The following is a 119415-nucleotide window of genomic DNA, read 5'->3' on the forward strand; positions in this document are numbered from 1 at the left end:
CATGCATTCTCCTTGCGAGTTATTTAGTCTATTTGATTCCACCTAAATTCAAAATGAAGTCACAGAAATAAAACGTGAAAGCATTTGCTGAGCTACTCAAAAACCTAGTCTAGATATCCTAGACATGTCACACTGACCCATGCATGTCCAAAGCAATCCAGTAATGCATCTCCCTTGCCCCAAGAGCAAAATGCCAGCGTCTGCCCCATATCAGCCCTGGCACTGGTAGGCTAATTTCAGAGGCCCTCGATCGTAGGCCCAGTTCTGCCACTTAGTAGTGAATGACCTTGGACAAATTACCTCTCTGAGTCCCAGTTCCCTTATCTGTAAAATGGTGATAATAATAATAAAAGCTGTGTCACAGAAAGAAAAGGAAAGTAACATTTGCATTTGGCGTGTTAGCCACTCTGCCGACAGAACCATAATGTACGTGAAAGTGCTTTGAAAAGGGAAAACTCTATGCAAACATTAGCTGATAATATTTTTAACCAATACATGACCAAAGAAGAAACACATCCCAAAGCAAATAAACTTCCTTTAATCTTCAAAACCAAGCCCAGGCGTGGATGGACGTGGCTGTGTATTTACAGTTCTGCAAAAGGTTCCGCAGTACGAAGCTGCTTCTTCAAGTAGGGCAAATTGCTTATTAGCTAAAGAGAAGGAGCAGGATCAAACATCTCAGAGGAGGTTAGTCACATGCGATCATTTACGGGTTCGGCAAACGACCAACAAGCAGCGTTGATTCCACCAAGTGACTTCCAGAAGAACTACGCGGGCACTTCCAACTCAACTTCCTGTGCTCGTTGCCCGCCCGCTCGTGCTGAATCGACCGCAGTTCCTCAGTGGAGCTGGAAGTCCTTATTTCCCAGCCCCACCTCCATCCCCAAAGGGAAACGCCCCCTGCCAACCTCGCCGTGCTGGCCGTCCACTGGGCTTGTTTCCTTCGCGACGGGATTTCCCTTTCTAACCCTTGGGGCAGCTGCAGCAGCCAGGTCCTGACCTCACCGGAGCAGTGGCCTAAAAAGGCTCAGTCTTCGGTCGCTGCGGGTGGGGCCCGCCACGCTGCTTAATAAAAAGAAGCCTCTCTCGCTCTACCTCCTCTAAGCGCCTCGGGCCTGATCCTGGCCGCCGCCTGGGCGCTGAACTTGCTTCTCAACCGCTTCTACTAGTCCAGTGCTTCCCAAACTTGAGCGTGCATCACCCCAAGGGCTTGTTACAACAGAGCGCCGGCCCCACCTCCAGAGTTTCTGCTAGAGTAGGTTTGGGGTGGGGCCCCAGAGCTTGCATTTCTAACAAGTTCCCAGGTGTTGGTGATACTGCATCTGGGGACCACAGTTAGCCAACCACTGCCTCTAGCTCAATGCTTCTGCCAGAGAGAGAGGCGCCCGCTGGGCACCTCCGCCACCGTCCCAGCTGCTCTCCCGCCCTGCGTGCTGTGTGAGGAAGGAACAACCCCGGCAGCACAGGGGGCTGCAGACCCGACACGGCAGGCTGGAAAAAACCAAACCAAACAAAAACCCTGGAAGCCTGTGGGTCTTCGGTGTCACCGGGATGTCATTGATCAGGTTCTACTGACCTCATTTCTTCATTCAGCACATATTGATTGAATGCTAAGTCTAGGGTTACGAAGGTGAAAAGACAAGGTCCCAGCCCTCCAGGAGCTCATAGTAACAGGGAGGGAAATGTGCAAACAATTACAATGCTGATAAGATAACTGTTGTAAGGGGGGGGGGGGGCATCAAACTTCTGTGGGGAGTAGGTGGAGCTCTGGAATCTGAGGAGCTGGGAAAAGTTTCATGGAAGAAATGGCATTTATGCCCAGACCTGCAGGATGGGTGGGAATTTGGCAGGTAGAAGGAGTAGCTGGAACCCTGGGGGTGGGGGTGGGGGTGGGGGGAGTGGGAAGGGGTTTCCCCAGGCACAGGGAATGAGCAAACAGAGACTGTCCAAGTGCAGGGTTCCAGAGGGAGAAGCAGTCTGGAAAATGACTGGCAGGTGTTGGGCTGGGCCTGGTTTCCCTCCCACCTCTCTGGCTGCTCCTTCTCAGTCTCTTTTGCTGATCCCCTGTCAACTGCTCTTCCTCATGAGCTGGTGTTCCCTGGGGCTCTGTCCTGGCTGCCTTTTCCTCCCACTTTCCCTGTCCACTACCGATGAGCTCCTCCACACCTGAGGCCTCACTTACACTCTACTCAGCAATGGGGTTCACGTGTGTGTGTGTGTTTCCAGCCCAGGCCTCACCCCCTCAGCTCCAAGTGGATGGCTCCAGGTATCTTTCCTTCCATACTCTGTATTGGTGAATGGCGCCAGCATTCATCCAGTTAACTAAGCCAGAGGACTTTGTGAAACAACCCTCTCAGGTAGCTGGTGAAGAGTTATTTGGCACAGTAAATTGCTCAGAATACAGAAAGATGCCAGGCTCAAATTCTGAGTCTGCCATTTTTTTAAGTTTATTTATTTTAAGAGAAAGAGAGAGAGGGAGAGAGGGAGGGGCAGAGAGAGAGGGGAGAGAGAATCCCAAGCAGGCTCCGTGCTGTCAGTGCAGGTCCCAACTCGGGGCTCGATCTGGGGAGCCGTGAGACAAAATCAAGAGTCGGATGCCCAACCAACTGAGCCACCCAGACACCCCGGAATCTACCATTTACTAGCTGAGTGACCTTGGGCAAGTTACTTAATCTCTGTTTCTTTATCTGTAAAATGAGTTTAATGATAATACCTAGTTCACAAGGTTGTTCTATGGATGAAACAATAACAGTTGTCATTTATTATTCCCTATGAAGAAACAAAAAAACTAACTGATCACAAGTAGTGCTGTCCAGAAAGCCCTAGGCCAAGTACTTTACTTGGATTGTCTCAGAAATGGTGAGTACCTTGTCCAAGGTCACTCTGCTAGCAAATGGCACAGCCAGGTCTGGAACCCAGAATTCTCTGTCCCTAAGCCACCTTCTTCAACCCAATTGTCACACGGTCTGTCTGGAGATTGTATAACAAATGGGGAAATGCTCATGTTATAACGTTAGTGAAAAGAGGGCAGAAAATTGTGTAATCAGTGTGCATACAACTGTTATAAAATTTAAAAAAGGAAACCGATCTACAAATAGAAAAGGCTAGAAAGAATTATAGAGAATGGTTAAACGTGGTTGTATTTTGGTGATGTCTGTCTTCTAATTCTCTGTATTTTCTACATTTTCTTTAATATATATAGTTTTATTAAAACAAAATTACTTAAAACATTAAACATTCATTACAGTGACAATTGCAAGTCCACAACCTGTTCTCATGTTTGATTGAAAATTACACTAAGTATCTCTTCTCAGTTCTAGACTTACTTCCCTGAACAGAAACTCTTTAGTCCTCTGTAACACGGGAGTAGGAAGTAGGTATTGCAGCCATATTCCCCACCCACCCACAACTGACAACCTGGCCACTGGAGCAGACTGTCAAAATAGGGCCTGGGAGGAGGAGGGAAGTTCCAGGCAGAACCCCGGCTTCTCCTACCGCCTAGGGCTTTCTGGACAGCGCTACTTGAGATCAGTTACTTTTTTTGTTTCTTCTAAATAGCCGGCCGAATGCTCTTTTTCCAGTTCTGGCTGAGTTGTTAGCTTCAGCCGGGCAGGGATGCCTGCCAGGTACCTGGCTCTGTGAGCACCGCCCAAACTGGTCAGGCCAGTCCGCCCCATGGCTGTTTCTGCCAGAACTTGCCCGCGCGCGCGAGTGTGTGTGTGTGTGTATGTGTGTGTGTGTGTATGTTAGAGACCCACCCTTCTCTCCAGCAACCCAGGTAGGTGGAAGGCAGCTGCGGGCACCAGCCTGGCAGTCAGGCCAGATGGGTGGAGCTGAATTAATCTAACCTGGAATTTCAACTTGGCCTGCACAACAGGTGAGGGGAAAAAAAAAAAAAAGCAGCAGAGTGAACGGGCAGTTTGGCAACTTGGAAATATTCTTGTGCCTTGTCCCTTGTCCCCTGCCTGGAAAATAGCCCGGGGTGACTTCTCAAAGTGTCTGCACCGGGTAATGGGGCTTGGTTGCACCACGGCCCCCTTCATAGGCTCTCCGAGCCCCTCCTGAACGCTGTCCTCCTCCGTTACCCTCCGCGACGCGCCCGTTCCCCCTCCTCTGGGAGGCAGGGCGGGGGTATCGGATTAGTCTTTGTTTTCGACGCGAAAGAGCCGAGCGCGGCGCGGGGGAGGCTTGCGATGGCAGGGCCCTGGGGTCCGCCTGAGTACGGCGCTCGGCCGTGACCCCTGCGAGGGTGTCCCGTAGCCGGCCCGCAGCCTCTGCCCCCGGGTACCCTTTCCTTGCCGGCCAGGCTGACTCGGTACGCAAACGCGCGACGTCCCCCATTGTCCTGCCTCGGAATGAGCGAGCGGCAGCAGGGAGAGGGGGGTCAGTCAGGCCCGGAGCTCAGGGCCCCCGGGGGCTCCGGGGCCGTCCCAGACCTCTCGGGCCCGCAGGGAGCGGCAGGAAGTGGGGACACCGGGGCCGGCTCGGCCGAGGGCCTAGGCTAGGAGGTCCGCGTGCCCCACCCCGTGCGGCCCGCCTGGGCTGCAGAAGCGCGGGAGGGCGGGGGCCACTAGCCTGAAGGGGGCGGCAGGGTCCTGGGAGGGCCGACGCGGGGGTGGGGAGGTACTGCAGGTGCAAAGGCGCGGCGGCCGAGCCGGGCCCGGCCGCCACCCGCTCGCAGGCTGCTCGCTCCGTCCCCTCCCCCTCCGCGGGAACTCCCCCCTCGCGCAGCCCCCGGCCCGGTGGAGGGGGCGGCGGGGCCGGCGGGGCTCGGCGGGGCCGCACGTGCGCGCCCTCCCGGGCGGGGGAGTCCCCGGGCGAGCACGTGCCGCGGCGCGCGGGGGGCGGGGAGTCCCGCGGACGCCTTCATTGCTGCTGCTGCCGCCGCGGCCGCCGCTGCCTCTTCCTTCCTCCTGCGCCGTCCCCTCCTCGGCCCGGGCGGGGGGCTCCGCGCGCCCAGCTCGGCCCGGCCAGGCGCTCCGTGAGGCGGGCGCCCCAGGCGGCGGCGGCGGCCGCGACGGTGGTGGCGGCGGCAGCGCGGGCCGGGAAACTTTGCCCCTTTGTGCGCTCCGCCCCGGAGGCGGCGGGCAGGTCGGTGCAGTCGGTGCCTTTCCGGCTCCGGGGTGGGGGAGGGGAGGCGTGGGGGGCCCGGCCCGGGGGGGGGGGGTGTGGGGGAATGGGGGAGGGGACGGCCCGGGGGCCGGCCGGGGGGGCCGCTACTTTGTTGCGGGGGACGGGGCGGGGGTGCTACGGGTCACAGTGTAGCGGAGCCGGGCGGGGGCGGCGGGGCGGGGCGGGGGCTGCGGAGCCGCCAGAGCCGAGCGGCCGAGGCCCCAGAACAAAGGAGCCCGAGCGGCGGCGCGCGCGCGGCCCGGCCCGAGCTGGAGCGCGCCCCCCTCCCCGCGCCCCCTCGTCGGAGCGGGCCGCACTCCCCAGTCTGGCCGGCGGGCGGGGGGCGCGGCGGGGCGGCCGGCGCGGGCTACCCCGGGCGCGCCCCTGTCCAGGCCGCTTCCGTGCCGGGGGCGCTCGGGCAGCCCCGCCGAGTGAAGCTCTCAGCAAACTTTATTTTGAAAGCTCTGCTCCCTTGGGGAGGCCCTAGCGACCTCCAGTGAGGGGTGTGTGTGGGAATTTTGGTGAAACTCTCCCAAGCCCGTGGGGGTGGGGCAGAGGACAACTTTATTAGACATCTCACCTTGACCACCCCTTTAAATTCGTTGAGCAGGTTCCCTCAGCACCCCATCAGGCGCTAGGCCTCCTCCCCCAGGCAGGGAGCGGGTGCTGGTGCGCCCTGCCAGAGGTTCTGGCAGGACTTCATTTGAGCAAGCCCTTTCTCTTCCCCCATTTTCTCTCCTTCCAGAAGCAGGAAGAGGTAACATGTGAAAGTTGTCCCTGAGCCTCAAGTGATGCGCTTCCTCTTTCTGTCTCTCTTTTAGGCAGCGCTGCCTTCTCCATCATCCTGACCCCAGAGGACAATTACCGGGAGGAGAAACTCCTCACCCTGCCCAGCCCCCACCACACACTCACCTGCTCACCTCATGCCTGGGTCCAGGGTGGGTGAGGGTGAAGAACCCACCCAGTCAAGATGATCCCTTCTCTGGGGACCGCTGCTGGTGTCCTGCCCCAGATCCTGGGCCCCAGCAGTTGGGAGAGTGGCCCCCAGCTGAGCCCTATCAGACTGCTGCAGAGGAGGTGAAGAGGGGTTGAGAAGAGGCGCCCATCCTGGAGTCTGGAGCTACTTGCCTTCACCCGCGTACACTCTTGACTGTTTTAGGAAAGAAGGACCTGGTGGTGGCCTTTGCAGGCAGGCAGGAAGCTGGACCGTGGCTTTACTCTGGCACCTATGCCCCTACCTCTGGCAGCGTCATGAGCCAGTTTCAGGTGCCCCTGGCAGTCCAACCGGACCTGCCAGGTCTTTATGACTTCCCTCAGGGCCAGGTGATGGTAGGGGGTTTCCAGGGACCTGGGCTCCCCATGGCCGGGAGTGAACCCCAACTCCGAGGGGGTGGAGATGGGCGAAAGAAACGAAAACGGTGTGGTACTTGTGAGCCGTGCCGGCGGCTGGAAAACTGCGGGGCTTGCACCAGCTGCACCAACCGCCGCACGCACCAGATCTGCAAACTGCGCAAGTGTGAGGTGCTGAAGAAAAAAGTGGGGCTTCTCAAGGAGGTAAGCTGGCCCTTGTTTGGCTACCCTGCCCTTGCCGTGAGGGTGCTGTCCTCACAGGGTCTTGCTGAAGACGGTTAAGCCCAGTCTACCATTCTGATCCTTTTGGCCTAACTTTCACTGGGGCCGTGTGTGGGAGCTGTCTTGCTGACAGTTTGTAAGAGAGTAACCACGGAGCAGGGGTCTCCAGCTAGCACGCTCCTCTCTGATGTTTGCATTTGATGGAGGACATACCCAGCCTTATTTCTAGAAGTTGTTTTGTGTGTGTGTGTGTGTGTGTGTGTGTGTGTGTCCTACTTGAAGCCTCAGATGTATTTCAAGGTCACACCAATGCTTGGGTGGCATGGGAGTGATGGTGTCAGGTAAGGGGTGGATTTGGAAAGAAAGATTTGGAGTGACAGGGTGCTTTTGTGCTGCCCTGATGAATGGGATGTTTTGTTTTTCCTAAACCTTTTCTCGAGTACCACCGTTTTTTTCAGAAAGCAGGAGAGCCTATTAGAACTTGAAATTTAATGACAACCCATGATTTGGGTTTCCCTACTGGACTGAGGACTTCTTGGGGTCTAAGACTTTTCTTTATCTCTGTGTTCTCAGGACCTGGCTCAGTTCCTTGATGTGTAGTCGGCACTCAGATACTAATTGAATGAATGAATGATGTGCTTTTGAGACACTGTCCAGCCCGGGGAAGAGTACTGCCTTCATTTGGAATAGGGGGATGGAGGGAGGAAAGGAGGAGTGGGGACGAAATGAAAGGGGGAAGCAGAGAGGTAGTGACCCTGCACTGGCCATCGTTCCCTTCTATTCTGGTGGCTGGCTGCCAGCACGAGGTTGGTGGCAGCCTCCATAGCGCAGAGTTGGCAGAAGTAGGGCCGAGCGAAGTTGAGCAGCTCGGGAGAGCGGTGTAGCGGCTTGAGGTCGCTCCAGGCAGCGGAACTGGCGCTGGACAGAGCCGGAGGCCTGCGCTGTCTGTAGGGCTCCTGTGCTCCGCCACTGATTTGTCCAAGGGCTCAGACAACTCAGGCCCCCTCTCCGGGGTTGTCTTCTCCCCGGGGAAATGGAGGGGTTGTGCTTGATGGCCTTTGAAGCCCTTTCCAGCTGGGCTGGGAGCCGCCGCGCTTCTGAGGGCTAGGGCACCTGTGGCTTCGATGGGCTGGCGGCTGGCGCTCGGGATTTCCCTGTCCGCTGAGCGCCCAGCTGTGCCGTGAGCTTGGTGGGGCTGTGGTCCTGTGGCTGGGAAGAGAGCTCCAAGTGTTGGGGGCAGGGAAGTGGGTGTTGCTGGGATGTCTTCTGCCCCTTTTCACTTTCTCTTGTCCACTCCCTGTGGAAGCTGCATATAGCGGCCCAGGACCACAGACTCTGTGCTCTGTTTCCCTGGTCTCTGATGAAAGCAGACATCTGGATCACATGTGCAGCTCCCCCTCACCCACCCCCCCCAGCTGGGAAACAGTGTCTGGTCCCTGTATGTTGCTGGTGTTGTGGGGAGTTGGCATCCTGCTGGCCCAGGGCCCTGTGGGTCACTTCTGAAAGGGAGCAGGGGAAGAGCAGGGGTAGACTTCACTCCTGGGCATGAGATCTGGTGTTTTGGAGTAAGGAAGAGTTGTTCGGTCTACTTTTAAAGCTTGGTTCCTCTGCTTGCTTCCTTGAGGCGTCCATCCCATCTTGCCACCCTCTTTGTTTCACTCCACTCTTCCCGTGATCAAACCCGAGGAGTAGGGGGGCTGAGCTTTCTGAACTGGGTGTTCCTGGAACTAGAGGACATGGTGAACTGTGTTTAAGATTTTCTTATGGCACTGATGTGCACATCTGAGTGAAAGGGGCAGGGAGAGAGGCCAGTGTCCTGTCATCCTCCTGCATAAGCTGCTGACCTGGGCTGCTTGGTGATCATGGTTAAGATACAGGGATCTGGGTTGGCTGAGGCTTAGACACAGCCCTGCTGAGAGATCCATATCCATGTAGAGCTCGTCGGTGATGGCTGCCCATCTCAGCCACCAGGGTCTGTGGCTGGTGGCCCGTGGTGTCCCAAGACAGAAGGACTACACACTGGTGTATAGACCAGCGCTGGCCCGCAACAAAGTTCTTTGGTTTCTAGAGAAACCGTGGAAAGGGGACAATGAAGTGAACTTTTTTCTTAAAACTATTTTTGACTTGTTTTAAGGATAGGGCCTTTCTAACTGATGCTCAAAATGCAGTATCTTTTACAATTCGAAGGTGTTGGTAGAAAGTAAATCTATTTTTTTTTTAAATCTTTACTTGGTAAAATATAAAATGGTAACTAGTGTCTACATCCACAACTTTTTTTATTGGTCCGTGAAAGCCGAAAGCAGGGGAACCACTGTCCAGGCTACACTGCATTTAATGAATGTATCTCTGGCGTAGTCGCGGAGCCAAGAAACGCCCCGAGAGGCTCTGCCTGAGTGAGTCCAAGAGAACCAGCCCCAGGGGGACTGCTGGGACCTTAACCAGTAGATCAGAGCAGCCATGTCACCATGTCACAGGAGAGTCCCAGGACTGGGGAGGTTGGGAAAAGGGGAGACATGTTACTGGCATCAGAGTGGGTTTTTTTTTTTTCCCCGGCTCAGGTATAGGACTTTAGAATTTGGCCCCGATTCTTCAGGTGGGACAAGACACAGCATCCAGGAGTCTCCTCAGAACCAGTCCATCTCCTTGCATCCCTGCTCCCTGGCATTTCCTCTTCTAGGCACCTTTTCCCTCCAGCCTGTCTCCACCTCCCCCTGCTTTTTTGAGCTGACAACTGCTTTGTGTCATTCTGTAAGGGGGAACGTTATCTTGGATTTCTCTGCTCCTCACTCTTTTTTGCAGCGTGTGTGTGAAGGGGGAGGTGCTGTGGAGCCCCTTCACTCAGAAAAGAAGTTCAGCATTTTAAGACTAGAAACAGTTCCCAGGGAAGGGCCCTCCCACCAGAACCAGGTGACTGCTTCTCTGGGACCAAAAGTGAGGTAAACACCTTCAAGTGGTTTATTCCTGTACCGTGGTCTTCCTTTCTAGTGGCAGGAAGAATTTAGATCCTAGGCTGATGTCTGAGACTGTTAGACTTCACATTCTTTTCACCTGAGTGGTGGCTTGTAGCACAAAGAAGATGTCTAATTAGAAGATAGGACGTGGTGGGGATGGAGACAAAGTAGGCCTCAGACCCCAAAGTAAGCCTTGTGCTGCTTACTGTCTTGAGCGTTGGTTTCTCATTTGTCAGATGGGGCAACTTTTCTCTGCAGGGTTGTTGTGAGGATTAATGGAGATTAAAATATGCATAGTGTCTGGCACATAGTAGGTAATCAAAAGGCAGTGACAACACATTCCTAGAACATCTAGGGAAGATGGCTGGGAATTAGCCTCAACTCTGCGGGGGTGGAGACGGGTGAAGAAACAGAAACAGTGTGGTACCTTCACACATAAATGATTGTGCATTCATCTCTAAGTCGTAATTGTAAAGATATAATACAAATTAGGTGTTTATCTCAAGACATCTACTAGCTTGCTTATAAAAGAACCATGGAGCCAGGCAGAAGGAGGGAAGAATTTGCCAGCCTCTCTGCTGAGGAAGGAGGTTAGACACCCAGGAGCAAGGAGCTGCTGTGGTCTTGGGCCTTCTTGGGCCTTCTTGGGCCTGACTGAGAAATTGCTCATGGGTGAGCACCTGATAGGATGGGTAGGAGAATAACTATGGAAAAAGCAAACAAACCCTGTTTGGAAAAACGTGTGTGGAAGGTTGGAAGCATGACTGAGAACATTGTGGGTGAAAAATGAAGAGAAATGGGAATATATATAGTGTGAAAACACCATCTAGCTCTCAGCCAAGTGGATTTAGTGGCTGAAACAGCTCTCTATTGCCGTTTTGAGACAAGATACCTCAAAATTGGGGATCTCTCAACAATACCAGAGTATCTACCGATTCTTGCCTTTCCTGTCGGTAGTCCAGTGTTCCTGAAGACAGAGGCTGTGGGGAGGGATGCTTTCAGGCTGGCACCAGTTCCCACCAGCAAAAGGGAGAAGTAATTGGTAAGATAGAAGTGATGAAATTCTTTAGAGAAAGGAACCCCATCTTCCCCCTTTGTGAAGCCAGAGTGAAGACTGGGCAAGGAGCGGCATTTACCACAGACTTCAGAAATCATCTTTCAAATGCAAAGAGTTTTTAACCCCAGGCCCATAGACTAAAAGGGAAGTTAGCTGGAAGGATGGGATTGCTCTTTGAAAAGGAAATGCTGACAGAACAGTCCTGAATGGTGCCCCAAGGAGGAAGGTGATGGGACTCTGGGAGAACTGAGCCATCTGTGTGGCTACATGGGCTGCTGTTGTGTGAGCGCAGATGGTGGAAGACCATGCTCCTTATGTGGAAAGGGGGTGTGTGTCACGGAAGGCAGATTGAGGAGTGGCCTGACCCTTAAGAGGAGTGTCAGGAAGTACAGTGGCCAGAATGTGCTGAGGCTGGTGGAAAATACTCAAGACAATAAACGTCTTTTATATATTCCCGGCGAGCATGAGAAGGAAGTGTAGGCTTACAACTTCGGGTACATAGCTGGTGACAGAGAGCAGCCACTGGGCCCCTGTCGTGTTGGGAGGAGTGAGCTGGGGAAAGACCGCAGCGTGTGTGGTTAGGAAAGGAGGGCCAGCCAGCTGCCTTAACCTGAGTCTGAGCCATTCACTCCCTGCCGAACACCTTCACATATGCTCACAGAATGCCAATTTTTATGCAGTTATGATGGTTGAAAGAGGACTAAAAGATCAGAGACAGGCAAAAAGTCCAATTTTTCAAAGAGATTTTGGAAACGATAAACACATAAGCTTGACGTTAATTTTGGACAGCTCTAGAGCAGATTATTAGAAAGATGGTTTGGGAGACTAGAAAGGCAAGTGATGAGCCTTGGGAGGTGGGGGTGTCCCTTTGGCTTTCTATAAAGCAGTTCAGCCAAATTAATAAATCTGGATTTCTGCAAATAAATGATGGTATCTCCTGCAGCTTCTTGGACAGATCAGAGGGTCGGTTTTTGATTTAAAGTCATCCTGAAGAGAGGGCACTGGGGTAACTGCGCGTTCAATCTTTTTATCAACCACGTGGATCAGGGATTCCACGTTGTGATCCCCTGGGTCCCACTCCCAGGGATTGATTTAACTGGTCTGTGGTGAACCCAGTTGGGCTGGGGCACCCCAGGTGTATCTGGTGTTTAGTTAGAGTAGAAATTCTCTGATGCAGTTGAGAGACTGAGGTTATGGGCACCGACCTGGGCTCTTCTGCAGAGTGCTTGCCTGAGTCTTAGAGTATGTGAACGACCATACATCCTCCTTTGCTGATCAGTGGACCAGCAGCATGGACATTGCCTGGGAGCTTGTTAGAAATGCAGAGTCTTGGGCCCTATCTAGGACCTCCTGAATCAGAATCTGTACTTTTACCAGATTCCCAGGTGATTTGTATGTCCATGAGAGTTTGAGGAGCTGATCTGCAGCGCCTCTGTGACTGGGAGAAGGGGATGGAGTTGGAGAAGGGGCAGAAGTCAGTCTTGATGAACAGGTAGAGAACTCCAGTTGCCAACAAGAATAAGGAAGATGACTAATCCATTTCTTTACCTGCAGGCCAGGGAGACAAGATCCTCTTGAGATTTACTTCAGGTTTATTCTTGTTCTTCTGGTGCCCATTATTTTGTAGTCTAGTGAGTTATCAATAAAACCCTTTAAGTTTGTGTGTGTGTGTGTGTGTGTGTGTGTGTGTGTGTGTGTGTGTGTGTTAGAATAGTCAGGAAAGGGCTCTCAGAAGATGTCTGCTGCTAAGCAGCCTGACTCAGAATCTTGGAGCCCATGAGAGAGTAGTAGTTGGTGGTGGTTGTGAAGAGGAGACGTGTGTTTATAGAACCTTGGGTCTTATGGGAGGGTCTGGAGACTTATGGAGGAGAAGGCATGTGTACCGTCTTCAGAAGATGTAGGTAGGGAGTAGTAGGTGTGTCAGATAGATAGGTGGGTGGGGTGGCGTGCTTATGGTGGCAGTGCAGGTATTAAGTTGAATGGTAGAACAAGGGGTTAAGGAGATTGGGGCAGTTTAGAGCAATGGGCTCCAACCAAACTTGATGGAATGTAATCAGGGTACATCTAGGGTATTGTGCTTGTTTAAAAAGAGAAAGTGCACAAGCAAGGAACCCTGGTTTCCTAGCAAGTAAGAAGAGCTGAAACTCTAAAAGAGATGTTGACAGCCTATCTCGATCTGTCAGAGTGGCCACATGCAGGATGACTGAAGGAAATGGCTCTGCTGCTTGGAAATGAGGAATGCTAAGGTAAGTCTTATGTGAAAGAGGGAGTGAATTTCTATGTGTAGAGGGGTGTGCAGAACTTTTGGAAGTGCGTGGAAGTTATAAGCAGGGATATTGAACCTATGTTAGAAAAAAAAGAATCGTCTAGGGGCGCCTTGCTGGCTCAGTCGTTGGAACATATGACTCTTGATCACGGGGTCATGAGTTCAAGCCCTACTTTGGGCATAGAACTTAACTGGAAAAAAAAAAGAGATAAAAGACAAAAGAATCATGTAACATTTACAGCTATTCCAGAAGTGGAGAGCCAGGCCTGAGAGAGGAGTGCATTTCCTGTACCTGTACCTGTACACGTCTGGGTAGAGGCTGGGTATTGACTGGCAGGGGTTTTATGAGGACTTTCTGTATCAGGTGGGACTTCTATGTTTGGTGTCTCTTGCTAAGACCGTAGAGTATAACATCAGGTCTGTTTTTGTATTCCTTAGACAACTACATTGCAGAAGAAACACCTCTCTTAGGCCGTAAAAGTTTTTGGTCAAGATCTAGACAATCGCAGACCTAATCGCAGACCTAGGTTGGAATAGAGTGTGAACTTTCTGAAACTTTCTGCCAATTGGTATGTGACTGTAGAGGGGTGTGTTTCTTCAGGGGAGAGGGTCAGTGATTTTGTGCAGATTCTCAGTAGTATTCATGGCCTCCCCAAATTTAAGAAATATGCCCTACCTGAGCTGTCCAGTATAGTATTCATTAGCCATGTGTGGCTGTTTAAATTTTAATTAAAATGAAATAACATTAAATTCAGTAACTCAGTTGCACTAGCTACTTTTCAGTGGCTAGTGTCTTGGGTATGGGACAGCACAAGATATATTTCCATTACTATGAGAAGTTCTATTGAACATGGAGTTTCCCTGTGATCTCTGAGCCCTCACTGAAATCTGTATCTGGGTTGAGGAAAGCGTGGTTTCTGTTGTCTGCTCTCAGAAGGATATTTTGGATTGGGATCCCTGTCCCCACCCTAAGGTAAGTGGTGAAGGGTGTGGAAATGAATAGTGCTTTTCCTGGCTTCTAACATACGCTGAAGCTCATTGCTTCTCCTTGAGGGCATGGGCCATGTTTTATTTACCTGCCATGGGGAAAGAATAACAATAGAAATGTGGTGGGGCTCCCCCATCAAAGGCTGTCTCTGAAGCTCCCTAGGGAGAAGTGGTCTCTAACGCCCACAGTCTTGACCAGCGGCCTTGGTGGACCTTGTCCATGTTTACATCTAGCCCTGAGCCTGTTGTCTCCTCTCAGCGTTGAGCCTCTCATTCTGGAGAAGGCAGTGTGGGGACCAGGCGAGTTGGAAGACCACATCAGGGGTCTCAGGAGTTGTCACTACTTCCACGCCCTCCTTCCCATCACTTCTTTGCAGCTCCCTTGTGGGTTGAGGGCAGATGCTCAGGAAGAGAGGTGTTAGAAAGGAAAGGCACCTCTTCATCTTCCTTGAGCTGTGCTGCAGCTCAGCTGGCTGTTCCAGGGAGAGGCGTTCAGGGCTGCTGCGTGGGCCTCTACCTGAGTGTGGCCGTGCAGGGTGGAGGCTGCTGGCACACCTGGAGTGGACACACCCCTCTGTGGCCTTGTCTCCTGGCATTTGCATAAGAAATCTGATAACCTAAGTTTGTATTGGTCTTTGAGGGAGGGAGAAAAGAAAGCGGGCAGGCAGCTCATTGTAGGGTGACTGGCTGGCCTTCCGGTGACCCCAGGTCTGGGGGTTGCCTGCTTGCTTCAGGTTGCACAAGATCTTCCTGCACTGCTGGCTCTGACCTGTACAAGAGCCAAGTGCAGTATGCCCTACCTCCCCATACCCGTCAGGGAGTCCGTGGACAGAGTAGTGTACCTATCACTGCTGGTCGGGCAGCAATTCTGGATTTTCCACATGGAAGGGAAATTATAGTGGGCAGAGTCATTTGGGGGTATGTGCCAGACTGCACTGTGCCCCATAGGCCCCCACCCCTCCTCATTACTGCCAGAGGAAGCCTCAGGAAGGGTGTGGAGGTGCCGGGTCAAAAACGAATACTGAGGCACTGGACTAGATTCTGTTCCACTTCTGAGCCATTCGTGCAGGAAGGACCCTGAGCGGCTTGCTCTTGACTTTTCTCTTTTTATTGATTGCTCTGCTCTTCAAGGGTAAGGATTCATGCCCCAGTAAGGAGTGGGGTGTTGGGAAGAGCTAAGTGCTAGGACAAGGAGGAGAGGCACCTTCCCAGAATGTTTCCTTGGTCCCGGGCCTCACAGCGTCCCCAGTGCGAGGGGGAGGGCAATTCCTCTCTCTGGCATCGGCCACAGTTTTCAGTGGTGGGGGGATGGGCAGGACGTCCTCTGCTTTGACTTGTAGACCTGCGAGCTGCCTTCCCAGCCTGATTCAGAGAATTGCCTGGGACTGGCTGTGCGCAAGGCACGCGCGCGCTTGGAGCCTCAGCTGCGGGTAAAGAGGAGGTAGCGCTTACTCCGTCCTTAATGAGCTCACAGTCTGGGGAGGGAGACAAGCATGGAAACAAATAATTACAGTACGGTGTATCAGGGCTATAAGAGAGGGACGCCTCCAAGGCAGAGATGAGCCTTACTTACCTTTGGGCTCAGTGGGGAGGGGAAGGGACAGATTCTGAGAGTTTCAGTGTAGCGATATGTGAAGGACAAGGGGGCTTCCAGGAGGAAGGGAGAAAGGGAGCATTGTCCCTGAGCTTGAGGTGTGTAGAGATGCTTCTTGAATGCTCATGGCTGGTGGCAGGGTGTGGAAGGGTGCGGACAGACAGCAAGGGGCCACCTGAGGGTGTTCCCAGGTCCTCCGGGTGAAAGGTAAGACGCGCTTTGTGTTAATTCCTCTTGGAAGTCTTCCACGGGCGCTATCCACAGGTTTCTAAACCACTCGGCATTCCTGTCCCACCTCTCAACCACCTCTTAAGGTCCGTGTTGTTTGCCTGGATCCTGGAACATTTGGTGGCCCAAGGCTGTTGTATTTGGGGTGGGGGAACCCAGATGCGGCTCGTAGACTGCAAGACTTTCTCACAAGCATCTAGGAGGGCGGGCAGGGTGTGGGCAGAGCTACAGCTGCTACCTGTTAGCTGGGGTGGGGGAGGGGGCAGGTGCATTCTGTTTGTTAGTATGGAAACTTGTGGTGGGGTTGTTGGCTGTTCTGATAGTATTCCCTCGGACATTGCTGGGTGCATGGGTTCAGTTTGTTTCGCTGCATCTCCAGAAGCACCTTTTCTCCTCCTCTCCTTCTCCTCCGCACACTGCACACTCCATCTCCTCCTCCTCTTCCTTGTGATTGCTGTTGACACAGACTTCCGCTGCCAAAGCTAATTGTGAGGCCTGATCAGTGAATGAAGGCAAAGGCAGTTCCCATGACAACCGCAAAGAGTTTCAAATATAGGGGATGATGTGTGTGATGGGCTGCAATTACTTGGGTGGAAATTGATGCGTGGACACCGGGGACTTCAAACATAGGCTCTGAAGGTGGAGGGAGTATTGGGTTTCTTTGGCAGGATCCTTTGTGTGATGGAGAGGGAAGGAAACGAGGGTGTGACTCCCCCACAGTTGACTCCAGGTGCCTTCAGTGTGCGCAAAACCCCTCAGGGGCTTGGGGAAGTCACGACTCCAACCATTCTGGTTGAGGAGGCAGGACACCCAGAGGGAGAAATATCGGTAGCAAGTGTCAAATGAGAAACATTAGAAGTGCTGTCAGCTGGCAGAGGACTGGGGTAACCCTAGAAGGCTTCCTGGAGGAAGTGGGTCTTGAACTGAGCTTTAAAGGAAAGCCTTGTGGGGAATGACCTCATTCAGGACACAGCTATGCCAGAGAAGTCTGTCTACCTCCTGCCAACTCTAGAAGAGGTAAGTTGATACGAAAATCATAGAACTACACAGAGCAGCCCCAACTGTATCACTGCAAGTGAAGGGGTGGCAAGAGCCCTGCTCAGTCATTCTCTCACTGTGTGACCTTAGGCAAGGTGCTTGGCCATCCTGTAAACTGATTTTTCTTATCTTTAGAATGGGCATGAATAACTCCTGTTTCCCTGGTTTGTTTTGAGGATTAAGTAAGAGATGATACATCATGTTCCAAGTATGGGGCCCTACAATGAAGTTGATGTTTGTTTGACGTTCCTGTACAGGCTCCTGAATCTATGTCTGGATGTGTCCCCATTCCCTAGTCTTTGTGTATCAGTGTGGTTTCCGGCCTGTGGGTATCCGTGTTCCTGAGATTCTTAGTATTGGGTAATTTGTGTGTTCTGAGAGTGAGTGAATCCATCTGCCTCTCCCCAGTGGGGAGGGCTGTAGCCCCATTCCTCTTGCTGGGAGTATAGTGGGACTGGGGTCATGATAGAAAGTGGGGAGGAACCCTCAGTCCCCAGGGGTCCCAAGTACCTCTGGGTTAGTCCCTGAGAAGACCAAAATGTAGAAAGGCCAATAGAGATGGGAGATAGTTGATTGTATTGTGGGGGTATGGCGCGTGTCTCTGCTGGGAGCATGCACCTTTGTGACTCCTTAGAGCCCTGGCATTCCAGTGTGGGACAGAGATGGGATGGGAGCAGGTGGACTGCCTCTGGGACTCTGGGCTATTCTAGAGTATCTGCAGGCTGCTGGGGGGTGGGCCAGGACCTGTGGGTGGGGTAGGACTGAGTTAGCAGTGGGGTGGGAGTGGGGGTCAAGCAGTCCAAATGGCTCTTGCAGGCTGGTGAGGAAGATATGTGCTGGCTGAGACTCAGCTGTAGTTTAGTTCTAGCAGGTCCTGCCCTCCCATGAGAGCAGGTGTCCCTCTGATCCTTGGGGACCTCAAAGGGAAGGTCAACCAGGAGAGTGGCATCTCCATTTCAGTGCCCAACCCCCTGTCTCTCCTCCCTCCTTGCCTAGAAAGTCAGCTCAGCACATTCCAGCTCTGTGCAGAGCCTAGTAAAGTGGGGAAGACAGGGCCCCCGCCCACGTGGGGAAGACCGCCGTGTAAATAAATAACTGCACTTGGTTGTGACTGGTGCTGGAGGAAAGCTGTGCACTGTGCTGTGAGGCCCCTGGAGGAATGGGGCATACTCACAGAAGCTAGATGAACTGGGAAAGCCTCAGAGGGAGGTGACAGTTGGATGAAGCCTTGCACCAGGCTGGGGGGGGGGGGGGGGGGTGGAGAAGGGGAGGGGAACTGAGTCAAGGAGCAGCTTCAAGAAGTCTCTGAGGCATGAAAAACATTACAATTCTCAGACCCATAGTTTGAAGGGAAGTGGTTAGGTTCAAATGACCCTATCCCTTTTTGCATTTCCCCAGGATTGGCAGAGAGAGGGATTAAAGAACTGGACTGAGAAAAGCATAGATTGGAATTCTAGCTCACTGCCCACCAGGTGTGTGTTGATGGGCAAGTAACTTAACATCTCTAAGTCTGATTCTCCGTTAAAGATGAGGTTGTGTGTGGAATAAGTCCAATGAGATGCTCCTACAGCGTAATTGGCACAGGGCCTGGGACGTAGCAGGGGCTTGATAAACTGTGGCAGCCGCAGCAGCAACAGTATTAATTGTTACTGTCCAAGCAGTGTTAGTCACTCTTATTCAGCAGCAGACTGTGTATGGTGTGGGTGGGCGGGCCAGGGGTTCTGGGGACCAGAATAAAGGAAGGACTTCACTTGACTTGGCCAAGGTAAGAGCTACGGGGCACAGAAGCCGTTTTCCATCTTGAGCCATGGCTCAGGACACTGCTCCTTGCCTTTACCTTGTTACCTGCCTTGGGGAGGAGCCCATGAGGGCTGCCCTTTATCCCCAGGGGTGAGGCCCCAGTGCAGTGCCTCTTTGGAGTCTCCTCACCAGAGGCCAGCTTTGCTCTCTCTCATCCCATTCTGAGTATCTCCTTGGGGCCCCGTGGAGGGCGCAGCAGTTGGGCATCTATGGTGGAGCGGATAGCAGAACACATCACTGAAACAGGGGCTTTCACAGATCCTAACTAGTCCTACCAGTCACTTCTCCTCTGTGACCTCAGCTTCTTCATCTGTAAGATTCTCAAGAAGTAGCAGCTGCATTTCTTCATAGAATCCTCCTGGCCGCGCATGAGTTAGCTACTGTTTGTAGTTCCATTTTACAGAAGAGCAAAGTGAGGCTAAGACAGGTAAAGTAACACCACCAAGGTGCTGCAGCTAGGTCGTGATGGAGCTGTGAACCGAACCAGATGTGTGAGCACCAGAGTCTGTGGCAGTCCCCTTCCCAGGAGGTGGAAACTTTGGGGTGTTCAGCTACAGGGAGGAGATAGGGTGAAGCAGGGTGTGCTCAGGGATACCCAGGAAATTAAATCCAGGAGTGGTTTGTAAGACTTTGCTCTCCCCATTCTGTTCTCCTGCTGCCCTTTTAGTCTCCAGGGTGTTGTAGGCTTCAAAGGCTCAGAGTCCAGGAACTGGAGGCCAGAGTTTTTTGGGTCTGGGTCACCTCCCCTCCTCAGCCTTTTCTGGGGATAGAAAGTCCTGAGGTCTGGGGAGGCTCTGGGGCCTGGAGGGCCACCTTCATCCATGACCTTTCTGAGAGAGGAGGAAACATCCTAGTGGTGGTAGTGGTGCAGGAGGCTGTCTGGATGGGGTGGGGTATGTTCAGGCATGAGGGATGAGTGATCTAGGGTGAGCTGTGGGTGTTGGTGTGTATGGGGAGGGCAAGGCTGACTCCATGAGTCTGAGCCACAGGCAGTGTGGGTGGGCTTCAAGAAGTCTATTTTCTGAGGTGGGCGCTAGAGGGAGGGAGGAGGAGGACTGTTTAAGGGTTAAGAGTCTGGTCTTTAGAGCCAGATGAACCTGGCTTGGAGTCCCAACCCTGCTGTGTTCTAGCTATTGTCACCTTGGGTAAGTTCCTTTACTTGCCTTGCCTTGTTTCCTCATCTGCAAAAATGGGGTAAAGGTTCATAGTGCCAAGGCTTTCTTCTTCTTCTTGGAAGATTGCAGAGGCTGTCACTCCTCCGGCTCTCTTCTCCTAGCACCTGGCACCGGCCTGGCTGCCGCCGGGATGAGGCAGTGTGCTAGTGTTCCTGGGCTTAGAGAGTGGCTGGAGGGGGAATCCCACCAGTGCGCCCCAGCTCGACCTCAGGCGCAGTCTGTTATCTCGGACCCCGGAGATGCAGGAGACGCCCTGGGTATTACCTTCAGGGTCCCCTACTCGGGAGGAAGTGGGGTGCCCCGGGATCCCCGGCAGGCCTGGGAGCGGCGGCGGCAGGCCTGGGCAGCAGCCAGCGCAGCTCCGCGGCACCCTTGGCGGCGCCCCCGCCTCCCGGCTGGGCAGGTCCAGCCCCCGGCGGCCCTGCCCCCGCCCGTCGGGCCACGGGGATTGGCTGGCGAGCGCGCCGCCCCCTCCACACAAGCCTCGCCGGCGGCGGGGAGGGGAGCCAAGCCGGCAGCTGGCCGCCGCCTCCTCTGCAGTGCCTCCCTCCGTGTGCTCCGGCGGGGATAATGGGAGGCCCGCCGGCCGATGCACCAGAGGAGGCCGGCCGAGGTAGAGCGGGCAGGGCGGGGAGGGACGAGGCCAGACAGGACGCAGGAGGAGGGGCAGTGCCCTCCTGGATCTCTGGAGGGTGGAAAGAGGAGAAATGAAAACAAAAACACAGGAAGGCGAATGAGCAGATCCACCGAGAGTCTGGGCGGCAGCTGGAGGCAGGAAGATGGTCCCTGCTATCCTTTCTTTCCGAGGCCCCCTCCCTCCCATTCTCCTCCTTCCCCTGCAGTGGTGCTGGGGGTGTGCAGCAGAAGGACTTTGCTTCTTTGCTGGTGTCAGCCGGGCTCATCAGTCTCTCTGGCTTCTTTTGCAGGTGGAAATAAAGGCTGGTGAAGGAGCCGGGCCGTGGGGACAAGGGGCTGCTGTCAAGGTACCTTGTGTGTGTGTGTGCGTGCGCGCGCGCGCGCGCACACGCGTGCGTGCGTGTGTGTGTGTGTGTGTGTGTGTGTGTGGTGGGGGTGAAGTGTTTGACTGGATTGGATAAAAATAAAGGGTCTCCTCTGGTGATCCCTTAATCTCCCACTGTGTGTGTAGCAGCAGCTGAGGGGGAGGGGTGGCGGGGGTGTGGGCGACCAATGAATTCTCAGGCCTGTGTGGGTTTTGTTTGGATTCTTTTTGCTTTCTCAGCTGGATGGTTTGGGTGCAGTTGGGATTGGGTTTGTTGAACTGTTTTTTTTTTTTTTTTTTTTAAGACATGCAACCCACTCCCCACCCTGGCCTCTGGAAATCTCTCGAGAATGTCCCTGGCGCTGCTGGGTTGGTTAGCATCCAACCTGCAGAAATCCCGGGGGGGGGGGGGGGGTTCAGGGGGAGGGGGGATTGTGCTTCTGTGTCTGAAGCTGATAGGGTGTCATTAGTCATGCTGCTGTCACCATGGAGATGGCTGGAGATGAGAGGAGGTGGTGGGGGTGAGGATATTTTGGGTAGGGTGGGGGCTGATGCAATATCATGACTGGGAATCCGGCGGGCGGCTGTTACTCTGTGCAGATTGGTGTCTGGGGGACTGGGAAGGGAATGTTACCAGGTGCGTGGGAAGCAGAGAAGGGGGCATTGAGCTTCTCCATGTGATCGCCTGAGGGCCAGGACTCGGGTATTTGGGGCAGGGCAGAATCTGGTGGGGGTATCAGCCATTACTAGGGAATACAGATGTTCCTCTCAGATTGGCAAGGACCAGGATCAGTAGGTTTCCCTGGGCTTTGCCCCTCTTTTCAGGGCCAGGGACCCGCTGAGTGTTTGGGATTACTCAGCAGTATCCTCTGCTGGCCCAGGGTGGAGAAAACTGAGCAGGAGGCAGTTTCATGTGGCTGCCTCTCAAGTCCAAGCAGAGAGGCTGGGGAAGGAGTGCTGGGCAGGGGCAGTATGGAGGGGACTTCTCCTGGGAGGGAGGGATCCTGTCCCTGCCCCTGGCTCAGCTCTTCTTTCCCCTTTGGCCCATGGAGCCTATGGGGAGCTGGGGGAATCAGGTTGCTTGGGTAGCAGGTAGGCGAGCTGCTGTAGTCCCTGGACGCTTTTAGACTTTGGTCCCTGGAAATCCTCCTCCCACTTCCTGGGAAAGCTGTGGGAAGCTCTGTGGAGGTGCTGGAAGTGGCACCCTGCCGCCTCACTGCCTGGGTGGGGACGCTGGCAGGGAGGGGCTCTGCTTCCCCACGTGGGATGGGGGCTCCTGGGTGAGGCTGCTGGGTGGATCAGGAGCCAGGGTGGTTCCCTGGACTCCTCCCAAGGAACTTGAGGCAAGGAAGTGCTTAGGGGAGGGCATACATTTTGCTTCTGAAACCTGTTCTGGGGGAAGAAGAAGAGCCAGGTGGCATTAGCTCCCCTGGGGAGCTGGGCATGTCTTGGTGAGGCTGGGAGTAGTGGGTGGCCCCTGAGGCAAGCAGAGGGTGGTTGATACTGGCGGTGCTGTGGGTGGGGAGGAGAGAGCTGTGAGCTCACTCGCTCTCTTCTCCGGAGCAGAACCCCCGGTTCCACCTCCGCTTCCTTCCCTGGCCTCCCACTGCTGACTGGGGGAGCTGTAATCACCGTGTGTCCTATTGAGGGCTGTGGGCACAGAGATCATGGAGTGCACCTGTTCTTCCCCCCCACCCTGGGGAAAACAGGACAAGGGGATGAGGACAGATGGGCTCAGGGCAGGGGGCAGCTCCCTCCTTCCTCTGTGTCTCCGGCCTTGTCAGCCAGAGCTTCCCTCTCTGCTGGGAGGAAGGACTGCTGGCAGGTTTGTTTACTCCCTGAAGCACCCCCCTCCTGCCTAGCGATGGCTTCTCTTCAGCTCTTTCCAAGTGTGTTCTCCGTTTCTCCCTGCCTGCATTCTGCTGGCCCTGCAGTGCTGCTGGAAGCTCCCAGCCTAATACCTCAACCTTTGGTGTTGTGGGCATGCGGCAGAGGCTACTTGCAAAAGCAGAGGAAGCCTTTCAAACACGTCTTCCTCCTTTCCTCTTCTCAGAGCAGGGCCTGAGCTGGCTTGGTTTTTAAAGTTCTGAGATTGTGTCTGTGCTTGTTTTTATTGTTGAGTCGTCTGTCTGAGAATCCTAGCCTCCTCTTGGCTCGGCTTGGGCATTGCCAGAAAGCACTCAGATCTGACCACCCCCCTGCCAGCCCCTTTCCTGGTGCTGCCTTTCCCCCACATGGAGTTTTCTTAGGTGGCCAGTTGGGTGCGGTCCCACATACCCAGATGAGGCAGTCTTATCAGATCCTCTTCCCTCAGCAGGTTGTGGTGTAGGAAGATGTGTCTGGTGTGTGAGCTCATTCTGAGTTCAGGCCAAGACTCTGGGACATGGGACGAGGGGGTGTCACATGTCAGAGTCTGTGCTCCCATAGTATGGGTGCGAGATGGGTAAACTTCATGGGTGAATGGTATGCAGCAGGAGGTGGGAATGTGCTCATCTGCTGTGCGTTCAGTCCCGCCAGAGTTTCAGGAATATCCATGATGTAGGGTGTGCGTAAGTGATGCCTCGCACAGGCATAGAGTTGAGCTTGATAAACGCAGTTTGTCATTTAACTGGCTAGTATGTTATGTGTGTGTGCCCATGATATCCCGAGGAACATGCCATAGCACACACTGTTGCCACCACCTCCTTCTTGGCAGCCTGGACAGGAGTGAGTGCCCAGTGCCGAGAGCTCCAGGCCACCCTGCTTTCGGGCTCCCACGCTGCTCCCACGCTCTGCCCCATGGGAATCCTCAACTGGCTGAGGATGTCTGGAAACTATTTTGGGACTATGCCCGGGATCTCTGCCTTCTGTCTCTCCTTTGGACCACTGCAGAAATCCCCCTTTGTTGAGGATTTGTGATCCACACACCGTGGGTGATTCGTACTAGATCTTTCTTGCCTGCTCTTCCTATTCTCCAGCCACTTGTGAGCGTCTAGTGGAAACTCCCCCCCCCCCCCGCCCCCCCCAGGTAAGTTTACAAGCAGCAGTGAACTTGGGGAGATACAGAAGTAGGCGAGTGCAGGAAGCAAATGGAGCACAGGGGACTTCAGAGTGGAGTTTGAGAATGGAGAGAGTGAGGGCTTCCCCCACCCCACGTGATAAGGACTGCAGTTAGAGTCTCAGAGCCCCACCTCCTTAGTGACCCCAACCACTTTTGAATGTCCTGGGAAGGGAGAGGACATTGCAGGATAGATGTGTGAGTGAGCCGGAGGGAGAGCCTTCCTGCCTGCCAGGGCACGGGGATCACAGTGAGGGCTCTGGTGGCCCTCTTGCTGGGCTTGCTGAGGAGGAGCCTGGGCTCTGGGTTCCCTCCAGCTGCTAGAAATGGTCTTTATGGTCCTGCCAAGTCCCCTCCCTCCCCTCCAAATCCCCTCCCTAGCAAGGGGTTTGGCTGGCTGGAGGTGGGGGCGGGGAGCATGGGGAGGGGCTTTGGTTTGGCTGAGCTTCCGGGTCTCCCAGTTCTCTTTTTCCCACCCTGACCTCTTGGGCTTTTGGCCTCATTTCCTCTCACACTCTCGCATCTGGCAGTCAGCTGAGGACTCCCCCTTGTTCCCAGCATGTGTGCAGCTTCTGAGAAGGAGGTGACTTCCTTGGGGGTTAGTTTAAGAAGCCTTTGGGGAAATAGGGGACAGGAATGGCTCAGAGGGTGAGAATCTATTGATTATCATGCTATCCAGGAAGGACTGTGACCCCACTCACTGTATCTCCATTTTTTCTTCCCTTTGTCTTTCAGTGTTTATGAGCGTTTACCATGTTCTAGGTGCAATACTAGATCCTGAAAAAAAAAAAAAAAAGAGAAATCATTATTTGATCTTCACCATATCATTGGAAGCAAGAGACATTGACTAAATCACCAACACTCATAACTCTGAGGGGGAAAACCAGCATTGGCAAGTTTTGTTTTTTATGTAGTAAAGGCTTTTGATCTTTGTGTTTGGGGCTGTGAACTTGCACGTGGCTGACCAACCCCTTCACCCCGAGCTGTGCCTAGCTCCTAGCTCTGTATGTTTGCTTTCATACTGGCTCGGTGGACCTCAAGGGACTGTGCAGGAAGAATCCACACACCAGCCTTGTTTTCAGTAAGTTAGTGTTTCCGGGATCTGGTGCTTACAGATTATTAGGGTAGTGGGGTCAGGAATTGAACAGCTGGGAAGAAAGCTTAGTTTTGAAAGGAAAGTGTTGGGTATGGATGTGTTGGGTTTGAGATTCAGGTAAAGCAGAATTGAAATACTGTGTCTGCACATTCTGCCTTGAACCCTGAATTGCCCCCTACTCAGTGGGAGTGTGTGGGTCTTGCAGCCCTTCCTGCATTGGGGTTCCCATGGAGACCACTGGCTGCGAAGAGGAAGCTGAGAAGTACAGTTGTCTGGTTTCTTCTCCTCTCTCTTCCCAACGCTGCTCCGGTGTCTGGGTGCTGTCATTTAGCTTGGGGGCACTTAGTATCCTTGGACTTCCATTTCCTTTATGAAATGAAGGGGTTACCCAAGTTAGTTTTTCTCAAACTCAATGTGGCACAAAGTGCCAGTTTTCTTTTTCTCTTAACACCCAAAATGTTGCAAATGGAAACATGGTCCTACTTTGTACAAGGAGTTTGCAGCTTGTGCCAGGCATGGCTCACCTTGGGAGTTCACCATTCAGATTGGTCTGTGAGCCACTGGATGGGGTGTGTCCAGTGGACATGCTCTTGCATGTTGCAGCAGGTTCATATCGCTATGATGGCTTTAGGAGTTGTGGACTAGTGATAAACAGTTTATGGGCCATACCCTGAACTGCATTACTTCTCAACTTTGCTTCTGAGAGAGCAGAGGGTCTCTGTTTTGACCCTCTCCCCCCACTCCTTTCTGGACATGACTTCCCCTCTTTTCAGTACTGTTCATCTGGAGGATTCTTGGAAGAATAAAGATCTTGCTATCCCAGAGATTCTTCCTGAGTACCTCGAAAGATTTACTTGCCTCTCCAGCTTCTGTAGATAAGGATGCTTCCTGTTTGCCCTTTCTTCTCTGCACGTCTCGGATTCTGATGGAGAAGTGTCAGAACCTGTGGAGCCCCCTGAAGGGGCAAGAGTGTGTGCGTGCATGTGTGCCTGTACTCCATGCCTTGAAGGAAGAGAATGGTTAAGGGGAGGCCAGGTTTCCTGTAGATGCCAGAGCTGACTTGTGCCCTGCGAGACACTAAAGGTCCATCGCTTCAGGCAAGGCACCTTGCCTTTTGAGCTTTTTCCATGTGGTGGCTCCCAGTCCAGAAGTGGAGCCCTTTTCATCTGAGGGCTGATCACAAATTCTGCCCTGATTTCCTATAAGGACAGACATCCCAGCATTTTTGATTGCATGAGTTTGGGTCTCTCCCTCCTAGTTTATCCCATCTCCCCCCTGCATGCTCTGCAAAGTTTGTTTTATTTCTCTGCTGAGGATGTTTGGCCTCTTCATTTAGGATGCTGAAGGCTAGACAAAAAAAATTTTTTAATTGATTTCCTACTACCCTGGCTGCCTCATCCTAGAGGAAAGCGCGGGCAGGGGCTAAGTATAGGGAACACTGTCTTGCCACAGAAATATTCCTTAAGAGGCAAACATCCTAAGGACACTAAGATTAGGGTCTGAGCAAATCCTGGTTACCTCTGTGGCCTGGAACTCTTATGCCCTTGGTGCTTAAGTAATTGGATTTCTCAACCCCGCCTCCAAGCATTTTTCACATGTAATCCTAACCTCATGGGCTTTGCCAGGGGAACAAAGACATTGAAAGGGTTTGCAACTTGTCCCTGACAGTGAGCTCCTAAACTCTCTGCCCTGTTGACTGAGTTTTCCTGCTTTGCATCTTCTTCAGCATGCATCCATGTCCCCTTCCCAACGTTCTTCTCTGCTCTTTTAGCCTGTGGGCCTTGGTTCCCAGCCCTGCTAGACAGAAGGAGCTGTTTCTGCCCATCCACTGTCCTATACCTTAGGAAGTTTCCATCCCTGATTCCTGCTGGCTTCTCTGCATAAGGTGGAAGAACTGGGGGGGGGGGGGGGGGGTGGTTAGTAACTCTGCCAGAGGCAGAGACCCTGGAATGGTGCTGGGCTGAGAGTCTTCTCTGCATCCCCAGACAGACTCTCTGCTCTACCTTCGTCCTTGAGTGTGGGACAAGGCCCAGGTCTCCTGGGCCAAATCATTTCTCTGCTCACTTGAACAAGTTCAGGCTGGGTACATGGAGCTCCCTCTGACCACCAGGCTCTGCTGGACTCAGAGAGGAGAGACTCCCTTCCCAAGTGGAATCTTTGTTGCCCTACACCCTGAGGTCTCGTGGGCACACAGAGATGGATTTTCAGTGGAATGGGGGAGGCTGTGCCCTGGAGATGCCCATTCTGTTCTTCTTGGTGCAACACATCCCTTTCTCTTCCCCTGCTGTGTTCTCCATCCTAGAACACTGTTCATGGCTTCAGCCCACCCCCAGTCTCGCTCTTTGTGGTTTGAGCTCATCCCTAAGTTCTAGACTGAGAAGAGAGGTCCTTTGAGGGGCTGCTTAGTGTGGTATGGGCCAGGGACTCCTTACATCATGGTTTTATCTAGGAGCTTATAAAATGCTGTGGGTCTGCTGGGCCAAGATAGCTGTCTGCTAGGGTCAGACATGTGTGTTCCTCTCACACATTTAGGTAGGGTGCTTGCAACATGAGGGTGATATGGGGGCCCCAGAGGTTAGTGTTGGAAACTCTGGGCAGGTTGGCCCTGGGGCATCCCCTCCTCATTGGCCCTGCCACTTGTCCCAGAGCCAGGTCCTATGTGATGGTTGAGCTATATGCTGACCTCTGCCCTGTGGCCTTTCTTCTAATTGTTATTTTTCCTCGGTTTCCTGTTTTCCAGCTGTGGGTTCCCAGTGGTGTCATTTGGACCCTGGGTAGTAGTTAGGGCTTAGCTCTGGGGTTGTGTGGTTGCAGTGGTACATGTCTTGGGGCTGTACTGGCAAGTGGTCCAGAGCCCTCTGAACACTCGGCTGGGGGCCAGAACCCAGGGCTCTGTGTCCAACCCTTGGGAAGCTCCTCCCCCACTCTTCAGAGGCTGCCTCCTTCACATGGGGGCGTTGTTCCCCACTGGTCTCTATCTGAGGTCTGGGGGAACTGGGACATGGAGGAGGACCTGGGAGGGCGCCAGGGCACTTCAGCCCCTAAACACTTGCTCCCACTCCCCTCATAGCCTCCACCGGGACAGACAGGGACCACGCTTAAACTTGCTGAGAGAGTGTCCAGTCCCTCTGGTTCAGCTAGTTTAGTGTTTCTCAGCACTACTGCATATTAGAATCATCAGGGGAACTTTAAAAAAAGGAAGTATCAATGCCTGGACCCCAACCCCTGAGAGTCTGATGTGATTAGTGTGGAGGAGAGCCCAGGCACCAGCATTTTTCAGGACTTCTCAGGTGATTCAAATGTGTGTCCAGGGTGAAAGCCACTGCCCTCATCCTGTTTGGCTTTTCTTGTGTCTCCCATACTGCCCCAGAATTTTTTTCTTGTTCATTGCTAATTTTAGTAGTAATCAATAGAGTCTGGAAAGATTAAGATGAGACATGTCAGACAAAATACTGGATTAAATGTTCTGTTCCATGAAACTGATCCATGAGTTCATATTTATTAAAACCAGAATTTAAGAGGGAGTCTCTGTGGCAGATGATAGAAACAGAGTATTCTCCTCTCAGTTTTTAATGAAAAAAAAAATTTATTGAAGTATAGCATACACATGAAAGGGTACACACTGTATGCAGTTTGGTGAATTTTCACAAGGTAAACACACCTGTAAAACCAGCATCTGGCTTAAGAAATGAGTACTTTCACTCCATTCCCACCACCCAGAATTTCTGTGTCGTTGCGCAAAGTCAGGTCAGGATATGCATGGTACAGAGCGGTGTGCTGGCCTTGGGCCTGGAGGGCTTCAGCTCGTCCTCTGCCAGGAGCATCGTTCCATGCCTGTGTGGGTGCTCCTGAAACCGAGCGGGTTTCCTGATGATAGGACCCAGGGCAGAGGAAGCCTGCCAGCCCCTCCCCTGTGTTACTCCCCTATCACCTTTAGTTCCTTTTCCACCTTAGCCTTTAGGCTTGCCAGTCCTTAATCTTGGCTAAATCCAAAAATCTGTTATCGTTGTTTGGCTTTTTGTTCTCTCTTTTTTGTTTTACAGATAATACATGTTCTTTGGAGAAATTAGAAAATAGAAATAGGCATGGGGCACCTGGGTGGTTCAATTGGTTAAGCGATCCTTGATTTTGGCCCAGGTCATAATCTAATGGGACATGGGATCAAGCCCTGCCTCAGGCTCTGCACTGAACGTGGAGCCTGCTTGGAATTCTCTCCCTCTCTTTCTCTGCTTCTCCCCAACTCATGGGCATGTGTGCACACGTGTGCTCTCTTTCAAAATAAATAAGTAAACATCAAAAATTAAAAAAAAAAAAAAAAGAAAATAGGAGGAGAATTTGCCCATAATTTCACAACCCAGTTAACCGCTGTTAACTAGTGTTCCTCCAGACTTTGTGCACATAGTTGACCCTTGAACAAGATGGGTTTGAACTGTGTGGGTCCACTTATATGTGGACTTATATGTTTTTTTCCCCAGTAAGTACAGCATGGTACTGTAAATGTGTTTTCCTTATGATTTTCTTTTTTTTAATGTTTATTTTTGAGAGGGAGCACATGAGCAGGGGGAGGGGCAGCGAGAGGGGGACAGAGGATCCTCTGTGCTGTCAGCACAGAGCCCAATGTGAGGCTCAGACTCATGAACCATGAGATCATGACCTGAGCTGAATTCGGGTGCTTAACCGACTGAGCCACCCGGGGCTCCTCCTTATGATTTTCGTAATAATGTTTTCTCCAGCTTTATTACAAGTGCATGGTATATCATATATATAACATATAAACTACGTGGTAATCAAGTGTTTATGTTATCAGTAAGGCTTCCTGTCCACAGTAGGCTATTAGTAGTTCACTTTTTGGGGAGTCAGAAGCCATATGCAGATTTTCAACTGCATGGGGGTCAGTGCCCCTAACCTCAAATTGTTCAAGAGTGAACTACTGTTTTGTGTTGTTTATAAAAATGGAGTCCTACTGCATTATTGCCCACTTTATGTTAATAACTAGCTGTAATGCTGTCTGTTGAGTGCTTATCATGTGTGTGGTGTATGGGGCAAAGTTTTCAGTCTTGGGGACAACTCTGAGGCAGGTGGTAGTAGCTCCAACTTTCAGATAGAAAACTGAGATTCAGGCCAGTAGTGTGACCGAGGACTGAGGTTTCCCGAGGGGGTAGAGCTGAAATTGAGGCCAGGGATGTCTGACTTCAGAGCTGATCCCAATGTCAGTAGACTACTGCCTCGCTCCTAAGACTGTCCTTCCATGTTAAATTCATTTGGCAAATATTTAGTGAGCAGAGGCCATTGTGATCCTTAGTGATTTTTTTTTTCCCTTTTCACTCTAATGTGAATGTCTGTAGTGTGTTACCCATAAAGCGTGGTATTGCTGATTGTTTGAGGTCTTTGTGTCGACTTCTCTCTCATTCCATTTTAAGAAGTTTTCCCCTATTAGTAGTGGATGTTTCATTTCATCAAATATATTGAACATGGTTTGAAGGTGAAATATTTCTCCTTTGTCTGTTAATAGGATGAATTGTGTTAACGCATTTCTTAATATTGCACAATTTTTACATTCCTTGAATAATCCATACTTGGTAATGGGGTATTTATTTTAGCATGCTGCTTGATTTATCAGTGTGGGAGTTTTGCGTTTGTTTTTGTGAATGAGATTGACCTATAATTTACCTTTCGTGTTTTCATTGTCAGATGGTGGTATTAGAGTAATAGCAACTTCATATAATGGATTGTGAAACTTTCTCTTTGTGCTCTAGAACCATTTAAATAATACAGTTTAAATAGTAATTTCATTCCTTAAGGATTTGATGAAACCATCTGAGCCTGGTACCTTTTTTGAAGGGTGGGTCTTTGCATCTTTGTGACCCCCCCACCCCTTGCCATGGCTATTGGTATAAAACGTTCACTTTGTGTTTTCCATGAAAGTGAAATATTTTCAAATTTAATAGCATAATGTGTGTGCAATGTTGCTTTTCAGTTCCCTCAGTGTGATTTTTTTTTTTTTTGCTTTCTTAATTTCTAACATTGTATATTTTCTCTTTTCTTTCTTAGCTTTGTAAGTGTTGTATGTAATTTAAAAGCACATAGATCTGTCACTTATACTTTCTGGTTTTCTAAAGGATGACTTTCTGCTTTGGTCTTTGTTGTCTTCTTTTCCTTAGGTTTATTTGGTATGTGCTTTTTTTAGGTTCTCCACTGGATCTGTAAGAGGCTCTATTTTTTCTACTTTTTTTTTTTTTAAATCACAGACACATTTAAAAATATGACTTTTTCCTCTAAGTTCTACTGGCCTTTTCTGCAGGTTTTTATATTTCATGTGTGCTAGTGCTCTTGGGGAGATGCTGATGGCACACCCAGTGTGAGAACACCAAGTCCTGATGCAGCCTGGCTCCCTTTCCTTCCAACAAGGGAGCATCACTGTACATGGAACAATGGCAGGGCCAGACAATGCACTTGATTACTTGCAGGGGCTTTGTCTCCATTACTGGGCACCTAGTAATAATAGTTTACCAGCTTAGCAGCCAGACCTGTAGGAAAAAATTTTTTTTTAACCTAAGCAAAGCCAATTTGAACTTACCGCCTGGGACCAGATCATATCCTAGGCCCGTATAGAAGTTTTAGTAGTATTTAGAAAAGCCTCTTGCATTAGCATCAGAGAAGATGAAGCTAGAAGCTAAGGACAGTGAGGTGTTCGGGGTGGAAGATAGAACTTTGACCCAAACTCCTGGCCTAGCTGAGCTGGCCTAGGCTGCAGGTTCAAGTCTTGCTCTGTCCCTCTTTCATGCACTTCTGGAAGATATGGCCCAGTTGATGTCCTGAGGCTGTGAAAACTGCACTAGGATGGAGAGGACAGTAGGGTAAAAGAGGGATTCATAGTGCTAGGAAAAACAGCGTGGGCATCTCTTGAGGACACTCTCCAGTGCTCCACTGAAACTCCATTTCTGTATTCCCCCCAAGAGCTCAGGGTGTAGGGCAACAGTGATCCCAACTGGGAAGGCATACCTCCCCTCTCCACGTCCACCTGGGTCTGGTGTGGTGGGGAGCCCTCTGTACCTCAGCCTGAACTTGTTGAAGCCAGCAGAGAAATGATTTGGCCCAGCGGTTACACTCAAGGGAGACTGTGCAACACCTTGGGGGATAGATTTTCTTACCCTTTATCTTGACTCCATGGAGAACAGTAAAGGCCTGGGAATAGAGAAGGAATGGAGTTCGACCTAGAAACCAGTAGTAATATTACTCCTTTTTTTTCCCAAATGGAAAATAAACTTTTGGACTTTAGGTAAAAGTAATATATGCCCACTTAATGAACTCAAATAATATAAAAGTATATAAATTAGAAACTGAAGATTGCTATTTCTCCTCCATCCTATTGTAATCTCTATTAATAATTCATACATATCTTTCTAGACTTTAGAATGAGTATCTGAGCTTACTACTTTACCATGGAAGGATGTCCTTCCATGGCAGTATGTCTCTTTTAGCCTTTTAAGAGGCTGTGGAATCTTTCATTTTACAGGTTGGTTGTAATTAAATTGACTCCTATTGGTGGACATGTACAGTTCCATTTTTTTGCAATTATAAATGATGTGGTAATTTACCTATTTGTACATATGTTTTTTTGGTCACTTGTTCAAGATTAATTTTTGTATATGATTTAAGATAGGGATTGAATTTTTCTCAGATAGAAAGCCTATTATCTCTAACTTATTCATTGAATATTTACAGTTTCCCAAATGGTTTATAATTCTACCTTACACACTCATGGGCCTCTCTTCAGTTCCATTGAAGTATTTGTCTGATTCTATGTCAGTATTTTATTGTCTTAATTACTGCAGTTTTTATATAACAGTTGGGTTAAAAAAAAACCAAAACTCATTTTTTCCACTTTTTTTTGGCTTTTCTTTTGTATTTCCTTTTCCAAGTAAGTTTATAAACAACTTGTCAAGTTCTGTGAAAAATGTGATTTTTCTGTTGGAATTACATGGAATTTATAGGTTATTTGGGGGAGAGTGGAGAGCTTTACAATGAGTCTTTGTATCCAGGAAATGGGAATTATATCTTTCCATCTATTCTAGTCTTTTTTGTGTGTCCACCCGAGTTTTAAAGTTTTGGCTCTTACACACTTCTCATTAGGTTCATTTCTAGGATGTTGTAGGTCTTGTTATTGCTGTACTGAATGAGACTTTTTCTATTACACTCTTAAAATTCTTTTATTTAGTTAAGTAATCTCTACTCCCAGCATGGGGCTTGAACTCACATTCCTGAGATCAAGAGTCGCATGCTCCTCCGACTGAGCCAGCCAGGTGCCCCTGTGTTACACATTACATAGTGGAAATGTTCTGGTTTTTGTCCCCTGCTCTGTGATACGGTCCCTAACACTCCCACTCCCTGGGCGCCAGCAGCCCCTCGTTCCCTCATTACCCCATTCCCCATGCACGAAGTTGGTACCTCTGCAACAGTACTTTAGGGCCTCGTATGAGTTTCTGTGGTGAGGTGCTCTTCTTACTCGATTTCGTTTCCCAGTACCTGGCACAAAGCCTAGCATGCAGTAAATCCTTTTAATGAAGGCTGTAGAACCAAATTGATGAGAGAGGCAATGAGCTTCACCTCCTCAAAGTGTGACAACCTGGGCCAGTCTGAGGAGCAGAATCTAAAGCAGCCCTGGCTGCAAGCCTGGAGGCTGTGAGCTGGATAACAGAGATGGGGCACCTGCCTGATCCCCACGGCAAAAAGAAGGTCCTGGGCTGTTTTCCCACAGGCAGACATTAGGGAGGAGTCCTGTGAACCCACACCTTATAATTACCCTGAGACCAACAGCCCACTTGTCATTAACTCTCATTAGTACTAACTAGTAGGGAGACTTGCCTTCTCGGTTCCCAGACACCTGAAGGTAGCATAAAACACAGACTTACCTGCGGCTGCTCTTTGGGGATGGAGATTCATGGAGGCTGAGAGTGGAGCTTATAAAGACCACTTGTGAAATTGGCTCCACTTCTGTGTGCCTGGTCTCCTTTCTTGAGGAAGCTGGCATCTTTCTTCTTTGCCCTACTGTTCTCCAGAGTCTAAGACTTCCATCAAATATCTTCTAGGTAAAGCCTATCAATGTGCTAATCCTTCCCATCACGTTTGCATTTTAAGCTTCTTCTTGTAATTGGGGAATGAGTGGCGCTAGGTTTTTTTTAATGTTTATTTATTTTTGAGAGAGAGAGAGAGAGAGCACACACGTGTGCATGCGAGTACACTCGAGTGGAGGAGGTGCAGAGAGAGAGGGAGCGACAGAATCTCAAGCAGGCTCTGCGCTGTCAGTGCAGATCCCCTGTGGGGCTCGATCGCACAAAGTGTGAGATCATGACCTGAGCCAAAATCAAGAGTCGGACACTTAGCTGACTGAGCCACTCAGGTGCCCCTAGAGAGGCACTAGCTCTTGATGGAGCTGGCCAGCGCAAGCCCCTCTGTCCTGACCCCATGGCACTCGTGCCATAGGAGCTGGTCCCTGGTCTCTGCTGCCCCAAGAACGAGGATGGAGTTGGAGCTGCCTGCCTGCCTAGGAAGGGCTGTGTCCACCGGGACCTGTGAACCTCCTTCCCCGGGGCACCAGGCTACAGACTGGGAGGCGTGGGAATCCCTGCTGCTGTCAGATTCCTGCCTAAAAAGAAGGTGGGGGAGGGCTCAACTCGGCTTGTGTATGTAAAAGAAACGCCAGTTAGAGGTGGGCTGTGAGCTTCCCAATCTCAGTAACAGCCGTGGTGCATCTGGTTCAGTGTGTCACCAGGTTGTGTTTGCAGCAGCGGTGAACGGTTCGCATTTAGCCAGTGGTCTGTGCTCATCCTCCTCTCTCATGTTCAGGCGGCATAGCTGAGAGCAGCCCTTTCTCTGGCTCTTCTGCCAGAGTCCCCTGGGAAACAGTGGAACCAAGGGATGCCCAAGAGGTCCAGGAGGGAGGGGATGTACTTCCCTGGGCCCCCACCCCACCCGTGCCTTACTCCCTCTCCTACTGCCCACCTAGGGCAGGGGAGCAGCCCCAGGGCTGCAGGAGGTCATCACGGGCCCCGCCAGTGCCATGCCAGGTCTCAGGGTCCCTCGTGGCAGCCAGGCTGCATCTTTGCCAGCTCTGGAGGAGCTGCCTTCTCAGGGTGCCGAGCAGAAACTCTGACAGATGGACCTTCGTGAACCCGTGGAGCCGTTCCAAATGCCTTCTCCCGGAGCAGAGCGCATTCTGGCAGGGAGGCTGCGACGCAGGGCTCCTCAGGGCTTCAGCTCACCTGTTGGAGAAGGCTTTTCCTACCCCTGCCCACTTGTTGCCCTCTTTAAAGAGCAGAAGCATTGACCGTTGACTGGTCAAGCCTGTGTGCTCACACGGCAGGGAGAGGGGTGGAAAGAGAACCCTGTCGCCTGACAACCTGTAAGACCCTCTGTTCACCCAATTTCTAAACCAGTTGAGACTTTCCCCTTTTTTGCACTTACCCTCCCATAGGGTTGTTGGCAGGCTGGGGGGCTTCTCAAAAGGTAGTTGGGGGACCACCTGTGTCCATATCCCCTCTGTGGACACACAGGGTTGATCTCTAAGGGTAGGACCTGGGGGTCTGCATCTGTAGCCGCCTTCCTACAGGCGATTCCCGTGCCCACTGGGGTTGGAGTATTGCCAGGGTGCAGAGTAATGTAAAAAAGCTCTGTTTATTTGGGGTTCCAGCACTTGATGATTGAGAGGCATGCCTGTAAGACTGATTTGTGAAAAGGCCAAATATTGTTCAAAGGCTCGTGAAAAGCCAAGAGAGACTAAGTGTAAAAGCTGTTAAATTTCAGAATAAAGTCAGGCTGTAGGAAATAGGTAAAACATTTTTGTTGTTGTCACAAAGAATACAGATTCATTGCAGAAAAACTAGGAAGTTCAGATAAACAAATGGAGAAAATGAAACATCTATAATTTTACCACTTAGAATTCCTGTTAATATTTTGGTGTTTCTAGAACAATCATATATATGGTTTTTTTTTTTTTTAATTTTTAACGTCTTTATTGATTTTCCCCCTGATTATCAACAAAATAATACATATTTGTTTTAAAACCTTTATTTTTTAATTGGTATAAAAATTGGCATAACATTTGAAATCTCTTATTGCTGTGTTTAGTTGGATTGGCACTTCTATGTGAATATATTTTGATTTCTTTTGCCCATATTTTGGCGTTTTGTTATGGGTTAGTAAGAGTTTCATATATTAGTGGCATTAAGTCTTTATCAGACCTTGATAAATGTTACACATTTCTTTTAATTTTTTAATGTTTTATTTTGTCGCACTTTTTTTGTACATGGTTATACGACCAAATCTAGTTCCGGTTGTTTGTCAGTTGATTTATTGACTGATATTTTTGGTTGTGCTACACAGAATAGGCACTGTTTTTGCAGATTTTAAAAGGAATTGAAGGAGATTGGGCAGGTGGATACAGGACAGACCAGTGCTTCTCACATTTTAATGTTCATCCAGATCACCTGGGAATCTCTTTACAATGCATTTTCCGATGCAGCAGGTCTGGGGTGGGGCCTGAGATTCTGCATTTCTTTTTCTTTTCTTTTCTTTTCTTTCTTTTTCTTCCTTCCTTCCTTTTTCTTTCTTTCTCTTTTTTTCTGAGTGGGGGAGGGAGGGGCCAGAGAGAGAGGAGATTCTGCATTTCTAACAAGCTTTCAGGTGGGGTTGATGCTCCTATTTGTTGGACCACACTCGAAGTAGCAAGGGCCCAGAAGTTTCTAACCCTGGCTGATCACAGAGGTGCTTGAGCATTTTGGAACACAGAATTTTCTGGGCTTTACCCCAGAAATGTCAGGCTGTGGGATTGAGTCCCAGGTTAGCCACGTGTGGCTCAGTGACTTAGAGACAATGCTTTAGCCTCTCTGAGCCCTTGGATTCCTTTTCTGTGAAACAGAGAGATAGTGCTTACCTCATAGGGATCTGGGAGAATTAAACGAAAGAATAAAAGAGATCACCATTTTTATGAGCTAGAAAAATAATGTAATAACTACTGGGCCTGGTGCCCTTTTGGGGGGAGGTAGTTCTCTGATACATTTCTACTTGTCTGGTGATTGATACTTTCAATACTTCTACCTCTTCTTAGAAAATTGTCCTTTCATTAATATTTTCAAAGCTTTTAGTAATGCATTTCATGTCTTATTTACTGATAATAGTTATATTCCTTTTCACATTTCCAACATTGTTTATATATATTTTTTAAAAAATGTTTTTTAATGTTTGTTTATTTTGGAGAGAGAGAGAGAGGGAGAGCGTGCTCATGAGCTAGGGGAGGGGCAGAGAGAGAAGGAGGCACAGAATCTGAAGCAGGCTCCAGGCTTTGAGCTGTCAGCATGGAGCCCAACATGGGGCTTGTGAGATGATAACCTGAGCCAAAGTCCAACGCTTAACCGACTGAGTCAACCAGGCACCCCTATATATATTTAAAAAAAATTTTTTTGATGTTATTTATTTTTGAGAGAGAAAGAGAGCACAAGCAGCAGAGGGTCAGAGAGAGACACACACACACACACAGAAGAATCCCAAGCAGGCTTCAGGCTCTGAGATATCAGCACAGAGCCCAATGCGGGGCTTGAACCCACGGACCGTAAGATCATGAACTGAGCCAAAGTCAGACGCTTAACCAGCTGAGCCACCCAGGCAACTCAGCCCTGTTTATTTATATTTTTATTTTTCAAATGATCGCTTTGCCAGAAGTTTGTTTATTTTAATGGCCTTTTGGAGAGCCATCTCTTAGATTCCATTTATAAATACTACTACATTTTGTTTTCTAATCAACTATTTCTGTCTACTGATTCCTTTTTCCTACATTTTTATTTATTTTTATTTTTTTAAAGTTTTATTTAAGTAATCTCTACATCCCACATGGGGCTCAAACTCACGACCCTGAGATCAAAAGCAGCATGTTCCTCCGACTGAGCCAGCCAGGTGCTCCTTTCCTACATTTTTAAAGTTTTTATTTTCTAACTTCTTGGATTGAGCCTTAACTTATTTCCTTCATATTTACCAAGAGTTATTTATAGAAGCAGTTTTAGAAGGATATAGAATTTTTCCCTGTTAATAGTTGTTTTCATTGACATTAATCTTCACATCTGCAGTTGTGACTTTTTTCCACAGAAACCACTCTATTTTTATACCCATATCAGTTTATATACTAATGATAGTTAATGTACATACTTACCATGACCCATACAGGTAGCATAAATAGTAAATCAGTGTAATTGTGATTTTTATTTCTTTTTCCCCCCTTGACCCTAGATTTATTTAGGAGATGGACAGGATTTCCAGATGTTGTGTTATTTTCGTCAGAGGGGCTGAGGGCTGCCCTGCTTGTCTGTCCAGGCTGTGTTCTGGTGGAGTTTGTGCACTCGTGTTGCTGAAGCCTCTGGTTAGCCGTGGGGTGTGCATGAGAGGAACTGTCTGTGCCCTGTGCATGTGGAGGGAAGGGATCTTGGGAGGAGAGCAGGGTGGTCTGTTTTCCGAAGCTTTCTGCTTCTCTTGACAGCCTCCCGGACATTGTCCAGGTGGCCCCTTTCTTAATTGCCTTATGCTCTGAGGTTCTTGTCCAGTATCTGGGGTGGTGTCTGGGGCTCATTGTCCCTTGCTGGTAGGAAGATCTGGGGGTTGGATGGAGGGAGGACTTGAGTCAGAGACTCTAGTTGTAGAGCCCTCCTGCTGCTGAGGAGCTGACCTCTTCCTGTTTCCTGTTCCTTGTCTGTAAAATGTGGAGAATGTTACCTTTTTACAGAAACTAGAAGAGTCTTAGCAATCATCTAGTAACATAATTCTTTTAAAAACTATTTTAATTTTGGCATACTTTCAGAGTTTCAGAAGAGTTGCAAGGATCATACAAAGAATTCTCTTCACTCAGATTTCCAAATGTTAACATTTTACTACATTTGCTTTGTTTTCTTTTTCTCTGTAATTTTTATTTGAACCATTTGAAAGTAAGTAGCAGACATGATGCCTTTCACTTCTAACTACTTGAGTGTGGATTTTCTTTTTTAATGTTTATTTATTTATTTTTGAGAGCTAGAGCATGCATGCAGGCGGGGGAGGGGCAGAGACAGAGGGAGACCGAGAATCCCAAGAATCCCAAGCAGGCTCCTTGCCCTCAGTGCAGAGCCCAGTGTGGGGCTCGAACTCACAAACCATTAAATAATGACCTGAGCTGAAATCAAGAATCTGATTCTTAACCAACTAAGCCACCCAGGTGCCCCTTCTTCTTGTTTTTTTTAGATTTTATTTTTTAAGTAATCTCCACACCCAACATGGGGTTTGAATTTACAACCCCAGGATCAACAGTCACATGTTCTACCAAATGATCCAGCCAGGTGTCCCGAATGTGAATTTTCTAAAATCACATAAATAACTGCAGTGCCATGATCAAACTCAGGAAATTAACATAGATACACTACTGCTACAGACCTGATCTACAGACTTTACAAACACTAACATTAACATTAATAAACTAATCTATAGGCTTTGTTCAAATTTTCCCCATTGTCACAACCTTTTGTAGGAAAAAAAACAAACCCAGGTCACACATATTCTGTGTGCTCAGGTTTCTTTGTCTCCTTCAATCTAGAGCAGATCCTCAGATTTTCCTGACATTTATAAAGAATTTTTTAAAAGTGGATGAGGAATTTGAGGCCTAGAGATAAAATGACTTATCCAGGGCTTATATAAGACAATCTTAGAAAAGCGGGGCTGGCCAGCTGGTATCTCTGCTGAAGTGCTGTCCTGCTCACATGCCCCCCAGCTCCAGGTGAATACCTTGCTGCTAGGACTTTATCATCAGCCACCTGCCGCCTTCTGCCTTTGGCTTTGCCCCTCTGTCTTTGTAGTGCTAGGCCACAGCGCCCCACCCCCACCCCTTTCCTAGCTGATTCGGTGTTGGCCAGAGATCAAGGCCATAGCTGGGGAGACAGAGGGACTTTAAAACTGGTCCAGCCTTTCCCTTGAGAACAAGCTGAGGAGCAAGGATTGTGGCCTTGGGTGGGGCACGGCAGCTGCTTTCTGAGGAGTGACACCCTCGGGTTGGGGATGTGATTTTTAATCTCCCTCCCCTGGCAGTTTTGGGGTTGGTGGCTAGGACTTGTTCATCTCCAGCCGAAGTGGGAGCTCGGGATATGTCTTGAAGCTGGGCCTGAGGATGTAAGTCACCTGCTCACCTGCCCCAGCTCCTCCCGGGGAGGTTCTAGAGCAGTCATTCACATGACAGGGGGAACACTTAGCAGGTAGTTGACTGCAAGGTTATCTGGCAGTAGCAGTACCCTCTTATATTGTGGATATTAAAAACATGATTCGTGTTTTCAACAAAATGGTTTGCATTACACTTTTTAAGGGCATGCTGATTGCTTAATGTATATTCTCTGTCTTATTTGCTTTAATTTTACTCAACCCCTTGCAGATACCCTTTCCCAATTTTTCTTCTTCTTCTCATTCTTGTTTTCCTCCTTCTTCAGTAAGGACCTTTTGAACCAACCTATATGTCATGACTGTTGCCTAAGACTGCTCAGCTGATCAGTGGAGTTTATGTCAGTGATTCTTGGTTTTGGGGGCCCTTCCTATGCATCTTCAGTGGCCATCTCTTTCTTTCTCAGCACACAGCTCGTGGCCACACCAGCCTGCTTTCTGCGCCTCATAGGAGGTACCATGCCCCTGCTGTGCTGAAGAGCTTTTCCTTTCTAAGTGTGGTGGTGGAGTGGAAGGTGGTCTCCCCCTCCTGACCACCAGCACTCACCCCGAGTTAAGACCTCCCTTGTTTTCACTTTCACTGTGACCCAATGGGGAAATAAAGGAAGTGTCAGATCCTTGTGAAAGAGTTACAAAGAAGAGTTTCCATTAAGGTTCCTGACATTCCTCTGTCCCTTACCCTTCACCTTTGCAGTGGGCTCACCAGCTCAGCCATCCTCTCTTGAGCACATGTTGTTTCTGCTTTTGTCCTGAAGCTTCTTACAGAAATGGAGATGTAGGTTTTCTTGAAAAGATTTTTTTTTAATTAAAGTTTTATTGTGATTTAATTCACATACCATGTAAGGTGTATAATTCAGTGGTTTTGAGTATATTGAGAGTTGTGCAACCATCACTTCTCTTTCAGAACATTTTCATCACCTCAAAAAGAAACTACTCAGTAGCATTTACCTCATCCTTGTTCTCCGGCAACCACTAGTCTTTTTTTTTTTTTTTTTTCAACGTTTTTTATTTTATTTTTGGGACAGAGAGAGACAGAGCATGAATGGGGGAGGGGCAGAGAGAGAGGGAGACACAGAATCGGAAACAGGCTCCAGGCTCCGAGCCATCAGCCCAGAGCCTGACGCGGGGCTTGAACTCACGGACCGCGAGATCGTGACCTGGCTGAAGTCGGACGCTTAACCGACTGCGCCACCCAGGCGCCCCTAGTCTTTTTGTCTCTATGGATTTGCCTAATCTGGACATTTCATGTAAATGCAGTCATACAGTATGTGGCCTTTCGTGTCTGACTTCTTTCACTTAATGTGATATTTTCAAGGTTCATCTATGTTGTACCATGTACCAAGACATCATTCCTTTTTATGGCTGTGTAATATTCCTCCCCAAAGGCAGATCAGAGACATAACTAGTGAACTGTCACTGAAATGAGATGAAACGCTTGTACTAACGTGAGTTAAATCCTACTTGTTGTCAGGGTTGTTACCTACAGCCTTTGGGGCTGGTAGCGTCTACCCGTTCAGCTGACCAGAGCCCTGACTTGTGCCAACTGTCCATTCCTGTCCTCAGAGGAATCACAACCCCAAACAGAGGCAGGAGGATAAGGAAAGAAACTACCCCCGTAGTCAGTCTGTGCCATGGGAATGCAACAAAAACACAAGGGAACCTCGGCATTCACTTGAGGGGCTCTATGTATGCCCTGCGTGTGTGCCATATACGTACACCGTGTGTGTGTGTACCCCACAAACGTGCCAGGGAAGGCAGTGCAGCTGTCCGCAGTGAAACTCTTGAAGAAGAGTTGACACTATGAAAATACCTATGATACAGTAAGGGAAGAAACCCCGAATTTATTTAAAACCGAAATTAAAAAACAATTTAAAAACCCCGAATATATTCAGTGATCCCAATTTTATTTTATTTTTTTTAATTTTAATTTTTTAATTTTTTTTAACGTTTATTTATTTTTGAGACAGAGAGAGACAGACCATTAACGGGGGAGGGTCAGAGAGAGGGAGGCACAGAATCTGAAACAGGCTCCAGGCTCTGAGCAGTCAGCACAGAGCCCGACGCGGGGCTCGAACTCACGGACCACGAGATCATGACCTGAGCCAAAGTCGGCCGCTTAACCGACTGAGCCACCCAGGCGCCCCCAGTGATCCCAATTTTATAAACGAAGTACATGTTACATAGGAAAAAAAGGCACCAGATGTAAACTGTAGTTGTCTCTGGGAAATGGGAGCTCCTAGTTTTTACTTACTTTCCACTTTTCAGGGACAGAAACTCCTGTTCTTCCACCTCCCTCAGCGTCTTCTGTTGAACCTCTTCTTTACCTTTCTTATCATTCTATTTTTAGGACCTCTCTTTATTCTTTTGGGTCATCCACCAGAGTTTTCCTTGGCTCTGTAATGAGTTTTAGAGTGGCTGTGATATTCTAACAGTAACTGCACAAAGGGCAGCTTCATTCAGAGATAAACTCGTAATTAGTATCAGTTTTCAATGCTTTCATCACCTATTCAAAGCCACAGAGTGCATACCATAGATTAATGCTGCCATGCACATTTTAGAGATAGTGGCACGGGTCTGTCCTAAAGGAACTTTCCTTTGAATGAGATCTAAGACAAATCCAAACATCTAAAAAGTCTCTGTTCATGAGGCAGAGACTGCTCATTCACTGCTGCGTCCCTGGTGCCTAAAAGTAGCATTCATGTTGTAAGTACTCAACATGCGTTTGTTGGAAGGATACGTGAATTAATACATATGTATGCATGTATGACAGCTGTGATTGTTATGATGTGCTGATGGCATCAGTAGGTGAAATTTTATTATTCTATGGGGCCACTCTAGCTGTTTCTGCTTTTTAAAAAGACTGTCTTCCCTCTTTTGTCATTTTTCTGCATGGTTTTACATAGTTGTAGTAATAACCTTCATATAGTGTGGTATTCTATTTTTACTGTCCATTTTAGCATTTCCTTGGTGTTCATACTTTATGGTTTTTGATGACTGTATAATATTCCATTGAGTTGTGTTATAATGTACCAAACTGTTCCCCTCATCCAGAGTTTTCAATTTTCACTAATGTGTAGAGAACATTTTTTGAAGTGCAAATTTATAAACCTGAATTCCTAGGAGCGAGATGGCAGGATCTTTATTGCCTTTGATACATGTATCTGCCTACTTACCTATCTACCTATTTGCTTATTTTTACCATTGAAACCAAAAAGAAGTAGTGTAAATGAGACTTTATACTGAGATGTGTTGAGTGATTTTTTTTCCCCCAGGGGTTTAGGATAAATAGAATTTAGCTGCATTCCCTAATTTCCCATCACCAGGCTTTTCTAAGTGGCAGTGCCACCCCCACCCCTTTCCATTTCCTAGCCAACCATGGGAAGTCAGTCTTAATGACTGATGGCTGGAGGCCCCTCTGCCAAAATTTACTTTTCCTCCAGATTTTTGGGTGGTGGCTTAAAGTTTTTGTTGTTGTTGTTGTTGTTGAATGAAAAAATGTAAGGCCTCTTGAGTCCTTGAGAAAGGAATGACTGGGGGCAAACTCACTTGACAGGGGTCTGAGGGAGGCTGAAATCCATGGATTGTGAGACTCTCCTGCACATAAGGGAGCTCGTTCTCTAATAGATGAGAAACTTGGCCAGGGGCATGCACACTTCCCTGCGCTGTTAGATTGGGCTTTGCCTCTCACCAGCGTTGAGCCTTGGAGTATGTTCCTTAACTGTGCCTCATTTATTTGCTTATCCACTAAAATGGATGTTGGGTTGTTGGAAGACTTGAAAAGGTTACATTTGGACATGAAAGTACTTGCTTAATCCACGGTTTCACACGAGACCTTCAAAACTGTTAGCTGCTCTCATCATCAGCCTTGTCCTTTGGTACACCTGAAGGGCCAGTAGGTTTTGTACGCTTTGGGGTACCTTTAGGGAAAGTGCATGGGGCTGTTGGTCAGGGTTGGTGCTCAGCAGACTGTGGTGGTGGCGGGTTTGCTTTCTCATTTCCTCCACGTTTAGTCTTGGGGGTGGGAGGTGGGTGGTGAGAACCGGGTATGGGCAGTCGGGTGGGTGGAGCTGTGGGAGTGCCCAGCCTCGCTGGGGGTTGATGGGGGCTTGTCTGGACGTGCACTGCGTGGCTTGGCCGATGGCCCCAGCGGCTGCTGGAGGGGCGCGTGCGTGCGTGTGCGTGTATGCGTGTGCGTGTGTGTGTGTTTGTGTGTGTGTGTGTGTGTGTGTTTTGCTGTCTGGCCAAGGAGCCGCCTCTTCGTCCTGCCCTGGTTCTCGTGCGCTGGCGGCTTCGGAGGCAGCTGCTGCGCCTTTCGCCAGGCCTCAGATGTGGTCGGCTCGATTTCCTCCCCGCTGGCCCCTGGCCGGGCCGCCACCGGCTGCTCGAGGCAGGGGCTTCCGTCGGGAGAGCTGGCCGCGTTGGCCACAGATCAGGGGGCGGTGCCTGCACTGGGCTCCCCGCCCCCACCCAGCACGCACCTCGCCAGCTGCCGGGTCGCTCTGGCGGAGGATGGCGCTGCTGGGGGAGGAGGCTTCCGTGCGGGCGCTGCGTGGTGGGGCTTTACCTTGGACCTTGGTGGGAGCACACCGAGCTACAGAGAACTTTTGATGGGCGGGGAACTTCAGGCTCCTCACCCCACCTCACCCACACCCAGTTTTCCCCTTCAGAGTGCGCTCATCTTGTAGGATTTTTCCTACTTTCTCCCTCCCTCCCCCCTCTCCCTCCCTGTGTGTGTGTGTGTGTGTGTGTGTGTTGGGGAGATGGGTAATACAACTCCGTAGCAACAGAAATAGCAAGAGGAAACTTCATCCACAAATTCCTCTCCCTGAAGCCCCCTTCCAGTCTTTGTTCAAGCCTAGTGTGTGTGAGGTTTCAGGTGTGTTGTACCTACTCTATTCTAACACTTTCCCCTTAAATAAAAATCTGATACTTCAAATGAATTATGGAGAGGAGACTATGAACAAGAAAATATTCCCATTCTATACTACCATGCGATGAGCATTGTTAACATTTCTGCGTATTTTCCCTTGGTGTTTTGTGTGTGTGCACAAGCGTGCATTGTGGACAGAACTGAATTCTTAAATTGGGCAATATTTTGAATCTTGTTTCGTTTTTCCACTTCAAATAGTGTATAAACACTTCCCCGTCATAAAAACCCTCAGGAAGCATCTATTTATGAGTACAAGTACATTCTTGAGTTTCTTTTTTCATTTAAGACATTTCCCTGTGTTTTTATAAAAATGTTCTTTTTTTTTTTTAACGTTTGCTTATTTATTTTGAGAGAAAGAGCATGCAAGCGTGAGCTGGGCAGGAGCAGAGAGAGAGGGAGAAAGAGAATCCCAAGCAGGCTCTGCACTTGTAGCATAGCCCTGAGCAAACGCTAGGCTGTTGGACATCCTGGCCCTGGAGCTCAGGAACTCTGAGATCATGACCTGAGCTGAAAGCAAGAATCGGTCCCTTAACCGACTGAGCCACCCAGGCACCCCAAAACGTTCTTATTTTTTTTATTGTTTTGAGCAGTTATACATGTACTGATGAAGTAGTATGTATTATAATTGTTCTTATGTATTATTTGGGTGTCATCCTTGGGTAGGGAGCATGTTCATCTTCTCTGTATCCAATTTTAGTATGTGCTACCAAAGCGAGCACTCTCACATATTATTTGAAACATACTTGACCTAGTGTTTTACGTACGTTAAACAGATAAAGCATGATAATGCACACATGTGAAGTACCTACCCAAGATAAAAACTAGAACATTGCCAACATCACTGAAACCACCTGGGTGTTTCCCCTAGCCCTGTACCCCTTCTTTACCTCCAGAGGTTACCAATCCCTTGAATTTTGTGTTTATCATTCCCTTGCTTTAAAAACAAGTTTTAATTACATACATTTTATTAAATCTTATACAATACATTTAATTTTATTTTTTTGTTTGAGCTTTGTAGAATTGGTAGTCTATATATAGTCTTCCGAGGCTTACTTTTTTTTTTTTTTTTTTAACTCGGTGTAGTTTCTGAGATTTGTTTGTGTTCCTGTGGTTCATTTGTTTGCACTGCTGTATAATATTCTATTGTCCCTCTGGTTGGTGGGCACTTAAAAGTATTTCCACAATTTGGTTTTTATTTGTAATGCTGCGATGAACCCTTGAGTACACATCTCCTGATGCATGTGTGCAGAGTTTCTCTGGGAGTGGAATTGCAAGATGATGGGGTATGGGTATGTTTAACATTAAAAGAAACGCCACAAACCTTTCCAAAATGGTTCTTCTGTTTTGCCCTCTACTAGTGGTGTGTGAGAAAAAAAATTCCTGCTAAACCCCACCAGCACTTCATGTGAAACAAAAGTACCCTTTCATGGGGCTTATTAGGTACCTGGTACTATTGTAAGTGTTTTTCACGTGTTAATTTGTTTAATCATGACAACCTTGTGAGGTTAGGTACTGTTATTAACCCCTGATATACAGATGAGGAAACAAAGGCACAGAGAGGTTAACTTTTAACCCCAGATTTACAGATAGAGAAATGAGACACAGGTTAACTAACTTGTGGAAGTTCACACAGCTAGTAACTGGTGAGGGCAAAATATGAATTAAACAGTCTTTTTTTTCTTCATTTTGAGATCTTGTTCATTTTATTAAAATAAAGTTATTAAAATAAGAGTAAGCTAGATTCCAATTAACCAAGATTGTACTTCAAGTGATATCTTAGCATCCTGTCCTACCCTAAGTAAACTAAAGAGGCATGCTAATACATGTACAGAATAACAATTAGGATGAAAGAATGAATATTTATGTACTTTATTTTCCAAAGAAAGGTTGCCATGTGGAAGAAAAGGCCTAAGACAAGTATTCATAAAAGAAATAACAACATATTCTATGGACATTGTATCAGTACTTATTTCAGAAATAGCCAGTGAAGGGCACCTGGGTGGCTCCGTCGGTTAAGCATCTGTCCCGCTTAGGCTCAGGTCATGATCTTGCGATTCATGAGTTCGAGCCCTGCGTCAGGCTCTGTGCTGACAGCTCAAAGCCTGGAGCCTGCTTTCAGATTCTGTGTCTCCCTCTCTCTCTGCCCTACCCCACTCGCTCACTCTCTCGCTCGCTGTCTCAAAAATAAACACTAAAAAAACACTACTTAAAAGACAAAATATAAAAAAAAAAAAATAGCCGGTGAGACTAGGAATGATTGGACATTGATGAATTTTCTCTAGTGTATACCAGCAGAATTAAGCTAAAACTAAATGCTATATAGAGAATATAAAATGGAGTCTCACAGTGGTCTTATTTTGTATTTCTCTGATTACTAATGGAGTCGAGTATTTTTTTTTCATATGTTTATTCCCCATTTTCTTTTTGTGAAGAAGAACTAACAAAGCACTTTAAAACCATTCCCCTATTGTTGGGACACTTAAGGTATTTGTAATTTTTTACCGTTAATGCTTCAGGGGAAATCTTTGGCACATGTAACTTTTTTGTTTCTTTAATTGTCTTATTTTGTTTACATTTCCTGAAGTAAGATTAGGAATACTTAATGGTTAAAAATCGCTGTGCTCTTCTGGATTGCTTTGTGATCTTGGGAAAGTTACTTAGCCTCTCTGTGTTCAGGGTCCTCATCTGTGGAGGTACATCTCTATCTTGTAGAAGTTTATGATGATTGGAGGAAGTAAGTGAGGGGGCAGTAATTAGCGTGATGCTCAGCCCGTCTAAAAGTGTTCCATCAGGGTCCTTAGACTTTTCCTAGTTTCTCTTCCTTTCTTCCCTGAAACCACATTGATTACTGTTGGGGCAGAGGGCATGAACAGTGACAGCCTGTGCTTCTGCCAGATATGGTGAGTTCAGGGAATTAGGTCTGAGGTCATCAAGTCTAATTCAGCTTTTTCCCAAGCATCATCCGAGCCATTGAGAGATCTGCTGCATCTGTATCCAATTTGTAGTAGGAAAAACAAAATTAGATTTTAAAGTGTTTTATTGATATGTACATACTAACCACAAGAGCCACTGCCTCCCCCCACCTCATACAGGAACACCCTTTGCCAATACGTGACAGTCTCCAGAAGTTAGACATAACCCCTGAGATTTGCTGTTTGCAGAGAGCTTGGTGTGGAGAGTGCAGACATGGGACTGGGCTAGCCAGTGTACACACACACACACACACACACACACACGCACACGCACATCCCCTGAAAGGGCTCCCCTAAAAGTCTCCTTCCCCACTCACAGATTTGTTTCATCAGTAAATCCCAGAAGGGGAGAATCCTCTTAAGAGATGAATAATTGATCACCTCTAGATGGAGCGTGCCATAAACACAGCCCCTGTGCAATGAGACATTGGGGGAGGGGAGGAAGGGCTTGGCCGCCGACCTCTAGGACTGGGGGAAAGGGCGGAGCTGGGAAGTCCAACCCCCTGAACAGCTGCTGGAGGGCAGAGGAGCTGAGCTGCTGGCAGAGGCGGGGAAAGTGGTGGGTGGGGTCTACTGGCCAGCTGGGTGGGGAGCGGCCACCACTGTCTTGGAATCCCACGAGAATTCGTTCTTGGAGATTCCACTGTAGAGGATGCATCCTAGACTGGCCCTACCTCCCAGCCACTGGCCTTTATTGACTGCAGACTTTTTCATCCTGGCTGGATACACCTTCCCAGACAGGTTTCTTCTAACATGGTGTGTAAGTGCTGACGGCCAGCAGAAAACCCTCTGGACTCTGTGCCTCTTATGACGCCTCCTTTCCTAGAGGCCCTGAGATGGTATGGTCAACGAGGACTTTGATCTCTCAAGATGGTAGTCTTTATCTTCCTTCCTTCCTTCTGTTTCCTTTCGATAGAGGATTGCTGATTTGGTTTCAGTGTATTGATAGTCTGAGAGTCAGAAAAGACTTGGAAAAATGTCGTATTTTTCTGCCGCTCTCCCTGTGTTCTAGACAAAATGAGATGTTTGGGGGTGTGGTTCCATACTTCTCTGGAGCCCCTCAGGTGGGGAGGGTAGGCTATTGTTGAATACCTGCAGATGTCGGGGGGAACCAGCTATGGGGAATTGGGAGCAGAAGGAGTTGGCTGTAAAGGGGGAGGTGGGAGGAACCTTGGGAATCCCGACCAGGCAGGGTACAGGGACCAATCCCAATAGAGGTTCCTAGACCACTGGAGGGAGACGTGGGTCCCTCAGGGTTAGAATCGTGAGGATGGGCTGGCAGAGCTGGATGCACTTGGCAAGTCTTCATGAAGTGGGGTGAGGGATTAAGACTCTTCTTGGATCTGAGAAGGGCATTTAGTCTGTCTTGTAGTAACAAGCCCCTGTTGTCCCCCCATTGAGGGGCACCCCCAGCTTGGACAAGGCTGAGCTTGGGATGGGTCAGAGCCTTGCTAGTCACACTGTGAGGCAGGGAACGGACTGGGTAAGGTAGGGTATGTGGATCCCTACCTCCACATAAGGTAGGTATGTGGAGGCCAAGGCGAGGTTTTATACCTGGAAAGAGGCCATAAGAAGGGGCCCACTTTTGGTGGGCCTTTCTATGGAGGGCAGAGTTGGGGCAGGCTGTTCCAAGATGAGTTGTCAGGTTCCTAAGTCACTTATGACAAAGGTATTCCTGATGGCACTGGCAGCTTCACGGGCGTGTATAGTGTGAACGTTGTTGCCAGGTGCCTAGTAGAGGAGCCGCTGCCGGCTCTGCCCAGAGCTTCACAGACCCTCTTTTCAAGGCTGCTAGCTGCCAGCTCCTGGGAGGAAGAAGCAGCAGATCTTTCTGAACATCTACTGAGTACTCTGCCAGGTTCTGAAGGTGTGATGGGAGCTTTAGTGCAGGAGCTTGCAGTGTACTTGGTCATACTCCCAGGAAGAGATCCCCCAACAGAAGGTGGCTGTGCATGGTGACTGTGGGGTCTGGTTCATACCCTGTGGTGGGCAGGACTGGTGAAGAAGGACTTCATCAGGGGCGCTTGGTTCCGTTTCTTGCCCCTACATTTAATCATTTCTTCCCATCACTGTCGTTCATCTTCATCTCCCTGCTGTTGCCTTACTCAGTTCAGGCCCTTACCCTGGTGTCGTCTCCTAACTGGTCTTTAGGCCGCCGGCCTTGTAGCCTACAGTCTGAGTTCCACGGGGACATTTGGTTGCCCCTCCTAAAAGGTAAATCAGTTCTGCAGTGAGCCACAGGCCTGTCCTCACCACACTTCGTGCTCAAGCAGTGCTCCCCAGCTTAACCTTTCCCTGGGCCTGCAGGCCTTCTCAGGAATCTGTGCTTTTGCATATGCTTCTCCCTCCTCCAGGAATTCCTTCTCCTCCCCCTCCTCCAAAATACCTGCCTATCCCCAAGGTTACTTTGAGTTGAGATCTTTTTTTTTTTTTTTTTAAGTAATCTCTATGCCCAATGTGGGGCTCAAAATTCATGACCTCGAGATCAAGGACCACAGGGCTGGGAGAGATGGTGATGAGCATACAATTAATTCTTCCAACAGGTGTCTGAATCCTCCACAGCCTGTCTGCCATGGCTTCCCACTTGAACACCTCCAAGGAGGAAGCGTGGAGACAGGTGGACCTGATTCTAAATTCTGGCTTTATTTCCTACTACCTGTGCATCATGGACAAGTTCCTTAAACTCTCTGAGCCTCAGTTTCTTCATCTGTAAATTTGGGACAGGAATAGCTTTGCAGAGTAGTTTTGCCAGCCAGGTGCCCTCAAAATGAGACTTTTCCTGACTCCCCTGTCCACCCGCCCAGATAGAAGTGACCCCCCCACCCTGTGTTCCACACTGTTTTCACAGCGCTCATGTGCTTTGGGGCATTTGTTTATAGTCTGTCTTTTTTCACTTATAAACTTCTTAATGTTCCCGAAATACAGTCTGGTTTTTAATGCCACCCCAAAATTTAGTGGCATAAAGCAATCATTTTATTATGCTCATGGAGCCCTTGGATTCAGAAATCAGGGAGGATATGGCATGGGAAGCTTGGCTCTGGCCCTTGATGTTTTTAGGGCCTCAGCTGGGGAGGCTCAAAACTTGGAGGTAACTTGACCCCTGGGCTCAAATCCTTGAAGGATTCCTTTACTCACACATTTGGCAGGTGATGCAGCTATTGGCTGGGACTTCTCAGAATGTCAGCTCAGACATTCATGCAGGTATGTCATGCAGGTAGCCTTTGCATGTGGCCTGGGCTACCTCACAGCATAGTTGCTGGGCCTGAGAGTGTGCTGGGAGTCTTGAGGGAGGGTGAGGCATCATCAGCAACAGAGATGGTGGCTGAGGTGGGGGCTGGGGGCACATAGAGTTGCTTAAAGGGGACACTGGCAGGTTGACAATTAGAAAGTGTGCACACACACCAAGGCTCAAATTAGGGGGACAGGAATGGGGAGGGAGGAGATAGAACAGAGAGGTGTTCTCACTTAGAATTGTTTGGGTCTCGTGACCAGGCACACTGGAAGAACACGGGTGACGTTGGGGTTAGGAACATTGGCGAGCGTAAGCATGCCGGCAAGAATAGGAAATTGGAAAAGGGGCTGTTGTAGGTGGGGAGAGGAGTTCAGTTCTGTCTGAGACAAGCTGGCTCTCACTCGGCTTGTAACACGTCTCAGAGGTTGGAGCCAGCTGGGGGTTGGTTGAGAGGTCCAGACAAAAAGCAGACACTGGGGAACATCCTTGGAGTGGCACTTGCTGGAGCCCAGAGGGGAGCAAGGATTGAGAGAGAGAGCTTGGAAGGGTTTAGAGCTGGGGTATTTCTGAACTGAGATTTTGAAAGCGCCTCAACTAGCATCCACCCTCCAGCATTGTCCTGCCTCTCTGCCAGTAATCGCCTGATAACTGTCTTGTTCCTTTTTCAAGTCTCCATTGACAAGGACTTGCTGCCTTCTGGTTGTTAGGGGGGACAAGATTCAGTGCATTTGCATCTCTAAGTTTTAAAAGTCTTCCCTAGGGGCACCTGGGTGGCTCAGTTGTTTAAGCCTCAGACTTCAGCTCAGGTCATGATCTCCCAGCTGGTGGATTTGATCCCAGCGTTGGGCTCTGTGCTGACAGTTCAGAGCCTAGAGCCTGCTTCAGATTCTGTGTCTCTGCTCCTTTCCCTGCTTGTGTTCTCTCCCTCCCTCTCTCTCTCTCTCTCTCTCTCTCTCTCTCGCAAAAATATATAAATGTTAAAAAAAATTTTTAAGTCTTGCCTAAGTTGAGCCTAAGTTCACTTCTCTAAAGCTTAAAGTCACTCGAAACAGTCTACTGACAGACTTCAGATGTTTAAAGACTTTCATGAATTTATCTTCGTTAGAACCCAAAGGGTTCCTCTATGGTTTTGAACTGCCTTGCTTGCTCTGCTCTGTGCCCCCTCAGGGGTAGCCCCAAGGGAAATCCTGGGTCAGGTAGGGACTGGGTGGGCAGAGTGGGGCTGTCAGTACCTGTGCTGTGGGTCCTGCTCCAGTCAGGTCATGGCTGTGTATGTGTCCAGCTATGGCTTGCAACCCACTAGTGGACTATAAAATCAATTTACAAGGTTGCAACCTGCCAGAAAGAGAGAGGGAGGGAGGCATTTGTGTGTTAGTAAGGGGAAATATTTGTCCAACTTGTCATATATGTAAGTGCATAACGAGTCGTGTTGTAAGATGCATTTCTTACTGTGGATTGTAGTAAAGAAGTTGGAAAAAATCCTGATTATAAGACCTTTTGAAACTGCCAAATCATGGGGCGCCTGGGTGGCTCAGTCGGTTAATTGTCTGACTTTGGTTCAGGTCATGGTCTTGCAGTTCATGAGTTCAGGACCCATGTTTGGCTCTGTGCTGACAGCTCAAGAGCCTGGAACCTGTTTTGGATTCTGTGTGTGTGTGTGTGTGTGTGTGTGTGTGTGTGTCTGTGTGTCTGTCTCCCCTGCCCCCGCTTGTGCTCTGTCTCACTCTCTCCCTCAAAAATAGACGTTAAAAAAAAATTGAAGTTGCCAAATGATCACTTTGCATGTATCATCATCAGCTAGTCTTTCACCTCTCCTGATTCCGAAGACATTTTTTTTAAATGCCATTTATTAATGTTTATTTACTTTTTGAGGCAGGGAGAGAGCATGGGGGGGGAAGGGACAGAGAGAGAAGGAGACACAGAATTTGAAGCAGGCTCCAGGCTCTGAGCTGACAGCACAGAGCCCGATGAGGGGCTCAAACTCCAAACCATGAGATCATGACCTGAGCCGAAGTCAGCCGTTTAACCGACTGAGCCACCCAGGTGCCCCATCCGAAGACATTTTTATGTGCAGTGCTGCCATCTTTGATTTGCACATACATTATTTGGGGCCTAAGTATAAGACCCTGTTTACCCTGTTAGATTTTTTTTTCTCTCTCTCCAGCCTGTTGACCTTTTGGCATCGGGTCCTGTCAGTCAGCCTGTCTCTATCTGTCTTATTTTCAACATTTGACTGTTTAATAAGTGTGCCTTCTCTATTATTCTTGATAAATATGTTGAACAGGACAGTTCTGAGGACAGAGGCCTGTGGCAGACCACTAAAGACCTTCCCCCTCCAGTTGATACACCACTTGAGTTTGAGTATAGTCATCCTGCCAGTGGTGAGCCAGCCTGTCTGGCCCTGTAATTAATTCTCTGGCCCACGAAGGGATCATGGCAGATCTTAGGAAACTTCAACATCTGTAGCCCAAGTTACAAGTGCAAATGCCTGCAAGGGCTTGGCAAGTAACACAAACGAATGAAGTGATCATGAATTCAGGCAATTAATAAGTAACCTCTGACCCCTGGCCTTGGTTTCAAGAAAGCAGTGTCAGATGGCGAGTGTGGGCGTGACCTGGAGTGGTAGCTGTTGCTCTTCTGCCGAGTGAAGTGTGGACCTTCGAGATAATCTGGGTTTCGTGTAAAATTTGATTATTATTTTTTTAGTGTTGGAAAGACAAATAAAAATACTGTGTAGGCCAAACAAAACAGATCTGTGGCTCATTTGGCCTGCAGCCCTTGAACTGCCTTGCTTGCTTGAGTTTGTGACCTGTGAGGCAGGATGTCTCCCCATCCCCTGGTCCAATGACCATAGGACACAAAAGCAGATTAGTTGGATGTTGATGGCCTTTGGTGAACCTGGCTCTTTGTGGTTTGTTCCCTCAGTTACCCATTCAGAAATCTTACGGGGGCAGACCTCGCTCAGTGGACTAAAGTCGGGAATGATCCCTGCCCATTTCCCGCCTGAAGACACCTTCTCCTGGTGGCATATTTCTTCCGGGATCACCAGCAGGTGTTGAGGAATGGATCAGTGGGATCTCCTGGCCGAGAAACTGCAGTTTAGAGTTTCTTAAAATCTCCCCACCCATCCTGGCTTTACTTTCCTTCCTCTTTGTGTCCACTCTGCCCTTCTCTTTTTGGTCTGAAGAGCATTTTCTTTCCCAGGAAATTCAGAGGCACAAGCGCCAGCCTAGCCCTTCCTTGTTCTTATTCACAAACCAAAAATAACTTTTTAAATCCTTTTAGTTGTCTTGACCATTTTGGGGAAGCCTCAGCTCACACAGCATTAGTCTTCCTGACACTGTTTTTGTAAATCCATGCTACTCCCTCATGTTTCTTCTGGGTTATGCGTGCTCCTTCTGTCTTTTACACAGAAGCGTGTAAAATTTGGCCACTTCAGACTTTGTAGCCTTTGCTGTCGTGGTAGTTTAGGTTTTGAGAAGGAGGGAAGGGACTACTGGGTGATCAACCACATTCCTAAGGGAAAGGTTTCTTTCCTAGTTCCGCGTTTGGAGAGATGGTCAGGGAAAGGCTGCTTAGTCTGTGGCCAGTGGGGGATGGGAAGCCTTTCCCTGGGCTGCGAGGGTGTTACTGCAGCAGCTGTGGGCAGGAGGTGCAGAAGTGGTTAAGATTTGGATTTTGTTTTGAAGGAGCTAGCATCTGGTGGGAGAGGCAGCTGCTTGAATAATAGTAGGAGCATGTGAAAAGTGCTAATAGAGGCATCTACAAGGTACTATGGGAGGCTGGGGGAAGGAGCCACAGGTATGTCTGCCAACCAGGTCGGGGAGGAGGTGACATTGAGCTGGTGTTTGAGGATAAGCTAGAGTGGCCCCACAGAGGCTGGGCAGGGCATTCCCGGCAATGAGAACTACACGTGGAAATCTCAGAAAAGTCTGTTGGAAAAGCATGTGAGTCCTTAGTGACCAGAGTTGGAGCAATGATGAGGATGGGGTGGGAACCGTAGGCTGGGCCTCTGCTCACCTCCCATAGGGCTGATCCCAAATCCCACCTTCCCACCACTGCTTTGGAGCCCAGGATGGCCATGTCTGACAGTCCGGGGACTAGTATCGTTTTAACCCTCTGTTTAATACACTTTATTTTAGTGTTTATAGAAAGGCTGCAAGAAAAGTACCTGGGACTCGCACATACTAAAATGGTTCACATTTCGCTTTGTCATTTTCTTTATATGTGTATATTTTTTATATGCATATAATACTTTTCTGAACCACTTGAGATTGTTAGAGATACTCTGTTCCTTTACCCTGAATACTTCAGTGTGTGTTGTCCGTGTCCTAAGGACAAAGACATCCTTTTACATAATCAGAGTAAAATAATCCCAAGTCAAGAAGACCGAGATTGACACAGTGTGATCTTATCCACATCCATATTCAAATTGCATCACATGTCCCAATGGTGTACGTTTAAGCTGTTTTCCCCAGTCCAAGATCTAACTCATGAGCATGCATTTCACCATCCTGTGTCTTCAGTAAGCTGAAGATGTTTGCAGAGATGTTTGTCTTTCTTGTCTTTGAAATTTTTGAAGAAAACAATCCAGGTGCTATCTCGAATGCCCTCCAATTTGGATTTATTTGATGTTTCCTCATACTTAGATTCAGGTTGTACATTTTGGCTGGAGTTGTGTGTGAGTGATGTTATAACCTTCTTAGTGTATCATATCAAGAATCTCATGATGTTGGTTGCAATATTGGTGATGATAACTTTGATCATTCGGTTAAGGTGATGTCTGCCAGATTTCTCTTTACTATTATAACTCAGTGATTTTGGAGGAAATACTTTGAGACCATGTATATATCCTGTGCCCCATCAAGATTTCACCTGCTACTTGTAGCATCCACTGAGGACTTCCCAAATCCATCATCCCTCCTACATTTTTTTGTTGGCATTCTATTGTAAGGAAGAACTTTCCTTTCTGGAGGGATGAATTCTGCAAACTGAATTTCACATTTTTGTATCAGCTTTTAAGTTCCTGGGCTGGGCCACCTGGCTCCTTCCTTTTTATGCCCTCCCCCTTCTGTGTGCTTTGCTGGGTATCAGGTGTATAGGGGTGGTTTTGGGCTTGGGAAGAGGCCTGGATCTTCATCCAAATAGCAACTTGCTTGTTACTGGCATGACCGGCTCGACAAGAGGTGCTAAGCGTACGCAGTGTCCAATCATCAGTGTTTCCCTTGGGCCTGGCTGGGGCTGGGAGTGGGAATGTCATCTTGTCGCCAGCTCTCAGAGCTCAGCCAGGGCTTAAGTGAGGACAGTAACAGGCAGAGAAAAAATACTGTGGGTTCCTTCCCACTGAAAAGCTGTGGCTGACCCCTTGTCCAGGCTGCATTTGTTCATAAAGGCTGCTCGCTCCCTCCCTGTACACACACACACTGCACACTTATGGCATATTGCTAATTAGTGTGCTTGGTTAGCTTTCTCTTGACAAAAACCAAAATCAGTGTAGTCCTGGTGTCACTTTGGTTATTGAGAATTAACAATCTTTTTGGAAACTCCTTAATAAATGCTTGGTTTCTGGGGAGCCTTGTCAGTGTGATTGATCTTAGGCTCTAAAAGGATGTGAGCGACATTCAGAATTCTGGATTAGGACCTTTTAAAGACCTACCTTTCATTTTTGTTGGTGCAGCTAGCTGGGAAAGGAGACATGAAGATGAGTTCAGGTTCAAGCTGTATCAGAGACAGAGTTTGCAAGAAAAGCAGGGTTTAGGTGTGCATCTGAATGGTGTGAAGCAGGACAGTGCTTTTCTAATATTATGGCTCATCTTTTTCCTCTTTTTCTCTCTCTCTTTCTTTCTTCAGACAGGCTCAGAGCTCAGCCCAGTTGATGGACCTGTTCCAGGTCAGATGGACTCAGGGCCAGTGTACCATGGGGACTCACGGCAGCTAAGCGCCTCAGGGGTGCCGGTCAATGGTGCTAGAGAACCCGCTGGACCCAGTCTGCTGGGGACTGGGGGTCCTTGGCGAGTAGACCAGAAGCCCGACTGGGACGCTGCCCCAGGCCCAGCTCACACTGCTCGCCTGGAAGATGCCCACGATCTGGTGGCCTTTTCGGCTGTGGCCGAAGCTGTGTCCTCTTATGGGGCCCTTAGCACCCGGCTTTATGAAACCTTCAACCGTGAGATGAGTCGCGAGGCTGGGAACAACAGCAGAGGACCCCGGTCAGGGCCCGAGGGCTGCTCTGCTGGCAGCGAAGACCTGGACACACTGCAGACGGCCCTGGCCCTCGCTCGGCATGGCATGAAACCGCCCAACTGCAACTGCGATGGCCCAGAATGCCCTGACTACCTCGAGTGGCTGGAGGGGAAGATCAAGTCTGTGGTCGTGGAGGGAGGGGAAGAGCGGCCCAGGCTCCCAGGGACTCTACCTTCTGGTGAGGCTGGCCTCCCAGCACCCAGCACCAGGCCACTCCTCAGCTCTGAGGTTCCCCAGATACCTCCCCCAGAGGGCCTGCCCCTGTCCCAGAGTGCCCTGAGCATCGCCAAGGAAAAGAACATCAGCCTGCAGACAGCCATCGCCATTGAGGCCCTCACACAGCTCTCCTCTGCCCTCCCTCAGCCTTCCCACTCCTCCTCCCAGGCTTCTTGCCCCCTCCCTGAGGCCTTGTCCCCTCCTGCCCCTTTCCGATCTCCCCAGTCCTACCTCCGGGCCCCCTCGTGGCCTGTGGTCCCCGCTGAAGAGCACGCGTCCTTTGCTCCTGATAGCCCTGCCTTCCCTCCAGCAACTCCTAGGACAGAGTTTCCTGAAGCCTGGGGCACTGATACCCCACCAGCAACTCCACGGAGCTCTTGGCCCATGCCCCGCCCAAGCCCTGACCCCATGGCTGAACTGGAGCAGTTGTTGGGCAGCGCCAGTGATTACATCCAGTCAGTATTCAAGCGGCCTGAGGCCCTGCCCACCAAGCCCAAGGTCAAGGTGGAGGTGCCCTCTTCCTCCCCAGCCCCGTCCCCATCCCCCATGCTCCAGAGGGAGGCTCCCGCCGCACCCGCAGAACCCGACACCCACCAGAAGGCCCAGACCGCCCTGCAGCAGCACCTTCACCATAAGCGCACTCTTTTCCTGGACCAGGCCCACGATGGCTCCTTCCCTCCTCCCACGGAGCCTCCTGCTCCGGGCTGGTGGGCCCCACCAAGTTCACCTGCCCCACGGCCTCCAGACAGACCACCCAAGGAGAAGAAGAAGAAGCCCCTGGCACCAGCTGGAGGTCTCGTGGGAACCGAGAAAGCCGCCCTCGGGATCAAGCCCAGTGTCCGGAAGCCCATTCAGATCAAGAAGTCCAGGCCACGGGAAGCACAGCCTCTCTTCCCGCCTCTGCGGCAAATTGTCCTGGAAGGGCTGAGGTCCCCAGTCTCTGAGGATGCGCAGGCACATCCACCTGCCCCTGTCCCAGCTTCACAGGGCTCTGCTGTCCCCTTGCCCCCAGAACCTTCTCTTGCGCTATTTGCACCTAGTCCCTCCGGGGACAGCCTGCTGCCCCCTACTCAGGAAATGAGGTCCCCTAGCCCCATGGTGACCCTGCAGCCGGGCTCCGCCGGCCCTCTTCCCCCTGCTGATGACAAGCTGGAAGAGCTCATCCGGCAGTTTGAAGCTGAATTCGGGGATAGCTTTGGGCTTCCCGGCCCCCCATCTGTGCCCATTCAGGACCCCGAGAACCAGCCAACATGTCTCCCAGCCCCCGAGAGTCCTTTTTCTACCCGTTCCCCCAAGCAAATCAAGATCGAGTCTTCGGGGGCTGTGACTGTGCTCTCAACCACCTGCTTCCATTCAGAGGAGGGAGGCCAGGAGGCCACACCCACCAAGGCCGAGAACCCACTCACACCCACCCTCAGTGGCTTCCTGGAGTCACCTCTTAAGTACCTGGACACACCCACCAAGAGTCTGCTGGACACACCTGCAAAGAGAGCCCAGGCTGAGTTCCCCACCTGCGATTGTGTCGGTAAGTCCACCTGGGTGTCAGGAAAAGGAGAAGCCTGGTGGGCTCATTCTGTTGTTTGGCAAATGTTTGCTGTGTGCGAGTCATTCTCTTGAGGGCTGGGGACACAGAAAAGAGCTCACACGCTAGTGGAAAAGACATTGAAAGAAACAGACAGTGATGGGGCATGTCAGTGGAGGTGGGCATGGGCGCTTTGTCGCCCAGATGGAGGCAAAGGCATCGTAGAGGAGGTGGTGGTCCTTGTGTGTTGAGACCTAAGCTTAGTGGCTGTGAGGGGGTCAGGCTTATTTGGACTGCTCTTGGTCTAGGGGGAGCAAAAGGAGAGGAGTACATGTGGGTAGGAACAAAAGGTGGCCTGAGATGCAGCCAGGGGCCAGATCTTGCACAGCATAATGAGCTGAGGTCAGGAGTCTGACTTGATCTTATAGGTAATAGTGACCTCCTAAGAGTTTTAAAGCAAGTAATGATCTGTCACTTTGTGCTTCTGAAAGACTTTTCTGGCTTGTGGTGGAGAGGAAAGCCTGCCTGGTGGGGGAACCTATAAGAAAGGTGTCACGAGCCAAACAAGAAATAACAATGGCCTGACTGAGAGAGCGGGTGGGTGGAGGGCCTCTCAGGAGGAGGACGTATAGGGTTAGGACAGCCCAGGTCTCTACCTTGGTGGTGCTGGTCCCCAAAAACGGTATTTGGAGGAGGGATGAGTTTGGGTAGGCTGAAAGCCTAGAGCTCTGAGCTGTGGGTTTGGACATAGTTAGCATCAGGTGGTGGTTGAGGCCTTATGGGTAAGAGCACTGAGGAATTGGTCCATTTCTGAGCCTTGCCTTCCAGTGAAAACACAGCGAAGGCTATGAGGACTGCTCCTGGGAGCTTCTGTCTCGGGAGGTCAGTGACGTATCAGGAAGCCCCAGGTCTATGCTAGGCTGTGACTCTGCTATTTATGAAGTGTTCCGTAAAAGATGTGTTTCAGATGTTGCTCAAAAAGCACGTTGATGCTGGTGAGGAGCATGTTGAAATTCTTGTGATTTTATGATACACAAAACAAGTCTTACAAAAAGTCTGTGTTCTCTGTGTATTAAAATAAATTAATATTAGGTCAATTGTGTGACTAGTTGGGATGCTGTGTCCTTGTCAGGAAGGAGGAGCTGGGCTGTCCTGCCCACTCCAGCTACCCCAGACTCCTGTACTCCAGAGAAGGAATCACTTGGGGAACAAGGGCAAGTTGGCCCCCATATTTCTGTCTGAGAGTGCACAGAAGTGGAGGGTCCTGCCAAATGCTCACAGACATGTTTTGGGGTTGTGGTCCCGACAACGGCTAACCCTGTTCATTCTTGGATCTTAATGATGAGAGGCCTTTGGGGGCCTCCTTATTTCTCAACATTTTGGAGAGGCTTGTTCTGATCATAGGAATTGGGCCCTTCCCTTTGCCCTTTTTTTTCTTTGCCTTGGTGTGTATCTGTCCTATCTGCCTGATACTTAGTACATTGTTAGGTATTTCTTCCTCTGCAGAGTAGGACATAACCTTACATAATGCTTAGGCCATAGTTGGTCCTTACTAAACATATTAAGGGGCACCTGGGTGGCTCAGTTGGTTAAGTGTCTGTCTTCGGCCTACGTCATGACCTCGCTGTTCCCGAGTTCGAGCCCCGCGTTGGGCTCTGTGCTGACAGCTCAGAGCCTGGAGCCTGCTTCAGATTCTGTGTCTCCCTTGCTCTCTGCCCCTCCCCCACTCACGCTTGCTCGCGCGTTCTCTCTCTCTCTCTCTCTCTCTCTCTCTCTCTCAAAAATAAACATTAAAAAATATATATATATTAATTGTTAATATATGTATATGTGTATATTGTTGGGGCGTCTAGGTGGCTCAGTTGGTTAAGTGTCTGACTTTGGCTCACGTCATGATCTCATGGTTAGTGCGTTCAAGCCCCACGTCAGGCTCTGAGCCTGATTTGGATTCTGTGTTTCCCCTCTCTCTCTTTGCCCCTCCCCAGCTTCTTTGGGTGCTCGCTCTCTCCCTCTCTCTCTCTCTCTCTCTCTCTCTCTCTCTCAAAAATAAATTAAAAAAATATTTTAAAAAGAAATATTTTGTTGAATTCGATTATATGGATATGATATTTGATCGAACTAGTTTTGGGGGGGGTTTTTTTTGGTTTGTTTTTTTGAGAGAGGGTGCAAGTGAACAAAGGGCAGAGAGAGAGAAGGAGAGAGAGAGAGAGAGAGAATCCTACGAGGGGCAGGGAGGGGGAGAGAGAGAAGTGGGGCTCACCTGAAGCAGGGCTGGAGCTCACCCGATGTGGGACTTGAACTCACTGACCATGAGATCATGACCTGAGCTGGTCAGATGCCTAACCGAGTGAGCCACCCAGGTGCCCTTGATCAAACTAGTTTTTTAAATTTGAATTCTGGGGCGCCTGGGTGGCTCAGTCGGTTAAGCGTCCGACTTCGGCTCAGGTCATGATCTCACAGTCCGTGAGTTCGAGCCCCGCGTCGGGCTCTGTGCTGACAGCTCAGAGCCTGGAGCCTGTTTCAGATTCTGTGTCTCCCTTTCTCTCTGACCCTCCCCCGTTCATGCTCTGTCTCTCTCTGTCTCAAAAATAAATAAACATTAAAAAAAAATTTAAAAAAAAAATTTGAATTCTAACTCCATCACTTCCTCGTGCACAAAATAAAAAGATAATAATATCCCCTCACCAGGGCTGTTGGAAGGTTTAAATTAGTTGAAATGTATAAAGCACTTAGAATTGTGTCTGGCACATTGTAAACACTATAAGTGTGTTAGCTGTCACCGAGCCTGTTGAGTGCAGTAAGGCAAGAGAAAGAAGTAAAAATATACATATTACAAAGGAAGAAAAGTATTGGCTATTACTTTATTCATCAGTCATTTGTTGATTACTAGTTCTGTACTAACTACCATTAAGGATAAAAATTAGGAGACATGGTTCCTCTCTGAAGGACTCTGTGGTCTGCTTGAAGAGACAACAGAAACAATAAGATATTCAGTCACCCATTCAACAGCTGTTGGCCCAGTGCCTGTGCAGTCATAATGGATGTGGCTAAACGGTAAGAGCCAAGAGCGCTCCGAAACCCCGGGCTTGGTTGTTGTTAGGGAGGATCATGTTTTCTTTTGGAAACTCTTGTTCCAGGCTGGGTTTTGAAACATGTAGTGAACACCGATGGGGAGAGGGGAGACGGTGGCCACTGAAGTCTCCCCTCACGTGAAGGCTCACGGTGTGAGCACCGTGTTCGGGGCAACAGAGCAGGCTGGCAGGCAAGCCGGCAGGCCGGTAGCACAGGGGTGGACCCGAACCCTCAGGGCTCCACATTCCATCAGAGAGGACAAGTCTCAGCTTGAAGCTGGAGAGCAGAGGAGCAGGGAGGAGAGTGTCAGCATCACAGACACCAGGCAGTAGCAATGCCAGCAGCTGTTGCCTCTCAGCCCGGAAGGCGGGGCAGTGGGCGAGAGATAAGGGGAGTGGAGAGTCCTACCACCAGTCATTTATTGTTCTGGTTCGTGTTTTATCTGCATCTCATCCTAAACAGAGAATTAGAACCAAACCTACCTCGTGGTGTTAAATGTTAAATTATGGGGTAATGCTTAGTTGGAAACAACGTACACACCTAAACGGTACATAAATGATCATCTCACCTACGTAAAAAAAAAAAAAAAAAAAAAAAAAGGTGGAGGGCACCTGGGTGGCTTAGTCAAGCGACCGACTTCAGCTCAGGTCATGATCTCATGGTTCATGGGTTTGAGCCCCACGTTGGGCTCTGCACTGACAGCTCGGAGCCTGGAGCCTGCTTTGGATTCTGTGTCTCCCTCTCTCTCTGACCCTCCCCTACTCACTGTGTTCACGCGCACACGTGTGCGCACTCTCTCTCAAATAAAAACATTTGAAGAAAAAAAAGGAAAAAGAAAAAGAATGGAAGGAAATACATCACTAGTGGTTGTCTCTGTGGTCAGACAGTGGCTGACTTTTCCCTTATATGTTTTCTGAGCTTTCTATAATAAAATATGCATTTTATAATCAAGAAATGTTTTGACAGTGTATCCTGGAAGTAGCTTGGAAGATAGATTGGTGAAGGGTAATAGCCTGTGGCAGAAAACTGGTTAGGAAGCTATTGAGAATAATAATAATAATAATAATAGTAGTAGTGGTAATGGTAATAGTAATAATAATATTTATGAAACACTTGCTCTATTCCAGGCACCGTGCCAGGTACTTTACAGTTAGTCATTTCATCCTAATAGTATCTATATGAAGGGGGTACTGTCAGTAGTTCCATCTTAATGACGAAGGAAACAAACTCAGACTCAGCAGTTTACCCAGGTCCACATCTAGCACATGGTAAAAGTGAGATTTGAACCTAGGCAGTTGGACTCTTAAATTGTTTAATTGAGAAATGAGTCCTAAGTAAAATAGCGGTATTAGGTGTGAAGAGGGGCAAAGAAGAAGGGATTCACTTAGAAACAGTTTCTAGGTGCTGGGGGTTCATGCTAGGGAAAGCCATCCTGTTTTCCAGAAGTATCTGGAGACCCCATTTCTGGACTGTTGCTTCCATCAACCAGTATGGCAGAATTTGTCTCTGTGAACTCGGGCTCAGGACAAGGGTTAGGAATAAAGGCTGCTCACTCTGGGATTGATATCAGATGGGAACCATCTCATATTCCAGAAACTCATCCCCTCAACTGTGGTAGGTAGGTGCAGAGCAGGTCAGTATAAGGAAGAATTTTCCATGGAAGTGATGGTGAAGTTTGGAGATGCCATTATGCACTAATAACAAACAACTTTATAAAAGCATAGAAAGGTTTTATAGCATAGCAAAAGAAACTTAATATTCAATGTGGTGATGTATGCCAAATCGGAAGTTTTGGCCAATATAGGCTTTACTGGATAACCAAAAACCCAAACACCAAGAGCACTGTTTTTCCCTTGTATACAGACTATGAGTTTCTGAAGGTATGGATGGCCTTCGTATGGACTTATTCTCCAAATCTTGAAATACTAGAATTAAAGGCACCCCTTGAAGCTTCAAAGAAATAAATTTAGAATATGTGAAAGGAAATGCCTTCCTCCAGAAGGTAGTGTGGTATGTAAAGGTTTGGGGAATCTTAGCACAAGCTGAAGTTCTCTATTGAATTATTGGGGGAAGAGAGTATTGATACATTTCTAATATCTTGAGACACACATTTGAGATCCCCTTAACCATCCTGTAATACCACTGTCACAAGCTAGTGAGCTGCAATAACTAGGCTCTATGTATTTTATCTATCCCTAGAAATGGGGAAATTCACAAGAGCCAGTTTAGGACAGGGAATGAGTTCAGGTGACTTTTTAGTGGGAATGCATCCTTGGAGATCACCTGCTCATCATTTCATGGTTAAGGAAACTGGTTTGTGTTAACTTTAAAAAAAAAATTTTTTTTTAACGTTTATTTACTTTTGAGACAGAGAGAGACAGAGGATGAACGGGGGAGGGTCAGAGAGAGAGAGGGAGACACCGAATCTGAAACAGGCTCCAGGCTCTGAGCTGTCAGCACAGAGCCTGACGCGGGGCTCGAACTCACGAGCCATGAGATCGTGACCTGAGCCGAAGTCGGACGCTTAACCGACTGAGCCACCCAGGCGCCCCTTGTGTTAACTTTTGAACCTTGTCCTGATTTCTCTGAGGAGCATCCCACAGACAGCTAGAGACATCAAACTGTAGGAGAAGCAGATTAGAAGTTAGATTGTAGGAGTCGCCTTCACAGAAATGCTGTATTTTTATCCAGTTGATCATCCTGCCCTAAAGGAGTAGCCAAAGGCCAATACAAGAAAAAACCTCTCCTTTTGCCTAGAGCATGGTGAGAGTCTGGGTGAGGGGGGGAGTGTTGTCCAGAAAATGTGGTTGGTAGCAGTGTCCACTGGGTGCTTCAATACAGACCATAGTTCTGAATGGGGGACACAGAGACTTAACCTCTGTTTGCAGTAATGGAAAGTCTATTTCCTATAGTTTTTATGAGAAAGTATCTCCCTCCCCCCCCCTCAGTTGGAGATAAAGAGGAATTTTATGTGTTTTAAGTATTTTTTTAGACAGTGGAATATTTGGATCCCAGCATAAAGGTGGAGAATATGACTTTGGGTAGGTGAGTATCAGAAGTTCCTGGAGGAGGTGATGTTTGATCTGAGTTTTAAAGGATAAGTGGAAGTTTAATGGATTAATAGGAAGAAGGTAGAGTGTTCCAGGCAAAGGGACAGGAAGATTATGGAGATGAAAAATACATGAAAAACCACATGAAGATGTAGAGATGAGAAGACATGGGGAAATACAAGTAGTTGGTATATTGGGTGAAAGATTGGGAGTGGCCAGAGAGGGGGAGTTCAGGGGAAGAAGAGACGATACCAAAAGTAGAGAAACCAGTTTGCAAGCTCAGGTGTGGTTCAGGCAAGAAATAATCAGTGCCTGAACTCAGAGAATGACATTGAGCAGGAGGGAGGAGAGGAGTGGGTGGATAAGAGTAAGATTAGGAAAAAGAACTAATGGTTGGCTGTAAGTAAGGAAGAGGGGCTCCTGGGTTGCTCAGTCAGTTGAGTGTCCAACTCTTGGTTTCAGCTCAGGTCGTAATCACACAGTTTGTGGGTACGAGCCCCGCATCAGGCCATGGGTTGATAACATGGAGCCTGCTTGGGAATTCTGTCTCTCCCTCTCTCTCTGGCCCTCCCCTGCTCATGTTCTCCTTCTCTCTCAAAATAAACAAACATTAAAAAAATAAATAGTACCTGTTTAAAACAAAACAAAAAAAGAGTAAGGAAGAAAAAACAGCCACAGGTGATTCCTGAAGTTGCTGAGTAGATGGTGGTGCCATTCACCAAGAATCAAAATACTGGGAAGGAAGCACATTTGGACATCCAGCCTTTGAGATGTCTATGGGGTCTGAAGGTGTGCATCCATGTGGGTCTGTGAGTTGGAGGTTCTAGAGCAAACTGATGGCAGTTGAAGTTTCAATTATGATCATTTCACCAGGTTAAATGTATAGATTGAGAAGAGGTGTGCGAAGGGAGGATACTAGCGTTTAGAGGGTCTCAAATAGGAGACTGTGAAGGAGGTGTGAAAGAGAGGTGGGAGGAAATTGAGGAAAGGGAAGCTTAAAGGACTAGCATATAGTTTGGGAGGTCGGGAGGGCTAAGAACCCAGGATTTAATGCTGAATTCTTCTTTGTCTTCCATGATGTGTGTTTTTTTTTTTTAAATATTTATTTATTTTTGGGAGACAGAGTGCAAGCAGGGGAGGGGCAGAGAGAGAGGGAGACAGAGAATCTGAAGCAGGCTCCGAGCTGTCAGCACAGAGCCTGACACGGGGCTCAAACCCACAAAACGCAGGATCATGACCTAGGCCGAAGTCGGACACTCAACTGACTGAGCTACCCAGGGGCCCCCATGATGTGTTATTATATGTGCACTAGTCTCATCAGTTAAATCCCAGGTTCCTCAGGATCAGGGACTGAATGTTGTATTTCTAAAACATTCAGACTAGTGCTGAGCACTGTGGTAAGTGCTCTTCATATTTTTTGGTTAACTAGTCAACCTTATTCTACTTCCATATTTAAACTCTACAAAGATGTCAGATGGGTTTAGGCACGATCTCCTTCCCTTTAATCTTTGTCATCAGTGAGTGTATCCATGTTATAAAGGTATTCGTGTCTATAACCAGCAGGCCTGGCATGCTGCCTACAGGCAGCCTGACCTGTGATTTTAGTTTAAAAACAAAACAAAACAAAAAATTCATCTAGCACACCTAATCCAGGGTAGGGCCCAACCATCTGCCTGCCCACTGTGTGGATTTATGGCAGCCAGGAAGCAATGAGCTAGCAGTTGGTTATTGACTGTCATGGAAATAGAATCTAATTAGTTCTATAAGCTTAATCTGGTCAGCTTGAAGTACACTGAAATTGATACAGGAAACTGAGGCATTTATATAGGATTGTTTGGAAAAAGAAGACCAGTACATAAACCTTTTGTGTGATCTTGACACCTATGCATTAATTATACCAGTTATCGTCTCTATCAATGGCATAAAGAGAAGAAATGCCTTGACCCAGGAAGATGGGAGGTTCATTTAGAAATTAAGGATCCTTCTTTCTGTTAGGCAGTCATGAGTAGTTTCTTGTGTTTAGTATCTCTTGCAGATAGCAGAAAGGATACGTTTCATTTTTTCCCTAGCCTAGTACACAAGTGGAACAGAGCATATTTTTCTATCTTAATGAGTGTAAAATTAAGTGCATAGGGCAGAGAAAAGCACCTGGAGCCACATAACCAATATTTTCTCAAAAATTGGATTTTTCTCTCCTGAGCTCCTACCATGTATTTTAGGGAAAAAATTCACTTCTTTCTGCTCCAACTGCTCAAAATGAGACCTAAAACAGATTTCTCTTTAAGGAGAGTTGAGCTGTTTCCCTGCTCTACCTCTGTAGAGGAGGAAGACCCTACTACGGTGTTGGAGACCAAAAGGAGAATTAATGACTTAAAGCAAGGTAGCAAAATAACCCTTTCCTGAAACCTGGTGAAAGGAACGACAAAAACAGAAGAGAAAATTCATCAACTGAAGTTTGGAAATAGCCCCAATCTTAAACCATGAATTCCAGGGGCTGTCTGCTAGCTTAAGATCAGTTGAATTTAAGGGGGCTCCTGGGTGGTTCAGTCAGTTAAGCATCCGACTTCGGCTCAGGTCATGATCTCGTGGTTCGTGGGCTCAAAGCCCTGCATCGGGTTCTGTGCTGACAGCTCAGAGCCTGGAGCCTGCATCAGATTCTGTGTCTCCCTCTCTCTCTGCCCCTCCCCCTTCATGCTATGTCCCTCTCTGTCTCTCAACAATAAATAAATGCAAGAAAGAAAGAAAGAAAGAAAGAAAGAAAGAAAGATCAGTTGAATTAAAATAAAGGATGGTATGATGTATACGACCCCCACTGTTGGGAGAAACACTGGAGGAGTCTCAGAGGGACCCTGAAGCTTGGAGAGATGGGCTGGAAACTATCCATCTAGAAGACATTCTGGAAAGTGGGGGATGCAAACCAGCCCCTTTTCCCTGCCTATTCCAGCTTCTGATGGGGATGAGGTATGGGGTGAGGACAGTTGGCCAGAGAGACTGGAAGCCATATCCTAGGAGCCAGCTTTGTAGCCGAGGGCCAGCAGCACCAAACAAAGGCCATTGTGCACAGAGAAATATTTGCTGAACCACCAAACAAAAATCCTGCAATCTGTGGGGCTTTATTTTAACTTGATGTCTTATCAGAGTGACCAGCTTACTCCCATATGAGGAAAAGAACCAAAATCCTAGCATCAAGACAGAGCATGACCCAGCCCTCAACACACAAAATAGGTGTATATTTAGAGGCGTTGGTCCCAACAACCGAGTGCCTAGAGATGAAATTTCCCAGTTGCGACAGTCCACAGCCAGCCCCAATTCTTCCCATCCCCCCTTCAGGCTGTTGAACTTTTGAACTAATAATTGAAACCTCTACAGCATACAGTTCTCTAGCTTAAAGTGTAAGGAAGAATTTGAGCAGTGTCCAATAAGGAGATTCTACTCATTCTCTTTTGGGACAAATGAGTAGACCAGTGGCTTTCAACGAGGGGCTGTTTTGCCCCTCTTCTCCCCAGGGGACATTTGGCAATGCACGGACAGTTTCTGCTGTCACAGCCGGTGTGGTGCTACTGGCATCTAGTGGGTAGAAGCCAGGGATGCTGCTGAATATTCTACAGTGATATGCAGGGCATTACAACACAGGGCTATCTAGTCCAAACTATAGTGCCGAAGGGGAGAAACCCTGGAGATGAACTTTTTCCACGGAAAGGTGAATTAATAAGCAACCAACACGCAACCCATTCAGATTCTATGGGAAAAGGGGAGGGATTATTCTAACATTTAGAATGAAAACTTACATTAGAAAAAACAGAAACAAAGAACTGATATATACTGTCAAGGAAGTTGAAAAAGATGTTCGCTCTGAAACAGGAGGTGAAAGGTGAGGTGCTAGAATAGAGTTACAAAGAAGCCACAAGAGGTATGGATTAAATTCCAGAAGTGTGCTGTTGCATAAAGCCCGCACAGCTGCACTAGAGGCTGGAAAAAGCAGAATCAGAGTTACAGGAAGGGCAAATCAGTGAGGAAGAGGGACTTGGAGGTCACTCCAAAACAGGAAAAGAAAACAGGAATGACCGTAGAGTGGGGAGATAAGGGGTACGGACGAGAGGCAGGGGGAGGGATTCTATACACAGATTCATTCTGTCAGAAATACTGGCAGTCACTGGTGAAGAGCCTAGAACAAACTGAACAAAGGCAAGAGTCAAAGAATAGAAAACTTTTCTGAAATGAAAGAAAACGAATAAAAATCAAATAACGATCCTGAGGAACTTCCTGAATTTCAAGAATGAAGAATAGTCTACCAATAAATTAACTGAAAAATTAAGTTAATCACACATGTTCAGTTTTTTTTAACTTAAAAGAAATACTTTTAAAAAACATTCTTTTGATTGAAACACATATAGGAAGGTACATAAACCTTAAGTGTACAACTCAGTGCTATGAAAGGCACGTACTTGTGTAACCACATCTAGGTCAAGAAACAGAGTTTTTCCAGCCCCTCAGCAGCCCCACACCCAGTCACCTGCACCCGACTCTTGAAAGCACACTAGGTCTGCAGACCATATCTGGCTCTTCTCTGTGAGCTAAAAATGATGTTTATGGTTTTAAATGGCCTAAAAAATATATCAAAAGAAGAATATTTCATGACTGACAACTTATACGAAGCCCGAATTTCAGTGTCCGTAAGCTTTAATGGAACATAGCCACGCTCATTTGTTTATGTATTATCTACGGCTGCCTTTTCACTCCATCAGCAAAGATGAGCTCTTACCACAGAGACTACATGCCCCGCAGAGCCTTAAATGTTTGCTATCTGGCCCTTAACATAAAAACTTTGCCAACCCCTGTCCTAAGGTGGTAACTACTTTTCTAACTTTTAAAACCACATTGATCAGTTTGCTTGTTCTTGAATTTCATAGGTATCTACCATAAATACGTGTGCATGTATTCCTTTATGTTACGACTTTTTTGTTCAGTGCCGTGCTTATGAGGTTTATGTATGTGTGTGTAGAGGTACCTATGATCTGTTCATGCTCATTGCTGCATACTACTCAGTGTTATGAATAGGCTACAGTTATCCATTTGGCCACTAATGATCATTCGGATTGTTTCCAATTTGGGGGTTATTATGAATCATGCCGATATAAGATATTCTTCTGTATGTCTCTCAGAACATACACGTATACATTTACATATTTCTGTTGGGTATATACCTAATGACACTGAAATTGTGTATGTTCGGCTCTAGTTGGTACTATTCGTTTTCCAAAGTGGTTGTGACAGTGTAAACTCCTACCCCTGGTGTTCCACATCCTCACCAGCAAACAGTATTAAGTCTTCCTGCCATTGTGGTAGGTGTATCTCGTTGTGGCTTTAATGTGCATTTCCCTGATGACTAATGAGTTGAAGCACCTTTTCATACCTGTTCATACCTGTTCAAGCCATTTGCCTGTTTCTCTGCTGTGTTTCTCTTTTTCTTATTGATTGTTGGGGGTTCTTTATTTATGCTGGACATCATTTTTTGTTGGATATGCGCATTGCAGTTCTCGGAATATTAAGATAAATGTTTGACCCAGGAATTCTATACCCAGTTAAGTTGCCATTCACGCATAAAAGCTTCATTGAAACATTTCCGAATATGCAAGAACTCACATTTTCTAGAGATGAGTCTGATGAGTAACAGATTGGGGAAGTTCTGTGTTATGAAGGGGCGGGTAGTGAACACTAAATGTATTCAAATGTGACGTCTAAATTTAAAGAAGTGTGATAATTCTTTCCTAAAATGAAGGTGATATACTTACTTTAAATTATTTTATATTAAATATCTCTTTTATAATAGAGAGGAAGAAATATGTTCACAAGGACACCAACAAAAAGCAGGAGATGAAATGAAGGAGGAGATGGGAAAAATTGTAAGAGTGCTAACTTCTTTCTCTGCAAAAGCATATTTAGCATCACTAAAGACATACTGTAGATTTTTCCAAATTACCAGGGGTATGGGGTGGGGAGTAATAGAAAATACAAAACCTATAACAAAAGATAGGAAAGAAAAAAACCAAGGATACAAGCACGGAAAACAAAATGACAGAAGACCATACATAGGTTATAACTAAAATAGGGTAAACTCACGTATTAAATTTAAGATTATAGCATTAAACACAACCAAAAGGTTAATAAATCTTATTTTGTCATGAAAAAACAGAAGCACATATTGGTCACTGATTCACAGTATATACTGCATTCTGCAGAACATTCCCCCAACCTGACAAAGTATTGTCACTTGCCCACCACCATAACTGAGGATAAGCCCATTGCTACACAGAAGATATATAGAGATTTATCTATTTATCTATATGTGTATATAACGAGATGTATTTTCTCATATTTATGTAAATATATATAATGAGGTATATAGCCTTATGGATATATAAACATGTAAGGATAATTAAGTTTGTAAATGTATACTAGTTTTATAGCTAAGCATACTTAATTTTAAGTTTAGTTTTTTTCCATAGAATATCTTCTCCCTGATATAGACGTATAATCCAGGAAAGGGATCTGTTTGTCTCTATAATTTAAAGTCTATCTGTACATATATCTTATGTGTTTTTTATATATGTAAAACAGGAAAAAGGATATAATTAAAAGAAAATGCTTCCGAAGGGCTCCTTGGGCTGCCTTATGAACCTCTAAAAGGGAAAGAATAATTTTGCTTTTTGTTTAGTACTTGGAGCTATGTCTGCCCTTGGTGTTCTAAGGGCCTTCCCAGAGAAACCTGACCGACCATCCAGTTTCTAGGTTGGCTCGGTTTTGGATCTTTATCTTTTTTCATAGCTGCTAGGGTGGAGTTGCCAAGACTTAGTTTACATCTTCTCCTTGAAAATCTTTCTCTGCCTTTAACTGTGTAAGTTTTGAGCTTTTCTGATTTGGGGCAGAAGGTAGTCCCTAAAAGCTACATTATGTTCTAGTTCCAGTAGAAGATCCTGCAGTCAGTCCATTACTTTGACTTTTTTCCAGATAATAGAAACTGGAATAGGGCCCAGAAGTTCTGGCAAATTCTTATGTTCTACTTTTTATATACCATGTAGTCTCCTAGTGCCTATAAAGAGCTTTCAGACCACTACCTCCAGCACCCACATTCTTACATTTTCTTTCCCTCCCCTCCCCTGGTATCCCCCCACCCCCACACTCCATATGTTCCCTTCTGTAAGGCTCTCTGTTTTATGGTTCAAAATAGTGTATATTTGGAGCAAGTCATTTTTAATCCTTTACTTGAAAATATTCATTCATTCATGAAACATTTAAGCATTGATCGGTTGAGAACAGTACTAGGTGACTACATCTCATCTAATCTTTAACAACTCCGTAACGTAGGAACATTATTTTAACTGCTTTTAAGGCTCATAAGGGTTGTGTCATTTGGCCACGGTCGCACAATTTGTTTGGCAGAGTCTGGACAGCAGCTGCCTATTGAGTTCATATTATGCGCCAAATACTGCACGGAGCCCTCTGTGTAGTTGAAGGCATGAGTATTAGAGGCCGGGAAGGTAACTCGTCACATTTGCCCAGGCCTGTCTGCAAAATCCATGTCCGTTCTGCTGTGCCATGCTAATGACAAAAATGTGCTGTGATACATGCCTGGATATTTCCGTTGTATGCAAGGTGTTCTGGGAATCCAGAGGGAAAGCGGACCTGAGAAGTGCACTGGAGTTTCACAGAAGAGGTGGCATTTAGACCTTAAGAGGAGAGTTCTTCCAAAGAGAGAAATAAAGGAAGGCACCGTTGTCAGTGAGAAAGCACGTTAAAGACACGGAGGGGCGGCGCAGTTGTGTGCCAGGAACGCTGCAGGCTGTAGCGCTGTGCACGGGCGGCTCCAGAGGGGCCCTGTGGACGCTGCTCTGGAATTTGGGTTCTTTCTTTTGTCTCACGCCAAGTCATCAGTGGGAAGTGGTGTGGTCAGACTTTTGTTTTGGGTGTATTAACCGGTGGGATTGGGTAGGATAATTTAGACAAGAGCCTGACCCAGGACATGAAGGGGATGAAGAGACTCCACGAGTGGCAGCCACAAGAGGTAGGCGTGTCCCATCAGTTCATCCGCAGGGACTGCACACACCATTGCAAACCTTTTTTGTGGGGGCGGGAGGGAGGGAATCAAACCGTTTTATTGAGGGGCTTCAGGGAAAGGTTCAATGAGATCTGACGTCCTCAGTCTGGCCAGGATCTCCCCAGCTTCATAATCGCCGGAAAGCCTTCCACACGCTTTGTTTTTAAAGACAGGAACACACCTGAACTCATTTTCACAGACTTGCTCTTATACTTAGTGTGGGTAGTAGCCCAAACACTGTTTTTACTTGCATGTGGTGTGTATATGCTAACGTATGTGTGACTGTATATACTAACTATGGTATGTTATACATGAAATATTGAAATTTGCTTTCTTTTTTCCCACCTAAAATATCTTGGAGGTCATTTTTTGTCAGTAAATCTGGAGCTGCCTGGTTTCTTTTGATAGTGCTCAGTAGTTCATTATATGGATATGCCATAATATGTTTAGAATACATAATGTATCATGAGGAACATTTTGTCATTGCACAGATTTTGTCATTACAAAAGATGCAGTGAGTATTCGTATATATATATTCATATATATGAATATACATATGAATATATTCATATATATGAATATACGTATAATTGTGTACATATCCAAATTTCCAGAAACAAATTCTTAGAAGACTTGAGATTCTTTGGAATTGCTGAGTCAAATGGATTCATGTGCAGTTGTTATTTTAATATTTTGCTGAATTACTCTCCATAACTGCCTGTTTTCCTATACCCTCATCAGCACAAGACATTGATGGTAACTCATCTGAAGGGTAAAACTGGTATCTTATTGTAGCTTTACATGTGTTTGAGCCATTTGCATTTCCCTTTTTATCCTTTTTAAATTTTTTTCTTGAATTACTGACCTTATTCAGCTACAGGTGCTCTTGATATATTAAGGAAATTAGCCTTTTATCTGGTATGAATTCCAGATATTTCTCCTCAGTGTGTTGTTTGTCTTTCAGCTTGACTTTTGTTAGTTATTATTATAATTTTTTTTTAAGTTAAATTTATCAGGGTTTGGGCAGGGAGCTTTAGAATTTCTTGTTATACTTTGAGAAGACTTCCCATTTCCATGATTATTTTTAAAGACTCTCCCATTGGGGTGCCTGGGTGGCACAGTCACTTGGGCATCTGACTCTTGACCTTGGCTCAGGTTATGATCTCACGGGTTCGTGAGTTTGAGCCCCACGTCGGGCTTTTCGCTGATGGCGCAGAGCCTGCTTGGAATTCTGGCTCTCCTTCTCTCTGCCCCTCCCCCGCTTGTGTTTTCTCTCTCTCTCTCTCTCTCTCTCTCTCTCAAATAAAAACTTACAAAAAAAAAAAAAACCTCCCATTGTTTTCCTTTCAGAACTTACATCGTCTAAATTTTTTTTGTATTTAAATCCTCCAACTAGGGGCGCCTGGGTGGCTCAGTCAATTGAGCATCCGACTTCAGCTCTGGTCACGATCTCGCTGCTTGTGGGTTCGGCCCCGCATCAGGCTCTAGGCTGACAGCTCGGAGCCTGGCGCCTGCTTCAGATTCTGTCTCCAACCTCTCTGCCCCTCCCCCACTCATGCACTGTCTTTCTCAAATGTAAATAAATATTTTTTTAAAAAAATTAAAAAATCTTCCAACTATTTGGAATGTATTTTGGGGTAAGGTATTAAGTGTGGATCAGACTTTTTCCCCAATTGTGTCAGTATCATGCACTGAAAAATTCATCTTTCCCCATTAATTTGAAATGCCATTAGGTAGCTTCTTCTGTGTGGATCTTATCTATCCAGGTAGATCATAAACTCTTGAAAGGCAGCCATCACCTATTATCCCATCTTGAATCCCCCATAAAGTTGAGCATAATGTTCTGCATAAAATAGGTGTGACAGGTGGTTTGTTTTTTTTTTTTTTTGCATTAAAAAAATCATGAATGATAGATAGTGGAAAGTATGCAGAACATTCATATACAACTCAATGAAAATGTATAAAGTGAATACCGTGTAACCACAACCTTGATCCCTGTACACCTGCCCTGTTCACATTCCTCTTCCACCCTCCCGAGGCAACAACTCTCTCAACTTGTGACAATGATTTTCTTGTGTTTCTTTATACAACCATATAAAATCACCATTGTCTGTAGATAAAAAACCGTTGAATGTCTGCAAGCTCATATTTCAACCTGGTAATTTTACCACCTCTGTGTGGGCCTTTAAATAGTATAGTTTAGTTGAGGCTGTTTTTGTATATTATTTAAATGTAATCTTACTGCTTTTGTTCTTTGGTATGTGTCTTTCACTTGCCGTGATGTTGTGGTATTCAACCATGTTGTGGAAGGTTGTGGATTCTCAGTGCTAGATAGAACCCATTGCACGCCTGTGCTACATTGTATTTATTCACTGTTGCTGGATTATAGGTTTCCAGTTTTGACTATTGCAAACAGTGTTGCTCTGAAAATCTTTGTACCTGTGTTTTGATGCATGTAAGTAAGATTTCTTCTAGGACAGAATCAGTAAAGTGGGGTGCGCTGCCTAGTTTTTTTATTTTTTGAAAGCTTTTAATTTTGAGATAATTTTACATTTATAGAAGAGTTGCAGAATTGGTACAGAGAGTTCCTGTATACCCTTTATCCAGCTGCCCCTAATGTGAACATCTTACATGATCGCGGTGCATTTAAAAATAAGACATTCGTGTTGGTACAATACTATTAACTGCAGACTTTGAATTTTGTCAGTGTTTCCACTGATGTCCTTTTCCTATTCAAGGACCAATGTGGGATACCACATTGCATTTAGTTGTTGTATTTTCTTTAGACATAAAACAAACTTACCAACTATAGCACAGTATTTGTGGAAAGTTCTTTTTGTTTTTAGCCTTGTAGTAGCCAGTCAAAACTGCTTTCCACAGCTACTATTACATAGTCATTTGGGTCGCGTTTCTTTCACTGAGAAAAATTCATTTAAAATTCATCCATGTTGTGTGCAGCGATAATTTGTTCTTTTTAAAAATAATTGTAGTGAGCGTCATATAAAATGAACTATTTTAAAGTAAGCAGTTGCGTGGCATTTAGTATAGTTACAGTGGACAACCACCACCTCTGTCTAGTTCCAAAACACGTTCGTCACCCCAAAACCAAACCCCGTACTCACTCAGCAGTTACTCACACATTCTTTCCCTCCTCCCAGCCTCCGGCAGCTGTCAATCTGCTTTCTATTTCTGTGGCTTCACCCATTCTGGAGGTTTCATATGCATGGGATCATACAGTATGTGATGCTTCTTTCACTGAGCATAATGTTTTTGAGGTTTATCTACATTGTAGCATGTGTCAGTCCTTCATTCCTTTCTTTTTTTTAAATTGTGGTAAAATATACGTAACATAAAATTTGCCATTTTTGTACACTGTTTTTAAGTGTACGTTTTAGTGGCATTAACTACACTCACAATATTGTACAACCGTCACCACTACCTGTTTCCAAAACTGTTTCATCCCCCTAAACAGAAACTCGGTACCCAGGAGTCAATAAGTCCTCCTTCTCCACCCCTCCCAGCCCCTGGTGACCTCTGATCTAATTTTTACCTCTATGAACTTGCCTATTCTGGATATCTAATCTAAATGGAATTATGCAATAGTTGTCCTTTTGTGTCTGGCTTATTTCACCGTAATGCTTTCCAGGCTCATCCATGGTGTGGCATGTATCAGAACTTCATTCCTTTTTCTGGTTGGGTAATATTCCATTGTGTAGATACCCCGAATTTTGTCCGTCTATCGATGGACTTTTGTGTTGTTTTCACCTTTTGGCTCTTGTGAATAATGCTGCTGTGAAATTGGCATCCAAGTATCTGTTGGAGTCATTATTTTTTATTCTTTTGTGTACATCCCTTGTAGTAGAGTGGCTTAGCCTACCCCATTCTAAACACACAGAGTAGTAAACTGAATTGCAAGGTGGTTACATCACAATCTTGACGACACTTGATTTTACCAGATTCTTCAGTTTTTGCCAATATGCCCTGTGTGTTATGGTGTTTCACTGTGATTTTAATTTGTATTAATGATTCCTAATGGAGTTGAACACATTTTCACATATTTATAAGCCACTCAAATTTCCTGCTTTGGAATGTGCCCATTAGTTTTCCTGTTGGTGGTTTGACTTGCTAAATTAATGTTGATGAGTTGATGCCTCCAAATAATGTTTACTCTGTGTTTCTGCAGAACAAATAGTGGAGAAAGATGAAGGTCCATATTATACTCACCTGGGATCTGGCCCCACGGTAGCCTCTATCCGGGAACTCATGGAGGAGCGGTGAGTGACGCACAAATGTCCAAGGAGAGCTGGGCAAGTTGTTAGTAGAGCATGGAATTGAAGCACCTCTCGTTTTCATTGCCTTGACCAGACCACACACAGAAAGGAAGCCAGGATATCCGGACTGTGGAGGGTTGAATATGGGATTCTCACCCACAGTGCTTCTGGATTTCTCTCTCTGTCTGTTGGTCTGCCCTCTAGATCTTCCCCTCCCCAGCTTTTCTCTCTGTCTTGAAATATTTTCTTACTGATGAGGTCTGGTTAAATGACTCCGTGTCCCATAGTGTTTCCTGAGGTCTGAATTTTGCTGCTGGCTTTTCTGTGCTATTGTCATGTTCTTCTGCCCTCTCTGTGGCCTATAAGTTCACAGTCAGAGCTAAAGACTTCATGGAAATCACATCATTTTTTCTTTCTTTCTTGTTTTTCAAAACTACCTTATAGGTGCTATTTTGTACCTCCACTAGGAAGAATATAATGTCTCCTCTTTGGCCAGTAGGCGCCTATTCAGTGTGTCCTGAGTCGTTCTGATACCATCCCAGGAGTCTCTCATAGCTTTCTCGATTCCTTGTACGACTGTATGATCTGGGCTCGCATTCTGTGTCTATCCACGAAGTCCTGGTCCTTTTTATTGGGGGAAAAAGTTTTCAGAAAACAAACTCTGGTACGAGGTGTGCTCATCATTTCTAGGCCATTTTAGTAGAAAGAGCTAAGATGTATGTGTAGATTTTTTATTTTTGTTCTTGATTGTGATTAAATACATCATGAGTTTACATTGACACTTAGAATTCAAACTCAAGACTACACGGTTTTTACATAACAGCCCAGTTTTGTTTTTCTAAGCAGCTCGTGTAGCTAGAGACTTTAAATTTTATGGGTGGGTCCACAGCAGATATTAAATGCTATGAGTTCCAATGTACAGAAAGGTAAAATAGCTTGGTGATTGAGAGCATGTGAACGCTGAAGCTAGACGTAAGGTCTAATCCTGGCCCTGCCACTTCCTGCTGAGTCCTTGGGTAAGTTGCTCTACTGCTCTGTGACTCAGTTTTCTTATCTGCAAAATGGAGATAATGTAAAAGTACATACACATTGTAGGAGAATTATGAAGATAAACTGAATTGATGTCTGGAAAGCACTTAGTGCTTATAGGGAAGTACCACATATAGGGTATCTTGTCTCATACAACATCTACTGATTGAAATCTTATAACAAGCATTAGTATAGCAAAGGCAAAGACTATGTAGACATAAACATGTTTGCTCATACGTATACATCATATACACACAGATGTGTGGAAGGCAGAGTGGCTTAGAGTTTCCCTCAGATCTGGGTACCATATTTTGTCTGAGCAGGGGAGCCAAGTGAATCCTGTCATCAGTCTAGCAGGGAACGTGAATTTGAACTGAAAAACTGTATTGGCATCCTTGAGTCAATAAATGGTAAGATGGATAGAGGACTGTGATCTCCCGTAATGACTCTTAATTGTCCTGTACCATCTGGCAACATTTGTATTCAAAGTAGCCCATCAGAAAAGCATTCAAAGACTCAATCTGTAAATTCAAGCCTGCTTGAAAGTGGACCTCTGAGGCTGTGAGAACGAAACATTTAAAACAAGGTGTGTGTTGCATGTGTGTGCCTTCGTGTGCCAACGTGCATGTGCATTGTGATGCCAGGGTTGGGGCAGGCAGCATTTTGGCCAGTGACTTTCTGGTAAGAAATAGCGATGCTCTTATTTGCAGGTTGAGGGCTGCAGGGGAGTCACATGTACAAGTTGACCTGGGACAGTTTTTGTGTTTGTTTTTTGGAAACAGTTCTACAAAATTTCTAGACAGCTCTCTAAATAACTTTTAGTTATGGAAGAGTATGTTTTGAAACAAGGATTAAGAGATAGTGATAAAGTTGAGATTTGTCCTCCCCCCCCCCCCCCCATTGCTTTAAAAATAACAGCCAAGTGTAGAGTCTTCAGAAACTGATCCAAGGGAGGAATTCCTGTCGAGACCAGGAATACTTGTGTTTTTCCTCAGCAGCTGGTTTATTTTTATCTTAAGGACCTTGTAAATTATGTAACAGATTGTATTTCCATCTTTGTTGGCTGCTGGTTAAGCTTAGAGCCAGATTTGTGTACCCCCTATTGGGAGGAATGTAATTTCTCATCTTTGGCCCATGAGAACCTATTCAGGTTCACTCCTGAGTCCTTTTGACATAATCCTAAGGAACCTTCATTAGCTTCCTGATTTCTCATATGTTGAAATTTTCTAGGCTCGTCTCTCAAAAATACACACGACCGTACTGCTTGCATTCTGTGTACCAACATTACGTTCATCTTTTCCCCCCCTTTACTCTGATTTCATCACCTGTTTTTATCTTAATAGACATCTTTTTTTTTTTTTTTTTAAGTTTTCTTGTGGAACAAGGAGAGGAATGAATAACCAGTGAACATCACCAGGCTGGGGGTCTAGTTTGTGAATGGTCCAGGCTGTCTCCCCCACCCTCTCTCTACAGGACCACTCTACCGCCAGAAGTGGGACAAAGTCAGGAAGGGGAAACGAGCTGAAATCAAGGAGACGTTGGTGCTTTTAGCTTCTCTGGTAAAGATTTGGAAAAAGGAGGGGCAGTCAAACGCAAATCCTAAAATATTATCCCAATTTATTTATGGGTTCCACACATGGGAATCCAGGTCCCCACTGATGTACATTCTTGTGGTCAGTTGTACAAACCCGTATCTCAGAATGGTGTGCTGCACAGAGCCCCATGTCATCTATCTGGGAAGGGGATTCTCTGCAGCCTAGGAGCTCATTAAATGTTTATTCTAAAAACAGAGAATCACCACTGTGCTAGCAGATCCTCTGAGTTTAGGGAACTAGTCTCATTACTGGGTGGTAAAGGTAACCCCAAAGAAGTACAACTTTAGATCAGTGGCTATCAAACTTGAGCGTGCTTCAGGGTCTCCTGGAGTGCTTGTGAAAGCACAGATCCTTGGCCCTACCCCAGAATTCCTGACCCAGCAGGGCTGGGATGAGACCTGAGAGTCTGTATTCCTCCCAAATTCCCAAGTGATGCTGATCTCAGCACCATCCTTTGAGAACCACTTGCTAAGATGATCAGGTTATCTTTCAAGATAAGGTTTCAGCCTATTCTTTTCAGACTTAGCTTAGGGTCTAGGAGTTCATCTGTATGCAGGAATGAACATTATTCAGATGTTCTAGAATATCATTTTAATGCTAGGCCAGAGAGTAAGACATTTAAGAAAAAAGAGCTAAATCCGGAGTTGATTGGTTGTCATTAAGCACAGAGAAATTTCTCGTTTCAGGAAAAAAAAAGAAAAAGAAAAGGTCTAGCTGATCAGAGTGCTTGGCCCTTTTATTTGCTCTTGAATACGAAGTTCAGTGCAGAAAGTGTTCCTCTGATGGGTGGGATGGGGGGGAAGGTACTGGTCAGAGAGCTCGTGTCAGTGTCCTCTGCTCACCCTCCTGAGGGGAACACAGTATCCTGTTTCGGTGAGAGCAGCGTGGACGCCTCGGGCTGTTCATCCCACAGGGACCCCAGGACACACCAAGCACCCAGGCTTTGCACTTGGGGGCCACTTCCTGATAAATGTTTGTGAAATTGAAAGTTTTCCAGGAACCAAACAAAAGCAGCACTATCTGGTCTTTTCCTCTTGAGCCAGGCCACACTATATAAACTCCCCCAGAGTCCTGTCTCCAAACACATTCTATAAGGGACTAACATAGCCTTAGAATTTTAATGTGCTAATTATCAGAAACACTTTTCACCTCGACAGTGTGCTCTGTTTCACTCAAGAAACCAAAGAAACCGTACATCAATACTTTAAAAAAATGTATTCTCTTTCCCAATTACCAAAATAAAACCTGTCTATAAAAGTCTTTTTTAAAAAAAGTTTAGAATAAAGCCTTCCAGCAATTATCCAGAAGAAACCTTTTTTAAAAAGTTTGATGTCTACTCTTTAGTTTTTTGTCAGCATTTATAGATGCGCATATATAGAGAGATTTTAAACCAAATGGGATCAGTCATAATGTACCCACTATTTGTAGCCGCTACCCCTCCAGCCCCCAGCTTAATTTCTTCCATGTTAGTACATAGCATTCTGTCGAATCCCTTTTAATGGCTACATGGTTTTCCAACATACAGAAGTTTATTATATTTATTATAGTTTAGCCAATCCTGTACTAGATATTTCAGTTCCTAATTTTTCAGTTGTTGGCACAACAAGGAACACCTTGTGCCTAACTCTTGGTGTATCTGTACAGTTATTTCAGAGGTGTGGAGATTCCTGGAAGTGGAGTGGATGAGATACAGGAATACAGATCTCCCTTGCTACCCAAAAGTAGAGCATCCCTTTGAAAACTTTCCTAAACTGAAAATGGCAATGAAGCGAAGAAGCAGTTACCATTAATGTATATGGGAAAACGTCTGAGTGTTCCTGGGCCCCCCAAAATAATCTCTTGTAGGCTTTCTGATACCTTAAGATAAATCAAGATAAAGCACAGATGCTCACAGACGCAGTTCCGCTCTCTGGTGGCTGGAATGCTGAGTGCAGTTCCTGGGCCAGGAGCTTGGTGGCGCCACTCTCGCGGCACCACTTGGGGTGTGCACTGCCTCTGTAATGGCTCGTTGCCAAACGAACGCTGAACGCTATTTTCATTCTTTGCCTTTCTTCGTAAAAGCAAAAATTCTCTTTGGATTTCTTCTGGTTACCAAAAAAACAGGTATTGATGTAGGTCTTTCGTAAAAGCAAAGTGACATAACATGAGCTTCTGAAAGGTGAGGGATACCTGTATGTGTAATTGTCTATGTGTGTTTGTAGAGACTATGTTAACTATAGTGTGTATGATGAGATATCTCTCTATTAAAGTAGTATATTAAAAAGGGCCATGGCCAGAGTGGATTCATTACAGAAATACAAGGATAGTTTGATTTAGATACTCTGTTAAAATAGCACATTCATATTAATTGATCAAAGGAAGACAAAAAGAGTCATCTGTGTCCTTTGTTGCTAAAAGTGCTTTTGATAAAAAGAACCCATTCTTGATTAAAAATCAAGGCTTGAAGATGCCTTCAAACTAAGTCAGTCTCTGTCTCTTTCCCAAACTCAGCTAGCTTCCTTCTCAGTGATGAATAGTTGGCAACATTTTACAATCAAGTGAGGAAATAAGCAGAGATGCTCACTAGCACTTCAGAAGCCTTGGCTGGTACAGTGAGGCAAGAGAGTGAAAGAAGGGCATGAAGAGTGAACAGGAGGAGGTGACAAATCACCCTGTTTGTCGATGATATGATTTTGTGCCTGAAGCTAAAAAGCTATTAAAAATAAGACGGTTCAGTAAGACGGCTACTTATGTTGTTAAGAATTAATATTTAGCAGGCTCTCTAACCCTCACGCAGGAGCTTCAAAACACTTTAAACAGTGCATCCCTATGGATTATGTAATTTGTTCTCCTTCCAAGCCTGGGAAGTATGGGCCCTTTTTATCTTCATGTTAGATTAGGAAACTCAGGCCTTGAGAACTTCAGTCATTTGACTACAGTGCTGCAGCCAGAAAGTGGCTGGGGAGCATTCAAGCCACCGATGCCTGTGGCACCATAGTTGTGTGGCCTTGGGCAGGTCAGTTCAGCTCTGGGGCCATAGTTTGATCACTTCTGAATTAGATGGTCTCGGAATCCCCGAGTGTGTGTGGGCCAGAGCACGAGTGTGTGCAGTGTGTGTTTACTGCCAGGGCAGTCTCGGAGCCAGATGGTGCTTGGTAGGGTCACTTCCCCTGGCCTCAGCTCTCTGTCCTCGTGTTCAAATGTCAGCTGGGGATTGTTGAAAGAAAATAGTAAGATTTTCCCCCATTTATTTTCTTTTGTTTATTGACTGTATAAATAACAGGGTGACTCCACTAACAAGGCTGGATACAAATGCCCATGTTTAGCCTTTGGTTTGAGTACCTTCCCTGGAGGTTCAGAATAATAATCAGGGACACTGTGTTTGATGACCCCCTCTACCCTGAGACAGAGCTGGGCAAGATGGACCGGAGGCCCTGTGGGCCTGTACGTGGCTGCTGTGTCTCCAGAGGCTCTAAGCACAGAACAAACATTTAAATCCTTCTCCTTCTCTGTTGACCCCACAGTAACTAAAGCCATGCTGAAGCACACTGAGGCTTGCCTTCTTACCATAAGCTGCTCTCTTCTGGGGCTTCACTGTGCTGATGGTGGCTTCTGTCTCCCTCACCAGGTATGGAGAGAAGGGGAAAGCCATCCGGATCGAGAAGGTCATCTACACTGGGAAGGAGGGGAAGAGCTCACGCGGCTGCCCCATTGCAAAGTGGGTGAGTGTCAACCCTGTGGTGGGGGCTGCTGCCTCACTTCCCTCACCGCAGGCCAGGCCAGAGGTGTGTGTGTGGAAACAGACATGTTTATTGTTCAGGGGAACGTGGGAGCTTGCATCTGTGCTTGGTTAGAGTCATTTTCCCCCAGCCTGAGCTAGCCTCGTTTTATCTAAACACCAGCCCCTGGCACCCTGGGCTGGCCTCAGAAAAGCTCTAGTCATTATGCTTGGTTCATACTCTCCCCGTGGATCAGGGATGTGGTTGAGGGGAGGCTGAAAGATGTCATCTTACTCAAAGCTGGGCCCCACTGTGCACCATTTGACCCCTCTGCCCCTCCATATGCCGGTGGCATTCCTATCTCTGGTCCAGAAGAACTAGCTAGGCCTCTAGGCAGGGTCGGGGACAATCTTGCATCTACTTTACTTCTGAGCCACTGTTCCCTATAAGGCAGCCTGAGTGTCCCAGCGAGGGGAGCGTCAGTGACTGTGACCCTCGTTTCACCCCCACACAGTTTTCTGACCTTGCTCTTCCAGTCCTCGAGGAGATATTTAGCATCACTGCAGAAGCTCAAGAGCAGCAGCAAGTCATCAGGTGTGAGCTCAGCACTGTGCTGGGTGCTCGGTATGGGGATATGCCTCGAAAATGAAAGGGTCTGTCCCTGTGCTCAAGCTGCTTATGGTGTAGAGACACATGAGATAAGATCACGGAGACTTGAGTGATCAAGGTCCAATTATGAGAGGCGAACTCAGTGCAGTAGAGTTCAGGGTCAAGGGATATGAATGGTGGGAGGAATGTGAGGCTTTGTTTCTCAGAGGAGGGTGACGTGCATGGGATCACAAATACAGGGCCACATTAAATGGGCTGATGAGGGGCGCCTGGGTGGCTCAGTCGGTTAAGCGTCCGACTTTGGCTCAGGTCATGATCTCATGGTTCGTGGGTTCGAGCCCCGTGTCGGGCTCTGTGCTGACAGCTCAGAGCCTGGAGCCTGTTTGGGATTCTGTGTCTCCTCTCTCTCTGCCCCACCTTCCCTCTCAAAAATAAATAAACATTAAAAAGTTCTTTTAAAAAATAAATAAATGGGCTGATGGGAGAGCAGAAGCATTTCTGGCAAGGAGAGTCATGTGAGCAAAGGTAATAGGCTGTGTGAATATACAGCTCACTGAGTGAGGGAAGGTGGGAAGAAGACCTTTGTCAGCCTGTGTCCATGTGCACATGGCTGTTTTTGTCTCGTATACGCCATACCTTTGCACCTTTGTTTTTAATGAATATGAAAGGTGTCTGTACCTGAACTATCACATACCTTTTTTTTTTTTAGCAATTTTCGGTCAGTATTGCAGAATTATATATAATAAAAGAATCTGGAGCTACATAGAGCCTTCACAGGTATGAGGAAGTATAGTGTCCCCACCCTCCTGAAAGATAGGTATTACAGTGGGAGGGGGACTGTATCCGTCTGTGGCTGATCAGGGTGCAGTGTTATCCCTCAGAGAACCCATCAGCGACATGGCATCTGCCCTTATTTCTGCTAATCCATGTAGTCATTGGAGAATTCCACAGTCCTGGATGGGAAACTGAAGATCCTCACACAGGTGGAGCCTGGGGACTTTTCCATCTTCAGAAACAGTTGGATCAAGGGAAGAAAACAACTGGCTGTGTAGGTGGTGTCGAAGAAGAGAATATGCATTTCTGGCCCCAGAGCTCTGGGGAGCAGCACCTGTGCCTCTGCTAGGGCTGAGGAAGGAGGTGCCCAGGTGAAGCAGTGAGCTTAGTTCCTGGGGGCAGGAAGAGGGAAGCAGAATGGTGGAGGGGGAGGAACTTGGTCTTCACACGTTGGTCCTCCAGGGTCTGTGCGCAGATGCCCAGAGCAGAGCACACGTGGCACCTGATGTTTTGTCCAAAAGATGAAACAGCTCATGGGTGTCACCAAACCCCAGTGAGTGATGCCAGCTTTGAAAGAAAAGCCCAGATAGAAGGGAATGCATAGTGACCACGTTCCCAGAGGTGGGGAAATTCTTGTATCTGACGAGGGAAGATAAAAGGAGAGAGGAAAGAAATGGTGTTTTATAGGAAGGGCAAATGGTGGTAGGTCATAGACTATTACAGTGGTAAGAAAATGGTGGTGCAGAGTTGTGTTTTTCTTTTCTAGCTATCTCCCTTAGTGCAGTGGACTTCTCTTGGTTTTTGCCTATACAGCCACCAAATACCCTATCTGTTTTGGTGGTAGAGCTCATCTAAAGAGTTCTACCTCCTTGGAAGTTAGAGAAGGGCAGGTGTTCCCTTCCCCTGCTCCCCCCCCCCCCCCCGCATCTACACACACACACTGGGAAGTGACCCATAAGTGCCAAGAGGGGCAGATTGTCCTTAGTGTCAGAGTGGCGTCAAGAACCCAGGCAGTAGTCTGTGGCTATGGGCGAGCGGCAGCATCCAGCTGCCTGTGGTGGACGGTGCTTCCTATGGTTCTTCCTGCCCACCGCCTGTTCTGATCTCCCATCTAGAGCCTGGGTTTTCATCTGAACCAGGTTCATGTCTTTGTCTACAGCCTGAACCCCCCAACCAGTAGGTTCATCTAAAAGCAGTGTGTCTGACAAATTCTAGACTTGCCTGGCCAGGCTCTTGGGGGACAAAGTTGAGGCGCATCATGGGTACCCAGCAAATGTGTGTTGAGAGAAGGATCTAAGAGAGCAGTGAGATAGCCCAGGGAGCCCACTGATAATCTGCGGTTTTGAGGTGGCTTGTACAGAGTATGGAAGTCGGCAAGCATGGGAGTAAGGGAGTGACCAGGTAGCATTCCAAAGGCTCAGAATAAATGGAGACATGCCAGAAGCAAACACCACAGACAGCAAAAATGCGCTTTGGATACAAGAACCTTGGAGATGCTGCTTGGGCCAGTCTGTAAAGATAACAGGGGTCAGAAAGCAGATATTTGAAGGCCTCTTGAGGGCAGGGTTGGAACAGACCTCCTGGGGAACCCCAAGGGTTGGAACTAAGTACCGGGAGTAGGAAGACAGATGTGGGCTTCCTTTGGTGCTGTGCTATTCTTGTTCAGTGCACGGGGGATTCCTGCCCAGCTGTGGGGGGGGGGGGGGGTGCTGTCTGTGTCTGTGGTGGGATATGAACCATCCGTATGGCCACACTCAGGTACTGGTGTCTTCCTGCCTTCCCTTGGCCTTTTGATTTTTGCGCTTGGTGCATTCAGTCCTGCTGGCTTCCTTCCTTCATAGTGTGGGTAGGGAGCTCCACTTTATTGTTTTCTTATAGTTTTTTTGAGTGTACCCATCGGCCTGTGAGGGTGTGGCCACAGAGAGCTGTCTGCTTGTGCTTATCACGTTTATGTGTTTGCCACTTGGGAAACCAAAGAGACGTGGCCTCAACCTCAGCTTTGGTAGGTCAGGTGTTTCCCTGTGTGCTCTGAACACATGTTGCACGTGAGGGCGATTAATTAGCCAGTGCCCTACCCTGGGCACTGAGCAGAGATTGACAGTAGTGCCTCAGAAACCCTGGTGGCAGGGACTGCTGTCTTATCAGTACCTGTGATGTGTGATCGTGAACCTGTGTTCACGATATGCCCGGCTCAGTCTGCGGAGGCCAGGCAATCGCACAGGGAGCTCTAATACTGCATGACTTAATGACATGTTTGTGTGTTACTGATCCCAGAAAGTTAGTTTTACAAATAATGATATAACCGATGCTTCTGTGGGTTGGCTCAGAGCAGGAACTCATGGGCCAGGGATATATTTTGTTTAACGTGTCCCTGAAAATTTTGAAGGAAATCCTGACCTCTGCTACAACCTGGATGAACCTTGAGGCTGTTATGCCAGGGACCAATTCTGTATGACTCCACATGTATGAAGCACTGCCAGTAGTCAAACTATTCAGAGAGTCACAAAGCAGAATGGTTGTTACCATGGACTAGGGGCCAGAGAGAAGGGAGAGTGAGTGCTAAGTGGGTACAGAGTTTCTGTTTGGGAAGATAGAACGTTGTAGAGGTGGACAGAGGTCTGGTGACGGCTGCAGAACAGCGTGAAGGTACTTCTGCGAGTGAGCCATACACTTAACAATGGCTGCAGTGGTAAATTTTACGTCATGTGTATTTTACCATGATTTTAAAAATTGAATTAGGTGCTCACATCTTTGAAAGGAGAGATTTCATGTAAAAATCTAGGTTTCTGTTTTCTTCTTGTTAAAATTGGAAGAGGTAGCTGCACTAGGCTGGGATTCCCATCAGGCAGTGGTTGATGGAGAGAAGGCCTGGCTTACCCATTTTGAAGGGGCGTGTGCTTTTTCACTTGGCCATGGTCCACACCACCCCCAGTTGTCCATCTGGCCCACTTTCCTTATTTATACTGCCTGCCTGGCTGCCTCTTTGGACAGCTCCCTGCACTGCTGTACTCATGACCAAGTGCGTCTCCAGCCCAGGCCTCTCCTGACCTCCAGACCCAGTGTATTGGGGTCTTACTAGAAATAGCCACTCAGACATTCCCAAGTAGCCCCAGCGTGTTCCCAATTAACTCATCAGTAAACAACCCCCACTCCACCCACTGTCCTGTGCCACAAAAGTGGAAGTCCGTTTAAGACTTTGCCCTGTCCCTTGGGGTGCCTGGGTGGCTTGGTCGGTTAAGCATCCGACTTCGGCTCAGGTCATGATCTCACGGCCCGTGAGTTCGAGCCCCGCGTTGGGCTCTGTGCTGACAGCTCAGAGCCTGGAGCCTGTTTCAGATTCTGTGTTTCCCTCTCTCTCTGCCCCTCCCCTGTTCATGCTCTGTCTCTCTCTGTCTCAAAAATAAATAAACGTTAAAAAAAAAAAAAATTAAAAAAAAAAAAAAAAAAAGACTTTGCCCTGTCCCTCAGCCCCTAGAGTCAGATGGTCCCAAGGTCACCTTTCTCCTCAATGAGTCTGAATACATTCCTTTTCCTGTTTCATTCCCCACTGCCCTACTTCAGCACTTTATCCACTTTTGTTTGTATTTTGTTTGTTAGTGGTCTCCCTGTCACTCTCCCCCTCCACCCTGCCATCTGCCTGCTCCTCTTCTAGAGCAGGAAGCTACTTATGAAAGCCCCTTGTACAGACTTTTTTGTGGAACCCCTGCCTTGAGTTCTTTTCCCCTGAAAGCCCTTCCCAGTCTGCCCTCATCCCTCCCCTCTTCACAGGCCCTCATCTTATCAGGTCACAGAATTAGTTTGGGCTCTTATGGGAGATCAGCCACCTCGTCCCCCAGCTCCCAGGCCCTTTGCCATGCCGCATCTTTTTGGACAGAGTTCTGGGTGTGAGAGTTAGGTGAGAACCTGGCTGGGCAGCAGTGCAGAGCCCAAGGCCCTTGCTTTTGTTTTCTTTAAGAGCCTTATTGAGATATAATTCACACACCATACAATGTATCCATTCAAAGTATATAGTTCACTGGTTTGGGGTATATTATTAATTTTTTAAAGTTGTGTTAAAGTATACATAACATAAAATTGGCCATTTTAACCATTTTTAAGTGTACTGTTCAGTGGTATCCACTACATTCACATTCTTGTTTTGTTTTGTTTTTGAGAGAGCGAGGGAGGGGCAGAGGGAGGGGGAGAGAGGATCTTAAGCAGGCTCCACGCTGTCCGTGCAGAGCCCGGCACAGGCCTTGATCCCACAACCCTGGGTTCATGACCTGAGCTGAAATCCAGACGCTCCACTGACTGAGCCACCCAGGCACCCCAACATTCACATTGTTTTGCAACCATCACGACTCTGTATTTTCAAAACTTCTTCACCATCCCATGCAGAAACTCTATACCCGTTAAGTAATAATTCCCCACGCTCTCCGCCCCAACCCTGGCAGCCACTGTTCTACTTTCTGTCTCTATGAATTTGACTATTCCCTCTGTAAGTGGAATCACACAGTGTGGATCCTTTAGTGTGTGGCTTCTTTCGCTTAACATGATGTTACCCAGGTTCATCCATGTTGTCGCATGAGTCAGATTTTTCTTCCTTTTTAAGATTGAGGACTATTCCGTTGTTTGGAGGGAATAGTTTGTTTAGGGAATATTCCGTTGTTTGTTTATCCATGCATCCACTGATGGACTCTTGTGTTGTGCCCGCTGTCTGGCCGTTATGAACAGTACCTGACGCAGTCCCTGCTCTCGGTCACCCTGGGTATATTCCTAGGAATGGCATTGCTCGGTCATATGGTAATTACATATTTAGCTTTTGGAGAAACTACCCAAAATTGTTTTCCACAGCACCAAGGCCCTTATTTTTTAATTAAAATCATACAGATATGCAGCATTTTCTCTGTAAATATTTTAAGATACATAAAAATCTCTGAATATATTTTGGCTTACCAATTTATCTGTGTGTTTTTAGTCCTAAGTCTGTGTAATTCATCAGTAACTTCCGTTTTGTAGTAAATATTTTTTATTTTGCTCTTAAAAAATAACTTTTGTATTTATTATTCCTTAATTGTAACGGTCTCTTAGCCTGTATGGTTGCCATTACCAGGTTGTGGTATCCTGTGGACACTGCCCTAAAGACCTGCGTCCCCAGGTCTGGTCAGCAGAGGTGGGGGGTGTATGGCATCCCATGCAGAGGAGTGTGGGGGCATGGCTCCCACAGTTAGCAGTGCCCTCCCCACCCCACCCCCCTGCAGGTGATCCGCAGGCACACGCTGGAGGAGAAGCTACTGTGCCTGGTGCGGCACCGGGCAGGCCACCACTGCCAGAACGCGGTGATCGTCATCCTCATCCTGGCCTGGGAGGGCATCCCCCGCAGCCTCGGAGACACCCTCTACCAAGAGCTCACCGACACCCTCCGGAAGTACGGGAACCCCACCAGCCGGAGATGTGGCCTCAACGATGAGTACGTGGGTGGGATCTCGGCGCGCAAGGGTTGGGGTGGCTGGGCCAAGTGTCCATTGGCAGGGCCTTGGGGGGCAGATGCAGGGGGAGACCCTGGGCCCCCCTGAGGGCGGCGCTGGCCCCTCCCAGGGCCCTGTCTGTCCTGCAGTCGGGACTGTGATGAAAGAAGTTCTCCCACAATCCTGACCTGGGTTCTTCTGGTCCCGGCAAGAGAAGGGTCCCTTGACTTGGCTTGGCTCTGCCGGTGAACCTCAGAGGGACTCTGAGGTTCTAATGGTGGAACAGCTATGAGTGCATGAGTGTCCCACAAATCTAAGGCATCAGTGGTATTCATAAAACCTGCCCCTCTAGGGTCTTTTAAAATTAAGGCGTTTAAATTAAATGCCACTTTTTAAATTAAGGTGTTTTTCTTTTTTTTTAATTTTTAATGTTAATTTTTGAGAGAGAGTGCGTGCGAGCGGGGGAGGGGCAGAGAAAGAGGGAGACAGACTCTGAAGCAGACTCCAGGCTCTGAGCTGTCAGCACAGAGCCCAACACAGGCTCAAAACCACGGACTGCAAGATCATGACCTGAGCCCAAGTCGGACGCTTCACCGACTGAGCCCCCGAGTCCCCCACCCCCACTTCTTAAATTAAGGTATTTTTACTTAGATCTACAGTTTGAAGAGGTTTCTTTTTAAGTATTTAAATTCCAGTTAGGTAGCATACAACATAGTATCGGTTTCAGGTGTCCAAGTTTGAAGAGTTTTGACAAATGTTTACAGTCATGTAGCCGCCGCGCGAAGATGTATAACCATTCCATATCCCCTCCAGTTCCCCTGTGCCTGCTTTGTAAGCAAGTTTCCTTCTGCCCGTGGCAACCACCATTCTTGCTTCTTGTCCCTGTGAGTTTGCCTTTGCAAGAATGTTGTAGAGACGGAACCATACGGGGTGTAGCCTCCTGAGTCTGGCTTCTTTTTCCCCTGAGCGTAGCGTTTCTGGGCTTCAGCTGTGGAGGTGTGTAGCTCATTCTTTCTGATTGCTGAGTAGTTTGCCACTGCTGGACGCCTCACAGTTCATTTACCCACTGCCCAGTTGAGGGGCATCTGGAGCATTTCCAGGTTTGATTAGTTGTTGGATTATAATGTCAGTGTTTATTTATTTAAAGGCCTGTCAGCACCTGAGCCTGAAGGAAGCAGGCGTGTTCAAACTCTGTAGCCCATGTCACTTCCCTGATTGTGTTGTTTGTGTTGGAACCCGTCATGATATTAGTGTTAAGGCAAAGTATAAACCTTACTGGGGTTTTGACTAGATTTTTCCCACTTGCCTCAAAACACCCAGGGGTTTCTCCCAGCAACAGATTCCACAAAAAATCTTTTTAATGTTTGTTTATTTTTGAGAGAGACAGAGTGCGAGCTGGGGAGGGGCAGAGAGAAGGAGACACAGAATCCCAAGCAGGCTTCAGGCTCTGAGCTGTCAGCACAGGGCCCGACATGGGGTTTGAACTCATGAACCGTGAGATCATGACCTGAGCCGAATTCTGACGCTTAACCCGACTGAGCCACCCAGGCTCCCCTCCCAAAGACACATTCTTAGACCTTCAGGCTCAGGGCTGGGAACAGAAAGGGCTGCTCAGAGCTGACTCTCTATGCGAGGAAATTTGGGGAAGGAGTTAAAGGCGGGAGGGATGTGGTCCCAGTCACTGGGAGACCATGGGTGCCAGGCCTCAGCAGGACCTCCCCCCTGATGTAGGAGGACGATTTCCGAACAAAAAATGTGTCTGTATGCCTAACGTGTGATGCGTATTGCAGCCGGACCTGCGCTTGTCAAGGCAAAGACCCCAACACCTGCGGTGCCTCCTTCTCCTTTGGTTGTTCCTGGAGCATGTACTTCAACGGCTGCAAATACGCTCGGAGCAAGACGCCTCGCAAGTTCCGCCTCGTGGGGGACAACCCCAAGGAGGTAAGCAGAGTTCCGCGGAGCGGTGGGGCCCTCCGGCTCGTCCTACCCTGCCTCCCGTCTCTGGTAGTGTGGTGGGGGGTGGGTTAGCACACCCTGACTCACACATGCAGATAATGCAACTGGCTTTATTTTGTTAACTGACCTTATCTTGCTGGGAAGTAAGGTATGTGGGGTGTGGTGTGGAGGGGTGTGATGAGTGAAAAATTAAACCTAACCAATTATGGGCATTTCAGACTCTCCCAGCTTAAAACAGTCTCTTTAAGGTAAATGGTCAAATTCCTCACCAGAATTTGATCTTCTTCAAGAGTCATTTCTTTTCTTCATTCTTTCTAAGATGTGTTTGTAGGGGTGGGAGGTATGGCAGGAAGAGGCCTCTAGGCCTCGGCCACTTTCTGGGGCCAGTGCTGGGCTTCCCGAAGTGCCCCTCATTCTACCTGGCAGCCAGGCACATGTCTCTGTGCGGTTGTCCACATTTCCAGGCCCTTGCTGTCTTCTTGCTGGGAGCCTAGCCTGTCTCTTAGGCACTGGACTAGGGTCCACAATGGCCTCCTGTCTGCAGCCTCCCAGTCAGGTCAGGCTGCCTTCCTCCCTGCCCCTTCCCCTCTGTTGCTGTGCTTGTGAAGGCCATCCCAGGAGGTGGTCTCCATGCAGAGTTCCAAATGCAGAGAAGGTACAGGTCTGTCTGGGCTCCCTGCCATCTGCCCCCAAACCTACCCCCTCCCCACTACCTGAGCTCTTGTGAGGTAGGGTACTGGGTCCCTTTGTGGGGATCTAGGCAACATCTTGATCCCCAGTTCTGCCTTCCACATCTCCCCGAGCTCCTTGTACAGGAAGGGTTTCCTCCTTTTCCATGGGCGTGGGGACTCCCGTGGGGCACACGTTTTTCTACCCTATGTGTAATAAACTTCTATGCTCTGGGTATCCAGTCCTGCTTTTCAGAAGTAAAAGGAAGCATTTTCAAGTGCAGAACTTTATTTGCCTCAAAGCCTGGCTTTTAGACTATTGCACAAGCTAGTTTGATAGTCTGATTTGACACTGGACTTTTCTCTATGGTGGCATCCGCCCTCCCCTGGAAGCAAGTTGTTTCAATGCAGTTGTTTCAATGAAGAGAGGAGCCCCAGGGCCACAGGAACTAGGAATGACCAGGAGTGAAAAGGCATTGCTTTAATTTCTCACACGTACTTCCCCTGTTCTATCAGCTGCCATTTCTGTGCACTTACTTAGTGCTGAGTATTCTGGCCAGCACCTCACAGGTGTGCATCTCTGTTAACCTCAAGACACCTCAGATGTAGGCCCTGTTGCTACTCACCTTACAGATGAGGCAAATGGCTTGCCCAGGGCCATGTGGCAGTAATGGTGAAGTCAGGTCTGGGTATTCCCAGAGCTCAAGGGCCTCAGCCCTGTGCTGTGCTGGCCGTGGGCTTACCATGTTTGTGGCAGCCTCTGGGCTGCAGCCAGAGACAGGCAGCTGGCAGTGGCTGGCAGCTCTGGCCACCCTACTGGACAGACCGCTGAGCCATTGGTCTTGCTTTTCCATCTCTACTTCTATGAACTTGCTTCTTTTTCTCTCTTCTTCCTCTTTCTTCTCTGCAAACTCTTCATGCCTGTCTGTGCTCAAGGCCTTGTAGAAACAGCCCCCCCCAGCTCTACCTGCCACCCTCAGAGGGAGGGCCAGGGAGGGGCTGTGGATACCTGAAACCCTTGGCCAAATGTAGCTGGGGTGCAGCTGCTTTGTCTGGGGCAGCACTATCCAGTGGAACTCCTTCTGTGATGATGGAAACGTTCTCTGTAAAAAACGTGTAGCACAGGAGCCACATGTAACCACTGAGCACTTGAAATGTGGCTCGTAAAACGGGAACTGGGTTTTTAATTTTATTTAACTTTCTTTAGATGTTTACTTATTAGTGGGGGAAGGGCAGAGAGAGAGAGAGAGACAGAGAGAGAGAGAGAGAGAGAGAGAGAGAGAGAGAATCCCAAGCAGGCTCCATGCTGTCAGCACAGAGCCCCACATGGGGCTCAATCTCACAAAGGGTGAGATAGGACCTGAACTAGATGAAGAGTCAGACACTTAACCAACTGAGCCATGCAGGCTCAGAGCTGACTCTCTGTGCCCCAATTTTATCTAATTTTAATTAAATTTAATATATATTTCAGAAGCAGCACAGAGCTCATGATAACACATGCAATGGTGCAGGTCTAGAGAATAGAGTGTCCCTGGCTCATGACAGGCTCTGGGCCTGCCTGGCTGTGGAATTCCTGGCCTAGACTTTGACCCGCCCCTCTCTGCCTTCATTTGCCTGCCTGCAACACCAGAAGAAAAAGCCACACCTTTTGATCCTGCTTTTACCTGCCTACTTCATCGAACTTCTGACCTAGGGTGTTGAGCACTCAAAACCAACAACCTGTTTTATGTGTTCTGAGTGGCACTGAGCTAGTAGCTTAGCAGTCAGGATGGCTGGACCTTCAGGCCACAGCTTTTCCTGAGCTTCTGTGTCTCCAACATTAAAACAGACATGGTACCCTATGCCTCCCAGATGGAACCTGTAAAAACACCTGATGGCACTTCCTACCTTCCCAGCAACCCAACGGTGGTTCTAGAATGGAGGTTAATTTCCAGTGTGTAGAGTTTGCCAGGTGGGGCTGGTTTGGATACGTGTGACTGCTGTTCTCTCCACAGGAAGAAGTGCTCCGGAAGAGTTTCCAGGACCTGGCTACTGAAGTCGCTCCCCTGTACAAGAGGCTAGCTCCCCAGGCCTATCAGAACCAGGTACTGGGTCTTGGGCTTTTCTCTGCCCACGTGTCATCTGCATCTCTGTCCGTGTTCCCTGAAGTCAGGAAATGGGAGAGTGGGCTCATTTGTGCTCCTTATGGGAAAAGCTCAACTAGAGATAGAGCAGTGATGTAGGTCTTTGATGAGATCCTTTCTTGACAACGAGCTAACTGCATCCCAGACCATCTTTCCCCTATCCCTTGCTTTCTTGCCTCCCCCCATAGTAATCTTTCACCTCTCCTGGTCTGGCTTCTCCTGGGGAGGCTCAAGTTTCTCTCTCCTGTCACCTGTGCATCTCCCAGATGAGGTGAGGAGGACTTGAGTTAACCCAGAAGGAAGTAATTTCTACGGAGGCTTCATCCGGAAAGCCTACCTCCTGCGGCCCCTCTGCAAGGCCTCCATGGTCCTTAACCTCCTTCCCTCCAAGACCTAGCTTTGCCTCCTCAGCACAGAATCTAGGCCACTGACCTCAGGTCACACGAGCAGTTCTCCTTGGCTGTCCACACAGGTGACCAATGAGGAAATAGCGATTGACTGCCGCCTGGGGCTGAAGGAAGGGCGGCCCTTCTCGGGGGTCACAGCCTGCATGGACTTCTGTGCCCATGCCCACAAGGACCAGCATAACCTCTACAACGGCTGCACAGTGGTAAGGAACCCTGGACCTGTCACAGCTCCCCCTGCGGGATGGTCCTGGGAGGGGGACTGGTTTAAGCAGACAGGTGGGCTCAGAGTAGGGAGGGACCTGGAGACAAGAGTCTCAGATCTCTGGGAGGTGCCCTGCCATACTGGCTGCCCCTGCCCACTTCTCTGAGAAATGCATGGACCGGAATGCTTGGACAGGCTGGTCTGGTCTCCATGTCTTAGGTGGATGCTGTAGAACACAGTCTGTTGGGCACCTGGAGTCCTTACCTAAAGACTGTTCCAGGTCTCTGTGAACACTGGATTTAAATCCAAGCCATTCTTGATTCATCTACCGAGCAAATGTTTATTGTGCCCCAGATGCTGCTGTAGATATTGGGGAATAAAATGGACCAAGCCCTGCCCAAGTATGTGATACAGTTAATGTCTGGTAGTGTTGAAGGCTGTGAGGAAGATATGAAGTAGGGTAAGGGCTAGAGTGATAGCAGATGCCATTTGGGATGCCATGGGCAGAAAGGTCCCTCTGAGGGAGGGGTACCTGAGCTGAGACATGAATGAAGCAAGAGAGTAAGGGACCCGAATATCTGGGGATGGAGTGCTCCAGGCAGAAGGACCAGCATACACAGAGATTCAGGGGCAGGCAGGGACCAGGTCACAGTGAGCCCAGAAGGTGGACAGGGCTGTGGGTTGTGCTCCAAGTGTGAGGGGAAGCTGGGAGTGGTAGGGTCTCCTTGATAAAGTTAGAAGTGCTCTCTTGCTCCTGCAGATAGAAAAGAAGTATGTGGAGATGGGGTGAGTGGGAGAGAATCAAAGGAGAAAGCCAATTAGGCTGGGACACTGTCTAGGCTAGAGGTGACAGGGCTTGGACAGGAGCGAGGGTAGGGAGGGTGGTGGTTGGACAGACTTTGGGTGATCTCGAAGATACAGCCAGCCAAGCGGGGGCTGCTGATGGACAGATGTAGGATATGACAAGGAAGGACTAGAGAGCCACCCAAGGCTTTTTGCTTGAGCACCTGGTCAAGTGTTGGTGCGACACGCTGAGATGTAGAATCACAGGAGAAGCCCAGTTTGGTGGTAAAAATGAAGAGTTCTGTTTTGAGATGCCCAGCAGATGTCCAGGTGGACATGTGGAGCAGGCAGGGGAGCGGGCTGTCTGGAGAACATGTAGTTCACAGTTTCAGGCACGAGGCTAGATGCCGTCACTAGGGGAGTGAGTGCAGATGGAGAAGAGGGGAGGTTTGGACTTGAGTGGGGACCCCCTCAAAGGGATGATGCCAGCTCTCTTCTTTGCTTTTTAACTAGGTCTTGGGCAGGCAGGGCTCCCTGGGGAACTGTGGAAGAGGCAGAAGCAATGGCAGTTCACCTGAAAGGGGGCTCCCAGAGTCTGGGTATAACTGGGGTGTAACACAGGGATTGATGGCCCAGCACGAGATTTTATTTCTCTACCTTGTCCTCCTTCCCTTATGTGCAAGGCTAGAAGCAAGATGAGGCAGGCCCCTGTCCACACTGTATTGTGAGGGTTTCGAGCTGACACACAGAGAAAGGGAGGGACCTCCAGGATGAGAAGAGGGGCAGGGAAGGAGGAGGAGACATCAGGAGATAGGAGCACAGTGAGGTTATTTTGATCCCAGAGCTTTGTAGCATTTGGAGTGGAAAAAAGTAAACCTCTTCCAAAATGAACAGTGTTTTTTTTTTTTTTTAATTAAACTATTTATTGTCTAAAAAAGTAAACAGTATAAGAAAGCGTAAAGTAAAAATTGCCTGAAATCTTAGAGACCTAACTAGTGTTAGCATTGTGATGACCATCCGTTCAGGCACCTGAATATATGCATATGCGTGTGTGCACAGCTGTGTCAGTTTTACACAGATGTGATCACAGTATATGTATGTGCTGTTCCATGACCCGCTTTTTGTAAGAATGCATGATGGACAGCTCTCTGTGTCACTGGATGTAGACTTACTTCAACGTGTTGTAAGGCAGTATGTATGGCTCTGCCATCATTTATTTGACCACTTCCCCTGTGGATGGACAGTGAGTGTTTCCAGACTCCCCCTCTGTAAACCAGAGTGGGGGTCCATCCTAACCACATCTTGGTGCGGTGGTGGAATAATCCCCTTGACGTCCCAGAGTAAGGACATTTATAGGTTTAGAGTGCTGCTTCTCTGGCTTACTTGGCAACACAGGGTTTTCACAATTTCTTTAGTCTTTGCCCACCTGAGTGGCAAATGTACGATCTCACTGTAATTTGTGTTTCTTTTATGACTAGAGAGGGTGAACATCTTTTTCTCTTTTTTTTTTTTTTTTGCCCATTTAAATTTTATCTTTGTGACTACCCGTATGTCCTTTTTTTTTTTTTTTTTTTTTTTTAAAAAAAACAAGGATAGCTGTCTGTCGACATTGGTAAGGTATCTATGTTAGGGAGAGAAACGCAGTTTCTATCATATCTCATCCTTTGCTTTTTACTTTTGCTGTGTCGTTTATCACATTGGGTTTTAGGGAATGATGGGAAGCAGGGCCGGTGGTCAGTCAAACCCAGAAAGCCTGTGGGGTCCGCTCAGACCAGGTCAAGTCTGAAGAGACATACATACTCTGGGAAGAAACACACTTGGTAGAGCATCACACCAAAGGGGAAACTGCAGATGAAAGCATGAACATGGTTGACTTCATAAAAATGTACAGTTTCTGTTCAATAATAAAACACCGTGATCAAAATTGAAAGGCCTGTACAAACTGGAAAACAGCATTTGTAACAAGTGACAAAGTGAATGATAACTTTCATAGACAAAGATTACTTTATATAAATGATAAAAAAAATGAATAGTCTAGTATAAAAATGGGCAAGAGGCATAAAACTCACCAAAAAAAGAAGAGAGTTGTATTCAAATATACCCAAGGTTTGTTTTAATGAAGTATGATAAGAGAGGAAGACACACACAGGATTGTCAGGAGGGCCAAACTTTATACTCACAGAGCCCAAGAAGCATGTGCCCACCAGGCCACACAGGGAAGCACCAGGATTGGTCAGGAGGCAGAGGAGTGAGTGGTGAGAGTGTGGCCCAGCGCAGTTGTTGGAGATTTGGTGGGAAGGAGTGGGCAAGGCAGAGTTAAGTAAGCTGAGAACTGGAGAGTTTGAATAGTTTGTGGGCTCTGGGCCATAGGAGTGGTCCCCAGTTGTCCTCCCTGGTCCTGGGTGATGGGGGGCAGGGGGAATATTTGCTTGGTGTGTGAGAGTTTGATAAAAAGAGAGAGTTAGGGGTGTGGGCCCTGGATTGGTCAGTTTGTATATCAGAGTGCACCTGAAGGGGGGTCATTTGCTATCTCTAGGAATTAGCTAGTCTTCGGGGAAGGACGTTCCTCCAGGGTCAAGGCCGCAACTGCCAGAACATCAAGAACACAGAAAATAAAATATAATCAACCCAAGAGTTAAAGAGTAAACCTGACAGAAAAAAAAAAAAGATTAAGCCTTATTAGTAATCAGAGAAATGCGGACCAACGCGATACATTTTGATAATGAGCAAAATGTTTTTCAGAAGTTAGTGGCAAAATTATAAGCAAAAGTATAGGAAAATGGAAGCTCAGCTTTAGCCAGTATGAGTGAAAAATGTGATAATCAGTTTGGAGGGCAGCAACGTATGGCTGTTTACTTCACAGCGTTTATTCTAAGGAATGACGTGTTTTAGAAGATTTAGCTTAAAAGTACTGTTTATGATAGGAAAAAATTAGAAACAAGTTTTAATAGTAATGAGGGATTAGTTAAATGAATACATTGATACAGTAGAATATTATGCAAGTTCTTAAATCATACTGAAGGAGAATATTTAATGCATAAGAAAATATACTATCTTTTAAAAAATGAAGTCACTATAAAACCGTATGGTAATGAAATAGGATCACATTATACAAAAACTGTGTGTATGTGTATATATGCATATATGATCAAAGTGTTTATAGTGATTATTTCTGGGTGGTGGGATTATGGAGATAATTATTATTTCCTGTTTGGTGGCCTAAATTTTCTACAACCAGCACATAATAGTTTTTAATAAAAAGTATTTTAAGAGCAAAAGGAGGCTGAGTGTTCAGGGCAAGAAGTGTAATGGTAGAAGGTCTGAGGCTCAGCAAGGTGATAAAGCACAATGACAATAATATTCCACTGGCAGGCAGAGCATGGCCACTAGGCCTGACCCGGCCCCTTTCCAGCCATGCAACCTTGGGCCAGTCATCTCTTCTCCTCAGCCACATGAGGGTCCCAGGAGGCAAAGTGAATGGATGTCCTTTGAAGGTGTAGAGGAGATTCTAAGTGCTGGGGATACTGTTACTGCATGAACCAGGACAGCTGTGCTTTTAGACATTCTAGAAACCGTGGATGGCTGGTGTTGGGACTGTGTAGGGAAGGGTGGGCGGGTCATGCATGCAGATGCTCAGCCTCTTTCTCTGAGTGCCGGGCCCCCCCAACCCCATGTACCCTCCCTCTCTCTGCCCGGGGCAGGTCTGCACCCTGACCAAGGAAGACAATCGCTGCGTGGGCAAGATTCCCGAGGACGAGCAGCTGCACGTGCTCCCCCTGTACAAGATGTCCAACACAGACGAGTTTGGCAGTGAGGAGAACCAGAATGCCAAGGTGGGCAGCGGGGCCATCCAGGTGCTCACCGCCTTCCCCCGTGAGGTCCGGCGCCTGCCCGAGCCTGCCAAGTCCTGCCGCCAGCGGCAGCTGGAAGCCAGAAAGGCGGCAGCCGAGAAGAAGAAGGTTCAGAAAGAGAAGCTGAGCACTCCCGAGAAGATCAAACAGGAGGCCCTGGAGCTGGCCGGCATCTCCACTGACCCAGGTGTGTAGGGAGAGGGTGCCCACCAGAGGTGGCACGGGCGGGGCGGGGAGGGTTGTGGCCCTGGACAGCTCCTTCGCTGCCCCTCTTCCTGCTTCAAGATGGCACTCCAGACTAAAGTCCGGGGCCTCTCTCCGCCCCGTGGACCACACGTTACCTTAACTTTCAGCCGGCGCAGTATCCACGGCAGCCTCAGGACACCTGAGTACCTGGGGGCGGGGGCGGGTGGCACCTGCGGAGCCAGCAGAAGAGGAGCTTGGCTTCTCCTCCAGCCTGCCTGAGCGTCTGCAGAGAATCCCACGGCCTCAGGCACGTGGTCTGCAGTGGGGGCAGCTCTCATTTCCCCTGACCCTTGTCCTGCAGAGGCCAGCATGAGGGGGGTGGGGCTTCAGCGAGGACTTGTGGGGGTGTGCCAGGGAGGAGGAGAAGTGCTGTGTGGGCTCTGCCCCCGCTTTTCCCGGTGCTTCAGTGGGGCCGGGAAACCCCTAAGGGAACAGGGAGGTTGCACCCCTGGCCCCCTCGCCCAGGGCCTTTGCGGGCCGGGGTTCCCTCTGCTCCTTCTCCGTGTTGATTCCTGTGTTCCCCAGGCCTGGCTCTGAAGGGTGGACTTTCCCAGCAAGGCCTGAAGCCCTCCCTCAAAGTGGAGCCGCAGAACCACTTCAGCTCCTTCAAGTACAGCGGCAACGCAGTCGTGGAGAGCTACTCGGTGCTGGGCAACTGCCGGCCTTCCGACCCGTACAGCATGAACAGCGTGTACTCCTACCACTCCTACTATGCACAGCCCAGCCTGACCTCTGTCAACGGCTTCCACTCCAAGTACGCTCTTCCGTCATTCGGCTACTACGGCTTTCCATCCAGCAACCCCGTCTTCCCCTCGCAGTTCCTGGGTCCTAGCACCTGGGGACACAGTGGCAGCAGCAGCAGTTTTGAAAAGAAGCCAGACCTCCACGCTCTGCACAGCAGCCTGAGCCCGGCCTACGGTGGTGCTGAGTTTGCCGAGCTGCCTGGCCAGGCTGTTCCCACGGACACCCACCACCCCACTCCTCACCACCAGCAGCCTGCTTATCCAGGCCCCAAGGAGTATCTGCTTCCCAAGGCTCCCCAGATCCACCCAGCATCCAGGGACCCCTCTCCCTTTGCACAGAGTTCCAACTGCTACAACAGATCCATCAAGCAAGAGCCAGTAGACCCACTGGTCCAGGCCGAATCTATACCCAGAGACCCTGGTAAGATGAACAAAACACCTTTGCCCGAGGCTTCTCAGAATGGGGGACCCAACCACCTATGGGGACAGTACTCAGGAGGCCCAAGCATGTCCCCTAAGAGGACTAACAGTGTGGGTGGCAGCTGGGGTGTGTTCCATCCTGGGGAGAGCCCTGCGATCATCCCCGACAAGCTCAGCTCTTTTGGGGCTGGCTGCCTGACCCCTTCCCACTTCCCAGATGGCCAGTGGGGGTTGTTCCCTGGGGAGGGGCAGCAGCCAGCCCCCCAGCCTGGAGGACGGCTCCGAGGCAAACCGTGGAGCCCCTGCAAGTTTGGGAACAACACCTCGGCCTTGGCCGGGCCCGGCCTGACTGAGAAGCCTTGGGGGGTTGGGGCCGGGGATTTCAGCTCTGCCCTGAAAGGTGGTCCTGGCTTCCAAGACAAGTTGTGGAGCCCCTTGAAGGGAGAGGAGGGAAGGATTCCAACCCCGGGGGCGAGCCAGCTGGACAAAGCCTGGCAGTCCTTCGGCCTGCCCCTGGGCTCCAGTGAGAAGCTGTTTGGGGCCCTGAAGTCGGAGGAGAAGCTGTGGGATCCCTTCAGCCTGGAGGAGGGCGCTGCTGAGGACCCCCCTAACAAGGGGGCGGTGAAGGAGGAGAAGAACGGTGGGGCCGAGGAGGAGGAGGAGCTGTGGTCTGACAGCGAACACAACTTCCTGGACGAGAACATCGGCGGCGTGGCCGTGGCCCCTGCTCACGGCTCAATCCTCATCGAGTGTGCCCGGCGGGAGCTGCATGCCACCACGCCCCTCAAGAAACCCAACCGCTGCCACCCCACCCGCATCTCGCTGGTCTTCTACCAGCATAAGAACCTCAACCAGCCCAATCATGGGCTGGCCCTCTGGGAGGCCAAGATGAAGCAGCTGGCGGAGAGGGCCCGGGCGCGGCAGGAGGAGGCTGCCCGGCTGGGCCTGGGCCAGCAGGAGGCCAAGCTCTACGGGAAGAAGCGCAAATGGGGGGGCGCCATGGTTGCTGAGCCTCAGCATAAGGAGAAGAAGGGGACTGTCCCCACCCGGCAGGCACTGGCCGTGCCCACAGACTCAGCAGTCACCGTGTCCTCCTACGCCTACACGAAGGTCACTGGGCCCTACAGCCGCTGGATCTAGGTGCCAGGGTGCCAGGGAGCCAGCGTACCTCAGCGTCGGGCCCCGCCCGAGCTGCCTCTGTGGTGCTTTTGCCCTCACACCTGGGGGCGGGTTGGGGGTGCAGAAGTCTTTTTATCTATATATACATATATAGATATGCATATATATGTATTTATGGTCCAAACCTCAGAACTGACCCGCCCCTCCCTTTCCCCCACTTCCCCAGCACTTTGAAGAAGAAACTACGGCTGTCGGGTGATTTTTTTCGTGATCTTAATATTTATATCTCCACGTTGGTTTTTTTTCCCTCCCTTGTTTGGGGGGGGGGGGTGGCTTTTATTTCCTCTTGTTTTTAAAACTTTATCCTTGTATATCACAATAATGGAAAGAAAGTTTATAGTGTCCTTTCACAAAGGAGTAGTTTTAAATTCCATTTAAAATGTGTATTTATTGGATTTTTTAAAAAGCGACAATAGTAATGGTAAAGGATCGGCAGGAAAGGCCAAAAGCGCTCCTTCCTGCCCAGTCTTGCTGGGCCCAGTGAGCCTGGCCCTCTTGGGAGCTGACAAGGTTCTCTCAGCCATCTGCCCCTCATGAGCCAAGTGCAGATTTGTAGCCACCTGGTCCATCCCTCCTGACAGATGCGCCTTCCCTTCAGGGGAGGGATCCCTCAGGACAGCTTCTGTCCTCTCCAGTAGGATGGGAGAATCTGTAGAAAAACAGCTGGAGTCCCTTTTCCAGTCACCGGCTTGGCATCGGGGACGGGGCGGGGGGCAGGTGCACCCCAGGCCAGGCACCTGAGATGCTGGTGTAGATTTCCCCAGAAACTAGGTTGGTAGTAGACAGCTTCAAGCTTGCTAGTCTCCACACTGAATCCTCTCTGTCCGTTATTTATCAAGTCACATGATGTCATGGTTCCCTAGGCAGCACCTCCTGATGGAGCTGGAGTTGAGAGGCTCTTAGGAGCCATTTCCACCGGGGTTGACAAGCCAATGAATACTGGGCTGAAGGAATTTGTCTTAGTGGCAGTCTTTCCTAAAATGCTCGAGAGTCTATGCTGATCCTGAAAAAGGGCTACTGTATCTCTAAAAACAAGAAGTTGAACCCAAGCTGTGAAAAGCCAGCATTGTGCCGTCCCTCCGTGCACAGTGCTGTGCAGAGCCTGGTGCTGTAGTATTGTGCTGGGACTTGCTTGACTCTTGGGCAGGTCACATCCTGCGGGAGCTCAGCACACCAGTGTAACGGCAGTTAACGCATCTCTCTCTATTCCTGGATTTCCATGTTGGACAATGGTGCAGGCCTCACGCCCAAGCCAGCCCCCGCCATGCTACCATTGGTGGGGGTGGGCTTACACTTATCAATTTTAAAATGCAGGAGTCAAACGTTTTCAGCAGGTAGCTATGACTGTCCTCCCTAATTGGTGCCATTTCTCTATTTGATCATTTTCTCCTTTCCTTCCTTCCCTCTCCACCCACTTGAACTCGCCCGTTCTAAAATTCTGGTGCATTTGTTCAGTTCTTTGAAATGAGAATGTGGTGCTTACTTTTTGCAACTTTGTTGAGAGAGGCTGGGCCTAACTGGTGGAAGCAACATTTGTCCACAGCAAGTCAGACTTCCTGGAGTGTTTGTTTTTCCTGTGGTATTAGCAAAGTTCCTATGAAGCTACCCATGTGGATGTGTGTGATGAACGGGAGGTTTCATCAGGACACACAGAGGGGATCATGGCCACACAGTGAAATGACAACCAAGCCCTGAGATAAATGTCAGATATTTATTGAGCAGTTTTTTTTTTTTTTCAGATGTGGGTCTTTGTAAAACGAGTTTAACAATCAGATGACGATGCTAAAGGCAAGTCCCTGAGCTTCCAGGTGCCTTGTGTAAGAGCTGAGAACCGACCCGCTGGCTGTTCGCTGTAACTGTTCAGAAGCACTGGCGGAGAGTCGCTGTAAGATGTCCTGAGCATTTATGTGGTCTGGTTTTAATTGTAAATAGTGAAAGATTTTTTTAAGCACTTTTGCCTAGATTTAAACAGCAACTTGAAAAAAAAAAAGTATGTTTTAACATGTAATTGTGGGAGAAATTGTAAATAGTAGCTGAATATTTAACGTGCTTTGTCTATCCTTCACTTTTACCATATTCTGTAAAGTTGCATTTATTTTACAGGACAAAAATGAAATATTATTGCTTTTGAAATAAATACCCAAGAGCTTATCAGGATTTAGAATTATTCAGAACTCAGATTTATAGGAAAACCTCTGACCTTCAGTGTGACAAGCTAAAGGAAGCAGAGTCTTTAATAAGCATGCTAATTTTCTAGTTTTGAGGAAAAGTTGGGTCCTTTAAATGCTATTTTGCTTATCGCATCCGTACTTTTATGCAGGTCTCATTTGACTCCGTGCTTAGGTAGATGCGGGGGTGCCTTGAAAACTTCATTTTAAATGATCTTAAGCAAGAAATACAATATTTTACGAAACATTTGGAGAATGTGACCGTCTGTATGACCCGGGAAAGCCCCAGGTTGGCTGTTGGTTTGGAAGGTCCCGAGTGTAACCCAGGTGATTCTGATCCTTGGCATGTGTGAATCTTCCTGATGTATGTTAAATATACTCTTCCCCTCGTCACCCTTTGATAGCAAAGCCATTAGATGAAAGGAGAAACCAATACAAGCTAAAAGCATGTGATGTCTGTCCCCGCAGCCCCAACAGCCTTTGGTTCATAAATTCCTAGACTAGCAAATAGGCTGCTGAGAGGTGAGTCAAGAGGCAGTCTCCATTGGATGTTCCCATTCCCCTCAGAATGGTGTTTCAGAAATTAGGTGGTGCTGTTGCTATGCTCGAGCCCATGCTGATTTTTACACACTACATGTATAACCTACCTCAAATCTCAGTCATTAAAATTAGCATGCTTTAGACGTATATTTAAAAAGTAACTATGCACAGCTCTTTATCCCCCCCTTGCTGCTGAAGGTTTCTTAAAGAGAAAAATCAAATTTTTATTTTTTACTGGCACTATCATTTTTTAAGTCCTAAAGATGATTAACAGACGTTTTTATCATGAGAAGAAAAATAAAGCCATTGCAACTAAAGAACCTAACAGCATGACCAAGTTTTAGAGTTAATATTATAGCAATGAGAAATGATGGAGTCCTCATCTCCCCAGTGTGCCCTGTCCACAGATGCCATCCACATGCAGTGCGAATATTTGGTTCCTCTTTCGTTTTGTTTCCCCCTGCCTTTTGCATGCAAGGGAAGTGCTTGCAAAGTTCTGTGCTAAGAGATTTTTAAAATAATCGCTTTGCGGCAGGTTCTCACAAAATAACTGGTGCTAGCTCAAGAAACCGTTATCTAACCATCAGAGATCTTGACTAAAGTTGTTTCATGGATTTTTGAGGTTTTGTTGTTTTTGCTGTCATTGTAGTTTGTTTCTTGGCAGGGCCTGAGTTTCCCACACGCTAGCTTCGTGGGTCCGGCTTTCCCTCTCACCGAGGTGACCGTGGTGTGCATGGAAAGAGATCATACCCTGCCCCCTCTTGGTCCTTCCACCAGACTCTTTTGGAAACAGGAGTTTGCAGAGCAAGGGATTTTTAAAGTGCTAAAGCAAGGGCAGAAGTAGCAGAGCCTAAGTGCTCTGCACCGAACAGCAGTAGGCGTGAGGCGTGAGGATGGTTGATGATCAGTAGGATGGTAACCTGATTTCATGGAGAGAAATCCAGCCAGACTTTGTAACGTTTAACCACCGCCAGATCTCAAACCAAGGCAATGCTGGTGGAAAATTTAAGTGATGTCCCTGACGTGCCTCAACCAATCTCTTTCCTTTTGTTACTGAAGTGTGTTTTATGGACTAGGAAGCATTTTTATGAATTGACATAGTCTAAATAAAATGGTGCTATGGTGTTTTAATGTGACTGTCCCTGATCCTGTCCTGCTGAGGTGCTATCAAGGTTCTGAAACCACAACCAACCAAAAACAAGGTGGGCTCCAGTCTCTCTTGGCTTCCCCCCCCCCGCCCCCCCTTTGGTGCTGTCTCCTTAGACCTCTGTTTATCGTGCTAAAACCTGCTCTGAGCAGTTTTTCTGTTTTTAGTACTCTTCCCTTGGTGGCCAAAACCTGAAAGGCAAGTTCCGAAGACAGCCAGCTCCCTAACTGTACTGGGAGTGGGCCTTCCTGGCTTGGCAGGTGCTCTGGTTACACATCTGTCCCCTCAGGCCTAATGAGAAAGGAAAGGTGAAGGGCTTTTTTTTTTCTTCCATTTTTGAGGAAGGGGAGTCTGGGACTCCTGCCTCTTCTGAAATGGCAGGCATTCTCATTGCCAAGGACACACATTTTCCACCTGCAGGGTGCCAAGCAGACACCTTTGAGGACCTCCAAGGCACTCGTATACCGAGGCGTTCCGAGCAGGCCTCCTTCCTCCCCTGGCACTGGCCCCGCCGTGGTGGGCAGTGGGCTTGTTGCTTTGCTCTTCACGGCCCCTGCCCCAGCATTGCTTCTGCCCGTCACTGGTAACCTTTCAGTGTTGCTTCTGCCTGTCACTGGTAACCCCTCACGTTCGAACTAAAGGAAGGAGATTTCTTTGCTCACTTGACGCCACTGAGGCTGCTTTTTAGTTGGTGCTACTCTAAATTTCCTCTCGGGTCCACAAAAGTTGATGTTTTGAAAACCGGAAGCTCCATTTTATGTCATCCACTGTCACAATTTTTTTAAATACCTCAAAAACAGGACATTGTGACAACTTCAGTAGATTCCTTGAAGGTCTGATACCTGCAGGTTGTCCATCTGATGACTTACTTGACCTTGAAGAATCTGGGGTCATTTTATTTTTCATTCTTCAGCAGTTGAAATGGCAGACTATCTAAAGGAAGGAGTGGGGTTGACTTATTTCATTCTCTTTGTAAGTTTTGCTTTTGAATAAAATGTGAATCTCCTATGCCCATCTCATTGAGCTTTTTCAGGCGTTGTTGTCATTTGAAATCACTTCCTCAAAACTTACTTTATTAGCCAACTGCATCTGTTGTAGTACATGGCCAACTTCGACATACCCTGGACCAAAATTGTTTTTGAGGTGCATATCCCAGCATAGGTTATACGGCCCCACACCCACACGTGCGCAGAGTGTTTCCATGTGAGACCCTGTCCTGGCATTCCTAGCCCTTCCTCCCGCAGAGCTGCAGACAAGAGCAGAGCAATAGGCTTCTCCCCTGAGCAGAGGCTGCGGCACAGAAATGCAAGGTCTAAAGTTGCTTTTTGCCTAAGAATCTGAGTGATTTGGCCTACTTCCTCATTCGCTTCTATTCTGATATCAGGGATGCTTTTTGTAGTGGTATCGTTTGCGCTCTTTTCTCATTTTGACTACCCGTCGTCATTCAGGGATAACTCATCACTATTCACATGGGGATTTAAAAAATACTATTTGGCTCCTTTGAACATCCAAATCTTCTTGATTCCAGTGCTTTTTGTTGGTTTATTTTTTTGAGGGGAAAAAGGAGGAGAAAAACAGGAGTGGTGTCATTTCTTTTTCGCATATTCTAATTATAAAAAACAATTAAGGGCAGGTCATAATTGTGGCATATTAATGCATTAGACTTAACCTAGAATCCCTGTAGCTTTTTGATGTGTTTTATTTCTTCTTTGAATTCCTGTTTGGTTACTTGGCTTCCAATGGAGGTGAACTTAACAACCATACTTGAATATTCCGTCTTGACTTTGTAACTGTGGCTACTTGAAATGAAGTTTATCTGGGGTTGATGGATGAATGGTAGATTTTTGCAATGTCTCAAGGCAATAGGATGTGTATTATTAAACTGTAGATATTCTTAGTACAGTAAATTTATGCTGATAATTTTATTTTGTATAATTTTTACCTTTCTGTTAATATTTTTTCCTCCCACTTTATTGGTTTGCCTCCTGAGCTACCCCTCCTTACCCTCCCTTCTCCCCCAGTGTTTCAGTAAATTTAATTTAGGGTGCCTAGAAATTGCAAGTATGTATCCTTTTTTGATTTGTATTTTATTATAATTTACACAAACAACTGGGTTTGTGAACTGTATTACTCCTGGTATCTTTAAAATATTGTGGGTGTTTTAATAAATTTTATATTTATTTTTTGCACTCAAATTCAGAGTGGATCCTTTTTTCCCCTCACCTCAAACCAGGCCCAGATTGTGGTATGTGAGATACCCTATAATCCCACCCTCCCACTGTAGGTTGTAGATGCACCAACGAAGGCCTCACTAACAGCAGCAGTAGGGCCTGTCCTTGTCACCACCGGCATAATGTTCAAAGGCCATGAGCTTTTAGAGCTGCATAGAAAGGGACAAGATAGAGATGGCCTTTTTCTCATCTGTGTTTCTGTTTTTCCCCCTTTTATTCAACTTGGAGACTCCTCCCACACTGATTAAAATTGTTCACTTCTGATGTAATATTTGCTAAAGGATGGCTGATTACTGCTTCATTCTGATGGTCCTAAGCACCAGCTCTAGTAGGGAGAGCCAAATATGGCTGTCCTTGGGGAGAGGAGCATTCCCATAAGGTCCCATGCCTGGGGCTACCTCTTTTAATTCAGATTGCCAATCTGCTGCTACAAAAGTGGTTCTAAGAGTAAGTGGTAAGTCGATGGCAATACAGGCCTACCTCAAGAAGCAAGAAAAATCTCAAACAACCTAACCTTATATCTGAAGGAGCTAGAAAAAGAAAACTGAAGACCAACAGAAGGAAGGAAATAAAGATTAGGGCAGAAAGAAATCATATAGAAACTAAAAACAAACAAACAAACAAAAAAAAACAATGGAACAGATCATTGAAACCAGGAGCTGGTTCTTTGAAAAGATGAACAAAATTGATAAACCTCTAGCCAGATTCATCAAATAAAATCGCTAATGAAAGTGGAAAAATACCACCACAGAAATACAAACAATTGTAACAGAATATTATGAAAATCTATATACAAACAATTTGGACAACTTCAAAGAACTAGATAAATTCCTAGAAACATGTAACCTACCAAATATAGAAAAGCAGAAAATTTGAACAGAGCAATTACCAGCAATGAAATTGAATCAATAAAAAAAACTCCGAACACACAAAAGTCCAGGGCCAGATGGTTTCATGGGAGAAGTCTACCAAACATTTAAAGAGTTAATATCATTTCTTCTCAAACTATTCCAAAAATAGAAGAGAACAGAATAAATAGAAAATTCATTCTGTGAGGCCAGTATCATCCTGATACCAACACCAGAAGACCCCACCCAAAAGAGAACAGGCCAATATCTCATGAACACAGATGTAAAAATCCTCACCAAATATTAGCAAAACAAACCCAACAATACATTTAAAAAACTGTACACCACAATCGAGTGGGATTTATTCCCAGGATGCCAGGACAGTTCAACATTTGCAAAACAATGTGCTATATCAACAAGAGAAAGGATGAAAACCCTATGATCATTTCAGTTGATGGAGAAAAAGCATTTGACAGTGTACATCATCCGTTCATCCAAACCCTCTGCAAAGTAGGTCTAGAGGGAACACACAGGCCATATATGAAGAACCCACAGCAAACAACATACTCAATGGTGAAAAACGGAGCTTTTCCCCCCTAAGGTCAGGAACAACACACTCTCACCACTTTTATTCAACATAATACTAGAAGTCCTAACCACAATGATTAGACAACATTAAGAAAGAAAAGGCATCCAAATTGATAAGGAAGAAGCAAAATTCTTACTGTTTGCAAATGATGTGATCCAGTGTATAAAAAACCCTAAAGACTCCACCAAAAAAACTACTAGAACTGATCGGTGAATTCAGTAAGGTCACAGGATACAAAATCAATATACAGAAATCCATTGCATTTCAATACACTAATAATGAAGCAGCAGAAAGAGAAATGAAGAAAACAATCCCATTTACAATTGCACCAAAAAATAATAAAATAGAAATAAACTTAATCAGAGAATTAAACACTAATGAAAGAAATTCAGGAGGATGCAAAGAAATGGAAAGCCATTCCATGCTCGTGGGTTGGAAGAACAAATACTGTTAAAATGTCTATACTACCTAAGTAATTTTCAGGTTTAATGCAATCCCTATCAAAATACCAACAGCATTTTTCACAGAACTAGAACAGAAAATCTTAAAATTTATATGGAACTACAAAAGATTTTGAACAGCCAAAGCAATCTTGAAAAAGAGAAACAAAACTGGATGTATCACAATCCCAGATTTCAAGTTATATCACAAAGCTGAAGTAATCAAAACAGGATGGTACTGGCATCAAAATAGACACACAGATCAATGGAATACAATAGAAAACCTAGATATAAACCCACAATTATACAGCCAATTAATCTTCAACAAAAGGCAAAATATGCAATGGGAAGAAGTTTCTTCAACAAATGGTATTGGGAAAACTGGATAGCTACATGCAAAAGAATGAAACTGGACTACTTTCTTACACCATACACAAAAAATAAACTCAAAATGGATTAAGGACCTAATCTGAAACAAACAAAAATCCTAGAAGAGAGCACAGGTCGTAATTTCTCTGATATCAGCTGTAGCAACATTTCCCTAGATAGGTCTCTTGAGGCGAGGGAAACAGAAACAAAAGTAAACTACTGGGATTACATCAAAATAAAATGCTTCTGCATAGTGAAGGAAGCAATCAACAAAACTAAAAGGCAACCGATGGAATGGGAGAAGATATTTGCAAATGACATATCCTATAAGGGATTAGTATCCAAACTATATAAGTAACTGATACAACTCAACACCAAAAAAACAATCCAATTAAAAATTGGTCAGAAGACATAAATAGACATTTCTCCAAAGAAGACATACAGATGGCCAACAGACACCATGAAAGGATGCTCAACATCACTCTTGATCAGAGAAATGCAAATCAAAACCTCAATGAGATGTCACTTCACACCTGTCAGAATGGCTAAAGTCAAGAAGACAAGAAACAATAAGTGTTTGCAAGGATGTGGATAGAAAGGAGCCTTTGTACACTGTCAGTGGAAATGCAAACTGGTACAGCCTCTGTGGAAAACAGTATGGGGCTTCCTCAAAAATTAAAAATAGAATTACCATATGATCCAACAATTCCACTACTCAGTATTTACCCAAAGAATACAAAAAAAAAAAAAAAAAAAAAAAAAACCACCACAAAACAGTCATTTGAAAGGATATATGCACCCTATGTTTATTGCAGCATTTTTAAACAATAGCCAAATTATGGAAGTAGACCAAGTGTCCATCAACTGATGAATGGATAAAGAAGAGGTGGTGTGGTATACACACACACACACACACACACACACACACACACACACTGGAATATTAGCTGTAGAAAAGAATGAAATCTTGCCATTTGCAACAACAAGGATGGAGCTAGAAAGTAGAATGCTAAGTGAAATAAGTCAGAGAAAGACAAATACGATATGATTTCACTCATGTGGAATTTAAGAAAAAAAACACCAAAGGAAAAAAATGAGACAAATCAAGAAACACTCTTAATTTTAGAGGACAGATTGATGGTTACTAGAAGGCATTTATCATGATGACAAAAGGATAGATGGATGGATGGGTCGGTTGGTGGGTAGGTAGGTAGGTAGATGATAGTTAGATAGATACATAGATAGATAGCCAGCCAGCCAATCCTGGTGGTGGCTGATCCGTGAAAAAAGGTGAAACTGTGAATTGGGGAAAGGAAAAGAGAGAAGGGTAAATGGAAGAGAATCCCCTTCTGCTTGAAACATGTAACTGAAATTCAGAGTCTCAGACTGACAACCAAGCCAGCAGTCCATAAGGACCTGAGCATTCTTTCTAGTGGATGCTAACATCCTGTTAGGTCACCAGATAGGAAAGCTGCTCTCCAAGGGCATCTGGATGAAAGCCCATAATCATAACAGGCTGCCAGAAGATAGGCTCATATGGTTTTCCTCTCCATTTTCTTTCACTTGCAAATGAACCCTCTGGAAATGCCTGAGCACACAAGGCCCTCTGGGGATCCTCATACACATTTGCATGTTTTACAAAAGCAAGATCACCCTGTGTTTGGTAACCTGCTTCTTTCCACTTGACAGTTTGGGTTTGAAAGAGACCTAGTCCTGTCCCGTCCCCAGCCATTGTCATATTGGCTGCATTTGCAGGGCCTGAGGAGAGGGCTGGGAGATTCCTGCCTTAGCAGGGTCTGGCTGACTCCAGGGTAAGTATAATTATGCTTTCATCTCTTCTTATACAATTAGAAGACAGAAGTTTCTAAAAATTACCTGAAATCCCACTGTAAGAAAACCACACATTGGTTGCAAACATCTTCTGAGTATGTAAACATACATATATATACATATATTTTGAAAGAATAATGCAATAATACTGTTGTAATCTTTTTTCACTTAATATATCTTTAAGCATCAGTACTGCAGAACCACATCATTTAGAGTTGCTGTCAGAAGGTGGAGGAGGGTCAGTAAACTATCCTCCAGACTAAGAAGGCACTCAAAAAACAAAGCAAGCCCCTCCATACCATTTACACAGAGTTTATTCAGGGTAACTTACTGACAGTGGGGATTGGGCAGATGGACAGTCCACACACTACACAGCTATTCTGTGCCCTATCTGGACCTTAACACACAGCTTGTATAAAACAAGGGGATCACTGTGGTGAGGTCAAAGGGTAATTACCTAAAGTAGATACTCCAGAAGGAAAGCTTCCAAATTCATTCTTTGAGGCCAGTATTACCCTGATACCAAAACCAGAGAAAGACACTACAAAAACAACAACAAAAACACAGGCCAATATTTCTGATGAACATGGATGCAAAAATCCTTAACAAAATATTAGCAAGCTAAAACCAACAATACATTAAAAAAATTGTACACCACGATCAAGTGGGATTTGTTCCCAGGATGCAAGGGTGGTGATTCAATATTTGCAAAACAATGAATGTGATATATGTCAACAAGAGAAGAAATAAAAACCATATGATCGTTTCAATTGATGCAGAAAAGCATTCAACAGGGGCACCTGAGTGGCTCAGTTGGTTGAGTGTCCGACTTCAGCTTAGGTCACGATCTCATGGTTCGTGAGTTCAAGTCCCACAGCACTGAACCAGCTTTGGATCCTCTGTCCCCCTCTCTCTGCCCCTTCCCTGCTGGCTCTCTCTCAAAAATAAACATTTTGTTTAAAAAAAAAAAAAACCCACAAGATTTATGTGTGTCAAGCATTGACACAGGGATATTTTTTTAAAAAAGAAAGAAAAAGCATTCAACAGTGTACAACATCCATTCATGATTAAAAAAAAAAAAAAACCCTCTGCAAAGTAGGTCTAGAGGGAACATACCTCAACATAATAAAGGCCATATGCAGACATCATTCTCAATGGTGAAAATCTGAGAGCTTTTCCCCCTAAGGTCAGGAACAAGACAAGGTGTCCACCCTCACCACTTTTATTCAACATAGTACTAGAAGTCCTAACCACAATGATTAGACAACATTAAGAAAGAAAAGGCATCCAAATTGGTAAGGAAGAAGTAAATCTCTCACTGTTGCAGATGACATGAGCCTATGTATAGAAAACCCTAATGACTCCACCAAAAACTACTAGAACTGATCAGTGAATTCAGTACGGTCACAGGATACAAAACCAATATACAGAAATCCATTGCATTTCAATACACTCATAATGAAGCAGCAGAAAGAGAAATGAAGAAAACAATTCCATTTACAACTGTACCAAAAAACAATAAAATACCTAGGAATAAACTTAACCAAGGAGGTGAAAGACCTGTACTCTGAAAATTATAAAACGTTGATGAAAGAAACTGAAGATGATGCAAACAAATGGAAAGGCATTCCATATTCATGGATTGGGAGAACAGATATTGTTAAAATGTCCATACTACCCAAATTTTCAGATTTAATGCAATCCCTATCAAAATACCAACAGCATTTTTCACAAAATTAGAACAAATAATCCTAAAATTTGTATGGAACCACAAAATACCCCAAGTAGCCAAAGCAATCTTGAAAAAGAAAAACAAAATGAGGTATCACAATCCTGATTTCAACTGTATCACAAAGCTGAAATAATCAAAACAGTATGGTACTGGTGTAAAAATAGACACATAGATCAATGGAATACAATAGAAAATCCATATATAAACCTAAGATTATATGGTCAATTAATCTTTGACAAAGCAGGAATGAATATACAATGGGAAAAAGTATCTTCAACAAATGATGTTGGGAAAACTGGACAGCTACATGCAGAAGAATGAAACTGGACCACTTTCTTACACCATACACAACAAATAAACTCAAGATGGATTAAGGATCTAAATGTGAGATCTGAAACCATGAAAGTCCTAGAAGAGAGTACAGGTAGTAACTTATCTGACACTGGTCATATCAGCATTTTTCTAGATAGGTCTCCTAAGGCAAGGGAAATAAAAGCAAAAATAGACTATTGGCACTACATCAAAATAAAAAGCTTCTGCACAGTGAAGAATCACAAGAAGCTGCACAATAAACAAAACTAAAAAGCAACCTACTGAACGGGACAAGATACTTGCAAATGATATATCCCATAAGGAGTTAGTATCCAAAATATATAAAGAACTGATACAGCTCAATACCAAAAAAACCAATAATCCAATTTAAAAATGGGCAGAAGAGGTGCTTGGGTGGCTCAGTTGGTTAAGCAGCCGACTCTTGATCTCAGCATGGTGAGTTCAAGCCCTGCACTGGGCCCCATGCTGGGTGTGAAGCCTACTTAAAAAAAAAAAAATGAGCAAAAGACATAAACAGACAATTGTCCAAAGAAGACATCCAGATGGCCAACAGACACATGAAAAGATGTTCAACATCACTCATCATCAGGGATATGAAAATCAAAACCACAATGAGCTATCACTTCACATCTATCAGAATGGATAAAATAAAAAACACAAGAAACAACAGGCATTGGTGAGGATGTGGAGAAAAAGGAACCCTCATGCACTGTTGGTGGGAATGAAAACTGGTGCAGGCACTCTGGAAAACAGTTTGGAGGTTCCTCAAGAGATTAAAAATAAAGCTGCCATATGATCCAGTAATCACACTACTAAATACAAAAATACTAATCTGAAAGGGTATATATGCACCCCTATGTTTATTGCAGCATAATTTACAATAGCCAAATTACAGAAGTAGATTGTGTCCATCAACAGAAGAATGGATTAAAAAGATGTGATATATATCTGTGTGTGTGCATACATATCACATCTTTATACACACACACAGAGGAATATTATTAAGCCATAAAAAAGGATGAAATCTTGCCATTTGCAACAATAGGGATAGATCTACAGAGTATAATACTAAGTGAATTAATGCAGAAGAAGATAAATACCACATGATTTCACTCATAAATGGAATTTAAGAAATAAAATGAGCAAAGGAATATAAAAGAGACAAACAAAATGGCTCTTAGCCATAGAGAACAAAGAGATGTTTACCAGAGGGGAGGTGGGTGGGAACGGGAATGGTTGAAATAGATGAAGGGGATTAAGAGCACCTTATCTTGGGGCGCCTGTGTGGCTTGGTAGGTTAAGCGTCCGACTTTGGCTCAGGTAATGATCTCACGGTCCGTGAGTTCGAGTCCCGCGTCGGGCTCTGTGTTGACAGCTCAGAGCCTGGAGCCTGTTTCAGATTCTGTGTCTCCCTCTCTCTCTGCCCCTCCCCTGTTCATGCTCTCTCTGTCTCAAAAATAAAAATAATGTTAAAAAAATTAAAAAAAAAAAAAAGAGTACCTTATCTTGATGAGTAATGAGCAACAGAATTGCTGAATCACTACACTGTACACCTGAAACCAATTTAACACTGTATGTTTATTGCAATTAAAATAAAATAAAATAAAACAAAACAATATAAGATAAATAGAGACACTCCCAAGAGGATCATCTCAGTCCTTCCTATGGCCTATAGGCTTTACTTCTGAGCCCTCATAAAGCCGCCAGGCCTCAACTGTGACACCAATCTGATGATTTCCGAAACTGTGTCTAGCTCTGACCTCCCTCATGAGTTCAGGCTGTTGGGTAGCTTTGGGTAGCTGTTTTGCAGGGCCAATGCCTTAACACACCAAAAACTGAGTCTCAACTCTCTGCCATATTTTCCTTTGGCTGTTGATGGTCCCATCATTCTCCTGGTCATATCCTGACACCTACCAAGTCTGGATTTTACCTCCTCAGTATCTTCAATCCTGCTCCTCCTTGCCAATATTATTAGCAGCTCACACATTGCAGTTGCACAGGGTGTGCACTGCACAAGTCTGGGAGGCACCATTCATATGGACTACCACCTGGGCATTTGATCATTGGCATAGACTCCTCTCCACCACGGGCAAGGGCATGCTGGAAGAGGACCACAGCAGGGCCTTCTAAAGCTGGTGACCCAGGGAAGAGGGCCTCATGACTTGGTCTAAACATGAGACCTTTCAGAAGATTAAGTGTCTTGCCCAAGACCATCCAGCTAGGAAGTAGCAAAACCTGGACTCAAACCCAGGTGTGTCTGACACCAAAGCCTGTGCCCTATCCAACCATACCCCTGCTTCTTCTGTGCCTTAGGAGCCATGTACCCAACGGATACACAGTGTTCTCACTGGCAGGAACCTACCCCTGAGCAGAATTTAAGGCATGGCCAGCAGCCTGGGGGTCTGCGGGCACAAGAGGCACAGCTTGCAACAAGGTGGCTCTATGGGAAGATTTGTGCTCTCACGCTTTTTAACAAGTGTTGATCTTTGAAAGCCTGCTGTCTAGCCTCCATTTCATCTCTCTGCCCACCTCACCAAACCCAATCTTACCCAGATAATCTTCCTAAAAACCAAATCAGATGATACTATCTCCCTGTAATACTCCTCAATGCTCCCCGTTTGGTACAGCTCTCAGGATAAAGTGCAGCATCCTGACCTTGTCACAGAGTGCTGTGGAATCGGGCTCAGCTCACATCTCTGGGCCACTGTAGTCCACGTGGGGCCTTTCATTACCCCATGATCTCCTCAGTGCCTCCCAGGGGCTCCTTAAATATGAAGGGGCTTTCAGACTAATGGTAGTCCAAGTAATACCACCGAGAGTTCATTCCTTTTAAAATCTATTAAAATATTTACGTAAACTATAAAATTACTCCAAATAAATTATCAACAAGAACAAAAAGATCAGCAAAATTTTACTCAAAAAGTATGAATGAACAGCGAGGCAAGTTATCTGAAACCAAAGAAAAACTTTCACTGCACAAAGAACAACAAACATTAAGAATTCAGGCTAGTGATGAGTCGTTTGCAAGCAATATAAAAGGGTAGACAGTGATTGCAGTCTATTTTCAAAAAAGATTAAAAAGAATATCCCAGCTACTCAACAAAATCAAGATGACTAGATAATGAACCAAATAGCATCTAGGCTGAAAGCATAACTGACATGCAGAGAACAGAATAACCACAGTAGATCCACGAACGGCTATTTAAGGTGAAGGAATACACAGGAAGAGGCATGAGGCCATACAAGACCATGAGAATACGGCACTGAAGTGCCTCCTGGGAATACCGTGAGTTCCCAGTTAAAGGACACAGAATAACTGGTTCTGAATCATCAATCAAAGGTCTCTGGGAACAGAAATATTCTGAACGAGGTCAGATGAGAGCTGATACCTCCAAGGCTCATTCCACCAAGAAGGGAGAGTCCTGGAAATTAACTTTCTCCTAATCACCTGGAGACATATTTCTGCAAAGACGTTTCGACTCTTCGGCATGTTCGCATTTGGAACCCAGAGCGAAAGCTGCTGCCCCACATCTCAGAGCCACTCACTCCACAGCTGGCACTCGGCACCTTGCTCTTGGCAGCTGCTGTGCCAGGTGCTGTGCACCTGTGACCAGGTCCACACAGCCGGGCGGTTATATTTTGAGTATATTTGAATAGTAATATTTAATATTAATATTTTAACATCTAGTTGCTAGTCAACAGCTAGTGTACCCTCATTGCTCT

At 47.0% G+C, this 119415-nt stretch overlaps 1 protein-coding gene and 1 pseudogene across 3 annotated transcripts; one reads left to right on the plus strand and one right to left on the minus strand.

The window, feature by feature from the left end:
* Positions 1–4897: 4897 nt before the first annotated feature.
* On the plus strand, positions 4898–109967 carry TET3 (tet methylcytosine dioxygenase 3). 3 transcript variants are annotated; one of them, XM_042932742.1, is made up of 12 exons: positions 4898–5091; positions 5934–6666; positions 20707–20763; positions 57117–59250; positions 77648–77738; positions 83967–84060; positions 90681–90889; positions 92678–92828; positions 95506–95595; positions 96107–96244; positions 100728–101064; positions 101649–109967. In XM_042932742.1, the coding sequence occupies exons 2-12, from the start codon at positions 6364–6366 to the stop codon at positions 103424–103426; spliced, it is 5382 nt and encodes a 1793-aa protein (XP_042788676.1). In that variant the 5' UTR covers positions 4898–5091; positions 5934–6363; the 3' UTR covers positions 103427–109967. The 3 variants fall into 3 exon arrangements, with proteins under 3 accessions (XP_042788676.1, XP_042788678.1, XP_042788677.1); XM_042932744.1 differs by lacking the exons at positions 4898–5091; positions 5934–6666 and adding an exon at positions 13125–13527 and having other exon boundaries at positions 101649–109966; XM_042932743.1 differs by lacking the exons at positions 4898–5091; positions 5934–6666 and adding an exon at positions 20324–20393.
* On the minus strand, positions 45681–45779 carry LOC122216721 (annotated as a pseudogene).
* Positions 109968–119415: the final 9448 nt, after the last annotated feature.

The sequence above is a fragment of the Panthera leo genome, chromosome A3, assembly GCF_018350215.1.
Source record: "Panthera leo isolate Ple1 chromosome A3, P.leo_Ple1_pat1.1, whole genome shotgun sequence".
Classification (NCBI taxonomy): domain Eukaryota; kingdom Metazoa; phylum Chordata; class Mammalia; order Carnivora; family Felidae; genus Panthera; species Panthera leo.

Excerpts from the sequence above, each read along its gene's own strand:
- TET3 (XM_042932742.1), top strand. The coding sequence starts at position 6,364 with ATGAGCCAGTTTCAGGTGCCCCTGGCAGTCCAACCGGACCTGCCAGGT. Across the intron at positions 6,667-20,706 it reads AAGTGGGGCTTCTCAAGGAG|GTGGAAATAAAGGCTGGTGA; the intron begins GTAAGCTGGCCC and ends CTTCTTTTGCAG. Across the intron at positions 96,245-100,727 it reads TCTACAACGGCTGCACAGTG|GTCTGCACCCTGACCAAGGA; the intron begins GTAAGGAACCCT and ends TGCCCGGGGCAG.